Genomic DNA, 144,179 nt, shown 5'->3' on the forward strand with positions numbered 1-144,179 from the left:
GGGTGGCTGAAGTGGAGGTGAACATCACCAGAGATGAGAAGGTCAAAGTACCAAAAGCCTAGCTAATCCATGTGGACCTTGAAGCCATCTCAGATTATGGCAGTACTTGGGATAGAGGCAAAACTGTGAGCACAGTTCAAAGTCAGTGAAGGGGAAAGAACTACCGGTGGGTAGATCAAGCAAAAGTATGAAGTCGAGGAGGTGTAACTGGTTAAGGGTTTTTACAAGGTGGTGAAGAAGTAAAATTGGCTAACAAGGGTTGAATGTTTGTTTGCTAGGCTCTACATACTTCAGTTTATTTCATCTTCACACACAACTCATAAACTTCATATAACGTAGGTGCTATTTTTATTCCCCTTTGATCAGAAACTGAAGCACACAGAGGTTAAGCATAAACCCGCATCTCACATTTCTTACCCACAATGCTATCTATAGTGACTCTCATAAAAGGCTAGTGGAAGGTGTTTTAATACATTTCAATTAAAAAAAAATCAGATCTCCTGAATATTGTTAGGGATTAACCTGCTTGGATAAAACAATTGAAATATTTCTTTAAATTTTATTTGTATTGAAATATTTGTTTTTGCAATATCCAGTGAGTGGCAGTACTAATAACAATTCTAGGTCATCTAATAGAAATAGTTAAGCAGTTTGCAGTTATCAAGACTTCTGTCTACTCCATGCCTTGATGATTTCTTCAGCAGCATCTAGTGTACTGTCTTTCTGTAAATAAATAAAATAGTTGTCATTACATATAAAAATAAATTCAAGATGAAGTGAATATTTAAATATGAAAAATGTACCAAAGTTATTAATATATTTTTTTAAATTTTTATTGATTTCAGAGAGGGAAGGAGAGGAAGAGAGAGATAGAAACATCAATGATGAGAGAGAATTATTGATCGGCTGCGTCCTGCACCCCCTAAAGGGGATCGAGCCCGCAGTCTGAGGGCCAATGCTCTATCCATTGAGCCAAACCAGCTAGGGCCCAAAGTCAGTTTATCAGGAAGAGTTATGCAGCGATTTGGGAACCAAGTGCTCCTCAACTCCTGGTAACTTGAACGGGTCCAGTTGAGCTCCAGCCTGTCCATAGCCTCCACAGCAACGACAGAGCCCCAGAGCATTCATTAGGGAACACACCTTCCCAGCAAATCAAGTCACTGGAAGCCTTGCCTGTTTTAAGACATAACCCCAGCAGAAGCATGAACAAAGTCTGGAAAATGATGTCCATAGTGTCTTCCCTCACTTTGGTGGCCGAAGACACAGGCCCCAAGCTCTTCAAGAAGCCCAGTAGCAAATCATAAAAACCAATTATTATAATGCTATGTCCCATCGCTCTCTGGCTGGAAAGAGGAATGAACCTCACAAGAATTCAATAGTAGAGGAACTAGAGAAGTGTGACGCCGATCACTACCTCATACTGTTTTAGTATGCTGGCTGCCGATTCCGGGCACTTCATTGCTGCTATACTGACACCAAAGAAATCTACAACTTTTTTTTTTTAGATTAAAAAAATTAAAGAAATTTTTCAATTACAGCTTACATTCAATATTATTTTTTATTAATTTCAGGTGTACAGCACAGTGGTTGGACTATCATATGTAGTTATTACAATATTATTGATTGCATTCTCTATGCTGTACTTCACATCTCCATCACTATTTTGTAACTACCAATCTGTACTTCTCAGTCCCTTCATCTTTTTCACCCAGTCCTCCAACCACACTTCCCTCTAGCAACCATCAGTCTATTCTCAGTATCTATGAATCTGTTTCTGCTTTGTTCATTTAATAGAAATAGTAATCACTTCTTTATCTTTATTTATTTTTTTAAAATATATTTTATTGTTTTTTTTGCAGAGAGGAAGGGAGAGGGACAGAGAGTTAGAAACATCGATGAAAGAGAAACATCGATCAGCTGCCTCCTGCACACTCCCTGCTGGGGATGTGCCTGCAACCAAGGTACATGCCCTTGACCAGAATCGAACTTGGGACCCTTGAGTCCACAGGCCAACGCTCTATCCAATGAGCCAAAACGGTTAGGGCCACTTTATCTTTAAAGTCCATTCTGTGACAACTTTTCCTGAGATAAGGTATTCCTTTTCAATTTTAGATTGCTTGCTTTTTGCAATGGAAAGTATTCTCAAAATAAAGCTATAAAATTCTTTTTATTGTTCTTCAGCTTCCACAAATAAGTGAAATCATATAGTATTTATTTGTCTTTCTCTGACTGACTTATTTCACTTAGCATAATACCCTCTAGGTTCATTCTAGTATGGATATCTGATCTCAGTAAAGAGAATTTTCAAAATACAAATGCAAAGGCAGACCTCCAAAAGAAAAAACAATCAAATTAATATACAAATACAGAAATAAGACAAAGAGTGCACATTACACTCCCACTCTCAATCTATCTATGAAAGTGTCTTACGGAACCTTTTAGTTGTTTTGGTTGTTCCTAAGCTAATACATAAAATTTCATTACTGCTTTAATTTTCATTTCTCTTACTAAGAGTAAGGTGGTACATTCTTTCATATACTTGACAGCTACTAAGGATTTTACCCATAATCATTGTAAAGTGCTGCTTTTTTGGCTTATTCTGCCCTAAATGCAATCTGTTTATTTATTATTATTATTATTATTATTATTATTATTATTTTTAAATATATTTTATTGATTTTTTACAGAGAGGAAGGGAGAGAGATAGTTAGAAACATCAATGAGAGAGAAACATTGATCAGCTGCCTCCTGCACATCTCCCACTGGGGATGTGCCCGCAACCCAGGCACATGCCCTTGACCGGAATCGAACCCGGGACCCTTCAGTCCGCAGGCCGACGCTCCATCCACCGAGCCAAACCTGTTTCGGCTGTTTATTTATTATTAATTAATAAACTTATTTATTTATTGGATTTCCATTTTCTTTTTAAATTTTTTAAATTAATTAATATATTTTTATTTCCATTTTCTTGGCATGTTTTGCCATCCTTTCATTTTTAGTTTTTCTAAGAGGTTGACTTTCCCTAGGGACTTCTCTGTATTGCTCCACTATCTTCCAACATAGAATGTTGATGTAAAGGAGGTGAGTCCACACTGATCCTCATATCCTGCCCCCATGCAGGCCTGCTTTTTGTCTAGATGTCAAAGAATCACTTCTTTATCTTTAAAGTGCAATATATTAAACAAGGTATAGCTCAGTGTTAATAATTCTGTGACAACTTTTCCTGAGATAAGGTATTCCTTTTCAATTTTAGATTGTTTGCTTTTTTAAATGGAAAGTATTCTCAAAATAAAGCTATAAAATACTTTCCTGATTCCATTTGTTCTGCTCTCCCCCCCCCCCCCAGTGACTAGATATTTTATTTGTCTATAATTTTTCTAATATTTTAAAATTCTTTGTTCTTTTCCACTTCTTTTTGCTCAGTCTTCTCAATCCTTAATGTACTTACAGAAGTATAGTGTTTTCTGTGCTGTTTGTATTACCAGTACAATTACCAATAGCTTTATTTTTTTCCTTTAAATTTCTTATTTGGCTCTGACAGCTACCATTTCATTTTCTTATATTATCTTACTCTATCTTCCCTGAACTTAGTCTCTGCTTTCATCTTATTTTATAGGGTTTGAATTTGAAATACTACAATTTTTATTTGCTGTATGGAAACATTTTTTCTGTGAATATTTTGTCTGACACTTGTTTTTAACTTGTATCTTTCTCTTTTTTCCCTTTATAGTATCTTTTTATAGCTTCATAGCTGGCTCCTTTTTTTTTTTTTTTTTTTTTGTGCTCACTTTTGATTAAGTTCTGTTTGTACGTTCCCACTGCCATTACACCTACTGGTCCTAGTGTTCTGGGTAATGAGCTTGCTGCCTGCAGGCTTTGTCTGGGTTGGAAGATGTTTTTGCAGATTTGGAGAAGGGAGGAGCCAGGACAGCACTAGGAGACAGCAGAAATTCTTCCAGACTCACAGTAAATTTTAATATGATTGATGTAGAGTTCTTTTAGATTTTACTTCCTAACTAATTGGCTACCTCCAATTTAATAAATCTCCTCCACAATGTCTCAGCACACTTTTGCAAAGTGAACAGGGTGAATGAGTAAATCTATAGCCCAATCAGAATCTTTTCTTTACCCTGCCTCACACAGGTTCCAGATGACATGACTATGTTTCTGCCCTGCCTCTTCCCTGAGGCCACATGGGTCTGGAGAAGTCTCACTGCCAGTGCACTTACTGTGCCTATTGTTCTGAATAATGAGTATGCTACCTGATGGGCTCTGTCTGCAACTTGAAGATGTAGAAGCAGGAGCCTTTCTAGGTGTCTTCTCTGTACCATTATCTTCACTGTTCTTGGCAACTCTTTATCATTTACTGGGGAATTTGTTTTGCATTCTATTAGTTGTTATTTTTTAATTCTCACAAGAGGAGAGAGAGAGAGAGAGAGAGAGAGAGAGAGAGGGAGAGAAAGAAAGAAATACTGAAGAGAGAAACATTGATTGGTTGCCTTCCATACACTCTCAGACTGGGGATCAAAACCTCAACGCAGGTATGTGCCCTGCCTGGGAATCAAACTGGCAATCTTTCAGTGTATGGGATATGACGCTCTACCAACTGAGCCACTCCATCCAGGATCCTAGTTGTTATTTTATTTTTAAAACTGGAAGTCTAATGTTATTTTTTCCCTCTGTTAGTCTATTCAAATGATATACATCTAGAGCAGTGGTCCCCAATCTGGGGCACATGCCCCACAGGGGGACAATTTGATTATTAAGGGGGACAATTCGAGAATGAGTTATTAACAGTGATTTTTTTGCATTTCTTATGGTTCTAGGGGCCTCATATATAGTATATAAATATATATTGTGACATATTTATACATTTCAGTTCTTTACTATATGTTTTGAAACTTTATTTGCTATTGGCCAATAGTTAATGGCCTTTTAGGCTTTCTCCAAGTGAAGTTTATTTTTTGAATAATAAGAATTATATGTCACAGGGGGGCATCAGAATTTTAGAGATGCTTAGGTGGGGCATGGCCAAAAATAGGTTGGGAACCAGTGCTCTAGGGATTTCTAGATCCACTGTAAGATGAGAGTATTAATGGCCTTGCTCTTCACCACACTTTAGTCAATTAAATTTGATATTGTTAGGTTGTTAACATTCATATTCTACTATGGGGAGTCTTCCATAGTCTATAGGTTGCCTCTAAAAGTTGAAAACAATGTTTATCTCAATCTGACTCAGTTTACAGATGAATGTGTTGGTGTAGAGAGTACCTTAATACCAGAATGACTGTTTTCAGTAGCAATCACATCTTAAAAACAGCAATAATACATTCTGATTTTTTTTTACAGATCTGATGATAAATTCTTTCAGCTTTCATTTATCAGTGATGTATATATAATTTTCAGTTTTAATGGACATTTTCCTAGATATAGAATTCTGGGCTGATCTATTTTTTTATGTCAGCATTTTGAAGATGTTATTTCATTATAACCTGGTCTTCATTGTTTCTAATAAGTAGTTAGCTAACACTCATATCTGCTCCTGAGCCTGTGAATTTAGTTTTTCTCTGGATGCTTTCAAAATCTTATCATTACTTTTGGTTTTTAGCAGTTTGATCATGGTGTGTCTAGGCATAGGGTTGTTGTCTTTTTGTTATATCCTGTGTGGTTCACTGAACTTTTAGATCTATAGGTTGCTTTACACCAAATCTGGAAACATTTCTGCCATTATTTCTTAAAAGATTTTTTCTGTTACATTTTCTCTTCTTTTTTTGGTACTCCAATTACATGTAAATTGTCACTTGATATTGCATCACAAATGTGAGGCTCTATTCATTTTTCAAAAGTAATTTTCTTCTCTGTTCTTCAGATTGAATAATTTGTATCGATCTGTATTCAAGTGGACCCTTTTTTTCCTGTCATCCTCAATGTTTTATGTTTAATGCCATATACATTTTATTATCAAACTAGAGGCCCGGTGCACAAAAATTTGTGCACTTGGGGGTAGGGAGCCCTCAACCCAGCCTGTGCCCTCTCGCAGTCTGGGACCCCTCGGGGGTGACCACTTGCTGGCTTAGGCCTGCTCCCCAGGGAATTGGGCCTAAGATGGCAATCAGACATCCCTCTGGCAGCCCGGCAGCCCTCGGGGCATGTCCATTTGCCAACGGGGAGCAGACCTAAGCTGTAGTCAGACATCCTTAGTGCTGCTGAGGAGGCAGGAGAGGCTCCCACCATCACTGCTATACTGGCAGCCATAAGCCTGGCTTGTGGCTGAGCAGAGCTCCCCCCTGTGAGAGTGCACTGACCATCAGAGGGCAGCTCCTGCATGGAGCGTCTGCCCCCTGGTGGTCAGTGTGTGTCATAGTGACCAGTCATTCCTAGTCTTTCTGCTGTTAGGGTCAATTTGCATATTACCCTTTTACTATATAGGATAGAGGCCTGGTGCACGGGTGGGGGCCGGCTGGTTTGCCCTGAAGGGTGATCCAGATCAGGGTGGGGGTCTCCACTGGGGTGCCTGGCCAGCCTGGGTGAGGGGCTGAGGGCCGTTTTCAGGCTGGCGGGCGACTGAAGCTCCCAGCCTCTTTTTTTTTTTATTCTGGGATTTATTTACCTTCTATAGCTGTCACTGGAGCTGAGAGTTGGCTCCAGCTCTGAGGCCCAGCTTCAGTTCTGAGGCCGTGGTTGGCTGAAAGCAGGTATCTGGGGTTTGTTTGGCTTCTATAATTGAAACAATGTTGCTGTCCTGCTCGCTCCAGCTCTGAGGCCCGGCTCCAGCTCTGAGGCCGTTGCCGGCTGAAAGCAGGTATCTGGGTTTGTTTAGCTTCTATAATTGAAACATTGTTGCTTCTGGAGCTCAGAGCCAGGCCGCGGCAGGAGGGGAACCTTGGCTTCCTCCATCACTGGAGCAAGCAAGCCTCCTGCTCACTTCAGCTGTGTGGCTGCCGGCCACCATCTTTGTTGGTAGTTAATTTGCATATCCTGCTGATTAGCCAATGGGAAGCGTGTCGGAGGTACGGTTAATTACCATGTTTGTCTATTATTAGATAGGACTAGAGGCCCGTTGCAGGAAGATTCCTGCAAGAATAGGGCTTCCTGTGGCTGGAGTGAAGCAGAGAAGGGACTGCCATCTTTGTTGGGTTAATTTGCATACTCACTCTGATTGGCTAGTGAGCATAGCAGAGGATGGTCAATTTGCATGTTTCTCTTTTATTAGTGTAGATATCACCCTTTAGGTCTTGAATTTCCACTTAATTATTTTAATCTGTCCACTCATTATGACCATATTTTCCTTTACATACTTATAAAATCTGCTTACTTATAATATTTGCTTTAAAGTCCTTGTCTGCTAATTTCTCCATCTGATCACCTTGAGATATGTTTCTACTGGCTGCTTTATTTCCTTTATTTAAGAGTCATCATTTTTTGTGTCTTCACATGTCTAGTAATTTTTTATTACATGCTAGCCATTGTAATGTTATATGGTAAGATGTCTGATTATGTTTAAACTCAACACTTATTCTGGTACACAGTTAATTTCATGGCAGCTAGATAAAATTTAAAAATTGCTTTATAAGCACATCATGTCTAGAAAGAGGAAAAAAATGGTGATCTATACATAAAAAGGAAAGACATTATAAGTGTGTTTTATAGTAGAACAGAAAACTTACTTTAATAAAGCAAAATCGCACAAACTTCTCAAACTGTAACTTGGTCTCTTTGTTACAGAATGCTGAAACTGGGATGGCTGAGAGTTTCTAAAAAATAAATTGGAAGGTAAAATAAGAAAACTACTTACATTTCACATATTAACCCTAAACATTAGGAAAAATTGATACTTGTAAGTATTCACAACAATTTCAGAAAAAAAAAAGATTAAAAAATCCTCCAAATAGGCACTGGTAGACTATCATGTAACAAAATTATAGTTAACATTGTTCAAAGCATGTCAGCAGGTTTCCTTTATAAATTAACTATAAAATACAACACAATATTGCAAAGGCCAATAACTTTTACCTTATTTTTAGTCATCCATTTCACAAATTTATAGTCATAAGGTTCATTGCTATTCTTCATATCAGAGAGGTCTGCATCTAAAACAATGAAAATTAGATAATCTATGTATTACATCTGAGGCAATATGTATTTAATTTAAGTCTGTTAAATTCAAATTTTTCTTATGAGATATTCACAAAATCTGCTGAAGTCTCATACTGCACATGGTGTGGTGGAAAGCGAGATGTCACAGATTAGCTTTACCGATACTTTAAGGCAGTACTCAAATATGCATCTGATTGATCATATTTGTGCACACACCCCTTAGCCCTGGAAGAGAGTAGGAAGGGAAAGGAAAGAAGTGTTGTTTTTCCACCTAGAAATAATATAAGGGTCTGTGATCATTATTAAGGAAATGGCATCTAAATTTATAGAGTATTCATCATAACACTTATACTTCCAAGAAGTCATCAGCAAAGGTAAAGCGCCTGTACTGCAATCTATCATTATCCCCAAACCCTAGGTTAGTGTCTAGCATATAAGCAATAAGAAGCGTATTTACTGAATGAGTAGACTAATATTACTCATTATTTGTAAAGGGAAAGTATCTGTGTAGATCTTCCAAGTGATATCCTTTATTGTTTATCTCTTTCTTCCACACATTATGCTTTTTAAAAAAAATGTTAAATTAGGGAAAAATATGTATTCCTATTCTTATCTCTTGCGCCAATCTTGCTTCAAGGTCTGGGCTAGATATTTCTCTGGCATTCAGCTTCAGCAATTCATATTTCATATTGTTTCAATTTCATTGATTTGTACTCTTAGGTCATTTTGAATGGCAGAAAGCTATTTTGATGATTATTGTAATCATTGAAATTTTACAATTTATTGTTCAAAACAGATTGAGACAGTTTCCTCCCCCCCCCCCCCCCCCACACACACACTGAATACTACCAGGTCTCTTTACTTCATGGTATAAAAACCTTGACACTGAAGAAAGTTTCACCTATATTTTTTTAAAAGATCTTAATATGTTTTTACTTAATGATTTTTATTTCTAATCTCCCCTGTGCTTTCAAGAACATAACAACCCCATATAATAATGCTAATAATATACTACCACATATTGAGCATTTACTATTTGCTAATAAGCATGTTAGATAATTCTCTCACTTATTTGTCTTACAATTCTAAGAGGTAGCTATAATCTTCACTTTATAGATAAGGAAATTAAATTACTATTTCAAGTATTTCACATTATATATATGTATATGTAGTTAATTCATGTTTGGCTCTAACAAAAATGATCACTTTGAAAAGTTAGAGTCTAACTGTAAATTATGTGAAAAGTCCATGTGACAAGTACACAATAGTAGTGTATTCAAAGGTGACCCAGAGAAAGGAGTGATTGATTACCGATAGCAATAGAAGGAAGTAAAGGAGGATATTAACTAACTGCAATTGATACTAGCTGTACTACTTATTCTAGTAAAGCTTAGAAAAGAGGAATTCATTGCTGTGGTGCTTAAAAGGAAAGAAGGCAATAAATATAATTCTAAATATTTGATAGTTATAAGAAAGCTAAAATCTACTTCTTTTGAATACTTGTCAGAATTCCTCAAATAAACTAAAACTATTTACTAAAGGTACAAGTTTGAACCATATTATAAAAGCATTTGGGTATTTAAGTAACCTATGAAAATCAAAATTGGTTTTTGTATTCCCACTATCTCTTGCATAATTTTGGACCATACTATCCCAGTAAAACAACTGTAATAATCTTCTATTTGTCGTCTTATCTTCTAATCAAATGTTTTCATTTTTAGTTCTAGGATGAAGGTCACTGGTCTAGAGAGCTGCTTAGTATGGCAGAAAAAAAAAATTCCCTGGTGAGGGCATGGATCTCTGGGTTCAGAGCCCAGCTCTGCTACTTATTAGTTGATTAACTTCAGTAAATTTCTTGATTCTCTATTTCATCTTTCTCACCTATCAATGAGGATGTAATAGCACCGATCTCATTGGACTTTAGTGAGAATATGACATTTGTAAAGTTCTCAGGATAATACCTGCTATATCGTAAATGCTCAAAAATATTAACCTGTTAGCCACTGCTATGAATTTTAAAGGGAAGTCATTACTATGTTCATGTACTTTATGGTTTATTTTTATTTTCAAGCTACCATCAAATGAGTGTTGTTGTTTGCTTTAGTCTTTAGTATATGGTGGGACTACCTCTAGCACGTGGAAGAATTTTTACATTCAAATTAATCTGAGCAAAGATGAATGAGTAAAATAAAAGGAACTTGCCTTCATATATAGAAGAGTCTTAGAGACATTACATTTTCCCCCACAGGTGAAGAAGGACAATGAAAAAGAAAGTTTTCTTTTTTCCATCATTACAAAAAATTTTCTAACCAAAATCCTTTCTATTCTTATTACAACCACACTAGTTCAAGATCTAAGACTTAAACTAGTATTTTATGCAGGACTGATTGTCTAAAGTTAGAATGGGAAACTGTTTAAGAGCTTAATGCAATAATCCAAGCGAAAGTTTGCATCATTGTCCTTTTGATGTTAATGTCACAATGTGATAAATTCTTTTTAGGATTTACTATCTCAAAAAGTATGGTTTCAGGAAAGAATTATTTTCATCTAAAAAGTTGTTGGGCTGCCCTGACCAGTTTGGCTCAGTGGTTAGAGCGTTGGCCTGTGGACTGAAGAGTCCCAGGTTCAATTCCGGTCAAGGGCATGTACCTTGGTTGCAGGCACATCCCCAGTAGGGGGTGTGCAGGAGGCAGCTGATCGATGTTTCTCTCTCATGGATGTTTCTAACTCTCTATCTCTCTCTCTCTTCCTCTCTGTAAAAAATCAATAAAATACATTTTTAAAAAAAGTTGTTGGGCTTCTTTTTATTCAACAATTAGGTAACTAATTCCATTTGCTGCTACAAAGTTTGGTCTTGAGTTAATAATGCTAATTACAATCCTAAATAAACCTAGGTGACTGAAATATTTACTTCTTCCCCCTCCTATGTACCAATGATTTTATTTTATAAGTAAACACATACATTATTGTATGAAAGACTTTTTCTTTAAAAAGGTGATTTCCTTTTTTTCAGATTTAGACCTTAATTTGGATTTGAGTAAGTACAAGCCACAGTGCTCTGCTCATGTAAAGGGCTTAATATAAATGGGTCAAGTGAATTTGTTGCTTGGTTTAAGGCAAAACCAGCAATGCTAGCATAAATGTAAAAGTACATTCCTTCTAGAATCCAAATGCTCCAAGTATTGAAATACATGTCTGAGTATATCCAACATCTTACAACGCCTTTTAGGAACCAGGCACTAGAATTATGCCTATGTGCACTGTGAGTGGCCAGAGGAAGTTACAACAGGTAGTAGTTGTTCATGAATCCCGGGTTGTTTTTACAGTTGCCAAACCCAGATCACTCAGCAATAATAATATCAACTTTTATGCCAGCCATTGGTCTTAGTGCTTTCTATGCAGAATCTTAGGAAATCTTCCTTCCCATAACCCTATGAGGAAGGAATCACTTTTATTCCCTTCTTTATGGATGAGGAAGTTGAAGCTTAGATACAGTAATAACATACTCAACTGCCATGGCCAGCACTTGGCATAGCTAGAATTCAAAGTCAGGTCTGTCTCTTAGGTTAGATAGTATATGAAATACTTTTCATCTGAGTGAGTTCAAATTCTTTTGGAGAGCAGATAAAAGTATAAGTTCTTTTAAATAAAGTAATTCATGCTGAATATTTTGTGGCTTTCCAATTTAAAGCGAAAATACAATTAATGAAAACTGTGCTATTTCTTTTTATCATTTCATGAAATGAGTTGCACATTTAGACCAAATATAAGAAAAGTGATTTCAAAACCTCAGAGTATAGGAGCTTGAGAGCCTGGCAAATTTATAAAATTTTGTATATACAAAAGGTTTTCAAGTTCAGTGGCATATAGCTTCATTGTGATAGAACCTTAAAACATTTAAAACTATTTAAAATGGTTATAATTTTTGTCTGAATAAATTATGCTTTATAAAATTTACTATTAACATTATAGTTTTTTTTGAAGAAAAATTAGTTATATATAAAATGTTATCATGCTTCTAACTTCCTATTTGTATGGCATGTCAGAATTACATATAACAGCTTCAGGTAACGCTTTTGGAAACAGAATTATTGGGAATCTAGCTGTGTGACTTCAGACAAGTTATTTAAAACTTTCTAAGTCTTCGTGTCTTTAAACATGGAGCTGAATGCTTCTTCAAAAGCATGTTTGAAAGTGCCAAGCATGTAATAGACCCTCAATTAATATTATTTTCCTTCTTTACTTCATTTCAGTATATTCTAAAGTGGCAAATAATCCTGATGGCATTGACAGTTTAGAAATCTTATTTTTCTCAAGTAAAAAGGGAAACTAAAATTTTACTCAATGGAACACAGGTTACATATATGATTTCAGTGTTTTAAGTTACACACCAGAACAAGATGACAGAAAATTCTATGTTTAAGAGAACACTTACAACAACTGGCTCCATAAGTATGTAAACACAGTCACATGAAAGGTCACGGACCTAAAAGTCCAGATGACTGTAGAAAACACTGACATTGAGAAAGTCATTTTTTCAAAGAAAAAAAGCTAAGATGGCTTTGACACCAATCTTTTCTCATAATTCTGATATAACTTCACACATAAGTTTCTATATATTTGAAATTATGAAAACCTTTACAAACCTAGCAAAGACACGTCAGCAATGATGAAGTAGCCTCCGTCAGGAACTACAGGTTTTAGGCCAACACTTTCAAGTAAATGTGCCATCCGATCTCTTTTTACTTCCAACTCTTTTGGTAAAGAATTAAAGTAACACTCTGGGTCATCCATGCGCTTCATGTCAGTCCAAAAAGCTTGAGCCAAGGCTTCCTGTATGTTAAGATTGAAAATGTGAAAAGGAAATATGGTAACGTTATTTATTACTGAGTTTAATAAATAAAGACCGAATAATAATACTATTGCAAAAAGTCATTCAGGGAATTACAGCTGAATTCCTGTGAACCTATGTTAAACTCTACAGATTAATGGAGGAATCGATTACACATAAATGATTAAATCTAATGTGAAGAACTGAGAGTAAGCGATGAAATTCCAAATTGAAAGAGATATTATGCAAAGATGACATACTTGGAAATGAAAAGACATTATGTTATTTTCTGTTGAGGTGAGCTGTAGAATGACTTGTTAGATCCAAGGCTAAAGGATGACTGGAGAAATGACGAACTAGCCAGCCTTTCCCCATTACCCTGGAGGACGGAGTGGAAATGAAAGCTGACCCACTGTGTCATTCCTCAGAGGTGTGCGAGTCCCTGTCCTAATCATGTGTATCCCCCAAAAGTGGTCTAAGGCCACAGGGGTTAGAAACAAGTTTCTGGGGCATGTGAGTGGCTTCCCTACCTTTCCTCAGGAAAGTCAGACACAGGGGTGAAAGTGGGCCCAGAGAAAAGCCAGTGCCGTTAGGCAGGTGTCTGAGAGGCAGTAGGTCAGGAACAGGTACACACATCTGACTCAGTGCATGCATTAAGAACATGGACCTATCCATGCAGGAGGGCCAAAGTGTGGTAGGCAAGTGTGAACTGGGACAACTTAGAAATATTGGTTCTCAGAGCCAACCAGGAGATCCAAGCAACTTGGGTTAGTTAAGAGATAGAAGGGCAGAGCAAAGTGGCCAAATTTTAAGGAAATTAATCACAAGACGTATCAAGAACTAAAGGATACATTCAATTACTCAGTAAATTACCTGAGTTATGTTAAAATTGGCATTGTGTCGCCGAAACCGGTTTGGCTCAGTGGATAGAGCGTCGGCCTGCGGACTGAAAGGTCCCAGGTTCGATTCCGGTCAAGGGCATGTACCTGGGTTGCGGGCACATCCCCAATAGGAGATGTGCAGGAGGCAGCTGATCGATGTTTCTCTCCCATCGATGTTTCTAACTCTCTATCTCTCTCCCTTCCTCTCTGTAAAAAATCAATAAAATATATTTAAAAAATAAATAAATAAAAAATAAAATTGGCATTGTGATGAATGCTGGGGCTAGAATGATAAACAAGATAAACATGGTCCTTGCCTTTATGAAGCTTCCAGTTAGTGTGTATTGGTGAGGGCAGGGAGAGAGATGAGACAGACACAGTTGATTACAGGGTGTGATTTGTTCTGGAAGAACTGAGAGAAGTCTAGTGTCATTGAGGATAGGTAGCAAGATAGATAACATGGCAAGAGATGATAGAGAGGCAGAGAAGGGCTAAATCACAGAGAAGACTGCATGCCAAAACAATGCAGCAGGAAAAAAAAAATAATTCCCCAGTACTAAAAAATAAAAAACTTGGTTAAATAAGGAAAGGTTGCTTCAGCCTAGAAATCTGTGGTTCTGCTAGAAACTTGGGCCAGTTTCCAAACATGTTTGTCTGAAGGCATGGGAAAAAAACAGGCCACTTCACTGAAATGGAGAATAAGATGGTTCTGAAAAAGGTGTTCTGGATTCCTAGCCGAATCTACCTTTTCCTTAGCAACTTATTCACTCCCCTATAGGAGGATGATTGCTCTAGAAAATTCAAAGCTAAGGAGACATAAACATCTCTCCTAACTAGAATTATAATGGACGCCTCTCATAACCCACTTATGATCCATTGGCGTCTACCTTCAAAATACATTCAGAACCCAAGCCCTTTTCTACCATCCCCATCTTGGTTCAGTCCACTGCTGTCTCTCTTCTCAATCACTTCAACAGTCTTCTCACTCAGCTAAGAGTCCCTCTGATAACGCAAGTTAGATCATGTCACTCGTGTGCTCTAAGCTCTTCAGTGGCTTCCTACCTCACTCAGTCTTTACAGAGACAAACATGCCCCTACTTGATCTGGCTCCCAGCGACCTCTCTGATTTATCTCCTCCTACACTTACCCTTTAATCATCCTATTTCAGCCTCTACGCTTTTCATGGATATAAACATGACAACCAAGCTGCCTGACCCCAGGGCCCTTGCACTTGTTCTTTCAGTTTAGAGGATTCTTCTTCTCTACGTAACCATGTGACTGCTTATTCTCCTTCAGTTTGTAGCTCAAATGTCCCCTTCTCAGCGAGGCTTTCAAAGATCACTTAACATCATATATTCTCCCCCTTAGCACTTTTATGTCTTCCCTCTTCACTACTTGATTTTTCTCCATGGCATCTATCAATATCTGACATATTATATTGTTAAAATTTTTATTTATTATCTGTGTCTCCTCATTAAATAGTAAGGTCCACGAGGGCAGGAATTTTTAGCTGCTGTATCTTTAATACTCAATAAATATTTGAATGGATTTATTTTCAGAGGATAAAATGTATTCAATACTATATAACAAAAGCAAATGTCAGAATTAGCCTTTATCATGGTCTTACTTTAGAGTCACTGGAAAAAAATTTGTAAAATATATATTTTTCCTTATTCATAGGCATTTATGACAGGAAGCAAAAAAGTAAGTTTACTATAGTATTTTATTCTTTGGCCTTTTAACTGCCTTCCAGAAAAATAATTTTTTTCAGTGTTCTGATTATTCCCAGAATGATGGCACGTGGATCCCTGTTTTATAAATATTTTTTAAAAATAGAAACAATAGAGAAAAAAGATATACATTAAAAATTCCTTCACCCATCCCTGTCTCTATCTATTAATTTCATCCCTACAAATAGCCACTTTTATTAGTTTTATCATGGGTCCTTCCAGAGATCCTTCACACATACAAGCAAACAGTTTCCCTTTCTTATACAAAATGTAGCATAAATATACACTGCTGGGTATCTTGCCTTTTTACTTTACATTATATTCTGGAAATTTCTCCATATCAGTAATTATAGCGCTTCCTCAATATTTCCTTTTCTTTACTTTAAATTTTTAAACAGCCATGATGTTAGATAGAATAATGGCCCCCAAAGCTGTCCATGTCTTAAAACCCAGAACCTGTACATAAAATGAACTTTGCAAATATGATGTAAGGGTTTTGAGATGGAGAGATTATTTTGGATTATCTGTGTCTAATGCAATGACAAGGATCCTTACAAGGGAAGGAAGGTGGTAGGAGGATATGTGTTGACAAAAGCAGAGGTTGGAGTGATGCGACCATGGACCAAGCATGTGAGCAGCCCCTGGAAGCTGGGAAAGACAAGGAACGGACTCTTCCTTCGAGCCTCCAGGAGGGATGCAGCAATGCCCACACTGTGTGTTCAGCCCTGTAAGATCCATTTCCACTGCTGACCTCTAGAACTATAAGTTGAAAAAAAAATTGTGTTGTTTTAAGCCACTAAGTTCGTGTTAATTTGTTACAGAGAAAGAGGACACAAATACCATCATATCATATTTAAATGTTTAGCTAGATCATGGTTTACTTAAACCAACTGCCTGTCGATGGATAATGACTATCCCTTATCTTCTGCAATAAATGGCTGTGTGCAGACAGAACTTCTTATGCGCACAGGAATAGTTATAGAGTAAATTCCCAGAAGGGAGATGCTGCTTCATCGGGCAGGCGCTTCTATAGTTCAGCTTGGTGCTGTCACTGTCCTCCAGAGGCAGAAGTACTTTGTAATCCCACCAGCAAAGAAGGAGTGTTCAAAGTTAAAGCTTGTGGTACTAAAAAACAACAAACTATTCTTAATAGCAATGACTGTGTGTCTTCTCCTAAATTCCCAAATTATACCCGAAGCCCTGCTCAAAGAGGACATGAAAAAAATAACTAAGGTCATTCAAACACACAACATTAACATAACACCTTCACTAAAAGACCATGACTCAACCCCAAGTTACCATAACACCTACCTGTAGAGGAGTTGCACAGGTATAGAGGCTGTTTTGTTGAACTGTCTGTAAATGTTTTATTAAATGATAAGGACCAATGGACCAGCCAAGCTGGAAAAGGAACAGATAAAAGTAAATTTCAAAAAGTGAATCTAATCGTCTGTATCAAATTTAATAGAGTAGATAAGCTTAATGCAATTACTAAGTATATTCAATTAAAATTGTCCACATTATAAAAGTAGCTCAGTTTTAGAATCAGTTCAACACTTCTTTTTGTGTAAAAGTTTCCAAACGGAGTCACTAAACTCTGCTCTCAGAAGGTAAATAGTACCCGCAATCATTATTATCTTTCTCTCTTCTGGTTTGCTACTTCTGATATTCTGCAGGTCTAAATCACTGTACCAAAGCTTGTTTGAACTACATATAGATTAAAGTAACTATGAATGAGGGCCTAAGAGATTCTTCCATTATTTGGTTCCGCAGGCATCTTTTTTTTGTTTTAATTAAACTTTTAATTTTGAGATAATTGTAGATTAATATGCGGTTGTAAGAAATAACATAGATTCCTTCTAATCTTGACCTAGTTTCACCCAAAGGTGACATCTTGCAAATCAGGATACTGCCATTGATATAGTCAAAACATAGAACATTTCCATCATCACAAGGATCACTCGTGTTGTCCTGTCGTGCCCATGTATACTTCCCTTCCCCTCACCAGTCCATATCTAGTCCCTGGCTTCTTAGTCATATTTAGAAGTGAGGTTTGAAGATAATCAAGTTTCAACTGGATAAATTGTTGTGCTTCAAAGTGCAGTGGCTAAGTGCATACATTTGGAAGCTAGCTTGCAAGCCCTGGCTTGAAATGATTAGCAGTGCAACCTTAGGCAAGTCCCTTAACTTCTCTGTACTTTTAGTTTTATTGTCTTTAAAATGGAGATAATAGATTATATCTACCTCATAACATGGTTATGAGAATGAAAGGAATATGTACATGTAAGCAGTAAGAATCCAGGACATAATGTAAGTGCCAAAATATTGCTATTAACATTTGTTCTCCTTTTATTTGAACAGGCAGTAATCTGAACATTCTTTGCAAAGAAAAATGTGTCATTAGTCGGTTACTTATAAAATTAAAAATTACCTATGTTTTCTTACTTATAAAGAAATGATTAGGAACCAAAGAAAACAAAGGCCAATATGAAAGCTGAATGAATAAATTATAAGCAAACAATCGGTAAGTATAAAAATGTGTAAACTAAATATATGTGCATTTAAAACACACAAAAAATCTACAAGATATAAAGTACATGCCTATTGTTAAGCAATTAAATTCCTCATCTTACCTTCCAGCCAGTTACACTGAAAGTCTTTCCAGCACTTCCTATGGTTATTGTTCTCTCCCACATACCCGGAAAAGTGGCTGAACAGAAAAAAAAAGTTAAATAATTGCTTTCCAATCAATCTATATTTGGTATAATCTAAAAATATAAATGTATCATAGTATAGTCAGTATAGTTATAGGCTCTCAATCGGCTTTTTAAAAGACAATGTAACTTTAACTCAAGCACAGTTGAAAATGTTATAATGCTTGAAAACATTATAATATCACAGAAAAATAATATGTAATAGATTGAATCATTTAAAGTAGCAAAATTATTGCCAGGGGCAGGAGTGGCAGAAGGGCCAGTAGGCAGTGTTCTGGGCTGGTTTGGTATATTGTTCATACAAGCTGTGGCACCCAGCACCCAGTGTTAATAGTAGCTGTGTATTGAATATAATCATTCCATAGCCCATTTTGGTTGTACTCCTGGCTATTGTTTAGTTCACCTCTCTTCTGCTCATTTTCTTTTAAATACATTTTATTGATTTTTCACAGAGAGGGACAGAGAGCTAGAAACATCGATAAGAGAGAAACATCGATCAGCTGCCTCCTGCACATGTCCTACTGGGGATGTGCCCGCAACCAAGGCACACGCCCTTGACCGGAATTGAACCCGGGACCCCTCAGTCCGCAGGCTGACGCTCTATCCACTGAGCCAAATCAGTGCTGGCATCTTTTGTTTTTTATTTTTTTTAATATTTTTATTGATTTCAGAGAGGAAGGGAGAGAGAGAGTTAGAAACATCAATGATGAGAGAGAATCATTGATTGGCTGCCTCCTGCAGGCCCCCTACTGGGGATCGAGCTCACAACCCAAGCATGTGCCATGACCAGGAATCAAACCATGATCTCCTGGTTCATAGGTTGATGCTTAACCACTGAGTCACACTGGCCATTTTCTGAATCTATATCTACAGAATCCTTAGGGCAACAATTCTAAAAATGTGGTCCCTACACCAGCAATATCAATACACTGGGGAACTTGTAAGAAAGGCAAGTTCTTGGTCTGCATCACAGGCCTGCTGAATCAGAAGCTCTGGAGGTGGGGCCCAGCAATCTGTATGCCTGTGCGTGCATGCGTGTGTGTACGTATCTGCGTTTTGCTAACAGCTTTATTGAGATAGCAATCCCACACCATAATTCACTCATTTAAAGTATCCAATTCAATGTTTTGAGTATACCCACAGAGCTGTGCAACCATCACCACAATCAATTTTGGAACTTTTTTCACCCTAAAAGAAGCTCCATACTTTTAGATACCACCCCCTGTAATGGCCAACAGCACTAGAACTTGTGCGTGAATGGAGCTTATCTAATACAAGTACTTTCTCCACAATTCACAACGGAGTCTTCCTGCACTTACTAGTAGAAACATTAGATAGCACTTCAGCCCCAGGCTTAGGGGCCACTTTAAACAGCAAAATCAATATTAAAAGGATGCTTGCTAATAGTAAGAGCTGCAACAAGGAGGCAAAGTGTTGCCTTGTTGACCTCCACTGGGAACATGCATACCAGGTGACCCCTCTGCACAGGTCTGAGAAAGAAGCAGTGTAATGACCTGGGGGTTACAAATATATTTTAGTGAGTAGGTAAGTTCACAAATACAGATGCCACGGATACTGAGAAATGACTGTTAAAGGTTTCAAGTTGATTGATATCTTTAATAAAATCATTCATTCATTTATTCATCCACTTGTTAAACATTTATTAGCAGCGATCAGGCGCCAGGGACTAAGCTAGGTCTAGAGGAAACAAAGACAAGAAAGATACAGTTCTTATCTTCAGGGGGGGTTAATGTCTAGTGGGGGCAGGGGATGAGTAAGACAACACTTGTAATACAGTGTGACACTGTACTAGCGACAGGCATGGAGTATTGTGCAAGGATAGAAGGCGTTAGGGTGCCTCTCTGTAGCCAGTAATGCTTGAGCTGAGACTTAGGAAATGTTTGCCAGGCAGGGAAGTGGAAAGGAAGGTAAATTTTGGGCAAAGGGAATGCAGAAAATAAAGTCCTGGAGGTATAAAATGAAGAGTTTTTTAATTTTGCTGGACAGTGGTACATTATTTCTCTGTTAATCTTCTGAGAATGCTTCCTACAACACTGCTTTTTGGATTCAATAATTTAGTTGTGACGTTCTTCACATTTTTTTGCTTGTTTTTTTTTAGAGGCACAATAGATGCTCTTGTATTGTTCTAAGAGTGTTGGTACACACAACAGGAAAATAAATGCCCATTTCTGGGGAGAGGGGTAAGCTGTTTTCTTTCTTCTTTTTTTAAAAAATATTTTTTTATTGATTTCAGAGAAATGAGAGATGGAAACATCAATGATGAGAGAGAATCATTGATCGGCTGCCTCCTGCACGCCCCGTACTGGGGACTGAGCCCACAAAGGGGGCATGTGCCCTTGACTGGAATTGAACCAGGGACTCTTTGGTCCACAGGCTGACACTCTATTCACTGAGCCAAACCAGCTAGGGCTAAGCTGTTTTCTTAAAGTAATCCTCTCACAGCTTACTAAAATGTAAAGTAGCTAAACAAATTTCCAAAATGAATGTATACATAGTTTCAGTCTATCATGAAACACCTGCCAGTATTTGTAAAGGTAGGAAAACAGCATAAATCAGAAAAGTATAATTGTATTCCTTGTGGAGTATAACAAAAACGAAAAGATAAATGAATATTCAAAGGGTCCTTTTGAAGAAGGAATATCCTAATATTGTATATAATAATTATAGCCCTTCAAGTTCTGAGACAGTTCTAGACTTCCAAGTACTTAAAAGGACACTGTGACACCCATGCCACTTCCTATGTGACCAGAGCAAATCTAAACTAAGCATAATGCAGAGTACCACTCTCCTTATGTAATAATATATATCCAAAATCAGAAAGGCCCATTAGTAACAATATTTAGATAAAATCTTTGAAAAGGAAAATTATCCAGAGAAACAAACACAATCCTAATATGTTTTCAGTATAAGTTACATATAACAGAAATTAAAGAGTACTCCTGTCAAATGTAGGTTTCATACACACTATCAAATCTAATTTAGTATTTCAAAAGAGAGCTAATTTGTTGATGGCTATTTTAGCCATATAAAAGTGGATGTAAACTGATCAGATAAATAGCTTACAAATAATTTTATATTAATTTCCCAAATCTTAACAGGTTAGTATACAAATATCAGTGTATTATTCTATCTCTTCTATAAGAGAGGTTTCTTTTGTTGACTGAAACATCTTTTTTACTGAAACCTGGAGATATCATTTGAATCAAGAATCTGATCCAATAAGAAAAATTCCACTATTTCAATAAAAGGGGCCCTAAGTAATTTAAAACATCTAGATGTTCATGTCCTCTCAATCTCAGAGATTTGGGGAGCCACAGAAGTTAATGTAAACAGATGACCACAGCACCGAGTGTGACTATAGTAACCAGAGGAAAAAAATAAAAAATAAATCTTTGCAGACCTGATGATTTAAAAAACTATATCCAGGATGGGATGAGGGTATGCGACCGGGGGTAGGGGAGGCTGGGGGAAGGTCAATGTGGGGGGGAAAAAGGAGATATATGTACTACTATGTGTAATACCTTAAAAAATTAAAAAAAATAAAAGAAAAAAAACCAGTAAAAACAAACAAACAAACAAACAAAAAACTATATCCAGTATCAGCAAGTTTAGCTTTCATTTACATCTGAAAGGCAACTGGTCTTTGCACTTCTCATTTAGGACCCATGCTCCTTAAACCAGCCACAGCAACTATAACAGTTACTCACAGGCAACTTGGGCTTCAATAGAAGTCAGGTAAAGATTAGAGGCATGATAAAAAGCACCACACCGGGATAACGGCCTTTGTGCCATGAAGATGATGCTAATTCATGATCTGTGGCTACAGAGCCTTATTATGTTAGGGTGTACCGGTTAATAATGTGGTTTTTTTCAATAGATGGAGTTACACATATGTTGATATATATGCGATTTGATATGTATGCTATTTTGTTGTATTGACAGCAAGCTTCAAAACTTCACATGTCAAATTTGCTGAAGGCCTTAACATCATAGATATTTTTATGCTTAAAAATGTCGAATTCGTGCCAAAAAAAGAGCATTTGTGGAGTTATAATTCAGTGGTTCTCAACCTTCCTAATACCGTGACCCTTTAATACAGTTCCTCATGTTGTGGTGACCCCCAACCATAAAATTATTTTCGTTGCTACTTCATAACTGTAATTTTACTACTGTTATGAATCGTAATGTAAATATCTGATATGCAGGATGTATTTTCATTGTTACAAACTGAACATAATTAAAGCATAGTGATTAATCACAAAAATAATATGTAATTATATATGTGTTTTGCGATGGTCTTAGGCGACCCCTGTGAAAGGGTCATTCGACCTCCAAAGGGGTCACGACCTACAGGTTGAGAACCGCTGTTATAATTCATTATTTTGAAGAAAAGTGCTGCTAAATACTTCGGGAAGCTTATGGTGAACATGCTCCATCTCAAGATACTTATGAATGCTGGTTTAAACGCTTTAAAAGTGATGATTTCGATGAGAAAGACAAAGAACGTCCAGGTCAACCGAAAAAGTTTGAAGACCAACAATTACAAGCATTATTGGATGAAGATGCATGTCAAACTCAAAAACAACTTGCAGAAAGATTAAATGTTGCTCAACAAACAATTTCCAATCATTTACAAGCAATGGGAAAGATCTTAAAGGAAGGAAAATGGGTGCCATATCAACTGAACGAAAGACAAATGGAAAACTGAAAAGTCATCAGTAAAATGTTGCTTCAAAAGCACGAAAGAAAGTCTTTTTTGCATTGAATTGTGACTGGCGATGAAAAGTGGATTTATTTTGACAATCCCAAATGCACAAAATCATGGGTTGACGCAGGTCAACCATCAACATCAACTGCAAGGCCAAATCGCTTCGGAAAGAAGACAATGCTCTGCGTTTGGTGGGATCAGGAAGGTATGATGTATTATGAGCTTCTAAAACCAGGTGAAACCATTAATACTGATCGCTACTGACAATAAATAATCAATTTGAACCATGGTTTGATCGTGAAACGACCAAAATGTGCCAGGAAGACATGGCAAAGTAATTTTGCTTCATGATGATGCACCACCACACACTTCAAACCCAGTTAAAGACACGTTAAAAGATCTTGCCTGGGAAGTATTAACCCACCCGCCGTATTCACCAGACCTTGCTCCTTCAGATTACCACTTGTTCTGATCAATGGCACATGCACTTTCTGAGCAGCACTTCAAAACATACGAAGAAGTGGAAAACTGGGTCTCTGAACGGTTTGCCTCAAAACAAGAAAAGTTCTATTGGGACAGTATCCACAAATACCTGAAAGATGGGGGAAATGTGTAGCTAGCAATGGACATTACTTCAAATAAAGCACTTTTGATGCTTCTCTTGAAATTAACATGTTTTCTTTGATTACAAAATCTGTCATTATTAACCAGTACACCTGTTAAAGAGCTACTATTGCACTGTGAAAATTGATGGAATAGCCATTTTGTATCTTTCATGTAACAAAGGCCACTATATTTGCTAGAATAAGTATTCATGCAACCAAATTACTCTCTAAATAATGAAATAGTGAATTCATTTTTTCCATAGTTTAACTTTATGGGCTGATATAAGAACTAAAAAATCTTAGTTAAAAATATGTCTTGTTATCTCTAGAAAATAATATTAGTTACACTGTTACCATGAGGGGCTTCTAATATAACATAAGGTTTAAATATAACACAGGTTTAAAAATAATTTCAAGATTATTTAAAGTAATCTTTGAGACAATATTACTAAATGGAATTAACTAAAATTCTAAAGCTTTGAGTCATTCTCACATAGGCATGAACATGGTTTAGGATGAATATAAAATTATATTTATTCATTAGGTAGATACCTCTCCCTCTCTGCTTAATCTAAACAAAACTTAGTAACTTTAACAAAATAATTTAATTACTTAAACAGAATTATTTTATTTAAAGTAAATGTTTATTTTAAATAAATCAAATAAACTTAAAATCATTAAAAATAAAATAATTAAATATCAATTTAATAAAAATTAATCTAAAAATATCTACCCAAAAGTTAATTGTCCATATTGGCCAGAATAGTTCAAATGGCCCAAAACCGAGGTCAGCAACAAGATAGGTGAAGGTGAACTTCGATGCAAGTTTGACACAGAATCACAGTTTGCTTCTGGCTTTCCCTGTTTAACGCTCTACCTCCTAATTGATCCGGTCAGCAGGCCTATAATTTTACTTGTCTTCAGACATTTGTGTCTCAGAGACACTAAAACTTAGCAAGACTAAAGCATGAGTAGCAGGAATTTCCTTGGCTCAGCTCTTCCCCACAGATCTGCTCCCCGTCTCCATCTCCATCTCTGGTGAAGGGCCTCATCACTGCTGAGTGGTCCAGGCTGGAGATCTCAGAATCATTCTTGCTTGTTCCCTTCCCACATTTTAATGATATACTCTGTGCCCTGGAGTTTCCCCTTCTAAACAGTATGCATTTATCCTCTCCACTACCAGGGCATCTGACTGACTGACGATCCTCATCTGCAGCTGGTTCTTACCTTTTTTAAAACAAATCCAATCATGTAATCAATTCCCCTGCCTTGGCACAGCTTTTGCAGCAGTTCTCAAAGTGTGCTCACTGGTACTCTCTCTGATGATCAAATTAATGTTTAGAATTTAAAAAATCAACTAAGTTTTCCTCAACAAAATTGTATTAAGCACTTAAGATAAATCCTAGCACTTATCTGATAGTGAGTGCTACCAATAGTGAAACAAAGGAGCATTTATTTACTAAATGAATACTAATGGCAATATCAGAAAACCTCAAATGTGTTTATTTCAATAGCTCTTTGTTATGCAAAATATGCAGAGAATTTTTATTGAATGATTTTTATTTATTTTATTTTTCAAGGTTGAATGATTTTTATATTGAATTTTAATTATTTAATTTCTGTCAGGGAAATTGCTTCTAGTTTCAGGGTGGAATGCAATATATCACTATTTCATGATGCAAACATTGTGGCTTCAAGGAGCTCTACCACTAAAGTAAGTTTCAGAACCACTGACCTATAAACAATAATACATATGAATGGAGCCACTTTAAAATGCAGCCATAGTTGCCATGTCAGAGGAACTGCCTTGCATGTCTTATGCCTCAACTTTTTTGGAACGGTAAAAACAGGACAAAATAACCTTTGGACTGGGCTTAAGCAACCTTGTGTTCCAAAGAACTGTTTTCAAAGATAATGAGGAATTAGTTATTAAGACTACTGGACTAATGACTACTGAAAATTAAAATTGTTGTCTAAAATTAACATGCTATGTGTACCAATAGAATTGCCTTTCTTCTATTGATGTCAGTATTCCCCTTACCTGTCTCATAAATGCCCATTGCCTTTGTCTCCTAATAGAACATTATTGGGGAGAAACCAAGATGGCGGCATAGGTAAACACCGGAGATTGCTGCTTCGCACAACCACTTCAAAAATACAACTAAAAGACGGAACGGACATCACCCAGAACCACAGGAAGGCTGGCTGAGTGGAAATTCTACAACTAGAAGGAAAGAGAAAAGCATACCGAGACTCAGAGGAGGTGCGGTGCAGAAGTAAAATACTAAGGTACAGAGACGCACGTGGAGCGGGCTGGCGGCTGAGGGCGTGGTTGTCTTTTTCAATTGGGAGGGAGTCTCAGGCTCTGAGCTCCAGTTCCAGGCAAGTCTCTGGGGACCTAGACTCATACGGGAGAAGCAGGACTGTCTGGCATCGGTCGAAACTCAAGGGCAGCTTTCTCTCGGAGGTACTTGCAGCGATTGCTGGGACACTGAGAAGCCGGGCCTCTGAAGGCAGGACTGAGAGCAGCCATAACTGCTCGCTCCGCCCGCCCTGTTGATCCCCTGGGACCCGCCCTGCCCAAGCCTTGCACTGAGGCATTTGCTGGATAGCCTCAGGCAGAGGCTAGATTAGCACCTCCCTAGAGCTCCAGGACAGAAGTTCTCTCACTGCAGACACTGCTGATTCTCACAGCTAATTGGCCTGGAGGTCAACCCCTCCCAGTGTTACTTACAACAATCAAGGCTTAACTACAATAAGACTGTGCACAAAGACCACAAGGGGGAGCACCAAGAGTGTCCTCCTCAGGTAATTGGGGAGGCTGAACCACTGGGCCCCAGAGGACACTTAGCACAGAAAACCACTTTATCAACACAAGGAAGCATAAAAAATGCGGAGACAAAGAAACAGGACACAAATGACAGAAATGGAGGAAAGCAAACTGCTGGATATAGAGTTCAAAACCACACTTTTAAGGTGTTTCAAGAACTGTCTAGAAGCTGCCGATAAATTTAGTAAGACCCTCAAAAAGACTGGTGAGATCGCCGATAAATGTAGTGAGATCCTCAAGAAATCTAGTGAGACCCTTGATGTTGTGATAAAGGACCAACTAGAAATTAAGCATACACTGACTGAAATAAAGAATATTATACAGACTCCCAACAGCAGACCAGAGGATTGCAAGAATCAAGTTAAAGATTTGAAATACGAAGAAGCAAAAAACACCCAACCGGAAAAGCAAAATGAAAAAAGAATCCAAAAATATGAAGATAGTGTAAGGAGCCTCTGGGACAACTTCAAGTATACCAACATCCGAATTATAGGGGTGCCAGAAGAAGAGAGAGAGCAAGATATTGAAAACCTGTTTGAAGAAATAATGACAGAAAACTTCTCCTACCTGGTGAAAGAAATAGACTTCCAAGTCCAGGAAGCGCAGAGAACCCCAAACAAAAGGAATCCAAAGAGGACCACACCAAGACACATCATAATTAAAATGCCAAGAGCAAAAGACAAAGAGAGACTCTTAAAAGCAGCAAGAGAAAGAAAGTCAGTTACCTACAAGGGAGTACCCATACGACTGTCAGCTGATTTCTCAACAGAAACTTTGCAGGCCAGAAGGGAGTGGCAAGAAATATTCAAAGTGATGAATGCCAAGAACCTACAACCAAGATTACTTTATCCAGCAAAGCTATCATTCAGAATTGAAGGTCAGATAAAGAGCTTCACAGATAAGGAAAAGCTAAAGGAGTTCATCACCACCAAACCAGTATTATATGAAATGCTGAAATGTATCCTTTAAGAAGAGGAAGAAGAAGAAAAAGGTAAAGATACAAATTATGAACAACAAATACACATCTATCAACAAGTGAATCTAAAAATCAAGTGAATAAATAATCTGATGAACAGAATGAACTGGTGATTATAATAGAATCAGGGGCATAGAAAGGGAATGGACTGACTATTCTTGGGGGGGAAAGGGGTGTGGGGGATGCGGGAAGAGACTGGACAAAAATCTCGCACCTATGAATGAGGACAGTGGGTGGGGAGTGAGGGCAGAGGGTGGGGTGGGAACTGGGTGGAGGGGAGTTATGGGGGGAAAAAAGAGAAACAAATGTACTAATCTGAACAGTGAAGATTTAATAATTAAAAAAAAGAACATTATTGGGGCTTTCGCCAGAATTAATGATTCCAGAATAGCTATTCTTATTGATCTCAGTAAATGCTTGTTGTCTCTCATTTTGAAAGACCGTTTGATTTTTACACTCCTCAACAGTTTACTCTATTTTCATATACAAAGTCCTTCAGAATCACCCTACTTTCCCACTGTCATACCTGCCAGTCACTGTAACACACCCTTAGAAACCACTGATCTTTCTTAAGTTTATCTTGATCTTTCATGCCTTTTTGCCACAGTACTGTAAGTTTATCTGATAGGGATTTTCTTCCTACTTCCATCTTTTGCCCACTCCTTTGCTGAGCCCCACAAACATTTGCTTTCCCCTCTATCTCTACAGCAGTTTGTAATGCACCATAGGGATGATTATGATGCTGGAAATATATATTTATATATAAGTGCACTTTTTAAATTATTGGTTTCTGCCATAGTGATTTTAGTTATCCTTCCCTTAAACTTTTCATACCTCCTATTTATTTATTCAACAATTAATTTCTGATCATCTACTATGTGCAAGACGCTATACTGGGAACTGAGGACTCAGACACCCAAACAAACAAAAATCCCTTCCTTATTGTAGAAGTAAAATATATAGATCCTGGTATTTGCTATGGAGGAAAAATCAAAACAGGACAGAAAAAGGACAAAGCAAATGCTGGAAGGAGAGGTGTAACTGTGGCCCTAAAAACTGACACCTGAAAAAAGACCTGAGGGAGGTGAGAGACTGAACTCTGTGTACCTTGGAGGGAAAAGTCTTTTCAAGCATAGGAAGGGCAAGTGCAAAGAGTTCATATAAATTTGGGTTACCCCCGAAGACACCATGGCCTTTGTGAGATGGCCCAGTCACAGTGGCAAAGTCCTAGGCAAGGGCCAAGCAGCACCAGCTCACTGTCCCTGTAATTTTTGCCCGTTGACCTGGCGACTTGCTCGGCAGAGACCATCCAGTTCAGGAACAAGTTAGCTCCTATGTCTTATGTACCCAGTTAGAGCTGGATTTTTTGATAAAAAGCCATGGATATAGGCAGTACTGCTTCTCTGGTTTTGTAGTGTTATAGTGTGATCCCAAATCTCTCCCCTTAAGTATGCACTGTCTGTCCTTCAATCTGCTCATTAACTCACTCAAGCACCATTTATTCAAATCTCATGTGTAAGTACTCATACGACACCCACTACAAAGATTGTGTTAAAGCTGTTCTGGGATCCTTCCCAATCGGTTGTTGCACACATGCCCGAACACATTTAGGTTTGTAACTCTATATAATGATCAGTACCTATTTTTAAATGCTTATTTCCAGAATATACAAGCCATTCATAAACCTCATCACTGATGCAGAGTGTGTCATGTTTGATGCAAAGGTCAGCAATTAGCTGGAGTTCTTCTTTGGTGTACACCTATGCATATTAAAGGAAACAAGAGCAGAGCAATTATTCTTCACCGTGTGAGAAAACGATGGATCAGAAGACTGTATAAAGAGATCAAAGACTCACTTACTTTGCCAATGGGGTTATGTGGAGTATTGAGTATAATAGCTTTGGTTTTGGAGTTAAATTTACTTGCCAGTTCTTTGGGATCCAATGTCCAGTCAGAGCTAGACCATTTTTTCCCATCAATAGGTTTCTAAGCATGAAGAATGAAGATGTGATTTAATTCAATTAATTCATGTTTGCTGTCTTACAAATAAATAACCCAATAAAGAAAAAAATTCAGAGAAAGGAGTGGCAAATGTAACTGAATAAATGACTAACCAAAAAAAATAAATAAACAGAAATAACTAAGCTTTCGTTCTGCCTTAAGAGCCCAAGAGGACTTGAGTCTCATGCTCACACCTGTTAAACAGAAAAATGGATCCTATCAACATTAACAGCTGTTACAGTGCCCATATTCCTTCAAAGAAGCCAGAGACAACTATGGTTAACATGGCTCATACTATAAGGCTAGCAGAAGATTCTGTGCTTCACCTTAGTATATTACTTATTTTTAAAATATTTTTAAAAAGACAATGGTACTATATGATATTCATAAAGATAAAGAATTCAACAAGCATTTATTGAGCACCCAGCATTGCCCTGCACTGCTAGTCACTGGGGAGCAGTGCTAGAAAAGTGAGTCAGAAATGGTCTCTAATCTGGTTGTGCTCCATCAGTGGGGGAGACCAATGACCACAAAAGATAATATTACATACAATGTGGATGCTAACACAACAGAAACACACGGCAAACACATGATAAATTAATAAAAGTTCCTCCTCAACGCTCATTGTTAACTTCAGTCAGAGTAGAGATAATATAGAAAACCCCCAAATGTAATCAAAGTAGAAGCTTTATCGGTGACAAAGTAATTGGTATTTTCAAACTTCTTAAAGCATGTGAATTGTATTGATGAACTTACAGATCTTAAAGAAATATAAACAGGTGTTGCTCCAGCCATTTTCACCATGGGCTCATAGCAGTCATAGAAAGGCACGATTATTATGACCTGAAATACACCCAAATAAGAACACATAATATCAATCATGGACTCATTTAACAAATACCGTGTAACCGCTATATGTAAGGCACTATACTACAAGCTGAGAGGCAGCATGTAGCTAACATCATAATAGAAGAGACTTTGGGTATAAACCCATCGGGAGCCTTCACTGGAGTTGTTGACCTCTTAGGGAGATCAATAGAAAGGTCTGCAGTGGGGACCTGGGAATTGCATGCAGTTTTATATGCGCATAAGTTGATTTTTGAGGGGAAAAGGGCCAGAGCGCTCAACACATTCCCAAAGGGATGTCCAGCCAAAAACATTAAGAGTTCATTTAAATTCCAAGGTAGGAAATAAAATGTCAGATGGTGGCAGAAGCCAGACTATAAAGAAAGAGAACACTGCAATGCTCTCCGTGGTGCAGTACTAATTTCTAAGTATTATCTTGAAAGTAAAGATTTTCCCTTTCCTCAAAAGCATCCAGAAACAAAGAGTGGATGCAGGGAGACCAGCTGGGATGCTATTGTTATTGTCTGATACCAGATTTCCCCTGCCAGGTGACATGTCTGGATTCCGTCTTTTTTCCTAGTCCCTGGTATGTATACTCCTGGCCCCTTTGCCCCTGTATGCTCTCTCTCCATCACTCATGGGCTGGCTTCCAGGTCAGTGGGCCAATCCAGCCAGCCCAGCCAGTGTCCTTCCCACAATCTGCCAGCCTGAATCTAGCATCCTGACCCTTTGCTTTTCTATAAGGAGAGTTTGAACACATAATTATATACATTCAAATGTTCTTTTTTACACCTAGCAATATTTCACAAAAATTTCATATAATTATAGTTTAAATATTTATTGTTTTAATGGCTATTTGAGAGCCTGTTGAATTCTAGAGTAGTTTTCTTATTGTTTGCTTGTATAAATAAAATGTTATGTCCATTTGTAAGTATGTGTGGTTTCTCTATCTTTAAATAGTCCGTTGAATAAATTCAGATGATTGCTAGAGTAAAGCGTGTAAACATCTTTCCATATATAGCAACTGTTTTTGAAAAATAGGGCAAGAGCAATTTATAATTTCACAAGTTAATCGTAAGCTGTCTTGTTTAACGTTTTGTTGGGTAAATGGTTCCTAATTATTGTTCTAAATTCACACTTTTTACTGTTTGTATTTCTGATGATTCCTGTTTAAGGCCTTTCTCTCTGGAATAAAAGAGACCCTTACATCCTGAAGGCCCTTAGTTTGTCCTAGTCATTGTACCTACTATACAATGTGCTATGTTAGGTGTTGGGTACGCAGAGGACAAAGAAATGAACCAGGAACAAGTTTTCAATTAGTCTGTAAAATTCTTTGGGACTAAGACGACCTATCTTTGTAACCCTGGTGAGAAACATAGGGAGAGCTTAGGAAAGGAGGCAGGAAGGTAGAACTGAACCAATGTACTTGACACTCTTCACTGTGATTGCTTCATGTTTACAATGGGACTATTCCCCTCCCCCTCTTAAAGAATATTTATTGAGCACTCACTATTTTTTAAAATGTTTTAATGATTTTTTTTTTTTAGAGAGAGAGATATATAAACATTGATCGGCTGCCTTCTGCATGCCCTTACTGGGGACTGAGTGTGCAACCTGGGCATGTGTGCATGGAATGATGCTCAATCCACTGAGCCACACCAGCTGGGATGGGCGTTCACTATTTTAGGTGATGGAAGTACAGTAGTAAACCAGTTCTGGAACTCAGTCCTCTGAGAGTCTTATAATAAACAAGACAACAAGAAAGTAAATGAAATAATTTTGGATAGTAATCAATGTTATCAATGTTAATAAAGACAATAAAATAGGTCAACATCATATAAAGTGACATGTCTGGTTTCAAAATATTAGATAAAGTGATCAGGGAAGAATGACTAGAGAAGAGAAGGCCAAGGGCTGAGCCTTGGCATACTCCAACAGAGTAGCAGAGAAGGCGGTGGCAGCAAAGGATTAACTACATCAACGTATAAGGAAAAAATGCAACTATTTTATAGGATTAAAGGATATTTTTATATCAAAGTTTGACTGTATTTCCTTTACATGTTCCCTTTAGCTTATTGCCTTGGATTTGAGGTATAAAACAATATAACTCAGAGTGATAGTGATATTTTTTTAATGAAAAAGGTACAGATAAAGTGCTAGCAGGGTTCAAACAAAGGAATTAGCAATATAGGTCATGGTGAGTATTTATTCTTCAGACCCAGCCTAAGCAACCCCTCTCTGGAGCTTTCCAGACCTACTTCTTCCCTTTGTCCCCACCATAACCCAGACATCCTCGTGCTGATGATCACACCGCATTCCTCTTCATCTGTTTACACGGCTATCTCCTTTATTAGACAGAGTGCCTTCCATGCATAGACTGCCTTTTAAAAGTCTTCCCTCCCACAGAGCTTAGCATAGAGGAGATCCTCAGCAATTTTTGAATAAATGAAAGAGGTCAGGCAGTCCTGAAGGAGGGGTATTGGAATGATAATGGGGATGTAGGGGTAGAGCTGACTGAGCTCGGTGCCAAAGTGGATCTTACACCACAGGACTAAACAGCAGAGAGACTCAACCGTCCTGTTACACATTCCTCACGCCATGCTGCCAACAATACTGGGCGCAAAAGGACAGGACCAAATACTTGCTGATTAAACCTTTCAGAGGAAAGGTTATTTTAGCTGTGCAAACTAAGATTAATTTTCCCCATCATTTCTGGCCTCTTCCACCTGCCTTTATCTAAATAAGTTTTAAAAATGAGAATAAAGTACATGCAACAAAATGGATGAATCTCACAGGCAAAATGAAAGAAGCCAGATTCAAGAGTACATACTATATGACGGTATTATATCCAGTTAAAGAGCAGGTGATAGAAGACAGAAGAGTGGGTATTTCTGGGAGAATATAGACTAGGAAGGGGCAAAAGGGTGCTGGGAATGCATTATATCTTCTTCTGGTTTGTGGTTATGGAGATACACATAAGCATATGTAAAAATTTATTGAGCTGTACATTTAAGATTTGTGAACTTTACTGCATATGCATTATACTTCAAAAATAAAAAAAATAAAAAATAGCATAAAACAAGTAAAAGATTCAAAGGCAGGACAAATAACAATGATGAATTGGGTAATATGGTAATGTTAACTAATACTTACTTCATCCCCCTCATCAATTAATCCTTGAATGGCACTAAAGAGAGAGCCATATGCTCCTACTGTCACAAGGATTTCTTTATTTGGATCGATCTGCTTTTGATACAACTTTTCATATAAGCAGGACAGAGCTTTCACAAGAGGTGGATGACCCTGTTGAAGAAAAAAGAAGAAAAAAACCTTGATTATGGGAACTACTTCTTTGAAGTAATTTGGCTCTAAAATTGAAACTTAAAAAAATCTGGGTTTTTATAATTATCCAAAGAATATTTTTTAATTGGCAGTTAATTAAAAAAATTTTTTTCCCTATGACCAGAGGGTTCCTACATGAATGCCCAGGAAGACTTGCTAATGATTAAAAACTTCCTATTAAATTATTGATTTTAGAACACAGAATTTAAAGTTATTTGCTTTGATTAAAAATTGACTTCAACATCAAATATATTTTTGACATTTTGATAGTAATTAGATCACATTTAATGACTATTTTTTTTTAAATATATACTTATTGATTTTTTACAGAGATGAAGGGAGAGGGATAGAGAGTTAGAAACATCGATGAGAGAGAAACATCGACTAGCTGCCTCCTGCACACCTCCCACTGGGGATGTGCCCGCAACCAAGATACATGCCCTTGACCGGAATCGAACCTGGGACCCTTCAGTCCACAGGCCGACGCTCTATCCACTGAGCCAAACCAGTTTGGCTTAATGACTATTTTTGACAGTAATCATATGGGATAGAGTTGGATATTTTTCCTAGTTAAAATCAGCCAGGAACCGGCATTAACTATATATCTCATCCCTTGATTCTGTTCTTCCAAGTTACAGTAGAACAGGCTATTCCAACCAATGGACTAAGACGAGAGAAAAGAAATTCACCAAAAAAAATGCACATTAGTGTTGGCAACACATGTGAGGAAGAAGTGGAACATTATTCACATTGAGAGCCAAGAGAGCAGTAGTTACCCAGGAGAACAACTTGAACATGAGCACTGAGGGGACTGTAAATGCACCAAGTCTGAGACGTGGGGAGGCCTGACTTCTTAGCTCCTCCTCAATCTTCTCTGCCATGTTCTGTTCCCTTCTTTCCTTCTCTTTCTTCCCCGTCCTGTTCCCCCTTTTGTCTTCTTAGGTATCAAAGTCAATATTTATTTATTTTTATTTTTTTAAATATATTTTTATTGATTTTTTAGAGAGAAAGGGAGAGAGATAGAGAGTCAGTAACATTGATGAGAGAGAAACATCAACCAGCCGCCTCCTGCACACCTCCCACTGGGGATGTGCCCGAAACCAAGGTACATGCCCTTGACCGGAATCGAACCTGGGACCTTTCAGTCCACAGACCGACGCTCTCTCCACTGAGCCAAACCGGTCTTGGCAATATTTATTTTTTCTATCCAGCAGTACTTCCTCTTTTTGCTTTAGGGGAACCACCTGGTTTTCTGTCACTTGTGAGAGTGTCCAAGTGCAGGTAACATGCCTTTGCTTGGAAAGCACCTGGGCTCCGGAGGGATGGACTGGGTCAGGATGCAGGAGAGGGAGGCTGGATGGGTACACCCCAGGCTTGCGAGGTAAAAGGGCCTTAGGTTCCTTGTAAGTTGTCCACCCCGGTTCATATGAAGAAAAGGAGTCATTTTTTTGGTCAAAGTTGCATTTATTTGCCACCTTTTTATTCCTTTCAGAATATTGACTAGTATGCACCAGACCCTCACTGTGTTAAAATCAATAAAAACAAAGCTATAGCACATTTTTCATATTTTGAAATTAGGAGATATTATCATATTAGAGAAACTGGGTATAATAATAGAAGAGGTAATAGAACATAATCAGTAAACTAAAAAACAATAATGAGAGAAAAAGACAGCATAAATTCAAGCTAAAAAATAGACATGAATTGTGGAAAGAGTAAGAGAAGTTTGTTACCACTCTCAGAAACCCAAAATTTCCTTTAAATACCATGTCTAACTAATTCTTGCAAAGCATGATTTGAAAGCAATTATCATTCTTTTCTTAGGACGATAAGGGTCTGTGTTTTTTAACATTTTTAATTACAAAAATAATTCGTGCTTCATATAATAATTAAACTAGGCAAAGTTATGTAAAGAAAAATTATTATTTCTCCTCATTATCACTTCCTTCCCTTCCCCTGAGGTGACTGATGTCCTCAGCCTGGTGTCAGTGCAACACCATCCCCAGTGCTTATACCAAGATATAAGCACACACACATATGCACTCATATATGTCTACAAAAACTGGGAAATACCTAAATAAATGGGCATGGCTATGTTCTAATAAACTTTATTTAAAAAGTCAGGAGTGCATCAGATTCAGACACAGGCCATAGCTTGAGAAACTCTGCTCTGAATCAATTTAGGTTAAATTATCATTTTGACAATATTTAGTCTTTTTTTAAAAAAATTGTCACCCAAGGATGTTTTTTGGTTTTAGTGAGAAAGGAAGGGAGGGAGGGGAGAGAGAGAGAGAGAGAGAGAGAGAAACAACACATCAATGTGTGAGAGAAAAAGCAATTGGTTGCCTCTTGGATTGAACATATAACCTTTTGGTATATGGGATAATGATCCAACCACTTGAGCCGCCCAGCCAGAGCAATATTTAGTCTTTTAATTCATGAACATCATATATCACTCCATTTATTTAGGTATTAATTTCTTTCAGGTGTGTATTATTGATTTCAGTGTACATATTTTACATTTTAAAAATTCAATTCTAAATATTTCATGGTTTTGGATGCTATTGTAAATGGTCTGTAAGAAATTTTAATTTCCAACTATTCATTTTTCATGTATATAAATATAATGGATTTCTGTATATTGGCCTTGTGTGTTACAACCTTGCTCAATTCACTTAATAGGTTGTGGTAGCTGATATTTTGTATGTTTTTCTAGGAAATCTCTGGATATCCTGGGCATTTACTAGTGAACACAGAAGGATGGGGGTTGGGCTGAGGTAGAGTAGAAGAAAGAAAGTAGTTGGAAATAGAAGATAATTAAGAGGCCAGTGCTGAGGCTGCATAGGTGGTAATGGGAAAGAAACACATGTCTCAACAATACTCTCCCTCCCTTGTTGCCACAGGACCACTCTCCAACAGCAGCAAAGGAAGGAAGGGGACAGCCCCTCCACAGCTGGAAGTAGGGGACAGCTCATCCTAGCAGACAAGGGAAAGGGAGGGGTTCGTTGGTTATCAGGTTGGGACAGTTGGTCCCGGAAAGCCAATTATATAGAAGTGAGAGAAGTCTGTCCATACACAATACAATATAAATTACAAGCTCACACCCCACTCGGTCCTCCTATACTTACAAAGCCCCGTGTATATTGATTCAGGCCATCAATTGCTGCAATCTTTGATAATTCTTCCTTCACATATAGAGGAGGGGGTATATCTGGAAGGCCTTGGCCAAGATTCACAACAGAGGGGTCTGCAGCCAACTTGGTAAATTCAATCCTAAGATAAAAAATACTGATATCAGAGATCAACCAAAGGACTTGTATGCATGCATATAGGCCTAACCAATGGACACAGACACCAGGGGGGTGAGGGCATGAGTGTGTGTGGGGGCAACAGAGGGATAAGGACACATATGAAATACATTAATCAATAAAGAAAAAAATAAAGTAAAATAAAAATGCTAATATTAATAAGCACTATAATTAAGAGCTAAGTTTTTATACCTCATAATCTTTATATAACTTAAAAATAAGACCTGCTTTAGATTTTTAAAAAATGAGTTCTCAACAAAAATTTTATCATCTACAAAATGACTTCATTTAATAAAAAGATAGCTGAACAAATAAACTTAACGTTTCTTACAAATCTCAATTCCATGATACACATACTTTGATCATATAGATATTTTTCTCAATCATACCAGCCCTGCTAGGTTCTCCTATTAACTGCTAAAGACTGGAGCTAATAAGAAAAGTTCATGGATTAGACGGTAAGTTCCATGAGGGCAGCAACCAAATTTGTCTTTTCTCTGCCTATTTCTAGTGCCTGGCACAGGTGTATGCATCATTAACTTCCTTCCATTTTCATTTAATGGATGAATTAAAATAAGTTGATTTATTCCTTTGTTTATTGAGACAAGGCTAAACATTCCCAAGTAGGGATAGAAAAACGGTAGGGAAAAAAAAACTCACCAAAGTATTATTGTTGATTCTAAGGTACTCACCACACATTACTATCAAGGCCTTCAATTCGTTTTGCATTTTTAAATTTCAAAGACATTTTCTGAAAGGTATAAATATTAAAAAGGTGTTTCAATTTCTTTAATCAAAAATTTAAAATGCCAGAAATTCATGGGTAACTCTTTACCCAATTGTCAACCTAGAAAAAATAATACCATAAATATAAATGCTAGACCCCAACAAAAAAATTCTGAAGAGGAATTCATCTCCCACTTACTGACCTAAGGAGTGCTTTTTCTTACACACGTTAGATGTCTATAATCTCACATAAGAGCCAAAGTACCATCCTTTCCTAAAAAATAAAACAACTTAAAGACCTGAAATGTACTAAAGAGAATAATAATAATAATAAAGTCAGTTTTAAAAAATACCTTGAGTCTGAGGTTCATTTTAGGTAAGATGTACTAACAGTTTCACAAGTAAGCTTCTCCTATGACACACAGGAAGCACTCAACAAATGGCTTTAAAACTACTTAATCACAAAATAATAATAGCAACTAATGTAATTGACTGTGTATGTACCAGGTACTGTTCTAAGTGTTTTTACATAATTACCTCATGTAAAAGTCATAACAACAACATGTAATGGTTCTATTAGTATCTGTAATTTACACGTGAGGAAAGTGAGGTACAGAGAGGATAAGATCACATAACTGTACACATCTGCCCTCGTTTCTAACAGCTAATGACATTTAAACCGAAACAGATGCAACTCAGGGTTTGAAGCCAGGCAGGCTGATTCCAGAACACATACTCAGAACTATCTCCATGTACTGTCTTTTTCGTAACACGACCTTTTAAAGAAATTGTAAGAATGCTGCTTCTTTAAAAAATTATATTAGAATGCTGGCTGTGTGGCTCAGTTGGTTGGAATGTCGTCCCGAGCACCAAAAGGTGGTGGGTTCAATTCCCGGTCAGGCTACATACCCAGGATTGACATTCCATCCCCAATCCGGGTGTGTGAGGGAGGCAACTGACCAATGTTTCTCTCTCACATCAATGTTTCTTTCTCTCTCAAATCAATACAAAAATAAGAAAAAAATTATATTAGATATCAAATTAGTTCTATTTAACATTGAGCAGGCTAGGGATGTCATAGAAAAATATTCAAAGTTAAAAAAAAACACACCAGAGAATAACTCACCAGAGGCCCCTTAAAAAAAGAAAAATATTCAAAGTTAAAATTATAGTACAGCATACAATTTTTTAGCTCTTTAGATTCTAGAATTAAGTTTATACTATCTCTCAAAAGCATTGAATTAGCTTTGAGTTCATTGTTAACAAGCTGCTGAAAATAAAAAAATGATTGGCAGCATATTTGCAAAGATTATCCTAATAGAATATTAAAGTAATTTTATTTCAGTCTGTGGGGAAGATAATGACAATGGTTATTAAATAGACCATTGTTCTCATTCTATTCCCAATAATGGAGCCAAGAAAAATACCTTTTCACTCTCATATTTTTAATCTTTGAAACTCCAGTGAGGTAAATCACATGCAAATTCTCCAGAGGTTAATGTGCCTTCCAGAAGAGCATTATGAGTAAGTACCCACACGCACGCGATGCTATTCTAGAGGCTATAATTACAAAACTAAGAAGTCCCAGAATGACAGATAGAAAAAGATAGTTTAACAATTGTCCTTTGCCATCTCGAAAAAATGTTTAAAACCTAGTAATTCATTCAGTGACTATAAACACAGAATACAGATTCATATATTAAAAAGTCAGCACAGTCTGCAGTAGGTAATTTTGACACAATTTTACTTAAACTATTTAGATGAGTGAGAGGAAATGCACTTTCACATTGACTTTTCTTTAAAATTTGTGGCTAGAACAGCCTCCTCTCACTACTCTCCCGGACTCTGCTCCTTCCCAACTCTCTGCCTCAGCCATTCCAATATTTCAAATATTGTATGTTCTCTCTCATTTCCACAGCTCCACAGGTGATCATTCCTCTACCCAAATTGGTCTCTCTATACCAATGTTTCTTAAGGTCTTTTTCATAAGCGCACCCCGCCTGCCCAAAGGAGACAGTTGAGGCATTTATTCTAATCCTCTCCCCTGTTCCCCCACTAAATATTAAGGAATAAAATTTTGTCACACAGAGTTGAGCTTTGTTTGCATGGTCTCAAAACATTGTAATAGCTAAGGTTTATTTCACCTGCCAAGAACCAATTTTCTCTCCCTTTGGGGCAACAAAATCCCCCAAATATGAGAATACATGTTCTATACTTAATCTAATCCCTGGTCCCCACCATCTCGGCCCTGCACTTAGCTAACTCTCATTCCATCCGCCACCTTCAGTTCCCAAGTTAGACTTTATTGTCTACAGAAAGCTTTTATGATTCTCCAAGTCAGGGTTAAGCTCTCCTCCTATGTGCTCCTATTAAATGGAGTACTTTCCAGCATATACTACAAAACACTAATTTTTCCGTTTATTCGTCTGTATCCTTCCTTAGACTGTAGGCTCTATGAGAACAATTGCTAGTTTGTTCACTGATCACTGTATCAATTAGGTTTCTGAAACAGGATCAATAGGATGTGCACATATATAGTGATTTATATTAAGGAATTGGGTCATGCAATTTGTGGGGGTTGGCAAGTTCAAAATCTGCAGAACAACCCTGCAGGCTGGAGCCCCAAGAAAGAGTTGATGCTGTAGCTTGAGTCAGAAGGGGATCTGCAGGTAGAATTCCCTCTTCTTGGGGAGGGAGGGACCTCAGGGATTTGTCTTTGAAGGCCTTCAACTAATTGGATCAGGCCCACCCCATTATGGAGGGCAATTTGCTTTAAAGTCTACTGATTTAAATGTTAATCTCATCTGAAAAATGCCTCACAGAGACAGCTAATCTGGTGTTTGAACAAATCTCTGTGTGTCGTGGCCTAGCTAATTTGACATAAAATTAACTGTTACAGTGTCCAACATATAGTACTATGCCTATCACATAGAAAGTTTTCAACAAATAGCTAATGAATGAATGAAAAACCCACATACTTAGCTTAAGTTAGGTACTTATTGTGAAAGTCAGCGTAAGTTAATTTATGCTTCAGTAATAAATGACCCCAAGATTGTGGTGGCTTAAAACATAAAGGTTTTATTTCTTTTCTTTTTTTAATTTTAGACATTTCTCATAGCAATGTTTTTTTGTTGTTTTTTAAAATATATTTTTATTGACTTCAGAGAGGAAAGTAAAGGGAGATAGAAACATCAATGATGAGAGAGAATCATTGATTGGCTGCCTCCTGCATGCCTCCTACTGGGATTGAGCCCACAACCCGGGCATGCGCCCTTGACTGAAATCGAACCCGGGACCCTTCAGTCTGCAGGCCGACGCTCTATCTACTGAGCCAAACCAGCTAGGGCCATTGCAGTTGTTATAAGATGAGGTCATTAGGGTATGACTGATGTCCTTACAAAAAGGGGAAATTTGAAGACAGATTGGCATCTAGGGAGAATGCCACATGAAGATGAAGGTGGAGAGTGAAGTGATGTGTGTACAAGTCAAGGAACACCAAAGAATGCCAGAAAACCACCCGCAGCTAGAGGAGAGGCATGGAACAGATTCTTCCTCACATTCCTCAGAAAGAACCAACCCTGCCAACACCATGATCTTGGACTTCTATCCTTAAAACAGTGAGGTAATACATTTCTGTTGTTTAAGCCACTTAGTCTGAGACTTTGCTAAGACATCCCAAGGAAACTACTACAGTGATGAAAATGTGTAAGACATCCCACATGTCCAAAGGCATCAAAACCTAGCAATTGGTGCAAATGCTTACAGTCTAAGAATTACTTTCCAGAGTAAATCCAGTTTTAGGAAATTAAAATAAACCTAGAATCCTATGGAGAATGAATTATGAGCCCCAGGTGTAAAATGACACCTCTATAGAGCCTGTATAATTTATGGACTAGCTAATTCTATAAAGTGGATTTTGCTTCCTGGTATACATATACTGTTCTACTGTGTTATAAACACAAACTTCCAGTGAAATAATAAGCCTTTTTATTTTAGGCTAAAAAAATGTAGTTCTATGAAATCACCACTAGGTGCCACTCTGGGCATAAATGAGACAAGGTTATTGTTAGAAAGTCTTTAACTGTTTTCTGCAATGGTGCTGGAACAAGGAAAGTTTGGAAAGAAGGAAAAACTATTACCCATTCTTACAGGACCCGAGCACACTTAGGTTTCAATTGTATATATTTTGAAGACTCTTCCTGTAAGAGTTGATGCATTTAGGTGGGATAGAACAGGTGTACAAAGTCTTCTCAAAGGATAGGTTGAAGCCTTGGAAATCAAGGCTGTTGGTATCTCCGAAGCATGGGTCATGAGTCAAGTGTAAGAGAGATAAAGAGTGCAAGTAAAAGCCAGAAACAGAAATAACACAGGTAATGGTTGGTGAGCTGAAGGTAATAATCAGAAGTGAGAAACAGATGGATTCAAGTACTTCAAGGCTAGGCCAGAACAGAAAGTGAGCATCTGCACAATGGGCACCCCTTTAATGAGGTGCCTGGCTGCTGGGGTAGCCAAATCATTTATTATCTTTTAGCTCAAAAAATAGTTGTTTATAGTTGTAATCACTTTAAAAATAATATTTTGCGCCCTAACCGGTTTGGCTCAGCGGATAGAGCATTGGCCTGCGGACTGAAGGGACCCAGGTTCAATTCCGGTCAAGGGCATGTAACTTGGTTGTGGGCACATCCCCAGTGGGGAGTGTGCAGGAGGTGGCTGATCGATGTTTCTCTCTCATCGATGTTTCTAGCTCTCTATCCCTCTCCCTTCCTCTCTGTAAAAAATCAATAAAATATGTTTTAGAAAAATATTTTGCCTTTCTCTTAAGAGCATCATAAATGTTTTATAAATTTTCTTAGTCATAAAATTTTTACTTTGAACTGGTAGGGAATATTTCAGGTTGATCATGTATCACACTTTGCTCATTCACTTCCTTATTGTTGGGATATTTGTTCTTCCCAGTGTTTTGCAATTGCAGGTTTTGTGAATCTACTGTGCACTTAATTATATGGTGTCTCCGCTGTTTCCTTTAAAGTTTGATATGGACGGTGAAGGCCCTATCTATACTAATAAAAGGTTAATATGCTAATTAGACTTACCGGAAGTCATTCCAGACATCCTTCTGTCTTTCCGGACCAAGGCGGGCCGGGGCGAAGCCAGGTCCCAGGCACCTGCCGGCAGCCACAGGGGAGACGGCCGGGTCCCGGGTGCCTGCCATTGGCCTAAGCGAAGCCTGGGTCCCAGTTGCCAGAGGGAAGCTGGTGCAAGAGTAGGTCTTCCTTCCCCTGCCGGCACTGGCTTCTCTCTGGCACCTGGGACCCGGCCTTCCCTTGCAGCCCTGGCTTTGTCTGGAAGGTCATCCGAAAGAACGTCTGGTCTAATTAGCATGTTACACTTTTATTATTATAGATTCCTATATAATAAAAGGCTAATATGCAAATCGACCAAATGGTGGACCTGTCGCTATGATGTGCCCTGACCACTAGGGGGCAGACGCTCAATGCAGGAGCTGCCCTCTGGTGGTCAGTGCACTCCCACAGAGAGAGCGCCGCTCAGCCAGAAGCCCTGAGCCAGGCTTACAACTGGCAAGCGCAGCCGTGGTGGCAGGAGCCTCTCCTGCCTCTATGGCAGTCGGACATCCCCCAAGGGCTCCCGGACTGGGAGAGGGCACAGGCTGGGCTGAGGATTCCTACCCCCCCAAAGTGCACGAATTTTGTGCACAGGCCTCTAGTTTATAACATAAGTATTAATTGGCACAAGAAAGATGACATATATGTTCAATATTATGGTCATTTAAATCAATCTAAACTAACCAAAGACAATAACTTTTGACTTACTTTTATGGAATTTTATATTAATAGATAATGTATGATATATATATTTTAGTCATAAAATTTTCACTTTTAACTGGTAGGTAATATTTCAGGTTGATCATGTATCATATATATATGAAGTTTGATGGTATACATTTATATGTATATATATTAAGTATATATAAAGTTTGATGGTATACATACAAACACACACACACACACTTAAATATTCAAGACTCTTATTCAGCTAAGCACTGGAGGAGTTTACATCACAAACCTCATTAAAACAAACTTTATTTACCATTCTGAAATCCATTTCCTTTGTTTTGTCCTTCTCTACAAATGTATTGTTCTTTGTTAGGATGCCATTAACCACCCTTTAGAGTGACTCATCACTGAGTTCTCCTCTGTGTATGCACCCAGGCACATGTTAGTAGTAAATAATAATAGTAAAACTCTGTTTTACTCTTGTTAACCTGACTTTTGTCAGTCTAATTTGCAGGGCCTCAGCCAGAAAACATAGCAGGGTAGAGGAAAAAATTGTATTTTCTTCCTCCCCTAAAATATCATTCGGTGGCTCTAATATCTCTTAAACTAGAGGCCCAGTGCAAGAAATTCGTGCACAGGTAGGGTCCCTAGGCCTGGCTGGCCTTCCTGCCTTCTCCTCTCCTCACTTCCTCAGTGCCCCACCGCTAACACTGGTCGCCTGCCGTGTTCCGCACCGGCCCCTGGTGGTCAGTGCATGTCATAGCGAGTAATCAAACTCCTGGTCTTCTGTTCGAACTCCAGAGGGGACAATTTGCATGTTAGCCTTTTATTATACAGGATAGTGTGACACAGACCAGGAGAAAGTATTTACAACACATACATCTTTTTTTTTTTAAACATATTTTATTGATTTTTTACAGAGAGGAAGGGAGAGGGATAGAGAGTTAGAAACATTGATCAGCTGCCTCTTGCACACCCCCTACTGGGGATGTCCCCGCAACCAAGGTACATGCCCTTAACCGGAATCGAACCTGGGACCCTTGAGTCCGCAGGCTGACGCTCTATCCACTGAGCCAAAGCAGCTAGGGTGCAACACATACATCTTATAAAAGATTTATTCAGTATATATATATAGAACTTTTAAAATTCTTATACATTCCATGTTAAGAATGTAAAATGGCATAACCACTGACCAGCATCTCTCCCTCTCCTGCTTCCCTGCAGCCCCACACTGCTAAGACCAGGCTCCAGAATAGGCAGTTATGGGCTCTAGGACAGAACCCTTCCTTCACGTGGCCAAATCTTGGTCTGTTTGGGCCTGAAAAACTCTGCTGGCCTCACCCTGATGATTCCCTGAGATCCCACTCACCACAAAGGTGTGCAAGCACCCAGCGAGTGGCAGCTAGACTGGGTATACCAGCCATGGACAAACTATGGCCCACGGGCCGGATCCGGCCCGTTTGAAATGAATAAAACTAAAAAAAAAAAGACCGTACCCTTTTATGTAATGATGCTTACTTTGAATTTTTATTAGTTCACACAAACACTCCATCCATGCTTTTGTTCCGGCCCTCCGGTCCAGTTTAAGAACCCATTGTGGTCCTCGAGTCAAAAAGTTTGCCCACCCCTGGGGTATACCCTAGGATATTTGCTGAGTGGTATTAGACCCAGCACTGGCATCGAGTTTGAACCTGTATGGATCTGGTGAACACCACTATCCCCTACCTGGTGACTCACAGAGAACCTACCTCATGCACTCGAGTACTGCCAGAGGATCTTTCAGTGACTGAGTCTAACAGGCAGCTGGCAGACAGAGGCAGGCAGAAGTGGATCTTGGTTTCTTGGGACTTTTGCTGACCTTCCCCTGGGCCCAGTGCTGGTAAAAGCCAGCCTTGGTGTGCAGCTGAACCCTTCCTGTACCCACCCCGGCCAAGCAGAGACAGCCACAAACTGTAAATTGCTTTGTAGCTCTAAATAGGTTGCCCTGGGCCAGTCATAGGCAGCGTCTAGCATTGACCTACAGCAGAGTACCTCCCCAAATGCCCCAGAACTAACACACCCAGTGGCTAGCTTCAGACAACATCAGAGCAGGATCCAATTAGCTTCACAAGTGGCATATCCAAAGGGAGATGTTGGCAGGTACCAGGCCCTGCTGAGGGCAAATTTTACTTGGTGTGATCAGCACCTACACAGCAGCTCATACACTGTGATCGGGGCTGATCCTCACAGTCAGCCAGCCTGAGAGTTGACCCCATGCACTAATGGGCCAATAGCAATCAAGACTCATTTTAAAATATATATATATTGATTTCAGAGAGGAAGGGAGAGGGACAGAGAGATAGAAACATCAATGAGGAGAGAGAGGGTCATTGATTGGCTGCCTCTTACACACCCCACACTGGGGATCAAGCCTGCAACCCAGGCAAATGCCCTGACCTCCTGGTTCATAAGTCAACGCTCAACCACTAAACCACGCTGGCCCAGCAAGACTCATTTTAACAGGAGGGCCCACACAACACGTACTAGGGACATTCCTGGAGCACCCAACACAGGTGATTAAGGGGACTGTGCCATTGGGTCCCATAGGACAACTACTACATAAGGTCATCCCACCAAGACTGAGAGTCATAGCAGATCTAATACATAGAAATACAATGGGGCCTTGACTTATGAGTGTCCCGACTAATGAGTTTTTTTGAGATATGAGCCATCTCTTGGCCGATTTTTTGCTTTGAGTTGCAAGCTCAAAAAAATTCGGGTTACGAGCCAGCTTCAGATACCCCACCGCTAGTTGGCGCAGCGAACGTCACAGTGATTTGACATACGAGTAATTTGAGTTATGAACTCCGTCACAGAACGAATTAAACTCGTAAGTCAAGGCCCCACTGTAAACACAAAGAGGCAGTCAAAATGGGGAGATAAAAAAACGTACCCCAGATGAAAGAACAGCATAAATCTCCAGAAAAAGAGCTACATGAAATGAAGGTAAATAATTTACCAGTTATAAAGTTCAAAAGAATGGTTAAAAGGATATTCAAGGATCCTAGTGAGAGCTACAGCACCATAAAAAAAGACATAGAAACCATAAAAAATAACCAGTCAGAAATGAAGAATATAATATCTGAAATGAAGACCCTAGAAGGAATAAATAGTAGGTTGGATGAAGCAGAGATTGAATCAGTGATTTGGAAGACAATATAGTGACAACACCCAATCAGAGCAGCAAAAAGAAAAAAAGAATTTTAAAAAATGAGGATAGTTTAAGGGACTTTGAGACAACATGAAGCATACCAACATCCTCATCATAGGGGTACCAGGAAAAGAAGAGAGTGAGCAAAGGATTGAGAACATATTTGAAGAAATAATGACAGAAAGCTTGCCTAATCTGGTGAAGAAAAATGAAATACAAGTGCAGGAAGTGCAGAGAGTCCCAAACAAGATGAATCCAAAGAGGCCCATATCAAGACACATCATAATTAAAATGGCATAGGTAAAAACAAGAAGAGAACACTAAAAGAAGCAAGAGAAAAGCAGGCAGTTACCTAGAAAGGAGATTCCATAAGACTGTTAGCTAATTCTCAATAGAAACATTTCATGCCAGAAGGTTTGAAATACTCAAAGTGATCAAAAACAAGGACCTACAACTAAGACTACTCTATCCAGCAAGGCTACCATTTAAATTGAAGGTGAAATAAAGAGCTTCCCAGACAAGCAAAAGCTAAATGAGTTCGTTACCACCAAATCAATATTATAAAAAACGCTAAAAGAATAAAATGACAAAAAACACATTCCTGTCAATAATAACTTTAAATGTAAATGGCTTAAATATTCTAATCAAAAGACTTGGGGTAGTTGAATGGATAAGAAACAACACCAATACAAATGCTATGAGACACACACCTTAGAATGAAAGAAACACACCAACTAAACGAGATGGAAAAAGATATTTCATGCAAATGGAAATGAAAAAAAGCAATACTTTGATATGAAAAAATAGACTTTAAAACAAAGGCTATAGTAAGAGCAAGGAATAACACTATTTAATGATAAAGGGATCAATCCAACAAGAGGATCTAACCCTTGCAAATATTTATGCACTCAACATAGGAGCACTTAAATATATAAAGCAAATCTTGATGGACATAAAGGGAGAGATTGATATGATAAAGTCATAGTAGGGGATTTTAACACCCCATTGCCATTAATGGATAGATCTTTCAGAAAGAAAATCAATAAGGAAACAGCAGCCTTAAATGATACACTAGACAAAATGGATTTAATTGATATCTTCAGAGCATTTCATCCTAAAGAAGCAGAATGTACATTTTTTTTCAAGTGCACATAGAACATTTTCAAAGATAGACCACATGTTGGGACACAAAATAAGTCTCAATATATTTAAGAAGACTGAAATAATATCCAGCATCTTCTCTGACCATTATGATATGAAATTAGAAATCAATCACAAGAAAAAAACTACAAAACACACAAACACATGGAGGCTAAATAACGTTACTAAGCAATGAATGGGTTAACAATGATATCAAGGAAGAAATAAAAAAATACCCTAAAACAAATGAAAATGAGAACACAACCCAAAATCTATGGGACACAGTGCAAGTAGTTTTAAGAGAAAAACTCATAGGATTACAGGCCTACCTCAAGAAGCAATAAAATCTGAAATAAACAATTTAACTTTACATGTAAGGGAACTATAAACAGAACAACAAACAAAGCCCAAAGTAAGTAGAAGAAAGGTAATAATAAAGATCACAGCAGAAATAAAAACAATACAAACGATCAATGAAACCAAGAGCTGGTTCTTTAAAAAGATAAATAAGACTGACAAACCTTTAATCAGACTCATCAAGAGAAAATAAGAGAGGATCCAAACAAATAAAATTAGAAATGAAAGAGGAGAAATAACAACTGACATCACAGAAATACAAAGGATTGTAAGAAAACACTATAAACAACTATATGCCAATAAACTGGAAACCTGGGGAAATAGATAAAATTCTAGAAACATACAATCTTGAAAAACCAAATCAGAAAAAGTCAGAAAATGTGAATAGACTCATTATAACTAATAAAATTGATGCTGTAATAATAATTAAAAAAAAACTCATAACAAACAAAAGTCCTGGACCAAATACTTCACAGGAGATTTTTATCAAACATTCAAAGGAGAACTAATATCTATTCTTCTCAAACTATTCCAAAAAATTCAAGAGCAGGGAATACTCCCAAGCTCATTTTATGAGGCCAGCATTATCCTAATTCCAAAACCAGATAAAGACACTACAAGGAAATACAATTATAGGCCAACATTCCTGATGAACACAGATGCTAAAATTCTCAACAAAATATTAGCAAACCAGATCCAGCAATATATTGGGGAAAAAAATCATACACCATGATATAGTGGTATTTATTTCTGGGATGCAAGGTTGGTACAATATCCATAAATCAAAAAATGTCATATAACACATAAATAAAATGAATGATAAAAATCACATGATTATATCAATCAATGCTAAAAAAGCATTTAATAAGATCCAGCACCCATTTATGATAAAAACTCTCAGCAAAGTGGGGATGGAGGGATCATACCTCAACATAATAAAGGCCATATATGACAAACCCACAGCCAACATCATAGTCAATGGACAAAAACTAAAAGCATGTCCTTTAAGGTTGGGAATAAGGAAGGAATGTCCACTTTTACCACTCTTATTCAACACTAGAGGCCCAGTGCATGGAAGTCGTGCACAGGTGTGGTCCCTAGGCCTGGCCAGCAATCAAAGTGCAAGCGTCTGGCTTGGAGGGCAGGTACCAGCTGACCGCTGGGCCCTGGGCAGCACCTGGGCCCCCCGGGCTCCCGCACGCTCCCTTCTACCCGAGTCACGGCGCCCGAGTCCCCACATGGAGATGCGGTGAGTGTGGCCGATGCTGCTGGCCGGGGCACAGTGTGGGCCTCCGGGCCGCCAAGCAGTGCTGCATGGAAGCCAGGCAGGCAGCACGCTCTCTCCTGGCGGGCCTTGCAGTCCGGCTCCTGCGCGAACCCATGGGGAGCCCAACTGGCCCCTGCAGACCCGGTGGTTGCGGCCCAGCTCACCGGGAAGAGGCTGCACAGGTATGTGGAAGAGGCTGCACAGGTATGTGGAAGAGGCTGCACAGGTATGTGGCAGGCTCCTCGCGGGCACCTGGCACCTGAGTGCAGGGGCTTCCCCATCGGGCGAGCCCTGGCTTTCCAAGGGAAGGTAGCAGGGAGAGTGAGAGCGAGCTTGGTGGACACCCTGTATTCTCACCGCACCTCTGTCCCCATCACCCCCACCTCCAAGTAACCGGTGAGAGGTCGCAGTGCGTCACTGACACCCACCATTTCCGCGCCACCCGTGATGGTCAGCACATGTCACAGGAGCAGTCGAACTCCCAGCTGCAGGGACAATTTGCATATTAGGCTTTTATTATATAGGACAGCACTGGAAGTCCTTGCCACAGTAATCAGACGAGAAGAAAAAATCAAAGGCATTCAATTTGGAAAGGAAGAAGTAAGATTGTCATTATTTGCAGATGACATGATACTGTAAATAGAGAATCATAAACCACCAAAAAACTACTAGAACTGATAAATGAATTGAATACAGTACAGGATACAAAATAAATATCCACAAATGAGTTGCATTTCTTTTTTTAAACGTTTTTTATTTATTTGAGAGAGAGAGAGAGAGAGAGAAAGAAACATCAATGAGAGAGAGAAACATCAATCAGTTGCTTCCTGAACAGCCCCTACTGGGGATGAAGCCTGCAACCTGGGTATGTGCCCAGACCAGGAATCAAACCGGCAACCTCCCAGTGGATGGGACTAAGCTCAACTAACTAAGCCACATCAACCAGGGCCAGTTGCATTTCTCTACACCAATAAAGAACTACCAGAAAGGAAAACAAAGAAAAAAATTCCATTTACAATTGCATCAATCTATAATAATAAAAGTATAATATGCTAATTAGACTGGACGCCCTTCCAGATGACCTTCTGGAGGAAGCCGGGCTACGAGGGAAGCCCGGGTCCTGGGTGCCTGCCAGCGGCCAGAGGGAAGCCTGGGTCCTGGGTGCCTGCCAGTGGCCGGAGGGAAGCCGGTGCTGGCAGCCAGAGGAAGGAAGGCCGACTCTTGCAAAAGTTTCATGCATTGGGCCTCTAGTATATATATAAAAAAGCCTAAGTGACCAAACGACCGAATGGCCGAACGACAGGTCGCAATGACATGCACTGACCACCAGGGACCAGATGCTCAATGCAGGAGCTGCCCCCTGGTGGTCAGTGCGCTCCCACAGCCAACCTCCCGCGGCCCTTCTCCCTAGCTGGCCAGTCCTGATGGCCCCGATTGGGCCGGCCAGCCAACCTCCCACAGCCCCGATTGGCCCCGATCACTGGCCAGGCCAAGGGACCCCACCCATGCATGAATTTGTGCACCAGGCCTCTAGTAAAAATATAAAATACTGCCTTGGCCAGTGTGCTAAGTGGTTAGAGCATCGACTCACACACTGAAGGGTCTTGGGTTCGATTTCTTGTCCAGGGCACGTAACTCAGTTGCAGGTTCATTCCCCGGCCCCGGTTAGGGTGTGTGCGGGAGGCAAGCAATCAATGTTTCTCTCTCTCCTCTCCCTCACTTCTACTCTCTCTAAAAATCAATGGAAAATATATCCTCGGGTGAGGATTAACAACAACAACAAAAACACAAAAAATACCTAGGAATAAATTTAACCAAGGATGTAAAAAACCTGTACTAGGAAAATTATAAGACTTTAAAGAAAGAAATTGAAACAGATACAAATAAGTGGAAGTATATACTGTGTTCATGGATTGGAAGAGATAACATCATAAGACTCAAAACTATAAAAATACTAGAATCAAATAGAAGCCGTAAAATCTATTGCTTCAGACATTTCTTGTTGCAATATTTTTTTTCTGATATATCTTCTCAGGCAAGGGAAACAAAAGAAAAAATAAACAAATGGGACTACATCACACTGAAAACATTTTGCACAGGAAAGGAAACCATCAACAAAATAAAAAGACAACCCTACTGAACAGGAGAACATATCTGTCAATGATACATTTAACAAAGGACTAATATCCAAAATTTATAAAGAACTTATCACCTTACACCTGTCAGAATGACTATCATCAATAAATCAACAAACAACAAGTATTGGTGAGGATGTGGAGATAAGAGAACCCCATGCACTGTTGGTGGAAATGCAGACTGGCATAGTCACTATGGAAAGCAACAGGGAGTTATCTGAAAAAATTAAAAATGGAATTGCCTTATGACCCAGCGATTCCACTTCTGGAAATATATCTGAAGAAACCCAAAATAATAATTCGAAGGAATGTATATATCCACTCCTATGTTCATTGCTACTTTATTTACAAGAGCCAAAATATGGAAGCAGCCCAAGGGCCCATCAATAGATGAGTGAAAAAAAAAGCTGTGGTACATTTACACAATGAAATACTCCTAGGTCATAAAAAAAAGAAATCTTGTCTTTTGTGACAACATGGATGGACCTAGAGAGTATTATGCTAAGACAAATAAGTGAGTCAGAGAAGGACAAATATCATATGACTTCACTTATATGTGAAACCTGAAGAACAAAAACTAACAGACTCATAGAGAGAACAGATTGACTGCTGTCAGAGGGGTGGTGGTTGGAGGGCTGGGTAAAAAAGGTAAAGGCATTAAGCAAAAAAACCCAAAAACTCTGTAGAAAATAGTATTATTAGGGGGAGTACAGGTAGGGAGGGAGGTAGGAGAAGGTAAAGGGGGGATAAATGGTGATGGAAGGAGACTAGACTTGGGGTGGTGAACACAATATAATATACACATGCTGTATTATAGAATTATACACCTGAAACCCATAAAATTTTATTAACTAGTGTCACCTCAATAAATTCAGTAAAATCCTATATAATAAAAGCCTAATATGCTAAGTGTCTGGTCGTCCATTCAACCAATCAAAGCGTAATATGCTAAAGATATGCTAAGGCCGCTCAACCGCTCGCTATGATGTGCACTGACCACCAGGGGGTTGACAGTTGACTGGTTGACCAGTCACTATGACGTGCACTGACCACCAGGGGGCAGATGCTCCGGCTGGTACGTTAGCTTGCTGCTGGGGTCTCGCTGATTGGGACTGAGTGAGACAGGCTGGACACGCCCTGGAGCCCTCCTGCAGTCCCTCCCCAGCTGGCCAACCTCCCGTGTCCCTCTCTGGACCTGATCGTGCACCGGTGGGATCCCTCAGTCTGGCCTGAGCCCTCTGGCAATCCAGGATCCCTTGGGGGATGTCAGAGAGCCGGTTTTGGTCTGATCCTGCAGATCAGGCCGAGGAACCCCACTGGTGCACGAATTCATGCACCAGGCCTCTAGTAATAAAATAAAAAGCTACCAGGGTAGTGGATTCATGTCATTGTACATTTGTCAAAACCCTTAGAATGTTCAATATCAAAAGTGCAAACTATGGACATAGGATGACAATAATAGGTCAATGTTGGTTCACTGATATGTACCACTGTGGTGGCAGATATTGAGAATGGGGAGGCTACATATGTCAGGATTCAGGGACATATACCAGCACTCTATAGTGTTTGTTCAATTTTGCTCTGAAAATATAATGCTCTAAAAATGGTCTAGTAAAAGTTCAAAAAATTAAAAAGTGTGGCCAGGGTTTTCTGAAATCATGTCTTCTTTCTCCTTTTGGACAAAATGCTCCTCAAACCATCCAAATTCGACTTATCTCAGATTTTGGGTGTTTTCCAAAGTAGGACTACTCATTAAAAAACAGACAAATTGCATTCTTCTGCCACTAGATGGCATAGGAAAATAACAATGTTTGTGTAGTGGTGGAAGAACATGACGTGGAAATGCAAAGTAAGGCAGTAGACTTAAGACAAGCAAGGGGAAAATCCAGTTATAATGAACTCAAAGGCACAGACATTTAACTGGGACTTTTAAGCAACACATACTTAATTGATTTATTTTACAATTATTTGTGCTTGATGTTATAGCTCTTTGATATCTGTTGACTAAACAAATGAGTGAAAGAGGAATTTGGATCCCTTCAAAGAGATAATATGTTGTAGAAAAAAATTGTTATTTAATGGAAAACTATGCAGTGGGTGTAGGACAGCCTGACAGATCTAGTGGACAAGAATTGGGCTTTGAGATATTGTGCACCTTTGCAAATTGAGAGTGATTGGTAGGCATGCAAATTCCGGTTCAAGAGTTTTGACTGACTTTTCTCCAACCTGTGGAAAACCGGTTTTGCCTTCATTTGCAACACAAATTCTTTATTACATAAAAATTCGTGCTTTTGACTTGCCCTTGGAACTGATTATAACTTCTGCTTTGTTCTCTCGCATTTCATATATAAACTAATAATATTTAATACATGCTCATTTTTATATTTGTATGAGCCATGATTTTGCCTTTTTCTGAAAATCACCATCATCAGAACCTTTAGAGAAACAAGCTGATTGGGAACAAGGTTTCCCTTAAACCTGCCAGCTGACAGAGTAGGTGAATACACAGTTGGAATACTAGGATTCTGAGTTGAGAGGAGGCAGGGTTAGCCACCCCCAAATATGCCTTTGGGATATTGATTCAGGTTATTTTTAAGAAAAGAAAGACTCAGGAAAAACCTTTGACTTTCCCCCAAACTGCCTAAAAGAATTTAGACAGAGGACCTGCTACAGGAAGGGAGATATCATAAATAACTATAGTTTAACTAGAGGCCCGATGCATGAAATTCATGCATGGGTGGTGGGGGCGGGGGGGCAGGAGTTCCTCAGCCCAACCTGCATCCTCTCCGATTTGGGAGCCCTCAGGGGATGTCCAACTGCCAGTTTAAGCCCGATCCCTGCGGGCAGTTGGACATCCCTCTCGCAATCCGGGACCTCTGGCTCCTAACTACTCACCTGCCTGCCTGCCCTAACCACTCTGCCTGCCTGTCTGATCCCCCTAACTGCCCTGCCCTGCCGGCCTGATCCCCCTAACTGCCCTCCCCTGCCAGCCTGGTTGCCCCTATTAACTTTTTAAAAAAAATCTTATCTCTTTCACACACAACTGTATTTGACTCCCTCTTACACAATTTTTCTCTCTCCTTTATGTAACACTTTTTCCTATTGACTCATCATTTATAAACTTTTCTTTCCTCCTTATTTCCTACATCTCTTCCATCATCCTTCTTCTCATTTTTCTCCTACCCTCCCTCCCCACATTCCTTCTTTCCTTTATTTTTACCCCTACCCTCCCTCCCCTTTTCCTTCCTTCCCACCTTAATTTTTTTCTTCACTTCCTCCCTTGGACCTGCTTTGCTCCCTGCCCCATTTCTTCCTTCTTCCCATTCTCCTTTCAAGCTCTGCCAGTGCCCCTTTAAAACTTTTTTTCCTTCCTCTTTCGCTCTCATCCTACCTTTCCCATACATTCTTCTTGACTTACTTCCACTGTTTTAATATCTATCTACCTGCCTAATTATTCACTATCATTTATCTTTTTTCTTTTCTGACTCCTACTTTTAAAATCTGTCCCCAGTACACAACTATACTTGATTTTCATTATGGCTCCTACAGTTCACTCATACATCCTCTTTCCTTCTTTAACTCTGCTTTCTACTGACTCCTTTATAAAGTTCTTCCCTCCCTCCTTCCCTTCCTAAAGCTTCCGTTTGGGAGGGGGGGGGCGTTAACCCCCAGCCCAGGGCTCAGCCCTGGCCAGGTGTTCACCACCACCCTTTCCCTGGCCTCCCCGCTGCCATCCTGTTCCCATTCCCTGCCTGGGATGCCTGGTTCAGCAAAGGTGGCCGAGGCCCGTGTGGCCCGGGCACTGCTGCTGCCGCGAAGCAGGAGCACCTCTGCCCAGAAGGCCTCAGACCATCCACCACTATGTTCCGGACCAGTGGGCACCTCCCTGTCAACAGCCCGCACCCGGGGGGGGGGGAGGGGGCGGTATCACCCTCCTCCTGTGTCTGGGTGGGACTCCCGCCCTGGCCCTCACCACCCCCCTGCTGCCCCATGTTTCCTTCCCTTTTCCATTCCTGCATCTTTTTCTTGTTCCCTTTCTGTATTTCTGTTTATCCTCTTGGCCTGTCTGCATGCAGGCCTGCCTTCCTCTCCCTCTCCTTTCTTATCCCTTCCTATTGTATCGTATCCTACCCCAGGCCTTGCAGCTACCTGAGCAGAGGGTGGGGACACAACCTGCTGATCTGGTCCTGATGTTACAGTGTAATGAATAATTTGCATATTTCTCTGCTATTAGTATAGACCAGTGATGGCGAACCTATGACAGGTGTTCACCACGCGAACTCATTTTTTTGGTTGATTTTTCTTTGTTAAATGGCATTTAAATATCCTATCTAATAATAGAAAAATATGGTAATTAACCATAACTTTGCTACCCTTCCCATTGGCTAATCAGGGCGATATGCAAATTAACTGCCAACTAAGATGGCGGTTAACCACCAACAAATATGGCGGCTAATTTGCATACTGCAGGCAGGGTGGGACAGCGCCATCCTGCCTGCCCCGCTGCCATCCGGGCCTGCTATTTGCGACCCGGTCTGCAGGCGGCCGGTATGAAAACAGACCCAGGGCTGGCAGCGGGACCACAGTGATCGGCCACCGGCCACGCCCACAAACGGCCCTCCTGCGGGGATCCGAGGCTGGCGGATGCTAATGCACCGATCTGCCACCAGCCACACCCACGAACGTCCATCCCGAGGGGATCCGAGGCTGGTGGGTGCTCATGCACCGATCTGCCACTGGCCACCCCCAAAAACGGCCCTTGGGGGGGGATCCCCGCCTGACAGGTGCTAATGCACCGATCTGCCAAAACGCACACCCCGGCCGTCTTTGCCCTGCGCTAACTATGCAGCGGGGAGAGGGGAGTGGGGCCACTGGGAGCAGGGCGGGAACCTTCCGGGGGTGGGCTTCAGGCAGCCGGGAGTGGGGTGGGAACTTCTGCCGCGTTGCCATGGCAAGGCGGCAGAAGTTCCCGCCCTGTAGCTGTTTGCTCATTCACTTACTTGCTCATTCACTCATTCACTCACTCATTCACTCACTCATTCACTCACTCACTCACTCACTCACTCTCTCACTCTCTCACTAACTCACTCAGCAAACCTTCTCAGGTCCCAGGCACCAGGCAGGCACTGAAGTTGAAGCAGGATAAGATGGAGCTATGTCCTCAAGATGTTAGAAATTCAGTACGTAGCCAGAAGAGGGGCTCAGGGCCGCTGGGAGCAGGGCAGGAACTTTCCCGGGGTGAGCTTCAGGCAGCCGGGAGTGGGGCGGGAACTTCTGCTGCTTTGTTATGGCAATGCAGCAGAAGTTCCGGCTCTGTAGCTGTTTGATCATTCACTTACTTGCTCATTCATTCACTCATTCACTCACTCATTATTCACTCACTCACTCTCACTCACTCACTCTCACTCACTCACTCACTCACTCACTCACTCAGCAAACCCTCTCAGGTCCCTGACACCAGGGCAGGCACTGAAGTTGAAGCAGGATAAGACGGAGCTATGTCCTCAAGATGTTAGTAATTCAGTAGGGCGAAGCACGAACATGAACGAGGCAGTTGTATGCACAGATGCAGTGTACTGGGTTCTGTGAGGGCTGTAACTAACGCCGACTTTGTTCTCTTGATAAAATGAAGCCTCGGGAGCCAGGCCGCCCAAGCCTGTAGGCCTGTGCCTAGGCCAGGAGTGGCCGGGGTCCTGGAACATGACAGAGGGTGCAGGTCGGGCTGAGGGCTCTGGCCCCACTCCTCACCCTCACCCCCGAGTGCACAAATTTTTGTGCACCGGGCTACTAGTATAAAATAAATATAAAAAATATAAGTCTTTGTTTTACTATGGTTGCAAATATCAAAAAATTTCTATATGTGACACGGCACCAGAGTTAAGTTAGGGTTTTTCAAAATGCTGGCATACCGAGCTCAAAAGGTTCGCCATCACTGGTACAGACATAAAGTAAGTGTGGTAGATGGGGAGGAACCTAGCAGGCTTTGATTAAAGTCCTGTCTGTATCCCACTGTTAAACACAACCCAGCAAATATTTATTTACCAAACATATGTTTTTCCATCTCCATGTGACAGAGTCAGGTTAAACCAATCAGGGCCATTCGTGGAAATCTGGACTTGAGACAGAGAGACAGGTAGTTTCTATTGGGCACTTATACCCAGAAGAGACATAAAGCTAGATGTGGAGGAAGCCTGTGCAGCGCCCCTTACAGCCCAGCAGAGCTCCAAACCTTAAGTGAAGACTGGTCTAATAAAGGGTAACACTATTAGGTACTAGGAATTGGTGCTCCATGAGACCTCTCAAGAACAAATACTTCCTCCTTCCTTCTTTCTTCCCTCCCTTCCTTCCATCCATCCATCCATCCACTCATCCATCCATAACTCTCTCATCTATAGTTAGTTCTTTGGCTTTCTGGCACCAGAGGATAATATAAATGTGATCTCCCAAACAGGGGGCAGATAGTGCTTTTCATTCTGGACTTATCTTGGTTCTTTTCTTACTATACAGCAGTAATTTTTTCCCTTAACAACTAAAATATTACTTATTTAAAATTGATTTGAGAGAGAGAGAGAGAGAGAGAGAGAGAGAGAGATTGAGATATCAATTTGTTGTTGCACTTATTGGTTGATTCTTGTATGTGCCCTGACCAGAGATCAACTCACAACCATGGTGCATGTGGATGAGGTTCTAACCAACTGAGTTTGAGTTACCTGGCCAGGGCTATAGTAAGTTTTCAATGATATTAATGGTGTGGATGAGGAGGATTTTCTAGTAAAAACAGATTTAAAGTAAGTAAGTAGTCAGGCTGGTTCTGGTAAATTGTTCTTGACTTAAACTTATCACTATTACTTTATAACACTGATCAGTTTGCTTTATCATTTGCCTCATAGCAGAAAGAACACTGACTATTTTTTAAAAATTGATTTGAGAGAGAGAGGAAGTGTGGGAGAGAGGGAAAGATGAGAGAGAGAGAGAGAGAAAGAGAGAGAGAAAGAAAGAAACATCATTCTGCCTCCTGTTTGCACCCTGACAGGCGATCGAAACCAAAACCTGGGTATGTGTCCTGACCCATAATTGACCCCCAAAGATTTTGGTGCATGGGACCACGCTCCAACCAACTGAGCTACACAGGCCAGGGCTATCTGTGTGACTATTTTAACTGCAAAGGCGCTGATGAAATGTAGAGACCTTTCTGATGTTATTGTTAAAGATGGAAAGGGCTGAATTCTATCCCAGAGAATCTGCAAATATGAATAAAGCATTGGCGTTGGTTGTGACCTGGGATGTACATTTGAATCACCTGGAAAAATTTTTCAAAATACAGTCCAGACTTATAGAGTGAGATTCGCTCAGGATGGGTCCTGGTTATGCCAATTCTAACTGAGCTCTGCAGATAACTGCACACCCAGCCTTAATTTAAAACCTGCCTTAATCTGATCACCTGAGTGATGGTACCACTTCCTTGAATTCAACCTCTGCATGGAGCGCTTGAACTAAGTAGTCACGGTGGTAACAAAGATGAGAGATGGAACCCAAGACAATCATAGTATTTACACATAAAGGGAGAAATTGATGGTTCTAATGAAATTTCAATCTTACATAAAAGTTGAGATTGTTATTAGCTTGAACAATATGGAACTGCCGATATTTACCCATTTTTGACCTACAAAATGACAATTTCATATGATTCAACATAATTTGAAACACACATATACATGTTACCCAGAATAATTATCAAGATTTTGCCTAATTGGCTTCATCTTTTCCCTTTTTAATTTTTATTGCTGAGTGATTTTAAAGCAAACCCTAGACCTTAATTCATTTCACCCATCTATACTTGGCATATATCTCTAAAAAATATTGACAGTTTCTTATATAACTTCAATGTCATTATCATACCCAATTAACAATAATTCCTCTGTATCATCTAATACCCAATACATATTCGTATTTCTCCGATTATCTTTATAAATATCTTTTTACATTTTGATTGAATGAATTGAGTCCCTAAACAAGGTCAACACATTGTTTTGGTGGTTGTGGTTCTTAAGCCTCTGTTCATCTCACAGCAGTCCTTCCAAAACACCCCTTTTTCTCATGCCACTGACTTGTTGAAGAAACTGGCTCAGTTATCTACCCTCGGTTATGACAGTCATAGTAGTAAAAAAAGATCTGTTTGCTTGTGCGTGATTTCATATGACCTGGCCCTCAATCTGCCATACTTCCTATAATCTTGAATAATGAGGCCTGTACTTATCATCACTATAACATCCTTTCTTGAGTATACAGAGCCCTTCTTTAGAGTTCGAGAGCTAGACAAGGGTGAGTATGATATCTTGGTTATGACACTTACAAGCTGTGTGACTTCCGACAAGTTACTAAACCTCTCTAAGCCTCCACTTTTTCATTTGTAAGATAGGAATGTAACAATTCATAACTTGAAGAGTTCTGTAAAGATAAAATGAGATCATGAATCCACAAGGTCCAATACTATTCCTGACACACAGACAGGCAAGCAGTAACTCAGAGAATGTCAGTTTCAAAAAAAAAAAAAAAATATTTGAAAAGGTGTACTTTTTTGACATCATGGAATATGTACAATAATTTATCTGTAAGCAATACCTACAGGAGAAGTGGAGAATCTGGAGATTTTTGAAGAGTAAATCATCTTCAGGAATTTAGCTCTACTGCCAAGGGAGCAGAGTCTCCTCTGAGCCAAAAACATGCTGCAGGATGAAAGAAAAAGTTTTGAAGGGAGTGAATATATGATACTTACATTGCTATCAGAGAGTTATAGCTAGCTGACAGACCGTAGCTCATATCAAGTATATATAAAACGTTTTGATAGTTTTTTCTTCTCTATGATAAATCTCTCATCACTACAATCATTTCTAATAAAACCCTCTTTTATAAATTTATGCATGTTATTTTAAACTAGACACCTGTAAGGATATTGTGAATTCAAAAAATAAGGCTCTAATTTAGTGAAGAGCATTAAGTAAAAGCTCCATTACTAGTAGTTAAAATAGAGAATGTCTCAGTCTAAAAACTATTCATAATTGTCTAGATAACAGTCACTAGCAAAAGCACAATCTGTAACCATGAAATTTTTAAAAACTTTAGAAAGTTATTTAGAAAGTTGCTTGAAAAGAATTATACCAATCCCTGGTAAATCTTCTACACTAATAATTAGCGTATGACCGCTACCCTTCCCATTGGCTAATCAGCATATCCTTATGCAAATTAACTGACAGCCAAGATGGCGGCCGGCAGCCATGCACTGAAGCGAACAGGGAGGCCTGCTTGCTCCAGTGATGGAGAACTCCAACGTTCCCCGCCTGACTTGCCGGCCTCTCAGCTGCATCTCTAAGCAACTATGTTGCAAATATAGAAGCTAAACAAAACCCCAGAAACCGGCTTTCAGTCAGCCAGGCTTCAGCCAGCCGGACCGCAACACTGAATCAAATACAGAAGGTAAAGGCCAGAAACCTGCTTTCAGCAGTGAGGCCTCAGAGCTAAAGCTGGCCCAGAATAGAAAAAAAAGAAAAAAGAAAAAAAGGAGCAGTTGGGAGCTTCAGTCACCCGCCAGCCTGAAAACGGCCCTCAGCCCCTCAGCCCCTCAGCCAGACTGGCCAGGCACCCCAGTGGGGACCCCCACCCTGATCCAGGACACCCTTCAGGGCAAACCAGCCGGCCCCCACCCATGCACCAGGCCTCTATCCTATATAGTAAAAGGGTAATATGCCTCCCGGCACCGGGATCAGTGTGACAGGGGGCAGCGCCCAAACCCCCTGATTGCCCTGCGGCTCTGTGAGTGACAGGGGGCGGGGCCACAACCTCCCTATCCACCCTGCTCTGTTCGTGACAGGGGAAGGTGCCCCAACCCCCTGATCAGCCCTGCTCTGTGCCTGATAGGGGGGAGCTCCCCAACCCCCTGATCGGCCCTGCTCTGTGTGTGACAGGGTGCGGTGCCCCAACCCCCCCCGCCCCCCCATGGGCCCTGCTCTGTGTGTGAAAGGGTAGAGCCATAATCTCTCCATCGGCCCTGCCCTGAGTGTGACAGCGTGCAGCGCCCCAACCCCTGATCCGCCCTGCTCTGTGTGTGACAGGGGGTGGTGCCCCAACTCCCCTATCGGCCCTTCTCTGTGAGTGACAGGGGGGAGCTCCTCAACCCCCTGATCGGCCCTGCTCTGTGCATGACAGGGGGGAGCTCCTCAACCCCCTGATGGGCCCTGCTCTGTGCGTGACAGGGGGGAGTTCCCCAACCGCCTGATCGACCCTGCTCTGTGTGTGACAGGGTACAGAGCCCCAACCCCCCTGATGGGCCCTGCTCTGTGAGTGACAGGGGGCAGCGCCCCAATCCCCTGATTGGCCCTGCTCTGTGAGTGACAGGGGGCAGCACCCCAACCCCCTGATCAGCCCTGCTCTGTGCGTGACAGGGGGTGGCGCCGCAACCTCCCCATCGACCCTGCCTTGAGTGTGACAGGGGGCGGTGCCCCAACCCCCCAATCGGCCCTACCCTGAGCGTGACTGAGGGTGGCATCGCAACCTCCCGATCTGCCCTGCTCTGTGCATGACGGGGCAGCGCCCCAACTCCCCAATCGGCCCTGATCTGAGCCTGACCAGGGCTGCACCTAGGGATAGGGCCTGCCCTCTGCCACCCAGGAGCAGGCCTAAGCCAGCAGGTCGTTATCTCCCGAGGGGTCCCAGACTGCGAGAGGGCACAGGCTGGGCTGGGGGACCCCCCTCCCCCACTGAGTGCACAAATTTTTGTGCACCGGGCCTCTAGTATATATATAAGAATGAATCTTAGGTTATTTTCTCAGATGGTATTTCCCTCAACAATTCTGTAACTAGCAAGTCATTTCAATAGGTTTGTTACATACCTGGCATGCATTCTGAGTTACTTCTCTACCTGTAAGGAAATCATTACCCATCATGGGTAGGGAGATCAAAGCAATATGAAGTTCTGTTGTTATACTGCCACACAGGGCAAACAGACACTCATGAGATTTTGCCCTGCAAACTTTGTATTAGGGGATGGCATTTCCTCTATTTCTGATCAAACTTTATAAAGAGGTGGATTCTAAAAACTCAAAGGGTCCACTGAAGCTAGCTATGAATCTCTGTTACCAAATGTTAAGGCTACAGAAAGCTTTCTATGTAAAAAATGATATATCGTTGTATGTTTCTTAAAAAGTGAAATATAAAGTCCTGAGCATGTGATTGAAATTGCAGCTTAAATGGCAGCCTCTCAGCCACTCCATATCACATCAGCCTATTTTAATTCTCAGCAAAGCACTTTTTTTGTTTGTTTGTTTGTTTGTGTGGCGTTCCACTCACTTACTTATTCACAAATTTAAAACAAATTCCATGAGCAGGTATATTTAATTCACCACTGTATTCTCTGGCAGAGAGTAGGAATTCAATAAATAAAAGTATTAAATGACTGAATGAATACATAAATCACATTATAAATTAATGATTTAAGTGGATTATTTATAAGTCTGTTATAAAATATTGATTCCTTTCAAAAAGCAACAAATTATTCCTTATGTTTTATGTCTTTCAAGTCCAAGGCCAGGTTTTCTTAAATCAAGACATGCCTATTCTTATGTCACTAATTGTTCGGTTCAGGAGTAAAACATTAACTGAGTTAGGCAGTAGGGGTAGTTTTAAGGAAAACTACCAAATAATAGGAACTCTACTGAGGAGTCTTCATTCATTATCATGGAATTATTTGATTTAGAACAAATTTTTTCAGCAAATAAACATCTATTTAAATTCAGCCTAATTTCTTTTGGCGTTAAGCAAAATGCTTTCTTGCAAGTAGACAAATGAAAGAAACCTCTTCTGCCTTCTTGAGATAAAATGGGGGAAAACAGGACTAGGAATCGGGATACCTGGATTCTAATCCTTACTCTTGATATTTTTATAAAAAGAGCTTTCTATCTTCAGACAAGTCACTGACTCTTATTGAGCCTCAATATCCCCATATTTCAAAACAGATGAATAAATTAATCCTGGTTTGAAGATAATTTCACAAGGCACTGAAGTCACTGGCTGGCCATACATGAGCTTAGACCAGTGATGGCGAACCTTTTGAGCTCGGCGTGTCAGCATTTTGAAAAACCCTAATTTAACTCTGGTGCCGTGTCACATATAGAAATTTTTTGATATTTGCAACCATAGTAAAACAAAGATTCATATTTTTGATATTTATTTTATATATTTAAATGCCATTTAACAAAGAAAAATCAACCAAAAAAATGAGTTCACGTGTCATAGGTTCACCATCACTGGCTTAGACTGTATCTCTTAGGAGACTACACCCCAGGTTGGGTGAGCCATGCCCCCTGGTCACCAGGCCTCAACACCTGTTCTCCTAAGGGAGTTGCCACTAAATCCACCTGTTTCATCTGGAAATCGCAAGGCCTAAATCCCACACCTTCTCTTTGGTCTGTCTTTGAGGGCACATTACCTTCACAGTGAAATGTACTGCCCTGACCCAGCTCTTCATTTCTCTTCCACTTGCCAAACCTCCCACTGTATCTTTTGGAATAGCTGCATCATAATCATTCAATTCCATTATATCTTTGTGTTCTCAGAGTGTTCCCTGCACCTCCTTTGCTTTAACTCAAATCTTGTTTTCCCCAAAGGTACCATTTCTATATTCCTCAGTGTTGGCTTTTGTTCTTATATGCTCCCCCTACCTTTTTCTTTCCACCCATTTTATCACTGTTAGACAGTTACTCCCCTCATGTACCTTCCTGATGTTATCTCCTGAATTGCTGTTAACTCCCAGTCATTCATTAAGGATTTTGTCACTGAGCATACAGTTTTCTTCTCAACTCTAAGGCCTGAGATCACCCAGGTAATTTCAATGTCTTCAAAGATGACCCATCCAACAACCGATATTCCCATGTTCATTGCTCTTCTCCTTCATTCCACCTTAGTCAGACTCTCCTACAGTCATACCCTGAACTTTGCCATTACCTCAACCTGGTCGAATCCTATCTAATAAAAGAGTAATATGCAAATTGACCATCACTCCAATACACAAGATGGCCACTCCCTTGTGGACACAAGATGGCCAACAGGGGAGAGGGAAGGGCAGTTGGGGGGAACCAGGCCTGTAGGGGAGGGCAGTTGGGGGGAATCAGGCCCACAGGGGAAGGCAGTTGGGGGGAACCAGGCCTGCAGGGGAGGGCAGTTAGGCATCTATCAGGCTGGCAGGGGAGTGGTTGGGAGCCAGCAGTCCTGGATTGTGAGAGGGATGTCCGACTGCCCGTTTAGTCAGACATCCCTCAAGTGGTACCAGATTGGAGAGGGTGCAGGCTGGGCTGAGGGACACCCCCCCCCCCCCATGCACGAATTTCATGCACTGGGCCTCTAGTCTATAATAATAAAAGCATAATATGCTAATTAGACCGCCGTCCTCCCAGATGACCTTCTGGACGATGCCGGGGCTGCAAGGGAAGCCCTGGTCCCAGATGCCAGCGGCCGGAGGGAAGCCTGGGTCCTGGATGCCAGAGGGAAGCCGGTGCCGGCAGCTGGGGGAAGGAAGGCCTACTCTTGCATGAATTTCGTGCATTGGGCCTCTAGACCCAAAATAATTGAAGAATTCTGGTGTTTGAATATAAACCACCTGTCCTTTTAATTTTCTTAATTATCACAACTATTCCTCTTCTTCAATATTATCAAGACCTCTAGGAGGCTGCCTTTCCTTTGCCCAATCAGCCCTTGCCTTCCTTTCCCCTCCCAATTTAGATCCAGTTCCACCATTTCAGTGATGTTCTTGACAATGTCCTACCCCCCGTTTGTAAAATACTAGCCCTGGATGAACTCAACTGCCGTGTCTGCTTTTCCTATAGCCCATGAAGCTGTGGACTGCTGGAGAAAGCCACACAGGATAGGATTACTGTCACCACAAGCTTGTGGTTATTAATCTCAAATTGAACATCAACTTTCTCCAGCACTTCACTACATTTTATAGATGAAGAATGGCAAAATATACCAGCCCAAAATATACCACTAAGCATAATGATTATTTGGAGCTAAAGGCACTTGAAAAACAGCAGAGGCAAGAAGGGTGATCTCAAAAGCAAAACTTAAAAAAGGATATTTTATCGGCTGTCCCCTTTCGTCAATCTATACTCCTCAGTAGGAGGATAGGTGTGCCTTTTGTACCCTTTACAATGTAGAGACAGCTCTTGCTCCGGTCAATTTTGACCTTTATATTGTGAAACCCAGTAGACATTCTGTGAGTCTCAACTTTCCTTGAGCTCTCTGTAGCTTTAGATACTGCTGGTCAAGCCGGGTCTCCTCCCGGAAACACCATGTTCCCTTGGCTTTTGATATATGACAACCCCTCATTTTCCTCCTACCTCTCCCTAACCTGTCATTAAATGACAGAATTCCTCAATATCCAGACCTGGGCTCTCTTTCTTCCTCACTAGGTTATCTCATTGTGGAAGGAATTGTGAGGGCAATGGGCAATAGATGAAAAAATGCTTCCAGAGAAACCTAAGCAGACTGACAGGTACTGAATCAGAACCTCTAAAACTATATTTTTCCTGTATTTTAAATAAACACATTGTAAGCAGCACTTTTCTAACATAATTAACATTCCAAATGTATATTCAGCAATAAGGTAAACAAAAAAACAAATAAAATTGGATATCATTGAAAAGTGAGAGAAAGATCAAAAGCCATATGGCTTTTAATTCTAAACAATATTTTCACTCTATTTTTCTAGTTTCTCTTTAGAACAATATTCTGTGGGGGGAAAAACAACAACAAAAAAACAGGGAACTGTGAATCAGGGTGATCTAGGAAACCTGATTATGGCACATTCATATACATGACCAATAGAAAATTAAACTATTTATTATCACTAAAGTAGAATGTTCACAATGAGGATACAGAAAGTATGCATGGCAGATTTGAGGGTGACCTGAAGCTGAGAAGGCGGGTGAATTGTTGGGGGTACAATCCAGAGCTAAAATGTAAGCAAGGTAGTCAGAATGAATTGTGAAGACTGAAGCTCTGCACTTAGATCCAAATGATCACTTACCACCACTCTGTACATGGGGGAGAGAGGTAGGAAGAGGTTTAGTTCATTTGATAAACTCCAGAACATTCAGGTTAATTGAAAGCGCAAGGAAGGTTTAATGTGAGAGACTGCAAAAAGGGGCTAGTGCTACTAGTCAGAGTCTGACCAAAGGAAAGATCATCTGCACTTCATGCTCTACCCGTCAGTCCACTTCCAGAACACTTATAAGGTGCAGTGACACAGCAGAGGGCATCTAGGAGGTGAACGAGGTATTGACTGGTTTAGTACAGTGGGAACAACAAGCCTCAAAGTCATGGCATTGGAGCATGAGTGGAAAAAATTAGCTATATTTAGGTGGCACAATGCTTAAGGAGACGTGACCGTGAAATTGCTGAAAAGCTGTTCTGTGGAAATGAGGTTCGTGTAATTATACATTTCTCCAGGGGGAAGAAGTATAGCTGGCTGGTGTGAAGTAGCGGGAATGAAGTTTTAGCACACGGTGAGAGAACACTTTCTAATGATGGCCCTGCACCAGTGGTGCCTGGGGTGGACCTGCGCAAGCAGCCCCAGTTCTTGCCTGGGGAGAGCCCAGGTGTCGGGAGGTGGAGCAATGGTTTCTGTACTGGGTGTGGGGCTCCCCCTTCTTGAGCTGCTCGGATTGCAAAAGCAACAGATTGGCCTGTCTCTTTTAACCACAAACTTTAGGTTCACTTACATGGCAGGTTAACTGCCTTTGTTTCCTTAAAAAAAAAAAAAAAATCCGGTTATGGATAAACGAGTCGGTGTTACTCTTGCCACGCTGTTTCCAAAATCCCCAAACTGCAACACCAAGAACACAAAGGGCAATCGATGACCGGGGATCAAGGGTCCCTCCCACCCTAGAAGGCCAGCCACCTCGGCGCCATTCCCTCTCCAAAGGAAACTGTTAAATCCAGCGCGGACCGTCTGCAGCCTCCCCGAGGTCTGCGGGCTCAGGAGGGCGAGTCCGAGTCTTCAAGGAAATCCAGACCGGCTCTTCCTCCCTCCCAGCCCCGCCAGGCGCGCGGCGCCCTCCGGCCCGGCCCCGCTTCCCACGACTCCGCCTGCCCCGACCGCAATCTTCACTCCGTACCCAGGTGCTCCCCTCGCGACCCACTTACCTCCGTCGCGGTACCGATCCTGCCACCTGGGCTGGAGTCCCGCCTGGGCTCAGAGGGCCTGGAGGGTGGGATTCGGAGGCGGGGGCGAAACCTGGGCGGGACCTACCCGAGGGAATGGAGTCAGAGTGCGGATTGGCTGAAGGGCGGCCGGGATCCCGGACTGGACGAGAATGGACGGGAATGGGCAGGGAGGCGGGGGCAAGTCCAGAGCCGGAGGGAGCACTGGGGCTAGACCTCCAAGGCGCATCTGGATGTGGCCCGGGATAGCCCATAGGCCCTATGGGGTCGGGACTCAGGGTGCGATTGGCTCTGAAGACTGCCAGGTCAGTGACTGGACTGGGCAGGTGGAGGTGGGGGCCTGCTTAGTTCTGCGGGATTGAGGCGAGTCAAGGTAAAGGGGTGGGATGGGGCGGGACTTGGATACGGCCGGGGATTGGGTATGGAATTTCCACCCAGTCCTCTGATTGGACGTGTGTGACAGATTGGGTTGGGGCGGGTATAGAACGCGGATTAGTTTGGAAGAAAGGGCAAACTGTGAGGCCACAGGGTTTAGGCGAGGGGAGGTTGTAGTTAGAATAATGATGAAGGTGGCTCGGTTGGGCATCGTCCTTTACACCAAAAGGTTGCTGGTGCTGTTCCCGGTCCCAGCACATGCCTCAGCTGCGGGCTGATCCCCAGTGTGGGGCGTGCAGGAGGCAGCTGATCAATGACTCTCATCACTGATGTTTCTATCTCTCCCTTTCCATTCCTCTCTGAAATCAATATAAAATATATATTTTTTAAAAGTGGCCACCAGGAACACATCTGTAATCAGAAAGTTGGGTTTATTAGTCGTTGCAATGAGGGAGAATACACAAAGTGGGTCATTTTAATAGCAGAATTAGAAATGACTTATTGTAGGGTTTGGGCTTGTATTAGGTGATTTTGGGGGAGGATTTGAAGAAATGGTGATTCATTCTGTTTTGGGTGCAGCCAAGATGTGGGGTAATTCTAAGATTGGTATAATACAGCTTATGAGAAGGGAGGGAAACTGCAAAGCTAAAACTGTAATGATAAAGCAGCAACAGTTTTACTAGCTGGGAGAGGGGGAAGTTTGGTATTTGTGTAGTTGCAGAGTGACTGCTTTTATCTGCGTTTAGACAAGATTATCAAGGGAGCTTGTCTGCTGTCTCACTTCATCAGGATGACAGTGACTTAGATGCTGGGGTTCTGTCAGGTTGTTTTACAGGGACACCCCATGGCTAGTTCCTAACAATACTGAAGCCGTAGGGGTGACCGTTCAGTCCCCATACCAGCTGCTGCTTTTCTTTTTCTTACATTGAATGAATGTTACTTGAGATAGGTGCTGAGGCCACTGGGGAAAATGAGCCTAGAAAGTGTGTTGTCTTAAACCTTACTGCGGGAGAGACAATAGACAACAAAAGATATACAATGACTTCAGAGGTTGGTAAGCGCTCTGAAAGAAGCAGTGAAGGGCGAAGACAGCAGGTAGTTTGTGTTAGGAGGGTCAGGACAGGCTTTGCTTTGGAGGAGCTGATATTTAAACCCAGAACTGAAGGAAGAAGAAGCAACCTTGCAAAAAATGTTTCTGGAAAGAAAAATAGTAGTTGAAAAGGCCCTCAAAAGGGGAACAAACTTGGCATGTTCAAGGAATGAGAGACCAGTATGTCTAAATCAGGGGTGGGCAAACTTTTTGACTCGAGGGCCACAATGGGTTCTTAAACTGGACCGGAGGGCCGGAACAAAAGCATGGATGGAGTGTTTGTGTGAACGAATATAAATTCAAAGTAAACATCATTACATAAAAGGGTACCGTCTTTTTTTTTTTTTTTTTTAGTTTTATTCATTTCAAACGGCCCGATCCGGCCCGCGGGCCGTAGTTCGCCCACGGCTGGTCTAAAGCATAGTGATGCAGGGGAAAGTGGTTCCAGATTAGGGTGGAGAGGAAGGCAGGGGCCAGGTCACACAGAGTCTTAAGACCACAGAAAGGAGTTTAGATTTTACTCTGAAGCAGCTATTGGGAAATCTTAAGCAGAGGAATCATGTGACCTTAATTACATTTAAAAAAGAAAGTCTAGCTGCCTTGGAGGTGAGACTGTGGGTGGGCAAGAGTAGGAGCAGGTAGATCTGTTTGGAGGTTGTTAGAGCGAGAGTTGAGGTAGGGGGGCTAGGGTGGAGGCAGTGGAGGGAAAAAAGGCTGAAGATCTCAATATTCATCATTATACTGACATTCACTTATCTCCTCTGTTTCAGCACTTGCTCTCCACTATCAGCTATATCTGGTGTCAACTGAAAAATAATATGGGCTAGATGTTTTGTCACCAAGAAGGATTTATTCAGGAGAAAGAGAGGGTTGCAACCTGGTGCATGCAGACATGGCAAGCCATGTGCACACTCTGGCCTGCGTGCCAGGATGCAGGGGCATTTATAAAAGGGGAAAGGCAGTTAAGGAAGGAGAGGTTAGAACCATAGAGGTTTACTATAAATATGGAGTTCTTCCTGTAGGCTCCTCCCGTGCAGGGTTCTCCAGATTGAGGTAGCTGTGAGAACTTCCATAAGCCCTAACTCCTCCTGTACACCCTCCTGACTGATTATATTTGCTTCAAGTTTCAGTTAGTCTTTATCACGGAGTTCTCCTAATTCAGATACTCTCTGTTTGCCCTCGCTGGAGTATAAACTGCTAATCTCCTGCTAATGTGAAGGGGGACCAATTGGTAGGGCTATGGCAGACCAGGAGTGGGGATCTGGGGATCTGTTTATTGCATGGAAAGGCCTTTAAATCATTCCCCTGTATTTAGTCCTGAGCCTTTGGAGAGTTCTTTGGGGGTAAAGTGAGTTGCCGTTTTGGCTTCCTTTATGAATGTCCCAGGATTCAGCTTATTTTAATAGGCTGTCAGATGCCACCTGCCCATGTGCTTTATAACTGCTATAATTTTGTTGCCACTGTCATTCCTCTTTTTGTTTGTGTTCTCACGGAGCTTAAAAGAATCCCCTTACTGTTATTTTAGTGGGGCTTAAGTAGAGAGAGAATGTAAATGTGTTTGATTTGCCATCTCATTGTTATTGGTTTACATCAAGCATGTCAAACTCAAAGGCTAACACGGGCCAAATAAACAAGGTTTAAGTTTATGTGGGCCGCAAAAAAACAAAAGCTTCAATTTTCATAGAAATGTAGGTATATTTCGATAGAGACATGCTGAATACAAAGGGCTGAAATAAATAATCGTTAATGGGTATTCGTTGTGGGCCGCATGTGGTTTGACATGCTTGGTTTACACACGTGTTCATTAAATGATGTAATGACCGAATACTGGGCATTTGAATACTTTTTTTTTTTTCATGTGCCAAGCCTTGTGTTATTCTTTATACTCATGTTGGTGTTTAGTGAGAAATATAAGTGACTCCCTAGAATTAATACCTAATAGGTGTATTTTCCTTATATTTTCTGTTGATTTGCGTTCTGAATAAGAAGGCAGTATCTCCCTTACATAGATAAAGCCTTTTCGATTGCCTCATATAAAAGACTAAAGGTATTTTGAAGTATAGCAGAAAGAAAACAGTAAAGTATAGGGGGTAAGCCAAACTGCCCGGTTCAAATCCCAGTTCTGCATTTTTCCAGCTGTGTGACTCTGTACAAGTTCCTTCATTTATCTGTGTTTCAATTTCCTCATCTGTAAAATGTGGATATTAGAACCTTACTTATGTGCTATTAGGTGATTTAATAGACCTGGAGAAACTGAGAGCTGTGCTTGGTTCTTAGTAAATACTATAAAATTGTTTCTTAAGAATAAGAGAAAGAGAATCTTTAGGAGGGGACTGCTGGTTATTCCCCAATATTTAGTATTCTCTTTTTAGAAAAATATATTTTTATTGATTTCAGAGAGGAAGGGAGAGGGAGAGAGAGATAGAAACATCAATGATGAGAGAGAATCATTGATCAGCTGCTGGGGATCGATGGTATGTGCTCTTGACCGGAATCGAACTTGGGACCCTTCAGTCTGCAGACCGGCACTCTATCCACTAAGCCAAACCAGCTAGGGCTATTTAGTATTCTCTTGTTTTATAATAGTAGAACTTCCAAATTTTAGCAGAATACATGGGTGCTTGGTAGAAAAACTACATTTCCGGCCTCTGTTGTAATTGTATTGGCCATAAGATGAAATTCTAGCTAATGGGACACCAGTGGACACTGGATGTGCTTCTTCCAGGAAATGTCTTAAAGGGGTAGAGTGTGCCTTGATCACTCCCTTGGTTTGTGGTTTCCCTGATAGTCTGAGTGCAGACATGATGGCTACAGCCCCCTTGGACCACCAGGTAGAATCTGCAAATTGAAGATGGAAGAGCAGTAGGATGGGAGAGAAGGAGCCTGAGCCCTAACATCAGGGAACCACCACTCCAGCCCTGGACTATACTAGTATTTACATGAGAGGGAAAATCAATTTTGTTTAACTTATTTATGTGGCTTTTCTGATGTGCAGTCATGGTATGGCTTGGATGGTTTAGTCTTCTAGTTTGCTTATCAAAGGCATCCCACTTTACTTTTTTTAAAGATTTTTTTCTTGAGTTTTATTTTTTAAATATATTTTATTGATTTTTTTTATAGAGAGGAAGGGAGACGGATAGAGAGCTAGAAACATTGATGAGAGAGAAACATCAATCAGCTGCCTCCTGCACACCCCCGACTGGGGATGTGCCCACAACCGAGGTACATGCCCTTGACCGGAATCCAACCTGGGACCCTTCAGTCCACAGCCCGATGCTGTATCCACTGAGCCAAACCGGTCAGGGTCCACTTTACTTTTACATGGGCCTTCCAGGTGACAGTAGTGACAGGAGGAGATCAGGGTAGAAGATACTGGCAATGCCTCATTATCTGGAAATGCTTCTCAAGAGGTAGCTGTCACTTCTGGGTACTAAGTATATTTTCCTTTATCTTATAACCCTAGAGCTGTACTAAGAAGTACTAGGGAAAAAATTGTAAGTCCAAGTTGGAAGTTCCTAAAGAATTTTCCACCTTACATTCTTACTATAAAGAGTTATGTTCTTGGAAGTTGCTGGGAGTAGATCATAAGCATTCTCACTACACACACACAACACACACACACACACACACAATACTGTTGTAATTAACCTAATTATTAATAACAGGAAAGGAGCAAAGGGAAGACTAAATATTATAGGCATGTCACTTGGGCAGCTTTGCCAGGAAGCTGCAACTTTACGCATCCCAGGGAGCCACTGGTCCATTCCCCGCAGATCGCTGGGGGAAGGGCCTGGACAGGGGGAGATAGATGCATGCCCTGTAAATCTGAGGGGGCTAGTAAAGGTGCTTACTGTCAGTCACGCTTGGGAATAGGTCATGGACCAGAGTGGGCATGGTCACTGCAAGCACAGGAAGATTTGAAATATTTAATGCCCTTGAACAAAGGAGTTGCTCTCTTGTGCTCTTATACTTTGGGCTCTTTGGGGACTCTTGCTGTAGAGGGTATACTCTCTTGGCTCCCCGACAATCACCTGGGCCCCAGACCATGTGGACCCACACACAATGGACTAATAGACTGCAACTAACCTGATGCTGAACTGGACCTGGCTGCAGTATGAAATGGAAACTCTGGACACTGGCTTTGCTTCTAGTTCTACTGAAGCCCCAGCTGCACTTCTTGCTGGACTGGACTAAGGGAAATGGGACGTTGGAAACCCAGGGGTGTAATTCCATGCAAATAAAAATTATCCTTTGGTACGGAGTCCCAGAAAATTTTTTTTCTCAAGATATCATAAGGACTGCACCCCCAGCACTCAGTGGGGAAAGGGATACCCCATTTCCACTGGTAAACACACACACATTGTTAACTGTGAACTATGTGAGGCAATGGAGGTGGTAATTATATTGTCTTGGTAATCGTTCCACAATGTATCCTATATAATAAAAGCCTAATATGCTAAGTGTCCAACCATTTGTTCGAACGGTCACTATGATGTACACTGACCACCAGGGGGCAGACTCTCCGACTGGTAGGTTAGCTTGCTGCTGGGGTCAGGCCGGTCAGGACTGGGTGAGACAGGCCAAACATGCCCTGGAGCCCTCCCACGGTCCCTCCCTGGCCCCGATTTATCGTGCACCGGTGGGGTCCCTCTGCCTGGCCTACAGGGATCAGGATGAAACCAGCTCTCCGACATCCCCCGAGGGGTCCCGGATTGCAAGAGAGCACAGGCCAAGTTGATGGAACCCAATGGTGCACCAATCCATACACCAGGCCTCTAGAATGTGTATAAAATCATCGCATTTGCCAGTGTGGCTCAGTGTTTGAGCAATGACCTATGAACCAGGAGGTCATCACATTGATTCCTGATGATGGCTCATGGCTGGGTTGTGGGCTCAATTCCCCTATAGGCAGCCGATCCATGTTTTTCTGTCATTGATGATTCTAAAAATAAAAATAAATAAAACATTAAAAAAATAATAAAGAGATAAAGTCACATTTCACACATTAAATATATACAATTATATTTATCAAAAAGATGTCCATTTTTCAACCTCATATAGTTATTTTAAATGCAGTCTTTTATTTTTTGGTATGTATTGTGAAAGTAAATTGATGCTTTGCAGCCAAGTAATAATAGCTGTTCAAACATTACATATTGCAAATATAGTAATAGGCATTGTACATTTAGCCACAGAAAGGCTGCCCAGCATAACTATGTATCTATTTATCGATCTGCCTGCCTTCCTGTCTGTCTATTCACATGCACACTTGACTGGACTTACAGCAATTTAATATTAGCAGTGGTTACTTGAATCAGTGAGAAAATTTTCAGTCTCTTAACAATTTTTTAAAAGGCGTGGACTTGGTATGTGGGTCCGGCTAATAGTGTTTGAATATGTCACTGCACAGGTGAGAACCCCTGTTAGAACCTGGTAGGAACTGCCCTTCTCAGGAAGGGAATGTTTCCTCTCTCAGTGTGGCTTCGCCTCCGGAATTCCTGGTTCACATGCAGGACGGAGCTCTAAAGCTTTTAGAGGCCTCTCTCCTAAGGCTTCCTGCAGGCTCTCAGCTCCTGGAGGGTTTCAGTGGGGACTGCCCTTTGCTCCTCCAATTTGTCCTAGTGTGCAGTGTCCTCTTGGCACTGCTGCTGGTCAGCACAACATGCTTTCTGTCAGCTGGATCACCAGAGCAATGGCAGGAACGTAAATCAACACTAGGTTCTGTAGGTCTATAAAGAAGGAATAATGAAGAAATCCTTTATGGAGACAGACAGGGAGAGGTAGAAGACTGTACTCTAAATAGTACAAGAATTTAGATAACTATCCAATTCCTATAATATTCAATATGATATTAAACAATCAAACATTAAACTTTCAGGGAGAAGCATGAGGAATGGTGCTGGGATGATAAACTATTAAGTTGTTTACTCATGTGTTTAAAAATTTTTTAGTATGGTTTACTACATGCCAGGAGCCCTTCTACATGGCTGAGTTCGTGATTAACAAAATAGATAATGTTCCTGCCCACTTGTATTCTAGTGGGGGAGACAAACAATAAACATGAACAAACTCTGGTGACAAAAGGTAGTGATAAAGTTCTGTGAAGAGTAATAACAATATTGGCCACTAGATGGAACCGATTGCTTTCTTCCTTTCTTCATTTCTTTACCAATCAACTCCGAGACACTGTGAGCAGGACACACTGTTAATTAAATAGTTTTTTTGGGGCCAGGTGATAGGCACTGTCTCTCTTTCTATCTCTCCCTCCCAAATTGAATTTCTTTTTTCCACTAATTGACTGATAAGGGAAATAAGGTTAAGACATACTAAGGAGCCATCTGGGGTAGAGAGATTAGAGAAACTCCTTCCTAAATCAGAAATCCTCTCCTTTCAATTTCTTGGGCATTTACTTTTCTGTGTTATTTAATCTCTGTCTTCACCACTAGACTATGAGCTCCTTAAGAGAAGGCTGGTGAGAGTTGGGGGGCAGTGGGGGGGGGGGGGAGTTGGTGGGGGGTGGTAAGAGATCAACCAAAGGACTTGTATGCATGCATATAAGCATAACCAATGGACACAAGACACTGGGGGGTAGGGGAGGCTGGGGGAATGTCAAGGGGGAGAAAAAAAGGAGACATATGTAATGCTCTTTGTAATACTTCAAGCATTCCTAGCTAATAAAAGAGTAATATGCAAATTGACCATCACTCCAACACAAAGATGGCTGCCCCCATGTGGACACAAGATGGCCAGCAGGGGCGGGCAGTTAAGGAAAATCAGGCCAGCATGGGGAGGGAAGTTGGGGGTGACCAGGCCTGCAGGGGGAGGGCAGTTGGGGCTGACCAGGCCGGCAGGGGGAGGGCAGTTGGGGGGGACCAGGCCAGCAGGGGAGGGCAGTTGGGGGGGACCAAGCCAGCAGGGGAGTGAACTTGGGGGGGGAGCAGGCCTGCAGGGGGAGGGCAGTTGGGGGGGGACCAGGCCTGCAGGGGGAGGGCAGTTGGGGGGGGGACCAGGCCTGCAGGGGGAGGGCAGTTGGGGGGGACCAGGCCTGCAGGGGGAGGGCAGTTGGGGGGGCAGGCCTTCAGGGGGAGGGCAGTTGGGGGGGGCCAGGCCTGCAGCGGGAGGGCAGTTGGGGGGACCAGGCCTGCAGGGGAGGGAAGTTGGGGCAACCAGGCCTGCAGAGTAGGGCAGTTGGGGGGGACCAGGCCTGCAAGGGATGGCAGTTGAGGGGGGCAGGCCTGCAGGGAAAGGGCAGTTGGGGGGGTACCAGGCGAGCAGGGGGAGGGAAATTGGGGGGTCCAGGCCCTCAGGAGGAGGGCAGTTAGGGGGGACCAGGCCTGCAGGGGGAGGGCAGTTGGGAGGGACCAGACCAGCAGGGGAGGGAAGATTGGGTGACCAGGCCTGCAGGGGGAGGGCAGGCCAGCAGGGGAGGGAAGTTGTGGGGGACCAGGCCAGCAGGGGGAGGGCAGTTGGGGCAACCAAGCCAGCAGGGGGTGGGCAGTTTGGGGGGACCAGGCCAGCAGAGGAGGGAAGTTGGGGCAACCAGGCCTGCAGGGGAGGGCTGTTGGGGGGGGACCAGGCCTGCAGGGGGAGGGCAGTTGGGGCAACCAGGCCTGCAGGGGAGGGCATTGGGGGCGACCGGGCTGGCAGGGGAGGGCAATTGGGGGCAATCGGGCTGACAGGGGAGCAGTTAGGCATCAATCAGGCTGGCAGGGGAGTGATTAGGGGCAATCAGGCAGGCAGGCAAGAGAGCAGTTGGGAGCCAACAGTCCTGGATTGTGAGAGGGATGTCCGACTGCCTGGGATCGGGCCTAAACGGGCAGTCGGACATCCCTCTAGGGGTCCCAGATTGGAGAGGGTGCAGGCTGGGCTGAGGGACATACCCTCCCCGCACCCCATCCCCCTGTGCATGAATTTCATGCACCAGGCCTCTAGTTAAAAAAAATAAATAAGTAAAAGAAATACATCACATACACACACACACATACACACACACACATACACACACACACAAAGAGAGGGACTACAACTGTATTCTCACTCCTTGGCAAAATGTGATAGGTACTCAACCAATGTTTCTTGAATGAATGATCCCTGTAACCTAAGCAATGGCTGCTTTTCACGAAGCCTCATCTAACTCCCTAGGGACTCTGTTTTGTACATAGTTTGGGGGGGGAAATCTCTGAGTAAGTTTTCCTGCCTCGTGTTTGATGAAATCCTGTCTGTTAAAAAACTCACAGTGAGTGGGAAGGGTAGGATGTGTGTGTGTGTGTGTGTGTAGTAGGCATATTATGTGACACTGAGTTCTGAGCCATATATTTTCCTCTTTCTGTTGGGATAAAAGCCTAACACACAATGGATAGATATATTTCGTTTATCTTTATTGTTGAAAGTATTACAGCTATCCCCTTTTTTCCCCATTGACCTCCCCCATACCCACCTACCCCCCACAGTTGACAAAGTTTTAGTGCTCAGCGAAACTTAACAAATACTAGGCACATGCTTTTGTCAGGGATAACTCTAAAAATAAGGGTCTTGAATCTTCTTCTCTACAATGAGTAAAAGTAACATCGTAAAAACTACAAGGGAGTTGGAATCTAAGGAAATTCATACATCATGATCGACCCCATAATCTCTTGGTCTTAGAATGAAGATAGAAGCATAGAAGATCATGTGTGTGTTTAGTCATATTTCTACCTAAGTATTCCATTTTTAAAAAACAGCTATTGTAATTGGTATGGTTTTTTAATTTTTGGTTTCCAATAGTCCATTGGTTTTATACAAAAATACAGTTGAAAGTGGATTTTTGTGTATTGACCTTGAATCTTACAACCTTGTTAAACTCACATATTTGTGCCAAGAGTTTTGTTGTTGCTGTTGTTGCTATTTTGATGTAGATTCCCAGGGATTTTTCTATGTGGATAATCAAAGTGTGTGAGAATAAAGGCAGTTTTATTTTATTCTTTCTTATCCTCCTTTCCTTTCCCTTCCTCCCTTCCTCCCTTTCTCCCTTCCTCCCTTCTTCCCATTCATTTCTTTCTTTCTTTCTTTCTTTCTTTCTTTCTTTCTTTCTTTCTTTCTTTCTTTCTTTCTTTCTTTCTTCCTTTCTTCCTTTCTTTCTTTCTTCCTTCCTTCCTTCCTTCCTTCCTTCCTTCCTTCCTTCCTTCCTTCCTTCCTTCCTTCCTTCCTTCTTTCCTTCTCTCTCTCTCTCTCTCTCTCTCTCTCTCTCTCTCTCTCTCCTTCCTTCCTTCCTTCCTTCCTTCCTTCCTTCCTTCCTTCCTTCCTTCCTTCCTTCCTTCCCATATTGTAGGAAGCCTTTCATTATACTGTTTAACAGGAGTGGAGAGACTGCACATCCTTGCTTTATTCCTGAGTTAAGGGCAAAGCATTCCATTTATTATCATTAAGTATGTTAGGTGAAGGGGTTTTTGTGGATTTCTTTTATCAGCTTAAAGAGGGCCACTTTTTCTCAAGTTGTGACTTTTTCCAAATTCTAAAACTGCTTGAGTTATGCCTTGAGTAGACTGACCAGGGAATCTCTTTCCTTTAGGTCTTTAGATTAAAATACATCTCTTCCTGCTTCTTGTCATGTTATTCTTGAGATTCTCTATTTCTCTCTGAAGTTGTCTGCTCTCATCTTGGAATCCTTCCTTTTGTAACATGGCCTGTTCCTAAAAAGGGAAAAATAAAGAGTAAATCAAGTACAGCAGTAAGCAAATCTCAACTTCTAGTTAGTTTCCACATTTATGGTGTGTGTTTTTCTGAGTACTTTCTTCTTGAAATTTTCTGTACCGTAAATATTCATTACTAGAGGCCTGATGCATGAAATCCAAGCACAGGTGCAGTCCCTAGGCCTGGCTGGCGATTGAAACATGAGCATCTGGTGTGGAAGTGCAGGTCCCAGCTAACCTCTGGGCCCTGGGCGGCACCTGGGTCCCCGTGCCCCCGTATACACCCCTCCTCCTGAGTCACTGGGCCCGCCAAGCTTCCTCAGCGCCTGGGAGCCAGGCGTCAGCCCTGCCCCCCATTACTGCCACTGTTCGCCATCTTCAGGGTGATTGGCGGGACAATGGGGCCCTGCTCGCATTCACCTTGCCCTGCTAATGCCCAGTTACCTGGTCCACCATCCTACTGTAGTCCTGCTCTCATCAGGGCCCATTGGGGCCAGCAGCACCTCCACTGCCGCCCACTGCCAGCACTGCATCACCAACGCCCGCCATGTTCCACGCCGCCCACTGGTGCTCAGCACACATCATAGCAAGCGGTCTAACTCCTAGTCGAGGGGACGATTTGCATATTAGCCTTTTATTATATAGGATTCTTTTACCTGGACATCCTAGCTCCATGATTGCTTATCTTGAGCCTCCTTCAGCTAAGAGAGATTGGCTTATACCTTCTAATATATTGATAAACTTAAATTATAAGTCCCATTAATTCTATATAACCTATGTGGGCAATCTTTTTTTTTAAATATATTTTTATTCATTTCTTACAGAGAGGAAGGGAGAAAGATAGAGAGAAACATCAATGAGAGAGAAAACATTGATCAGCTGCCTCCTGCACACTACCCACTGGGTATGTGCCTGCAACCAAGGTACATGCCCTTGACCGGAATCCAACCTGGGACCCTTAAGTCTGCAGGCCAATGCTCTGTCCACTGAGCCAAACCGGTCAGAGCTATGTGGGCAATCTTAATCATGTTTCTTTTCAAATCTTATATACGCTTATACACACACTAGTAGCCCGGTGCACAAAAATTTGTGCACTTGGGGGTGAGGGTGAGGAGTGGGGCCAGACCCCTCAGCCCGACCTGCACCCTCTGTTATGTTCTGGGACCCCGGCCACTCCTGGCCTAGGCACAGGCCTACAGGCTTGGGCGGCCTGGCTCCCGAGGCCCCATTTTATCAAGAGAACAAAGTCGGCGTTAGTTACAGCCCTCACAGAACCCAGTACACTGCATCTGTGCATACAACTGCCTCGTTCATGTGCCTGCTTCGCCCTACTGAATTACTAATATCTTGAGGACGTAGCTCTGTCTTATCCTGCTTCAACTTCAGTGCCTGGTCTGGTGCCACGGACATGAGAGGGTTTGCTGAGTGAGTGAATAATGAGTGAGTGAATGAGTGAATGAATGAGCAAGTAAGTGAATGAGCAAGCAGCTACTGGTGGGGATAGTTTGCACTCTGCTCTGGGCTGCCTGACACAAACCCCGGGAAGTTCCCGCCCTGCTCCCTGGGGCCCCACTCCCCTCTCCTGGCTTATAGTTCTCGCAGGACAAAGGCGGCCTGGGTGTGCGTTTTGGCAGATCGGTGCATTAGCACCTGCCAGCCTGGGATCCCCTCGGGATGGACGTTTGTGGGTGTGGCTGGTGGCAGATCAGTGCGTTAGCACCCACCAGCCCCAATCGCTGCGGGAGGGCCATTTGTGGGCGTGGCAAGTGGTGGATCAGTGCATTAGCACTGGTCAGCTGGGGATCCCCGCTGGAGGATCGTTTGTGGGCATGGCCAGTGGCAGATTGGTGCATTAGCACCTGTTAGCCGAGGATCCCCGCTGGAGGGCCATTTGTGGGTGGGGCCGGTGGCAGATCAGTGCATTAGCACCCTCCAGGCTTGGATCCCCTCATGATGAACGTTTGTGGGTGTGGCTGGTGGCGGATCAGTGCCTTAGCACCCGCCAGCCCTGATTGCTGCAGGAGGGCCGTTTGTGGGCGTGGCCTGTGGCAGATCGGTGCATTAGCACCTGTCAGCTGGGGATGACCACTGGAGGGCCATTTGTGGGCGTGGCCAGTGGTGGATTGGTGCATTAGCACCTGTAAGCCAGGGATCCCCGCTGGAGGGCCGTTTGTGGGTGTGGCCAGTGGCTGATTGCTGTGGTCCCGCTGCCAGCTGTGGGTCTGTTCCCACAGGGGCCACCTGCTGCCCGGGTCGCAAATAGCAGGCCCGGATGGCAGCAGGGAAGGCGGGATGGCGCAGTTGCGCCCCGCCTGCAGTATTCAAATTAGCCGCCATCTTTGTTGGCAGTTAATGTGCATATCACCCTGATTAGCCAATGGGAAGCGTAGCAAAGTTACGGTTAATTACCATGTTTGTCTATTATTAGATAGGATACACACACTCAGACTTTTATATACATACACATGACAGAAATAAAACATTCTCAAAATCAAAGGAAGTGTCCATATCTTAGATTAGGGAATTTGATTTAAGCCTCCACAGCTTGGTGGCAAGAGTAGCAGGATATAAGTAAGGAGACATCAAGGTCCCTAACTGTCCATACAGGATTTCTGCACATAACTCACTACACAAACTAGGTGTAGGGCATAGCAAACAGTCAGGAGTGGCAGACACAGGTGTGAGAGGAAAGGAGTCTTTCTGCTCATAAAGGTTCTTTTAGAACCAAAGTCATACCAGGTGTGACAGAAAAACAGTGATTGTAGAGTCCTCTAAGTCAGTGGTTCTCAACCTTGGCTGCACATTAGAATCACCTGGGAATCTTTTTAAAATCCTGATTGCTGGGCCTCATCCTCCGGAAATTCTGTTTCTTTGTTACTAATGTTGTGGCCCCACCCCATAACAAAAAAACAGAATTTCCGGAGGATGAGGCCCAGAAATCAGGATTTTAAAAAGATTCCCAGGTGATTCTAATGTGCAGCCGAGGTTGAGAACCACTGCTCTAAGTGGTGAAGGTGGTTCAGATATCTTACCAATCTGTGTGACTCTGAAAAAGCTCATCTTTTCTGAACCTCTGTTTTTTCTCATAAGTTATAGGTACACAGCAATTCTTGCTTCATATAATATTAAGCAAGAGAAACAGGTAAGATATAGTATTTGCAATATTTAGAAGATAATAGCTACCATTGATTGAAGAACCTTATATAATAAAAGGCTAATATGCTAAATTGTCCCCCTCAGGAGTGTGACTGCTCGCTTTCATGTGCACTGATCACCAGGGGTCGATGCAGAACAAAGGAAGGCCCCAGCAAGGGAAGTTTCCTGCCATCAGCCAGACAGAAGGCCCCGATTGGCCCTGATCGCCGGCAAGGGCTTAGGACCCACCCCTTGCACAAAATTTTGTGCACCAGGCCTCTATTCTCTCTATATAAAAGCCTAAGTGACTGTTTGACTATTCGACTGGTAGTTATACTGCGCGCTGATCACCAGCGGGCAGATGCTCAATGCACAGGCATGAAAACATGGAACAGACTGATAAATCTCTGAGGGAAGGGGGGAGGGCAGAGGGTGGGAAGAGATTAACCAAAGATCATATATGCATACTAGAGGCCCGGTGCATGTATTTGTGCACTGGTGGGGTGCCTTGGCCTGGCCTGAGAGAATCGGGTCAAAACTGGCCTGGTGCACGGATTCGTGCACTGGTGGGGTTCCTCAGCCTGACCCGTGGGGATCGGACCAAAACAAGCAGTCTGACATTCCCTGAGGGGTCTCGAATTGTGAGATGGCACAGGTCTGGCTGAGGGACCCTACAAGTGCACGAATTTGTGCACCGGAACTATAGAGTACTGATAAAGGACTGGATGTGAGATAAAGGATAATAAAAAATTTTTAATAACCAGACATAGGCAGGCTCCAAGTCAGTCAGACAGACAGGGATTGAAAAGTATAAGTGGGCAAGCAAGGTCCTTCCGGGTTTTGAGTTCTAACAGCCACACAAACAAGTCAGGGAGAGTGTACAGAAAACAGAAAAAGGGAAACGTCTAGGTCAGCCATGGGCAAACTACGGCCCGCGGGCCGGATCTGGCCCATTTGAAATGAATAAAACTATTGAAATAAAAGACCGTACCCTTTTATGTAATGATGTTTACTTTGAATTTATATTAGTTCACACAAACACTCCATCCATGCTTTTGTTCCGGCCCTCCGGTCCAGTTTAAGAACCCATTGTGGCCCTCGAGTCAAAAAGTTTGCCCACCCCTGGTCTAGGTGATGCCATTACATACCTGAAGTTTAAGAGACAGAGCCCGCTCTTGCTCTGCCATTAATTGGGCCCTCTCCTGCTCCATCTTCTCAGCCAATTGTTTCACATATTCCTGATAACTCTTTTTTTTCGCCTCCATCATCTGCTGATTCTTCTTTTGCATTTCCTCCAGCATTTTTGCTGCAGCCTCTGCAGATTCAGCTTTCACACGTTGCACTGCCAGGAGGAAAGGAAGAAGACAAATTCATGTGGGTGACCACCTTGCTTTTTCTTCTTTGTGAACTTACCTGTCATTGTTGCTGCTGACTGCATATGCCCCAGTGAGACTGACTTTGGCTAGTAATAGGCATCTTTGCTCATCTGGCTCTTGTTTAAGGACCCCAGATTCTCCAAGCCAAATTATTTAAACTTTTAAAAGCTGTTGAAGCTATCTAGTCTCTTGACTTGCTCCTCACCTTCAGTCAGCTTTTCCCTTTTTGTGAGATTCTGGTCTGTCTGTAGAATTGCATCAATCACAGACTCCCTTGACCTCAGGTATGTGTGAAGAACTTCTTCACTCTAGGACCCAGAGAAAATGGCATTAGTAATAGGAAATCACTGGAAGCACTTATTCCTGTTTGTCCACCATTTTTTTCCTGTAGGAATTGCTTCGCTTGGCCCTGGTCCTTGTGCTGGTCAAGGGGCCCCTGTCACAGGGTGGGCACATGCTCCAGGTTGGCCAAGCCTGGTACCCTATGAAGCAGAAACCTTTGTAAGTGACTGATATAAATATAGATTGAGAGTCTCTGTTCTCTGATGAGTGCTCTACTTTTGGAGCTGTTGGTGCTGTGGTCCCATATGGGGTGAGGAATGAAGCCATCGTGGAGAGAGCAGATCCAAGGAAAGGAGGTGGAGGGAGATCGGGAGGAAGGGAAGTGTGGGGATGAGGGGAGAAACAGAGAGACAGATAAATCCTGGTTACCTGTATTCCCTTCCTGGGTTCCTGAATATACTTTTTCTTCAGCTCGTTCACAGTCTGCATTAAGAGACGATATCCTCCTGGTTTAGAATAAACCCCCTGCTTTATATCTTCTTCTAAAGAATGGAAGATATCCTTAAGTAAAGCCGAGCAGCGATCCGATGATGCTTTAATATTCTCTTTATAAAAGTCATCTCGCTTTATTGCTAACTGGGCCTTTAATGTGAAAATAGGAAGTAGAAAGAGTACAGAGAAAATGTTAGCTTGACCTCGGCATTTTTGGAAAGGCTTCTCATAAACCAGTCTGTGACCCTGTAAAAACTTACAGGCACCTCAGCAGTACCATATCCTTCCTCCTGATCCTGTCTTTCTATTGGAGACCCTTTCTCCTTGGAGGTGAAGTTCATGGCAGAGATTGCTGGCTTTATGTTAGCATTTATGCTACCTATATGCCGGTCATAGTGGGCCATGGCCTTTTTCACTGTGGCTGAGTTCTCTATCTGGGCCGAGGCCAGGATTGCGTTCTCCATGCAGGGCAAGTCCCCACTGCTGATGGCATCGACATAGGTCAGGACTAGGTTCTCTAGTCCTACAAATACACCTTTAGAAAGAAACTTCTGCTTTTTAAATTGGACCAGCGATTGCATATGGAAGAAATGTGGCTCAATATAAGTTTGCTCAAGATAACTAAGACTACATTTTTCTTTGCTTTTGGCTGTAATATTAAATCTGTCCAGTACCAACAAGCATGTAACTTGATGAGAAGCTGTGATTATTACCTGCATGCATTATCTAAATCATGTGAAGGAGCATTAGTTTCTGCATGAAAAGAAAAAAGTGTTCAAAACTTTGTGTCAATCATAATAAAATTGGTTGCAGACGGGAGCCTGGATGGCAGCTCTCATGCTGGCGGTTGCGCTGTCCCACCCTGCCTGCAGTATGCAAATTAGCCGCCATCTTTGTTGGTGGTTAATTTGCATATCATGCTGATTAGCCAATGGGAGGCATAGCAAAGGTATGGTCAATTACCATGTTTGTCTATTATTAGGTAGGATAGTACTTTGCTTTCTGAGACCCTAATCCATATAAACGTAAGAAAAAAATTACCGCTAATTTATTTTTAAATAAATGGTCTACATCCTTGAAGGAATTCTTCATGAAGACTTCAATGGCCTCTTTCTCACTGGCCATGTGCAGGTCCAGAAGCTCTTGGAGGGTTTCTGTGGGCAGCTGAACCTTCTCACTCATCTGCCAGTCATAGTGGGCAATGGCCTTTTTCACTGCAGCTGAGTTCTCTTTCTGGGCCAAGGCCATGATGGCATTCTCCATGCAGGGCAGGTCCCTACTGCTGATGGCATTGACATAGGTCAGGATCAGAGTCTCCAGCCCTACAAATAGAGAATAAAAGATAATGTTTGTTGTAGGTGGGGTGAGGAAACAGTCCATCCTCTATAAATCTGATGATATTTCTCAACACTCATTTGGCTCACAGCATCTATGTCCTCAGCATCACCCAGAAGTTTGCTAGAAATGCAGACTCTCAGCCTCTGCTCCAGATCAACTGAATTAAATCCTCCTCTGCCAAGATCCTTGGGTGATATGGACATATCAAAGGATGAGAACATCTGTTCTAGACACCATATGCCAGAAACCAATTCCAGCATGACAGCAGGGCTGAATCTGGGATTGGCTGATGGCATTTCCCCAAACTTGAATAGGATACATTAAATTGATTGTTTGCTGCCAGGCAGCTCAGGGCACCTTAGTCTACATGTTATTTCCTCCTACTGGCCAAACACCAGAACAGCTGTAGGCTAATTCCCCCAAATCTGACAATCCCTCTGTATACTAAACCCTGACCCTTTGAAGTGTATATCTCTGCCTCATCTCAGGACAATTTGTGTTAATAAAAAGCATGGGGTCCTGAGACAAAGAGATCTTAGTTTCCTTCAAACTAGGCTCCTCTGACCCCCAAATGCCTTTCAAAATTATATTTCGTTTCTTGACTCCTATTTAATCTATGTACAGCCTTCTCCAGATTTCATGAATCCCTTTTTTAAAAAAATATATTTTATTGATTTTTTACAGAGAGGAAGGGAGAGGGAGAGAAATACAGAGTTAGAAACATTGATGAGAGAGAGACATCGATTCAGCTGCCTCTTGCACGCCCCCTACTGGGGATGTGCCCACAACCCAGGCACATGCCCTTGATAGGAATCGAACCTGGGACCCTTCAGTGCACAGGCCAACGCTCTATCTGCTGAGCCAAACCGGTTAGGGCATGAATCCTTCTTAATGCTGGGACAAGAATCCTGGCAACCATAGACCTGTGTTTATTGAGGTTTATTGAGTGCATGTGCTATATCCCTAAACACCATTAGGATAAGAAATGTACCTCTCATTTATGTCTCTATCATAAGTTATGGTCTGTGGTAAGCATTTATAAAATCAATATTTGTGAAACAATTAAAAAGAAGTCCTCTGCCCTGACCAGGTGGCTCAGTTGGTTGGAGCATTGTCCCATGCACCAAAAAGTTGTGAATTTGATTCCTGGTCAGGGCACACACCTAGGCTGTGGGTTTGATCCCCAGTTGGGGCACATGCGGGAGGCAACTGATTAATGTTTCTCTCTCACATCGATGTTTCTCTCTCTCTCTAAAATTAATGGAAAAATATATTATGGGGTAAGGATTAAAAAACTCAAAATAAATTTAAAAAGGAGTCCTTAATTTTATTTATTGTAGCAGAACACTGTCCAAGAGATCTCTCCGTGATGATAGTCTTCTGCTATATGCGCTATCCAATATTATAGCCACTATACATGTAATCAGAATTTTTTAATTCATTTAATTTTAATTAATCTGCATTCAATTTTAGATAAATGTAGCTACTACACTTTTCTAGTACCTATTATATGGGATAGTAGAGGTCCAGTGTATTAGGTCAATTTGAAGCAATAGAGCTTTTTTGTTTGTCCTTTTCTATCTTTTCTCACCCATGAAATCTGACTAATAAAATCTATTAGAAATGTTGTGTCATCTAGAATGTACCACAGTAATCCTATATAATAAAAGGGTAATATGTATCTTGAACGAACCGTGGAAAGACCGATTGCTAAGACATGCACTGACCACCAGAGAGCAGACACTCAACGCAGGAGTTGCCCTCTGGTGGTCAGTGCGCTCCCACAGGGGGAGTGCTGCTCAGTCAGAAGCCAGGCTCACGGCTGGCAAGCACAGCAGCGGTGGGGCGGTAGCAGAAGCTTCTCCCTCCTGGACTGCCAGAGGGCGCAGGCCGACCTGAGGGAACTCCCCGAGTGCACGAATTTCATGCACCAGGCCTCTAAGAGTAGTAGATTTGCATTTTTCAAAGCTGAAACTAGGTGGATGCAATTCCACCTTTCTTTAGTCTTAACAGTGAGAGTGATGACCGGAAAGTGGACTTACGGGGTCCATTGACCTGGATGCCTCCTGAAAGAGTTTTGACTTTGGAATTGCTAAAGATGTAGGAACAGAAGTCAGCAGCTTGTTGCACGAATTCGGGGTCCAGCTCATCATCATGCATTGTCTCCAGTTGGCCTAGCTTCTTCCGATGAGTGGGCCGATCAAAGATAAAGCATTTCTTCTCTGGGAAGAACTTTCGGATACAAAGTCGGGCAAGGTTAAATTTTTCATTTTTAAGACTGGTACCTGGAGAAAGATAAAAATGGGCTTTGCTTAATATAGGGGCTTGGAGACTTTTTCTGTTAACGGTCAAATGGTAAATACATTAGGCTTTGCAAGTCAGGTGGTTTCTTTTCCAAGTATTCAAATTCTGCTATTATAGCATGAAAGCAGACATGGGCAATCTACATAGTATTCATCCAGTAAAACCTATTTGTAAGATAGCTGGCAGGCTGCATTGGCCATCATTTGACTGTGGGCCATAATTTGCCAACCCCTACCCTAGTGCATTGTCATGCTTTAATCTATTTTCTTTAAAAAAATGGCCATTCTACTCCATATTCTTTGGCTAATTACAGCATCACAAGCCCTAAGCAGGGAGATAATATGATCACAGTACAGGCAAAGATAAAAGAAAAAGAAACTTGTTCTTAGAACAGGGGAGAAGAAAATTCAAAATCTAATTTATGAATTTAGATATTAAACAAGCATTAATTCTTAGAACTAGGCAGCTGAGAAGTAGAAAACTATACATGTAAAAACACTAATAGAAAAATAAAAGATGATGGTTGCTAATGGCTTGTGATTCCCAATTATCAGTTCTCAGTCCCCTTTACCTTTTCTGAGTTTGAGTGAATTCTGCAGGTACTCGTCTGCTGAGATGGGTTTCCCATCTACTTCCAATTCTAGGGAAAAATCCCTCAGTGTCCACACAAAATCTGGAAAGAAGCTCACAAAGTCAGCTGAATCCTCAACCTCATTTGCATCAGGTGAAGATTTTTCCCTTATTTTTTCCATCAGCTCTGTCACATAGCTGAGTAGCAAACTAAGGAAAAATGGTGTTAAAGTACAGTGCCTCTCATGCCATATTAGTCCCACATATTCCAAACCTTTGTTTTGGCTTTGTTTCTAACCCAAATGTTAATTCTTCCTGCCCTTGAATTATTTTTCATACTTTCTCTTTTTGTACTTGATTTGCCAGGATTCACATTCAGGGAGCTGGTTTTTAGGTACAGGCCTCCCCTCTGATTTTGATGCTGTTCTGGACCACAAAAAGGATACTGCAGTTCATCCAATGCCTGCTGGTTTATGGTCCCCATGCTATTGTACACAAAGGTGCTGCTCAGCAGTATTGCCAGGGCAAAGATCCAGGAGTCATTTTGGTTGTCACCCTGGAAATCAGAACACATTTGGGCCAGGATTATGTTTTATTCTCATGGCACTTTCCCGATCAGCAGTAGTAAACGATGCTCATTTAGTGGAGTGACTTATTTTAGATTAATATCTTATAAGAGGAAAACAAATCCAAATGAAAATGGTTGTTAGTAGGACTTGGACTTTGAATAGTCTTCTGATTAGTGTTTTTGGTTACACTGATTCTCACTAGGTCCTCTTATGACCATTCGCAGATAATTGCAAAACAAACAGTCCAGATTGGTGGGCACTCTAAAGCCTTAAATGTAATTTAATTTTCTCTATGTTTTTACAGCAAAATTGACTTATGTAAGAGTAAAAATACTTATAGCTATTTTATCTAGTCATTATTATTCACTTTAACACTTTCCATTCTTATTAAATAGTCAAAACAATACTATGAGGCAAATATAGACTGTTTGCATTGGTTTTACAGATCAGAAAGCTGAGGGTAAAAGAAGTGAAATAATTTGCTAAGGCCACTGTGTTAATAACAGAGTTTAGGAATTCCGAACATTAATCCTTAACTCAAGTTCTCTGCAGGATAAGACTCATGGCTGATTTTGTTTGTGGTACCTTTATGCATCTGTGTTAACTGGCTTAGCTTATAGCCTCTTGTTAATAATTAGAATACTATCTAATGAGCACTATGCTCTTCTAAGATTCCGCCTTATATTTTCATGATCCCTGATTTCAAAATTGCGTCTCTTAGCACATAAACAGAAATGAAAAAAACACATACGGTTAAGTGCCAGCTCTTATTTGAATAAAAATTAAAATAATAATAATAAAATTCTTAAAAAGAAAAGAAAAAATATTAGTGTAGACAATACCTAGAAATGAGGGGATTGTCTCCAAATTGAATCTTCAACACTTACCTTCTCTACATCTCCCAGCCCCTTAGTGTCAAGCAGAACTAAGGTGTAGTTTGGTTTCTTAGGGTGACGTACACACCACATCCAGATGCCTTTGGTGTGAGACTGAACGGTGGAGCCTAGAGAGAAGCCTTCAGAGGAGAGAAGAGAGAGGGAGTGGAGTTTTCATAGCAGACGTTTCTTAAAATGGAGATAAACGTGAACATAATCAAGATAAGGAGAGACTACAACCGGTAGTCTGGTTGGCGTGGCTCAGAGGTTGAACGTCAACCAAAGAACCAGGAGGTCATGGTTCAACTACGAGGCAGGGCAGGTGCCCTGATTATGGGTTCCATCCCCAGTGTGGGGTGTGCAGGAGGCAGCTGATCAATGATTCTGTCTCATCACTGATGTTTCTAACTTTCTCTCCCTCTCCCTTACTCTCTGAAATCAATAAAAATACATTAAAAAGAGAAACCACAATCAGTATTGATTTTACAGAGAAACAGGGAAATTTAAATATCCAATACATAAAAACATTCAACACCTTTTTAATTATAAAAACTTTAACAAATCAGGGCTAGAAGAAAACTAACTCAACATAATAAAAACCGTATATGAAAATCCTTCAACCAGCATCACACTCAATGGTGCAAGATAGAAAGCTTTCCTTCTGCAAAATTAACCAAAATCTTTCAAAGACCTAATGTAAGAGCTAAAACTATAAACTTCATAGGAAAAAACATAGGGGGAAAACATAATATTGAATTTGGGATGATTTCTTGGATATGACACCAAAAGCATAAACATTGAAAGAAAAATAGTTAAGTTGGATTCAAAATTAAAACTTTTGTGAGTCAAAGGATACAATCTAAGGTGTTTCATAGGTATCCTGTGGAATGGGGGAAAATATTTCTTAGTTAAGGGATTGATATTCAGAATATATAAAGAAATCCTGCAACGCAATTTCAGAAAACAAACAACCCAATTAAAAAGTGAACCACGGGCTTGAACAGACATTTCCTTAAAGAAAATATACAGGGGAAGTAAGATGGCTGGGGACGGGTCTGCAGGCTGCTAGATGTGTTGGAGAGAGAACGAAAGGAGAATGCATGGACATACGGGGAGTGTCAGTATTTGTGAGTGAGGGACAGCTATACTTCAAGGGACTGTTGGGGACTGGTGGACCGGCCCCCCGAGACCGGGCAGCCTCTACAGCGGCTGAAATTTCCCCAGGAGCAGCGGGCTCTGCCATAGAGGCTGCACTATCTTGAAGGGGAGACAGCTGTGATTGCAGAATGACTGTGATCAGAACCCCAGCCTTACCTTCAACTGGGGAGATCTCGGATGCCTCCCGGGACCTTACAACCACAATGCCCAGGGACCAGTTACCTCAGCTGGGAATCCAGGAACATGGGAACTCCAACCTCCCCAACCACGGATGCCTGGGAGGTCTGCACAGGGGGAGACAAACGGGAATTCGCGGATGGGCCCTGTGCCTTCTCATAGGGCAGAAGGAACAGCTGAATCAAAGAGCACCCACCCAGAACCGGCGAACTGAACACAGCTGGCATTGCCTAAAGAAAGGTGAGCTTTGGGATCCAGGCTAGGATCTGGGAGAAACGGATGCAGTGGGAACTAGAGCCTCAGAGAAAGACTGCTCCCCACAAAATTCGCGGCTGGTGGGGTCAGTGTAGCCCTCGAATGTGGAAGGGGGTCCACAGGGCTGCTGGCAGAAGGGGATTCTAGATATTAACCCACAGCTGGACTGGACCCAAAAAGGCAGCCTGCGCGCAGATCCAGAGTGAAGAGGTCTTTTAGCCCCAAATATTAATACAGAAAAACTGCTACCCAGGGGCTGTAGCAGAAATTGACTCTTGTGTGTAAATATAACTAAAGACAGACTAAGAACCGAAGAGAGCAGAGAGATCCTGCCTGCTTGAAAATAGGGTTGTGGCTTAGGACACAGAGGAGCCATGGATCGCAGAAAACTTCAATACTGTGCTACCTGCAAGGAAAAAGAGTGTCAAGCAGAACAGTACAGGAAGTGGACGACCTTCACTCCTTCACATTTTTATTTTTTATCTTTTACTTAAGAAACTATTTTTTTTCTCTCACTCAATTTTACCTTGTTTTTTATTATATTTTTATTTTTAACTATTAATATTAATACTATTATTTTACCCTTTTTAAAAAAGTTTTATTTTGTGTTATTTTTTCTTTATTTTATTTATTTTGGGATTAGTGTTATACACTCTATTTTGATTTTCCCTTTAGCATTATTTTACTCTATCTCAATTTTTCCTTTATGCCAACATTCTCTTCTTCGTCACTTTTCCCCTTTCTCGTCCTGTTTCTCTTACCCTGTTCCTGCTTTAGTTTTTCTCTACCCTTTATTTTCACTCCCTGTTAAAAATTTATCCTACTCATATATCTAATTTCCTCTCCCGTGCTCTAAACCCATACACACTTCTCACTTCACTATCTTCAATATCCAAATATTTTTCTTTTTTGCCTTTTTCTTTCTTTCTGTCTTGTTGTTGTTTGTTTGATTATTGGTTAGTTGGTTTTTTTTTGTTTCTCTTTTTTCTCTCCTTGCTTCTTCTCTTCTTCTACTAATAGCCTAACTAATTCCAATAACTAACTCATGCCTATCTACTCTCTATCCTCCTTTTCCACAGTAAACAAATACATAGATAGATAGATTAAAGAAGGAGGAAAATTTTATATATATACACACACACAGACACACACACACACACACACACACAGTGGGGCCTTGACTTAAGAGTGTTCCGACTAACGAGTTTTTCGAGATACGAGCCATCTCTCAGCCGATTTTCTGCTTTGAGTTACAAGCTAAAATTCGGGTTACGAGCTAGCTTCAGATACCCCACCGCTAGTTGGCGCAGCGAACGTCACAGTGAACGCCACAACATCAGCCCAGCATTATGTGTCTCACTCATTCACTTTTTGATTTGACATACAAGTAATTTGAGTTACGAGCTCTGTCAAGGAACGAATTAAACTCGTAAGTCAAGGCCCCACTGTGTGTGTGTGTGTGTGTGTATATATATATATATATATATATATATATATATATATTCTTTTTTTGTATTTAGTTTTCTACTTTTCTTCTTATACACCCATTCTCTTTCTACCTCCTCTATACTGAATTGTGGCTATTTCCCCATTCATTCAATTCCTTGACCTTACCTCCTGGAAATAAGCTCTGCCTCCTCAGATTCATCTGGGTGTTTGTTGTTTGGAGATGTGTTGTTTGCATTTTTTGAATTAGTTGTTCTTTGTAGTTTGCATTCATCTCTGGGTGTTTGTTGTTTGCATTTTTTTGAATTAGTTGTTGTTTTATTAGAGTTTTCTCCCTATATACATATTTTTCCTTTTTTTCCTCCTCTCTCTTTTCTCTCTTACATTTTTTCCTTTCCTCAATATCATTTTTTCACTCTTCTCTATTCCCTAATTCTCTTTTCTCTGGTGGTCACCTTTATTCAGGGGCATTAGTATTGTGAATACATTTGTGTTTGGTGCCTTATGAATTGTGTCTTGTTGTGTTGTATTTTGTGCCTTTATGTCAATGCAGGAGAGAGAGAGCTACATAACCAGACACCTAGAGAGGAGCATCATGGGGAGACAATGAAACAGCCCACATATGAAAGAAAAGGGATACAGAAAAATGGCGGAGGCTTAGACGGACGTGTTGATGCTTTGTCCCAGAGCAGATAAGGGCGAGCAGCTGAAACGGGTAACATATAGCCCGAACAAGCAGAGGAGATTCAGCTGAGAGACAGTCTGCAGCCAGGAAAGACAGAGAACTTCTAGAAAATGGGGATGGTTAGAGATTGAGGCTGAAACCTCCCCCTGGGTGCCAGCTCAGCGGTGAGACCGCGCCATCTTGAGTAGCTGTTATCCGCATCCAGAGATCGGCTACTAACCCGGAGGCAACGGCTCTCAAGTAGCGCGACCACATGAACTCAGAGGAGACCTGCTTCCCTCCACAGAAAGGTTAGACCTTCCCTAAAGGTGCGGTTTGCAATTCAGGTTGGAGCGAGGAATGCGTGCACGCGGGGGGGGGGGGGGGGATATCTGCTCCCCCTAAAATCCACGCCCATAGAGGCCAGCGTGACCCACAAGTGGGGAGGGCTCCCGCAGGGCTGCTGGCAGAAGGTAACACTATAAATAAGCCCATAGTTGGACTGGATGCAAAGGGGCTACCTCAGATTCTCCCGGGTAGCCGGCTACTTGGTGCCAGGGGCCAGAGCGCGCGCAGAGACTCCGCGCAGTTCTGGAAGGTGGAGCCCTGCGAGTTCGCACAGCTTCCCAGGCTCTTGTTTACACACTTCCTCTTAAATCTGTGAGTTTTATTGTTGATCCCAGTGCATGTGATTGCCCAGTTGGGGTCGCTAGCGGAGCTTGTAGGGGAAGATTGTTTTGGGGGAGCCTGGGAAAGAGAGCTGGGAGTGGCGCCTGGGGAGCCAGCTCTGGGCGGAGCTGGTTCAGGTACAATAGAGAACTCCTGGTCAGAGAGGACTTAAAGCCTTGGAGGTCAATCCAGACACACTGCCACCCAGAGGCAGAGCCACGAACTGACTCTACTGTAAATACAGATAAGGCAGTAAGGGGAACCAACACGGCCTGCCTTAAAATCAGGACTGTGGCTTACAACACGGAGGAACAGTGTATCAGAGGGAAATTCAACATTCTCCTGAAATCCGAGCGTGCCAATAAGAAGAGTAGAAGATCTGAAGCAGCTGCATTACTGCACATTTTTATTTTTATTTTTTTAAATTACTTTTTCACCTTTTAACTAAGAAAACATTTTTTTCTTTTTTTTTATTCCCCATCACCTGATTTTACACTTTCAACTACTACATTTTTATTTTTAACTAGTATTATTACTGCTACCATTTCACCATTTTTTAAAGTGTCATTTTATTTTGTCTTTATTTTATTTTGGGACGAATGTTCTCCATTCTATTTTCATCGTTTCTTTAGCAACATTTTTCTCTAACTCAATTTGCCTCTGTGCTAAACCCTCTTCCCCACTTTTTCCCTTTTGTTGTCCTGTTTCTCTTACCCTACTCCAGCTTTAGATTTTCCCTATTTTTTTTACCCCCTGTCAAAATTTCACCCTACTTATATATCCAATGTCCAATCCCCTGCTCTAAATCCTTATACACCTTTCCGTTATCTTCCTTCACTATCCAAATTTTTTTTCTTCCTCTTCTTCTTTTCTCTCTCTATTGTTTTATTGTTGTTTGCTGGATTGACGAGCATATTGGGGTTTTTTTTAAGGATTGTTTGTGAGGTTAGTCTGCTAATTCTTTTTATTTTTCTGCCCCCTCCCACCCCCCCCAGGTTATTTCTGTGCTTCTGTTTTCCCTTGCGTCACTTGATATTATTGGTTGTTTGTAGTTTGTATTCATCTCCAGAAATCTGTTGCTGTAATTTGTTGGTATTAGTGACGGTTCTATAGGAGTTTTCTCCTCATATAAATAGTCTCTTCCCCTCTTATACTTCATTCTCTTTTCTCTCTTACTTTTTTTTCCTCTTCTTTTCCCCCCTCCCTTTTTCCAATTTCATTTTTGCACTCTTTTTTTTCTTTTTCTTTTTTTCTTTCTTTCTTTTTTCTCTTCTACCTTTTTCTCTTCTTTCTTCCTTATCTCCTAACTCTCTTAGCTTGGGGGGGCCACCTTTATTTGGGGTTAGTAATATCGTAAATACATTCGTGTTCAGTGCCTGGTACGTTGTGCCTTGTTGTGTTGTATTTTGTGCCTTTAAATCAACGCAGCAGGTTCAAGCAACAGCAGCCTCCTGATCACCACATGCTCTGTCTGGGGAACAGTTACTGTGTGTGAAGCCTCCCACCACCAGCCAGAAGAGCCACCACAGCTGTGAACAGCACCCACCAGAGGCCCTGCTATCAACGGAGGAGCCGCTGCTACCACAACCGCCCAAGGAGCAACCACAGCCCGAGGAGCCACTGCCACCCAGGGAGCAGCCACTGAACGACTCAACAACTAGATATGTCAGTGAGATCAAATATGGGTAGACAAAGAAACCCCCAAAGGAAAGAAAAGGAGGACTCACCAGAAAAGCAGCTAAGTGAGAAAGAGGCATGCAACATGACGGAAAAAGAATTCAGAATAAGGGTCTTAGAGAACATGCACCAGATGTGCAAGAAGCAAGAAGAAACAGATGAAAAAATCAGCTACTTATGCAAGAAGCTAGAAGAAACAGATGAAAAAATCAACAACTTAAGTAAGTCCCAAGAAGAAATGAAGAGCGACATACCTGCAATAAAAAACACCATTGAAAGTATCAACAGTAGACTAGGAGAAGCGGAGGACCGAATTAGTGAATTAGAAGACAAGGAAGCAAAACACACTCAAACTGTACTGCAAATGGAGAAAAAAATTAAAAGACAGGAGGAGAGCCTAAGGGAGCTTTGGGACAACATGAAACGAAACAACATACGAATAATAGGGGTGCCAGAACAACAGAAAGATGAACATGGATTAGAAAACTTATTTGAAGAAATAATATCAGAAAACTTCCCTGAGATGGGGAAGAAAAAAGTCACACAAGCCCAGAGAGTCCCAAACAAGGTGAACCCAAAAAGACCCACACCAAGACACATCATAATTACCATGGCAAATGTTCAGGACAAAGAGAGAATCCTACAGGCTACAAGAGAGAGATGGAAAGTTACATACAAGGGATCTCCCATTAGATTATCAAATGATTTCTCAACAGAAACACATCAGGCCAGAAAAGAATGGACGGAAATCTACAAAGTGATGCAAAGCAAAGGACTGAATCCAAGAATACTCTATCCAGCAAGGCTATCATTCAAAATTGAAGGGGAAATAAGAAGATTCACAGACAAAAAAAGGCTAAGGGAGTTTATCACCACAAAGCCAGCCATGCAAGAAATGCTAAAGGGAGTGGTGTAAAAAGAAGAAATAAAAAGCTCAGAAAGAAAACAGCCACACACAAAAAAAGAAATGGCTACAAACAAGTTCCTTTCAATAATAACTATAAACGTAAACGGACTAAATGCTCCAACCAAAAGACATCGAGTGGCTGAATGGATAAAAAAACATGACCCATACATCTGCTGTCTACAAGAGACCCACCTCATTAGAAGGGACTCACACAGACTGAAAGTGAAGGGATGGAAAAATATCTTTCACGCAAATGGAAAGGAAAAGAAAGCTGGGGTAGCAATACTTATATCGGACAAAACACATCTCAAAGTGAAGGCCATAACAAAAGATAAGGAAGGCCACTTCATAATACTGAAGGGATCAATACAACAAGAAGATATAACCCTGGTAAACATATATACACACAATGCAGGAGCACCCAAATTCATAAAAAAAAAAACTCCTGGAAGATATCAAGGGAGAGATCGACAACAATATAATCATAGTAGGGGACTTTAATACACCACTGACATCACTGGATAAGTCCGCTAGGCAAACAATCAGCAAAGAAACAGCAATCCTAAATGACTCACTAGATCAGATGGACTTAAGTGACATCTTCAGAACACTTCACCCCAAAGCCAGAAAATATACATTCCTCTCAGGTGCTCATGGGACATATTCAAAAATAGACCACATATTGGGTCACAAGCAAAGTCTCCACAAATTCAAGAAGATTGAAATCATAAAAAGCTTCTTCTCAGACCATGATGGCATAATGTTAGAAATCAACTACAATAAAAACAACCCCAAATACTCAAACACTTGGAAGCTGAATAGCATGTTATTAAATATTGATTGGGTTACCAATGAGATCAAAGAAGAAATTAAAAACATCCTGGAAACTAATGACAATGAAACACAACAATCCAAAACCTATGGGACACAATGAAAGCAGTCCTGAGAGGGAAGTTTATAGCTCTACAGGCCTATCTCAAAAAACAAGAAAAAATGGTAGTAAATCATCTAACTCTACATCTCAAAGAACTAGAAAGAGAGCAACAAGAAAACCCCAGAGTGAGCAGAAGGAAGGAGATAATAAAGATTAGAGCAGAAATCAATGACATAGAGACCAAAAAAACAATACAGAAAATCAATGAAACCAAGAGCTGGTTCTTTGAAAGGATAAACAAGATTGACAAACCTCTAGCCAGGCTCACCAAGAAGCAAAGAGAGAGGTCCCAAATAAACCAACTCAGAAATGATAGAGGCAAAATAACAACAGACCCCACAAAAATACAAATGATTATTAAACAATACTACGGACAACTCTACTCCAACAAACTAGACAACCTGGAGGAAATGGACAAATTCCTAGAAAAATACAACATTCCAAAACTCAATCAGGAAGAATCTAAAAATCTCAACAGGCCAATAACTATGGAAGAAATTGAAGCAGTCATCAAAAAGCTCCCAGCAAACAAAAGCCCAGGACCACATGGCTTCACAGGGGAGCTTGACCAAACATTCAAGGAAGAACTAAAACCTATCCTCCTCAGACTACTACAAAAAATTCAAGAGGAAGGAACACTTCCAAGCTCATTCTATGAAGCCAGCATCACCCTAATACCAAAACCAGATAAAAACAACACAATGAAAGAGAATTACAGGCCAATATCCCTCATGAACATAGATGCCAAAATCCTCAACAAAATCTAAGCAAATCAGATCCAACAGTACATCAGAAGGATCATACACCATGACCAAGTAGGATTTATCCCAGGAATGCAAGGATGGTACAACATCCATAAATCAATAAACGTAATACATCACATAAACAAATTGAAAGAAAAAAACCACATGGTCATATCAATTGATGCAGAAAAAGCATTCGACAAAATCCAACACCCATTTTTGATAAAAACTCTCAGCAAGGTGGGAATAGAAGGATCATACCTCAACATAATAAAAGCCATATATGACAGGCCCACAGCCAACATCATACTCAATGGACAAAAACTAACACCATTTCCCCTAAGAACAGGAACAAGACAGGGATGCCCACTCTCACCACTCCTGTTCAACATAGTCCTGGAAGTATTAGCCACTGCAATTAGACAAGAAGAAGAAATAACAGGCATCCAAATTGGAAAAGAGGAAGTAAAACTGTCCTTATTTGCAGACAACATGATATTATACATACAAAACCCTAGAGACTCCATCAAAAAACTACTAGACTTAATACATGAATTTGGCAATGTAGCAGGATACAAAATTAACCCCAAGAAATCTGAGGCATTTCTATACACCAATAGTGAACTTTCAGAAAGAGAGATTAGAAAAACAATCCCATTTACCATCGCACCAAAAAAATTAAGATACCTAGGAATAAACTTAACTAAAGAGGTAAAAGACCTCTACTCAGAAAACTACAGGATGTTGAAAAAAGAGATAGAGGAAGACATAAAGAGATGGAAGAACATACCATGTTCTTGGATTGGTAGAATCAACATCATTAAAATGTCCATACTACCCAAAGCAATCTATAAATTCAACGCACTTCCCATTAAAATACCAATGGCCTACCTCAAAGATCTAGAACGAACTCTCCAAAAATTCATCTGGAATAAAAAAAGACCCTGAATAGCTGCAGCGATCCTGAGAAAGAACAAAGTAGGTGGGATCTCAATGCCAGATATCAAGCTGTATTACAAAGCCACTGTTCTCAAAACTGCCTGGTACTGGCACAGGAACAGACATATAGATCAGTGGAATAGAATTGAGAGTCCAGAAATTAGCCCGAACCAATAGGCTCAATTAATATTTGACAAAGGACGTAAGAACATACAATGGAGCCAAGATAGTCTCCTCAATAAATGGTGTTGGGAAAATTGGACAGATATATGCAAGAAAATGAAACTAGAACACCAACTTACACCATACACAAGAATAAACTCAAAATGGATAAAGGACTTAAATGTACGACAGGAAACCATAACAATTCTAGAAGAATCCAAAGGTAACAAAATCTCAGACATATGCCAAAGCAATTTCTTCACAGATACAGCTCCTAGGGCAGTTGAAACTAAAGAGAAAATGAACAAATGGGACTACATTAAAATAAAAAGCTTCTGCACAGCAAAAGAAACCATCAACAAAACAACAAGAAAACCCACTGCGTGGGAAAACATATTTGCCAATGTCATATCTGATAATGGCCTAATCTCCAAAATGTATAGGGAACTCATACAACTTAACAAAAAGGAGATAAACAATCCAATCAAAAAATGGGCAAAGGACCTAAATAGACACCTTTCAAAAGAGGACATTCAGAAAGCCAAGAGACATATGAAAACATGCTCAAAGTCACTAATCATCTGAGAGATGCAAATCAAAACAACAATGAGGTACCATCTCACACCTCTCAGGCTGGCTATCATCAACAAATCAACAAACGACAAGTGCTGGAGAGGATGTGGAGAAAAAGGAACACTTGTGTACTGCTGGTGGGAATGCAGATTGGTGCAGCCGCTATGGAAGACAGTATGGAGTTTCCTCAAAAAGCTGGAAATGGAACTCCCATTTGACCCTGTGATCCCACTTCTAGGAATATATCCCAAGAAACTAGAAACACCAATCAGAAAGGATATATGCCCCCATATGTTCATAGCAGCACAATTCACCGTAGCTAAGATCTGGAAACAGCCTAAGTGCCCATCAGTAGATGAATGGATTAGAAAACTGTGGTACATCTATACGATGGAATACTATGCTGCTGTAAAAAAGAAGGAACTCTTACCATTTGCAACAGCATGGATGGAACTGGAGAGCATTATGCTAAGTGAAATAAGCCAGTCAATGAAGGGAAAATACCACATGATCTCACTCATTCATGGATAATAAAGACCATTACAAACTTTTGAACAATAATAGATATAGAGGAAGAGCTTCCTCAAACTGACTGTCAAACTGCAGTGGGAAGGCCAGGGAGGGTTGAGGGGCAGAAGGGAGGGGAGTAAGAGATCAACCGAAGGACTTGTATGCATGCATATAAGCATAACTAATGGACATAAGACACTGGGGGGTAAGGGAGGGCAGGGGATTTTCAAGGGCGGGGGAGGGGAAGGACACATATGTAATACCGTTTGTAATACTTATTATAATATTTTTTTTTAAAAAGAATAAAAAAAAAGAAAATAATAAGGGAAAAAAAGAAAAAAGAAAAGATACATAAGGTCTAGCATTCCAGGTACAACATTGTACCTGCAGTTGACAATACTGGATGGTACCCTTAAAAGTGTGAGAGGGTAGCGCTCATGGTGAGTGTTCTTGCCACAATAAAATAAAATAAATAAAATTTAAAAAAAGAAAAAAAGAAAAGGAAGATCACCAGAAAAGGAAGTAATTGAAATGGAGGCAAGAAATATGACATAGAAAGAATTCTTAGCAATAGTCATAAGGTCGCTGAAAAGGATAGAAGACAAATTCAACAATATGTGTAAGAACCAAGAGGAAATGAAGAAGAACCAAGAAGAAATTAAAAATGACATCACTGCAATAAAGAACCTAAAAGAAGGCATCATCAGTAGACTAGGAGAAGTGAAGGGCCGCATCAGTGAGCTAGAAGACAAGGTAGAATAAAATACCCAAGCAGAGCAGCATCTAGAAAAAAAATTTAAAAAACAGAGGGAGAGCCTAAGGGAATTTTGGTACAACATGGAATGAAACAACATCTGCATAATAGGGGTGCCAGAAGGAGAAAAAACTGCGCAAGGAATAGAAAACCTGTTTGAAGAAATAATGACAGAAAACTTCCCTGATATTGGGAAGAAAATCTTACACAAGTCCAAGAAGCTCACAGAGTCCCAAACACGATGAACCCCAAAAGATCGGCACCAAGACACATTATAATTAAATTGGCAAACATCAACGACAAAGTCAGAATCTTAAAGGCAGCCAGAGAGAGACAGAAAATTACCTGCAAAGGATCTCCCATAAGACTATCAACTGATTTCTCACCAGAAACACATCAGTCCAGAAGGGAATGGAATGAAATATACAAAGTCATGCAAAGCCAGGGTCTGAATCCAAGAATACTATACCCAGCAAGGCTATCAATCAAAATGGAGGGTAAAATCAGGAGGTTCACAGACAAAAAAGGATTAAGGGAATTTATTATCACCAAACCAGCAATGCAATAAATGCTAAAGGGTCTGCTATAACAAGAAGAAATAGGAAGGGAAGAAGAAACACAAGCCTACAGAATAAAAATGGTGACAAACAAGAACCTATCAATGATAATTTTAAAAATTAAATGCCCCAATCAAAATACATAGAGTAGTTGAGTGGATAAGAAAACATGACCTATATATCTGCTGTCTACAGGAAACCCATCTCAAAACAAAGAACTCAAACAGACTGATGGTGAAGGGATGGAAAAATATCATTCAGGCAAATGAAAATGAGAAAAAAAGATGGCATAGAAATACTTATATCTGACAAAATAGACCTCAAAGTGAAGGCCATAGCAAGAGATAAGGAAGGCCACTTCATAATACTAAAGGGAGCAATTCAACAAGAAGATATAACTCTTGTAAACATATGCACCCAATACAGGAGCACCCAAATACATAAAAAAGTTCATGGAGGATATCAAGGGAGAGATTGACAACAATACAGTTATAGAAGGGGACTTTAATACCCACTAACACCACTGGACAAATCCTCTTAGCAAAAAATTCAGCAAAGAAATAGCAATCCTAAATGACTCACTATGTCAGATGGAATTAATTGACATCTTCAGAACATTTCACCCCAAAGTCACAGAATATACATTCTTCTCAAGTGCACATGGGTCATTTTCAAAGATAAACCATACATTGGGGCACAGGCAAAGTCTCTTCATACTCAAGAAGATAGAAATCATATCAAGCATCTTCTCAGATCACAGTGCCATAAAACTAGAAATCAACTACAATAAAAACAATAAGCCCTGACAGGTTTGGCTCAGTGGATAGAGCATCAGCCTGCAGACTGAAGGGTCCCAGGTTCGATATCAGTCAAGGACATGTACCTTGGTTGCAGGCACATCCCCAGTAGTGGGTGTGCAGGAGGCAGCTGATCGATGTTTCTCTCTCATTGATGTTTCTATCTCTCTATCCCTCTCCTCTACTCTGTGTAAAAAAATCAATAAAATATATCTTTAAAAAACAAAAAAAATCAAACACCTGGAGGCTATATAGCATGCTTTTAAACAAGATTGAGTTACCAAAGAGGTCAAGGAAGAAATAAAAAACATAATGGCAACAAATGATAATGAAAACACAACAATCCAAAATCTATGGGACACAGTGAAAGCAGTCTTGTGTTGGAAGTTCATAGCTCTGCAGGACTATCTAAAAAAATAAGAAAAGATGGTAATAAATTATCTAACCCTACAACTCAAAGAGTTAGAAAGAGAGCAACAAGAAAAGCCCAGCGTAAGCAGAAGGAAGAAAATAATAAAGATCAGAGCGGAGGTAAATGACATAGAGACCAAAAAAAAATACAAAAGATCATCATAACGAAGAGCTGGTTCTTTGAAAGGATAAACAAGATTGATGAACCTCTAGCCCGGTTCACCAAGCAGAGAGAGAGGACCCAAATAAATAAAATCAGAAATGAAAGAGGAGAAATAACAACTGACCCCACAGAAATACAAAGGATTGTTAAAAAATACTATGAACAACTCTATTTCAACAAACTGGACAACCTAGATGAAATGGACATATTCTTAGAAAAATACAAGCTCCCAAAACTCTATCAAGGAGAATTAAAAAAACCTGAATAGGCCAATAACTACCGAAGAAAGTGAAACAGTGATAAAAAAATCTTCCAGCAAACAAAATTTCTGGTCTGGATGGCTTTACAGGGAAGTTCTACCAAGCATTCAAAGAAGAACTAAAACCCGTCCTACTCAGATTATTCCAAAAAATTCAAGAGGAAGGCACACTTCCAAGCTCTTTCTATGAAGCCCGAATTACCCTAATTCCAAAACCAGATAAAGACACTACAAAAAAGAGAACTATAGGCCAATATCCTTGATGAACCTAGATGCTAAAATCCTCAATAAAATTCTTGCAAATCAAATTCAGCATTGTATTAGAAAGATCATACACCATGACCAAGTGGGATTTATTCTGGGGATGCAAGGATGGTACAATATTCACAAATCAATAAATGTAATACATCACATAAACAAACTGAGAGACAAAAATTACATAATCATATCAATCTATGCAGAAAAAGCATTTGACAAAATCCAATACCGTTTTTGAATAAAAACTCTCAGCAAAGTGGGAATAGAGGGATCATACCTCAACATAATAAAAGCCATATATGACAAACCCACAGCCAACAGCATACTCAATGGGCAAAAACTAAACTCATTTCCCCTAAGAACAAGAACAAGACAGGGATGCCCACCTTCACCACTCTGGTTTGATATAGTACTGGAAGTGCTAGCCATAGTGATCAGACAAGAAAAAGAAATAAAGGCATTCAAATTGGAAAAGAAGTAAAACTATCCTTATTTATAGATGACATGGTAATATGCATAGAAAAACCCAAAGACTCCATAAAAAAACTACTGGACCTAGTAAGTGAATTTGGCAAAGTAGCAGGATACAAAATTAATACCCAGAAATCTATGGTCTTTTTATACACTAATAATGAACTCACAGAAAGAGAAGTGAAAAAAACAATCCCATTTACCATTCCACGAAAAAAATTAAGATACCTAGGAATAAACTTAACTGAGGACATAAAAGACCTGTACTTGGAAAACTACAGGACGTTGAAAAAAGAGATAGAGGAAGACATGAACAAATGGAAGAATATACCATGTTCATGGATTGGTAGAATCAACATCATTAAAATGTCCATATTACCCAAAGCAATCTATAAATTCAACGCAATCCCCATAAAAATACCAATGCATACTTCAATGACCTGGAACAAATTCTCCAAAAATTTATCTGGAACAAAAAAAAGACCCCAAATAGCTGCAGCAATCTCTAGAAAGAGGAACAATGTAGGAGGGATCACAATACCAGATATCAAGGTATACTACAAAGCCACTGTTCTCAAAACTGCCTGGTACTGGTACCAGAACAGACATATAGACCAGTGGAATAGAACAGAGAACCCAGAAATCGACACAAGCCAGTATGTTCAATTAATATTTGACAAAGGAAGCAAGACCATACAGTGGAGTGAAGACAGTCTCTTCAATAAATGGTGTTGGGAAAACTGGACAGATACGTGCAAAAAAATGAAACTAGACCACCACCTTATACCATACACAAAAATAAACTCAAAATGGATAAAGGACTTAAATGTAAGATGGGAAACCATAAAAATCTTAGAAGAAGTCATAGGCAGCAAAATAGCAGACATTTGTGTTAGCAATACCTTTACTGATACAGCTCCTAAGGCAATGGAAACTAAAGAGAAAATAAACAAATGGGACTACATAAAAACAACAACAACAACAACAACAACAACAACAAACTTCTGCACAGCAAAAGAACCATCAACAAAACAACAAGAAAGCCCACTGCATGAGAGAACATATTTGCTAATGTTATCACCAATAAGGGTTTAATTTCCAACATTTACAGGGAACTCACATAACTTAACAAAAGGAAGATAAACAATCCAATCAAAAAATGGGCAAAGGACCTAAATAGACACTTTTCGAAAGAGGACATTCAAAAGGCCAAGAGGCATATGAAAACATGTTCAAAGTCACTAATCATCCGAGAGATGCAATCAAAACAACAATGAGGTACCATCTCACACCTGTCAGGATGGCTACATCAACAAATCAATAAACGACAAGTGCTGGAGAGGATGTGGAGAAAAAGGAACACTCCTGCAGTGCTGGTGGGAATGCAGACTGGTGCAGCCACTGTGGAAGACAGTATGGAGTTTCCTCAAAAAGGTTAAAATGGAACTTTTATTTGACCCAGTAATGCCACTTTTAGGAATATATCCCAAGAAACCAAAAACACCAATCAGAAAGGATATATGCATCCCTATGTTTATAGCAGCACAATTTACCCTAGCTAAGATGTGGAAACAGCCTTAATGCCCATCATCAAATGAATGGATTCAAAATTGTGGTACATCTACATAATGGAATACTACACTGCGGTAAAAAAGAAGGAATTCTTACCATTTGCAACAGCATGGATGGAAGTGGAGAGTATTATGCTAATTGAAAGAAAAATACCACATGATTTCACCCATTTATGAATAATAAAGAACATTATAAACTGATGAACAAATATAGATACAGTGGCAGAGCAGCATCGAACAGTCTGTCAAAATACAGTGGGAAGGTTGGGTAGGGTTGGGCGGGGGGAGGTAAGAGATCAACTGAAGGACTTGTATGCATGCATATAAGCATAACCAATGAACACAAGATACTGGGGAGTAGGGGAGGCCAGGGGAAGGTCAATGGAGGAAAAAGGAGACATATATACTACTCTTTGTAATACTTTAAGCAATAAAATTAAATTAAAAGAAAAAGAAAAGAAAATATACCAATAACCAATAAACACCTAAGAAGATAATTAAAAGCACTAGCTATCAGGCAAATACAAATCAAAACCACAATGAGATACTATTTCACACCCATTAGGATGAGCACTACCAAAAAACAAAATAGCAGCCTGGCTGGCGTGGCTCATGGTTGAGTGTGGACCTATGAACCAGAAGGTCATGGTTTGATTCCCAGCCTAGGTTGCAAGCTTGATCTCTAGTGTGGAGAGTGCAGGAGGCAGACAATCAATGATTCTCTCTCATTATTAATGTTTCTATCTCTCTCCATGTCTGAAGTCAATAAAATTGAACAAACAACATCAAAGTCACCACACACACAGCAAAATAACAGGTATTGGCAAGAATGTGGAGAAATTAGAATCCTGGGCATTTCTGGGAGAAATGTAAAATGGTAGAGTTGCTGTGGGAAATGAGATGATTATTCTTTAAAAAAATTAAACATAGACTTCTAGGAAAAGAATACAAATTATGCTTTTTAAAGGGAAATTAAGGAAAGTGGGAAGAGACAGTGAGTTGACTCTTTCAGACCACAGTAAGGTAAGAGCATGACGGTAGATTAAAAGTTAGCTTTCAAAATTCCTTCCCATCTCTACCTTACTCTTCCTTTAACACCATATTCAAAGCTGGGAGTGTGGGTAGACAGAAGGGATCTGGCAGAGCTTAGCTGGTGCCCCTCACCTTTTTGCTGCCCTGCCAGCTTGTTCATCAGGTAGGATTTGCCTGTGCGGTAGAGACCCACAATGGCCACCACCACAACAGGCTGTGTAATGGCAGACAGGATCTTCAAAGCTTCTGGATTAACCACTAGTTGCGTGTTAGTGTTCTCAATGAGGCACACCGGGCCTGGCATGTGGATGTCTGAGGCCATGTCCAGGGTGTCACCTTATCTGCAAGCAAGGAGATGAGGTGGATTAGAATTTCCAATCTGAGTAGATCAAGAACTTTCACCAGGTTATTTTGATCAAAAAGGTAGAGTCATAAAATTTCCCAATGTGGCCAAAAGTTCTGTATCAACAGTGAGATGGATGAGGGCAAGATTTGTATTCTTTTAGCAAGTTATAGAAGTGCAATTGAAGTAGTCCATTAAAAAAATATTGTTATGACAAGGACATCAACATTTAACCACTTTCATGAACAAAATCTTTAATTTACCATAGAAATCTTTCTTTTTAGATTCTCATTAAAATTTTCAGACTAGAGCCCACCTGGTCTGGCTCATTGGTTGAGCGTGGGCCCATGAACTAGGAGGGCAGGGTGCAATTCCTTGTCAGGGTACATGCCTGGGTTGCAGGCTTGATCCCCAGTAGGGGATGAATAGAAGGCAGCCAATGAATGTTTCTCATTATTGATGTTTCCATTTTTCTGTCTTCCTTCCTCTCTCTAAAATCAATAAAAATATATAAAAAATTTATTTGCTAGACATTAAATAAAAAATAGAATAGGCTTTAGAGCAGGGGTGGGCAAACTTTTTGACTCGAGGGCCACAATGGGTTCTTAAACTGGACCGGAGGGCCGGAACAAAAGCATGGATGGAGTGTTTGTGTGAACTAATATAAATTCAAAGTAAACATCATTACATAAAAGGGTACGGTCTTTTTTTTTTTACTTTTATTCATTTCAAACGGGCCGGATCCGGCCCTCGGGCCGTAGTTTGCCCACGGCTGCTTTAGAGAGTAGTTTACATTTTGACCATATGTAAGAAATTTAATATTTATTTGTTAATTAATTCTGCTATGAATAAAGACTTTCGGGAATAAATGTTTTGTCATTTGATGTATGCTTTGGACAATTTTCACAGATTTTTTTTGTTGCTAATCCTCACTGGAGGATATTTTTCCATTAATTTTTAAGGACAGTGGAAGGGAGGGGGAGAGACACAGAGAGAGAAATATCTATGTGAAACAGACACTTGGATTGGTTGCCTCCTGCACATGCCCCCACCGTAACCATTCAATCCACCCTTTATCCAAGGGTCGACACTCTAACTGCTGTTCGCAAACAGGCAGGGCATTTTTCACAGATTTGAAATGTGTTTTTTTCTACTAGTTGTGCTTATTTTGCAGAAATGAAGATTCACAGAACTGTGTATACTGTGATTCTGGAAGTGGAACTAATATAACTTACATTACAAATTTTATAAAAATGTATGACTCTATTAAAAACATGACTAGGGACATTCCCATCCAGGCTGTGCCAGAGGCACAAGAGGAAACACCTACGCTTTTACAAACTCTCGGATCCACTGAGCTGGTTTGGGCAGGATCATGAGGCACCAGATCCTACGGGGAGAGGCAGCACGGCCTTGCAGTGGTTGGAAAGTGAGGGAGGCTCTGTAGCGCAGCTGCTCGCCGGCACTGGGGTACGTGAAGTCCCAGAGTCTCAGAGAGCCATGGAGATGCCATTGCTATTTGCTCCTCCCCATGACTGCCTGAGACCCCGCCCTACTCAATTTACATCCCCATCCAAGCTGTGCCAGTGGCACAAAAAGACCCACCTGCGCTTTTGCAGCCTAACCCAGAAAATTTCAGACTTCAACTCCTCGCACCCATGGGAGACACACTCAAGAAGCAGACCCAGGAGAACCAAGATGGCGGAGTAAGGTACAGACCTGTGGGTGCTGCCTCCCACAACAACATTGAAACTACCAACTATAGGACAAACAGCTATCATACGGAACCATGGGAAAGCTGGCCCAGTGGATGCTCTACAACTGGAAGGAAAGAAAGAAGAGCATTGAGACTGAGTAGGATGTGCAGAGACACCAAGTACAGAGCCCAACCCAACAAACTGCAGATTTCAACTCCTCGCATAGAAAGAAGAGCATTGAGACTGAGTAGGATGTGCAGAGGCACCAAATACAGAGCCACCCCAGCAGGCTGCAGATTTTGGCTCCTTGCATCCAGGAGGGACGCGCTCAGGGGGTGGAGTCGGGTTCGGGGGAGGCCGGGGCCAGGCCCGGCTGGGCTGTTGATGTGGAACCGCTGTACCAGCAGGCGCACAAGCACGTCCACCAGTTCCAGTCTCACGTGGAATGCTGAGGGATGGAAGACAGGCAATCTGTGCATTTGGTGGTGGGCGAAGTCCGAGCAGGCGTGCCAGATGTTCAGCCACCAGGAACACCTGGAGATTTTGTCTGGTGGGGAGCCGCCCGGCAGGGGACAGAGTGCCAAACTTCGTGTTGCCCCGGTGAGGTCGGCATGGCCCCGGTGAGACCGGGACGGCCCTGGTGAGGCTGAAACGGCCCCGGTGAGGTCAGGATGGCCCCGGTGATATTGGGATGGCCCCGATGAGGTCTGGATGGCCCCGATGAGGTTGAAGCGGCCCCGGTGTAGGTGGAAACAGCCCCAGTGATGTCAGGATGGCCCTGGTGAGGCCGAAACAGCCCCGGTGAGGTCAGAATGGCCCCAGTGAGGTTGAGACGGCACCCGGGGATGAAATGGCACTGGTGAGGTCGAGACGGAACCAGAGAGGTCGAGACAGCCCTGGTGAGGTCGGGACAGCCCCAGTGAGGTTGGGACGGCCCCGGTGAGGTAGGGACAGCCCCGATGAGGTTGTGACGAACCCAGTGAGGTCGAAACGGCCCGGATGAAGTTGGGATGACCCTGGTGAGGTTGAAACGGCCCCGGTGAGGTCGAGAAGGTCCTGGTGAGGCCAAAATGGCCCCGGTGAGGTCGGGACAGCCCCGGTGAGGTTGAAACAGCCCCAGTTAGGTCAGGACGGCCCCGGTGAGGTTGGGACGTCCCAGGTGAGGCTGAAATGGCCCCGGTGAGGTCAGAATGGCCCCGGTGAGGTCAACATGGCACTGGTGGGGTCGAGATGGCCCCGATGAGGTCAGGACGGCTTCGGTGAGGTCGAAATGGCCCCAGTGAGATCGGGACGGCCCCGGGGAGGTTGAGACGACCCCAGTGAAGTTGGGACAGCCCCAATGAAGTTGGGACGGCCCTGGTGAGGTTGAAACGGATAATGGGGACCAGTATACACTGATGAACAGGGGTAGATGCAGAGGCAGAGCAGCATTGAACAGACTGTCAAACTAGAGTGGGAAGCCTGGGGAGGGTTTGGGAGAGGGGGTGTTAAGAGATCAACCGAAGGAATTATGCATGCATATAAGAATAACCAATGGACACAAGACACTAGGGGGTAGGGGAGGCTGGGGGAATGTCAAGGCAGGGGGGAAAGGAGACATATGTAATACTCTTTGTAATACTTCAAGAAAAAAAATTATTTAAAAATAAATAAATAAATAAATAAAATTAAAAAAATTCACACACACACACACTAAATAAAAACATGACTAGGGACCTGCCCAAAGCCTAGGTATGAGCTTGTGCAAGCAAGGGACCCTATACTTCAACTTCATTAACTTCACAAAATTTAGACTCCAACTAAAAGGGGGTAAGATTCCATTGCTGCAAATACTGAATGTTGCCAAAAACCATGTTTGTGTATGCATGTGTGTGGTGTAAGGGAACAAAAGACCATGAAATATGAATTAAAAGATCAGGAAGGCCTATGTTGTTCGAGGAAAATGTATTTCTAGTCATACTTTTGTAGGTTTTCTGTTTTGTTCTGTTTTTCCACTTGGTAGAGGAGAAGGAGAAGAAGGAAGAAGACAGAAGGGGAGAAAACTGGGGAGAAAGAGGGATAAGAAGAGCTAAAAGGAGAGGGAGAGATGGCTGTCAGAGAAGTAGGTGATGAGTAAAGTTCATGCCAAGCCAAGGAATTCAGAGGCAGTTTCCAGAAAGCAAGAACAAAACCACTTGAGTGCACAGAGAGGTCAGGTAAACAAAATCTTGGCTTTAGCAATGAAGGTTCATTAAAGAGAAAACTTTTTAGTAAAGTATTGGGGCCAAATTCTACTTGTAAAGGGTAAGAAAGAAGTTGGCCTTAAGAAATTGGATCTAGTGAACCGGGGCTATATTTATTTTATTTTATTTTAAAAAATTGTTATTTTTCAATTACAGTTGACAATCAATATTATATGAGTTTCAATGTACTACATAATGGTTAGACATTTGTATACTTTAAAAGGATCCCTTCTATGTGTCTAGTACCTACATGTCAGCATACATAATTATTACATTACTAGAGGCCTTGTGCATGAATTTGATCTGGCTGGTGATCAGGGCTGATCAGGGCAGGCTGGATGGGGGAAGGGACCGAGGGAGATTGGCTGGCCAGGGGGAGAAGCCTGGGAGGTTGGCCAGATAAGGGGGGAAGGGCTGCGGAGGTTGTCCAGCTGGCTGGGGGAGGTCAGCTGTGCAAGGTTGGCTGTGGGAGCACACTGACCAGAAGGGGGCAGCTCCTGCATTGAGCCTCTGTTCCCTGGTGGGCAGTGCACATCATAGGGGCTAGTCGTTCTGGTCATTCTGCAGTAATGGTTGCTTTGGCTTTTATTATATAGACTAGAAGCCCGGTGCACAAAAATTTGTGCACTTGAGGGGGAAGGGGGGGGGGGGTCCCTCAGCCCGGCCTGTGCCCTCTCGCAGTCTGGGACCCCTCGGGAGATAACGACCTGCTGGCTTAGGCCTGCTCCCGAGTGGCAGAGGGCAGGCCCAATCCCTAGGTGCAGCCCCTGGTCGGGCTCAGAGCAGGGATGATTGGGGAGTTGGGGCGCCACCACCTGTCATGCACAGAGCAGGGCGAATCGGGAGGTTGAGATGCCACCCTCAGTCACGATCAGGGTAGGGCCAATTGGGGGGTTGGGGCACCACCCTCTGTCACACTCAAGGCAGGGTCGATGGGGAGGTTGCGGCTCCACCCCCTGTCACGCACAGAGCAGGGCCAATCAGGGGGTTGGAGCGCTGCCCGCTGTCACTCACAGAGAAGAAACCATCAGGGGGCTTGGGGCTGCGTAACCTGTCACGCACAGAGCAGGGTAGATTAGTGGGTTGGGGAGCTCCCCCCTGTGGCACACAGAGCAGGGCCAATCAGGGGGTTGAGGAGCTCCCCCCTGTCACTCACAGAGTAGAGCCAATAGGGGAGTTAGGGCACCGCCCCCTGTCACACACAGAGCAGGGCAGATCAGGGGGTTGGGGCGCCGCCACTGTCACACTCAGGGCAGGGCCGATGGGGAGGTTATGGCTCTACCCCGTCACACACAGAGCAGGGCCCATGGGGGGGGAAAGGGTTGGGGCACCGCACCCTGTCACAAACAGAGCAGGGCCGATCAGGGGGTTGGGGTGCCACACCCTGTCACACACAGAGCTGCAGGGCAATCAGGGGATTGGGGAGCTCCCCCCTATCAGGCACAGAGCAGGGCTAATCAGGGGGTGGGGCGCCTTCCCCTGTCACGAACAGAGCAGGGCGGATAGGGAGGTTGTGGCCCCTCCCCTTGTCACACACAGAGCCCCAGGGCGATCAGGGAGTTTGGGCGCTGCCCCCTGTCACGCTGATCCCGGTGCTGGGATGCCTCATGGCTCCGCTGATCCCGGTGCCGGGAGGCCTTGTGGCTCCACTGATCCCAGTGCTGGGAGGCATATTACCGTTTTACTATATAGGATAGAGGCCTGGTGCACGGGTGGGGGTCGGCTGGTTTGCCCTGAAGGGTGTCCTGGATCAGGGTGGGGGTCCCTACTGGGGTGCCTGGCTAGCCTGGATGAGGTGATGATGGCTTTTTGCAGCTGGTCACACACCCTTCAGGGTGGGGGTCCCCACTGGGGTGCCTGGCCAGTCTGGGTGAGGGGCTAAGGGCTGTTTTCAGGGTGGCGGGTGACTGAAGCTCCCAACCGCTCCTTTTTCTCTTTCGTTTTTTATTCTGGGCCAGCTTTAGCTCTGGCTCCAGCTCTGAGGCCTCTGCTGCTGAAAGAAGGTATCTGGTTTGTTTGGGTTCTATAATCGAACCACTGTTTCAACTCCAGCTCTGAGATCCCGGCTGGCTGAAAGCAGGGATCTGCGTTTGTCCTATAATTGAAACAATGTTGCTGTCCTGCTGGCTGAAGCCCGGCTGGCTGAAAGCAGGTTTCTGGGGTTTTGTTTAGCTTCTATATTTGTAACAATGTTTCAAACTGCAAGCTCAGAGCTGGCAGCGGCAGGCAGGGAACATTGGCTTCCTCCGTCACTGCAGCAAGCAAGCCTCCTGTTTGCTTCAAGCTGCCTGGCTGCCGGCCGCCATCTTGGCTGGCAGTTAATTTGCATATCGCCCTGATTAGCCAATGGGAAGGGTAGCGGAGGTACGGCTAATTACCATGTTTCTCTTTTATTAAATAGGATTATTTACTATATTCCCTAGACTTTACTTTACATCCCTGTGACAGTTTTGTAACTGCCAATTTGTATTTCATATATATATATACGGAGCCCCAAGCCCCCTGATGGTTTCTTCTCTGTGAGTGACAGGGGGCAGCTCCCCAACCCCCTGATTGGCCCTGCTCTGTGGGTGACAGGGGTCGGCGCCCCAACTCCCCAATTAGCCCTGCTCTGAGCCAAACCAGGGGCTGCACCTAGGGATTTGGCCTGCCCTCTGCCACCCAGGAGCAGGCCTAAGCCAGCAGGTCATTATCTCCCGAGGGGTCCCAGACTGCGAGAGGGCACTGGCTGGGCTGAGGGACCTCCCCCTCCCCCCTGAGTGCACAAATTTTTGTGCTCCGGGCCTCTAGTATATATATATTATTGATTTTTTACAGAGAGGAAGGGAGAGGGATAGAGAGTTAGAAACATCGATGAGAGAGAAACATCGATCAGCTGCCTCCTGCACACTCTCTACTGGGGATGTGCCCACAACTAAGGTACATGCCCTTGATCGGAATCGAACCTGGGACCCTTGAGTCTGCAGGCTGAGGCTCTATCCACTGAGCCAAACAGGTCAGGGCCCAATTTGTATTTTTTAATCCCTTTCCCATTTTCACCCAGCCCCCATCCTCCCTCACATATGGCAAACAGAACCTGAGTTACTTTTCAATGAGTAATTCACTTTGATACAAAGCTCATCTATATGACAAATGTCTGGTGTTTTTGTGAATCTTCATCTTTCACTCTGAGTTTCAGGTTTTTCTTTCTTCGTTTTTAACAGTGTCATGTGACTGTTCACACTGCATCTCATTTTCTCTGTTTCTTTCTCATTAAAATAACATATCTGTAGCCCTTCCAGTGTGTCAGCTTGAGCAAGTTCCATCAAAGACAATGGTAATTTAACTGTGTCTGCAGCCAACTCCATGTTGGCAAAAATAAAGACAATCACAATGCATTTCAAACTCCGAGCTTAGCCCCCTGTCTGCTGCTGCCTAATTCCTCCAAGCGCAGTAGTGACATTTAGGGATGCGCTTCCACCAGATATCACAGGGATTGCACCTCACCGCCTGTCCCACGCGGGCTCTGCTGCAACTTATCCTCATGCTCATCGTTCTTTGGAAAAGGAACTGACCCCCCTTATAAGTCCCTCCCACCAGCCCCAACCTTACCCTGGACTCCATTTCTCACAGTACAGGTCCTTTAGAGGTGGAGAGAAAGCTGCTTTGATGAGAAAATAAAGTTCTTACCTGTTTTTTTTTTCTCCTCAGTGTAGGTTGCAGTGGTTTGTTACTTCTTTGCCTTTCACTGGATGGTTGGTCTTTTGTTTAAACTCTGATGTGACGTGGCTATCATGACTTCCTAAAGTACTTTGTTAGAAATAATGGATTTAGAGGAATGTGAAACTGAAAGCAGAGTACAAAGCAGTGACTCAACCACCATAAAAGGAATTTTTGGAAGCTTTGTAAACAGGAGGGTACATGGATTTTACAGGATTTCCTATCTTGTTCATGACAGGCCAGCAGAGGACATTTGGTTCAGGTGGACTAGAAAGTCCCAAAGGAGAAAGTGGCCCCAGTCTCATTTCATGGAGTAACCTGTGGTCACCTTATCTGGCTCAACAGGCGGCAGTCACACTGAGGAAACACAGCAGGCCAAGGATAACAAAGGCAGCTTACAGCCCACAGTCTCTAGGGACACCACTAATCAGGCTGAAGGACAATGGATTCCATGTAATCAGACTAGAACACTTACATCCCCCAGTCTCCACCCTACTGGTTTTGCACGTAAAATTCAACCCCAAGGACAGTGGAGACTGCATGCTAACCTTCCCTGGTTGTGGCTCCATCCCCCCATTTCCTCTAATAAACTTCCCTCCTGCTTGCTCACTGTGTCCACCTAATTCCTTGAGTGACTCTAATCTTACAGTTCAGTTTGACAAAAGCTCCATTGCTAGTTCCTGGGAGTGTGGTCAGCAAGGTGTGGCTCCCTCTTCCCCCTTTCAAGCAGGGTAAGGTATGTCACTGGGAGAGGCAGGCACCAGTATTTCTCATCCCCTCCAACACTGAGTTGCAGAGACTGGAGGCTGGGGCTCCCAATCTGCACCCAGACCCACTCACAGAGTGAAGGCTATAGCTGATGCACAGCAGGCTGAGATTGCCTGGCCTGATCACCCTCCCTTTGGCTCACTTGTAGGAAGGAGTTTCCCAGCTGGGAGAGGCAAGTGGGGAAGACCAGAGGCTACCACCCCTGCCCAGGGAGGAGCAGTGGCTCAGAGATATTTGTCCAGGGAGAGAGGCAGTGCATCATCACAGAGATCTCTGAAGTTCTCCCCCAAATAACTGATTTTATTGAAACAGTGTGGGGACTTGAAGAAACTTTATTGCTAGCACATTGACTTTACAAAAAACACAAAAGGAGGTTTACAGGGAGGAAGCAAGTGATTTCAGACGGTAGCACAAATCCATGTAGAAAAACAAAGAGCAGCACTAAGGGAATTATGTAATTATAAAAGAGTATAAATGCAGATTTATTTTCCTTTCTCCTCTTAACTGGTTTAAAAGCAATTGTATACAACAATTGTATTGCAGGGCCCATGACATACTTAAATGTAATATATGTAGGAATATGACACCTGATATTAAGATAAATTCATAGGAATAAAGAGAACCAGAAATTGTAAGTTAGAAAATTAATATAACAAGCCCTATACATTTATCCTTTCTCCTTTAGCTTCTTTCAAGACATATGTGGATGAAAGGGCCACATGCTGACCTGACAAGCTTAGGGGAGGCCTGCATGGCAGTCTTGCAAACTCAGAGACCTAAAGTAACCACAAAGGATGGTCTGAAATTAAACTTTAACTAAAAGCAGTTATGGTGGGCAGTTATGTCCTAGGCTGGTATCTTCACTGACAAGATCAACCTTTACCTTAACTGAGCCTATCTGTCTTTTTGCATCTATGATAACATACCCTTGAAGTGTCTGGGTAACTTATAATTTCCCTTTTTCTGGACCCCCCTGGGGCACAATCAAATGTGCTGGGCGCCAGGCAGATACCACAATTTCCTTCATTATCATGTTAGCTGTTTTTGCATCCACCTAAGTATGTGTCCATCATTTTACTTTTTATCCAATCCCAGGGGTTTCTCTCCCCCCCAATCCCTGCTTTGCTTTCTCCCACCTCTCTAATCTACCACCAGTGGATTTCATGCAACCCACCTAAGTCCCTTCCTTTGATTGCTATGTATAAATACAGATGTAACCTGCCAGGGGTCTTGTCCATCATCTAGAAGGGTTCAGGAATCTGGAGAAGGGCTGCATGTAAATTATTAAAGAGTCCAGAGATGAAACATAAATTTGGAAGGCATTTTGGGGTGCCAGAGGAGCTTTGCTGTAGGAACCAAGTTCTGTTGTCTCTCTGGACCCCTTGCTTTTTATTAACAAAAATTGTCCTAAAGCAAGGTAGATATACATATCAAAGGCAAGGTTTAGGGGATTGGGGGAACTGCCTATGGCTGTTCAGGTGTTTGGCCAGTAGGAGGCAATAACATGTAGACTGAAATGACCTCAGTTGTCTGGCAGCAAGCAATCATCTATGCAAATCTTTAGGTGTGGGGAAATGCCCTTAGCCATTTCCAGCAGGCAATCCTCAAGGTTCCTTCAACCTTTTGATGAAACTTCTTGCATTTATGACATGCTGGAATTAGTTTCTGACAGTAACCTGCCAATCTCCAGAGCATTATCTCAATTTGCTGAGGTTCTGCTTCCTGGCATATGTTGACAGTTTGGCTCCAGTAAACTCACAAAAATTCTTTACAGGTTTCTTTTCTTTCTTTTCTTTTTTTTTTCAAGCAAAGTGTGGAAAATTTATTACAAGCAGATTCAGCCTCCCCACAAGGGGAGGGCGACCCAAGAATGGGCTGCCCATTCAAGCCTTGTAGTCCAGGGGTACATATTTGCTACAAGCCTGCTCTAGGTCTATCTGTGTTGTCACTTGATTGATTCCCTCAATTGTTTTTGCCCAGCAATGGCCCTAAACTTTTCCTGTGTCTGTGTGTTCTTTCTCTGTTCCTATGCTGAACTTTTTGTTTATTTTTTTAAAAATAAATCTTTATTGTTCAGATTATTACAGATGTTCCTCTTTTTTCCCTTCATAGCTCCCCTCCACCTAGTTCCCACCCCACCCCATGCCCTTACCCCCCACCACTGTCCTCATCCATAGGTGTAAGATTTTTGTCCAAACTCTTCCCTCACCCTTCACATCCCCATCCCCCTGAGAATTGTCAGTCCACTCCCTTTCTATGTCCCCGCTTCTATTATATTCAGCAGTTAATTCTGTTCATCAGATTATTTTTATTGACTTAATTTTTAGATTCACTTGTTGATAGATATGTATTTGTTGTTCCTTTGTTGTTCATAATTTTTATCTTTACCTTTTTCTTCTTCCTCTTCTTAAAGAATACCCTTCAGCATTTCATATAATCCTGGTTTGGTGGTGATGAACTCCTTTAGCTTTTTCTTGTCTGTGAAGCTCTTTATCTGACCTTCAATTCTGAATTATAGCTTTGCTGGGTAGAGTATTCTTGGTTGTAGGTTCTTGCTATTCATCACTTTGAATATTTCTTGCCACTCCCTTCTGGCCTGCATAGTTTCTGTTGAGAAATCAGCTGACAGTTTTATGAGTACTCCCTTGTAGGTAACTAAATGTTTTTTTCTTGCTGATTTTAAGATTCTCTCTTTGTCTTTTGCTCTTGGCATTTTAATTATTATGTGTACAAATGAATCACCTGCACTTTTACAGCCTAACCTAACAAACTGCAGTTGGGTCAGAGAGCTCCAAAATTTCCAAACCCCCCAAAAAGAGGAGAAATTTGCAGATAGCAGTTCATTGAGTCACAAGGCCCTGGTGATTGATTTGGGATTTCTTCAAATGATGAGTCAGTGTGTTAAAAGGAAGGTCAGAGGACATACATAAAGCCAAGAGATATATGAAAACATGCTCAAACTCACTAATCATCCGAGAGATGCAAATCAAAAGGACAATGAAGTACTATCTCACTCCTGTCAGGATGGCTATCATCAATAAATCAACAAACGACAAGTGCTGGCAAGGATGCAGAGAAAAAGGAACCCTTGTACACTGCTGGTGGGAATGCAGACTGGTGCAACCACTGTGGAAATAGTATGGAGTTTCCTCAAAAAATTAAAAATGGAACCCCCATTTGACCCAATAATCCTACTTCTAGGAATATATTCCAAGGAATCAGAAACACCAGTCATAAAGGATATATGCACTGCTATGTTCATAGCAGCACAATTTACAATAGCTAAAGTTTGGAAACAGCCTAAGTGCCCATCAGCAGATGAGTGAATTAAAAAACCATGGTACATCTACACAATGGAATACTACGCTGCTATAAAAAAGAAGGAACTCTTACCATTTGCAACAGCATGGATGGAACTGGAGAGCATCACGCTAAGCGAAATAAGCCAGTCAGAGAAAGATGAATATCACATGATTTGCTAGCCTTGCTTCTTTAGTAATTTGTGGGTGCTTTAATAAATTGGCTTGCCCTAACTGGTTCGCTCAATGGATAGAGCTTTGGTCTGCAGAGTGAAGGGTCCCAGGTTGGATTCTGGTCTAGGGCACATGCCCAGGTTGCGGTCTCAATCCCCAGTAGGAGGCATGCAGGAGTCAGCCAATCAATGATTCTCTCTCATCATTGATGTTTCTATCTCTCCCTTCCTCCCTGAAATCAATAAAAATATATCGAAAATAATTAAATTGACTTTATCAGAATGCAGCTACCTGGAGTTTTCTCATATAAATTCACTTTTAAGAGATGACAAGAATGGAGGTTGGGGTGAGCCCTCTCCCTCTTACTCAGGGTTCTTTGGTGTCTGTGAGAGGTATCTGTCATGACTCTTTTTAACTTTTTTGGTGAGCTATCCTGCAGTTTTCCATAGCAGCTACACCATTTTTCATTCCTACTTACATTTCACAACAGTTCTAATTACTGCATATCCTTACCAATATTTGTTATTTTTTACCTTTTGGACAGTGGCCATCCTAATAGGTGTGAGGTGATATTTGGTTTGCATTTCTGTAATAATTAATGATATTGAACATCTTTTCATATGTATATTTTATTTGGAGAAATATCTATTTAACTCCATTGACTAATTTTAAACTGAGTTGTTTTTGAATTTTAGGAGTTCTTTATATATTCTGAGTATCACATATGTAATTTTTAAATATTTTCTCTCATTCTGTGAATTTCCTTTTGACTCTGTTGATAGTTTCCTTTGATGAACAGAAGTTTTAAAATTTGATCTAGTCTTATTTGTCTTCTAGTGGCCCAGTGCATGAAATTCGTGCATGGGGGTGTTGTCCCTCAGCCTGGCCCCCACCCTCTCCAATCTGGGACCTCTCAGGGGATGTCCAACTGCTGGTTTAGGCTCGATCCCATGCATCCCTCTCGCAATCCAGTACCGCTGGCTCCTAACCGCACACTTACCTGCCTGCCTGATCACCCCTAATCACTCTGCCTGCTGGTCTGCTTGCCCCAAACTTCCCCCCTGCTGGCCTTCTCGCCCCCAACTGCAGACCTGATTGCCCCCATCAGCCCCCCTCTGCCGGCCTCTTTGTCCCCAACAGCCAGCCTCCTTGTCCCCAACTGCCCCCCCCCCCCCCCCGCTGGCCTTCTCACCCCCAACTGCCCCCTTGCCAACCTGATCGCCCCAACAACCCCCTCCACCCAGCCTCTTTGCCTCCAACTACCCTCCCCCCCCGCCGGCCTGATCACCCCCAACTGCCCTCCCCATCTGGCCTCATGGCCCCCAATTGCCCTCCCTGCCAGTCTCATAGCCCCCAACTGCCCTCCCTGGCTGGCCTGCTTGCCCCCAACTGTGTCTTCCTGCCAGCCTGATCACCCTCAACTGCCCTCCTGTTTTGGCCTGATTGCTCCTAACTGCCTCTGCCTCAGCCCCATCACCATGGCTTTGTCTGGAAGAACATCAGGAAGGTCTCGTGGTCTAATTAGCATATTACCTTTTATTAGTATAGATTTTTGCTTGTTCCTGTGGTGTTGGTCTCATATCTAATATCATTGCCAAATCCAATGTCATGAAGTTTTTCCATATGTTTTCTTCTAGGAGTTTTATAGTTTTCAGTCTTATGTTTAGATCTTTAATATATTTTGAGTTAATTTTTATATGTGGCTTAAGGGTCCAACTTAATGCTTTTGTGTATGGATAATCCATTTTCCCAGTATGATTTGTTGTTCTTTCACCATTTTCCGGGACTTGATGAGATCATTTGATCTTACAGGTGAGAGTTTATTTCTGAAGATTACATAGCCAGATTACATAGCTATTCAGTAAGAAACAATACAACACATCCAATAAAGGCATCTCAAGAGAAAATACCACGGGCCCTGCCACATGGTCTCCATATCAAATGCAAGAAGTGCCACAAATGTCAGCTGTGAAGAACTGACTCTCCTATGTGGATGAAAGGGGCCACATGCTAACCTGACAAACTCAGGGAAGGCCTTCAAACTCAGAGACCTCCAGTAACCACAAAGGATGGTCTGAAATTAAAGTTTAACTAAAAGCAGTTCTGGTGGGCAGTTACATCCTAGGCAGGTATCTTCACTGACAAGGTCAACCTTTACCTTAACTCAGACTATCTGTCTTTTTGCATCTATGATAACATATCCTTGAAATGTCTGGGTAACTTGTAACTTCCCTTTTTCCGAACCCCTTGGAGCACAACATAATGTGCTGGGCACCAGAACAGATACCACAAATTCCTTCATTGTAATCATGTTAACTGTTCCTGCACTCACCTAAGTATGTGTCTATCATTTTACTTTTTATCCAATTCCAGAGGTTCCCACCCCCTACCCCCACTTTGCTTTCTCCCACCACTGTAATCTATCACGAATGGATTTCATGTGACATACCTATGTCCCTCCTTTGATTTCAATGTATAAAAATAGATGTAAGACGGCCATTCTCCAGAGCACGATCACAATCCATTGAGATATTGCTTCCTGGCAGTTATCAACAGTTTGGCTCAAATAAACTCACAAAAACTCTTTACAGGTTTGAATGTATTTTACATTAACACCCACCTTCATATTTGCAAGAAAACAACTGCCCCATGAAAAAGAGCATCTCTGCTTGGCTCACATCTGCATCTGAGTCCCACAGTGGTGAGTCTGCTTGGCAGAATGTAAGTCAGTCACATTGTTACCAGAAAGGGGACCTGGCCCTGAGAGGGTCTGCCTAACACCGAGTGGTAGTGGGTGGTGTGAGGGTTCTTGACTTTGTGCAGGAAAAGTTTCACAACATGAGTCCAAGTGAATTTTAGAGGATGTTTACTAGACTTGGGAAGTGAACAAGAAAGGGCTGGGGCAATGAGCTTAGGCTGGGCTGCTTTGGTTCACTAAGAAGTCAGAGAAATGGGGGCCTAGGGGTTAGGTTTAGGGAGTTTCTCTGGATGAACTGCTACTACCCATTGCTGCCTTAGTTGCAAGTCTTGTGGGGTCCCTTAGAGTTGAGGAGATGCCTGACTATAGGGAGAGATGGGGATGCGGGTGGAGGGAGGGAGGGGGGGCACGGGCATGATACTGGGAGGGAACCTGGACCTTTGTTTTAAAGGCTGGACATTTAGGGGAGGTTTTAGGGAGGTACTCAATATAACATTCACCAGCTTCATGCTGATGTACCAAAATAAGGTTTATTCTCTTACCTTCATATGCCCTTGGGTGTGGTTGGCAAATGGCACTAACTGGATTTCTGCTGTCTGTTCCTGAATAGGGTGATTTAAGCAACTGACCCTCTGGTTGGGGAGGAGAATTGCAAACCACTTGCTCTTAAGTGTCTGGGATTTAGGGAAGATGGGATTTACTAATGGCTGCCCATGCTTGGCATCTAGATTTTCAAGATGGCTGCCATTGCTGTTTAAATATCTGTCTCAGTTTCCCTATTCAACTCATCCTGGCTTCCTGGCCTTTCCCAACATGCTTCCCCATGGGAGGGTCTGGGAGTTAGGGTTGTTTATCTCCTACTTTTAGAAATAAAGATGAAACAGGAGTTTTGGGGGGTGAAATAGACAAATTTAGGAAATTTTAGAAATTAAGGGGACCATGAAAAAAGTACAGGGCAGCAAAGTAGCAGAAGGTATATTTCCATAGAATAGGGGAGCTGAAAAGCTTCAGCAGGTACATTTCCATAGAATAAGGGGGCTAGAAATAGCAGAAGGTCTATATTTACAAAATAAAGGGAAGGAAGCCCCTCATTCAGAAGGAGAAGAAGAAGACCCAAAGGGAATAGGAAAACAATAAGGAAGGAGTGGAGGAAATGTGAAGTTTGACCTTTGAGCTCAGAAGTTACTATAATAACCAGTCCAAGGGAAGAGTGACCAATCAGAGGGGATATCAAGGCACAAGGATCTGCAGCCTTTACAAATAGGAACTCAGTGGGACTCTTCCTCCTTCCCATGTGAGAGTCTGTGCTGGGAGACTCTCCCTCCCCACATGGGAGTCTGCTCTTGTTTCTCAATAAATTTCCACCTTTGCTATACATTCTTCTGTTCCTGGATTCATTCTTTGACTCCTATGAACAAAGAGCCCAGGACCCATCCTGCCCAGGGGAACACCGCGTGCTCCAGTCCAAAATTCCGTTTCAAAGATTGATAATGGGGGAAATTTCCATGCACACGAAGATCATTCAATCTAGCCAGGTAGAGCATTGTTAATATGAGGCTCTTATTAGTATTTTCATGCATATCACATACAGCACTCTTTTTCCCTTTTCTCTTTGCAGTGGCATCTCAATATTTTAATTTGTTCCTCTACTTGTTTGTAAGTTCCACACATTATTAACATTCTTTAGGTTAGTCAACTTTTAACTTTCATACATATATACTCTCATCCCTGTCTAACATATTATTTGCTCTGCATTTAGCATTCATTTTGGTTTTACTCAAAGTTGGCATTTTTCTTAATTATTAGTGTACTTAATATATTGTGTCTGTCTAAGCAGAAAGCAAATTGATTCATTCTTTAACTCATATTATGGGATTATCCTCTCATGCCATTAGTTCATTAGTTACTCAAGGAAAATGAATAGTGTCTTTTTAATATTTTTATTGTCTAAAGTTTTACATATGTCTCCTTTTCCTCTAATTGAACCCCCCGCCCCCAAGCCATTCCCACCCCAGGCAAGTCTCCATGGACCCAGTGTCTGTGTCCATTGCTTAAGCTAATATGCATATATACAAGTCCTTTGGTTGCTCTCAAACCCCCATCCCCTACCATTTGCCTCTGAATATATTCCTGTTCATCAAATTATGTTGATCATGATATCCTACATATGAGTGAGATCATGTGATATTTATCTTTCTCTGACTGGCTTATTTTTCTTAGCATAATGCTCTCCAGTTCCATCCATGGTGTTGCAAATGGTAAAAGTTCCTTCTTTGTATAGCAGCATAGTACTTCATTGTGTAGATGTGCCAGTTTTTTATTTTAATTTTTATTTATTTTTTGTACTTGGGCCTTTTATTATAAGCAATCTCTGTTAACACAGGATGAGAGTAGAACACATCAAACAGACTACAAAGAAGTTCACCATTCATCTTTGACTATACGCATTACAAATGATTTTGAAGAAGGTCCTAGGCAGAAATAGGGCACAAGTTTTTCTGTAAAACTTCCACTGAAAGAATAAATATGTGATATATTTCTCAAATTATAAAATGAAACTTCTCCCAACTCATAGTCCAGAAAAATGCCTATACATTGCCGGTTGCCTGAATGGCATGTGACACATGTATTAGCCCAGAACTGAATCTGCCAGCAGCCATTTCTTGGGGTTGGTAGCATAGGAGCATTCCTGGGGAAAGATTCCTTACACACGCCTAAGGACCATGCCCCTGTGCCTCTCACTTCTACCTGCCAAAAATGCCTGCCAGCATCAAATCCCTCCGAACTCAGGACAGCTGGGTAAGAATTGCGTGCCTGAAGATTATGAAGACCAAATGATGTCCTATAGGTCACACTTTTTCTATCTCTTGAGATAATGAGACTTGGATGGGCTGTTTCAGGATCCAGTGTCAAATCTACCTGAAACGTGTGGATCATTTTATGCAGGCCCAAATAATGTGGGGCGAGAGAGCAACTCTCTTCCTTTAATTCATATAAACAGGTGGCCGGGGTCTCTAGGTTATTATACCTGTTGTGGATACTTCCAATACCAGTGAGTAAATCCACGTCTGTCTGCAAATTCTTACTGATAATATCTGCAAGCAGACTGGTTAATATGGAGCTTTGGTTTGATATTTGGTTTGTCTCTTCCATTATTTTTTTTTCAATATATGTTTTTTCAGTTAGCAACCTGATAAGCATTGCATTCTGTACATTTTCCAAAAAATGTTTAAGTTGTTTAACTTCAGAGTGTAATTCATCCTTTTGATGTTTGATCCTCTGTCTCAATTCAAAACATTTTGACACTTGCATTTCTGACCGATTTTCAGTATCTTTAATCTGCTCACTCAATGACTCAATATAGCTCTTGAGCTTCCTCCTGTGAGTAGCTGCAGCTTCTTCCATGGGCATCAGGGGGTGATCCCCGTGATTAGAGGAGACCCTGCACTGGGCACACAGCAGCTCCAGGTCCTTCTCACAGAACAGGGCCAGACCCTCACGGTGCTTCTTACAAAGGGGTTCCTTTTGCCTTTTCCCCTTTCCCCTCATGCCGGGAATCTGCTTAGCAATCTCAGTCATGTGACACAATTGGGTGTTCCTCTTCAAGCTCCTGTCAGGGCAGTGGTGGAAGCAGACAGGACAGGGAAAGGTGCCCTGTAGACCTTCCCAGCGCTGGTGGATGCAGGAGGAACAGAAGTTGTGCCCACACTCAGTGGTCACTGGGTCTCTCAGGTAATCCAGGCAGATGGGACAGCGGGCCTCTGCCTGGAGCATGGCCAGGGCGGCTGCAAAGGCCATTGTGCAGAGACGGTGTCTGACCCAAGACAGTCTTTTCAGTCAGTGTGATCCTCCAGGAGGGAGGAAAAGTGAGAAGCTGAGGTCTGTTCAGGCCTCCGTCCCTGTGGAAGGCACTAGGAGTTTCAAAGAAGAGTTCCAGACACCAGCTGTTGTCCAGTCTTCTTGTGGCCCTCTCCTGTATTCAACACCACTTTGCACAAGGGATGTAGAGTGCTCCTGGTTAAAAACCAAGCGGGATCCAAGTCATATGTGGTTTCTGTGGCCAAAATGATATTTCCATTTAAAGGACAGTTCAAGCAGCATTAACATCCAGTAAACAAAATCATTTATCAGGACACTATCTAAGAAGATGTTTGCAATCAAAACTAAGATCTATTTTGCAACTCTAAAAGGAATTAGTCAATTAGGGAAATTGATCATTGGCCTCAACTATCAAAGAAAGAATGACAAGTAGATATCAGAGTGCTGGGGTTCAACCCCAGCAGGTCCAGGGGTTCCTAAAGGTGTGGACAAAGTTGGCGAAGAAGCAATGCCAAGGAGACAGTGTTCAGTTGACCAGCAGCCTAGCCAGGTTCTCTAGCCAGGTTCTAGCCAGGCTCTCCACCAGGTTCTGTCTTTCATTTACTTGTTACATCTGTATTTATACCAGTTGATTTTAATCCTATCAATCTCTATTCCAAAGGTTAGGGCGTTTCTTATCTCCATTCCTGGAAGTAAAGATTAAGCGTGATTGTTTGTAGTTAAAGTAATTAACTCCCTGCCTGACACTTAGTTAAGGGGTTTTATTCCCTCCCTCACTTCAGGGAAAAATCCCTACCTGGGGAAACAACCTTTCTGGGAGAGGTGACCTTCGTTAAAACACATAGCACCAAGGAGGGGAGAAAACATATTAAGAACTGTGTGCCATATATGCCAGGTCCCATAAAACATATGCTGTGCAGATGTTTCTTCCCAGCAGGGACTGTGCTAAGCAACAAGGATGGACTGGCTTCTGGCAAATTCCCCCTTTTTTATTTTTTAAATGATATCACATATAAATCATCAGCCACCTCTCCGATTGGGTTGTTTAAGACGAGGAACGTGACTGACAAGCAGTGACAGTGAGCAAAGCTATAAACATAGTGGATGGAGTACATATATAGGACTTTTATGGCTTCCTGTCTTACATTCAAGTCCTTTAGCCATTTTGAGTTTAGTTTTGTATATGGTGTAAGTTGGTGATCTAGTTTCATTTTTTGCATGTATCTGTCCCAATTTTCCAGCACCATTTATTAAAGAGAGTGTTTTTACTCCATTGTATGCTATTGCCTCCTTTGTCAAATATTAATTAAGCATAATGGCTTGGGTCAATTTCTGGGTTCTCTGTTCTGTTCCATTGGTTTATATGTCTGTTCTTGTGCCAGTACCAGGCAGTTTTGAGAATTGTGGCTTGGTAATATAGCTTGAGATCTGGTAATGTGATCCCTCCTACTTTGTTCTTCTTTCTCAGGATTGCTGTGGCTCTTGGGGTTCTTTTTTGATTCCAGATGAAATTTTGGAGAGTTTGTTCTAGACCTTTGAAATATGCCATTGGTATTATAATGGGCATTGCATTGAATCTGTAGATTGGTTTGGGTAGTAAGGACATTTTAATGATGTTGATTTTATCAATGCATGAACATGGTATGTTCTTCCATTTGTTTATGTCTTCCTCTATCTCTTTTTCAATGTCCTTTAATTTTCTGAGTATAGGTCTTTTACCTCCTTAATTAAGTTTATTCCTAGTTATCTTAATTTTTTGGTACAATGGAGAATGGGATTTTTTTTTCTCTTTCTGTGAGTTCATTATTGGTGTATAAAAAGTCCATAGATTTCTGGATGTTAATTTTGTATCCTGCTACATTTCCAAATTTATTTATTAGGTGGAGTAGTTTTTGATGAATCTTTGGGGTTTTCTATGTATTGTATCATGTCATCTGTGAATAAGGACAGTTTTACTTCTTCTTTTCCTATTTGGATGCCTTTTTCTTCTTGTCTGATTACTATGACTAGGACTTCCAGTACTGAATCAAACAGGAGTGGTGAAAGTGGGCATCCCTGTCTTGATCCTGCTCTTAGGGAAAATGAGTTTAGTTTTTGCCCATTGATTATGATGTTGGCTGTAGGTTTGTCATATAAGGCTTTTATTAGTTTGAGGTATGATCCTTCTATTCCCACTTTGCTGAGAGTTTTTTTTTTTTTATCAAGAAAGGGTGTTGGATTATGTCAAATGCTTTTTCTGTATAGATTGATATGATTATGTGATTTTTGTCTCTGAGTTTTTTTATGTGATGTATCACCTTTATTAATTTGCAGATATTGTACCATCCTTGAAACCCTGAGATAAATCCTACTTCGTCATGATGTATGATCTTCCTAATGTAATGCTGAACCCGATTTGCTAGAATTTTGTTGAGGATTTTAGCATATATTTTTATGAAGTATTTTGGCCTGTAGTTCTCTTTTTTTGTCTTGTGTTTATCTGGTTTTGGGATTAGGGTAATGCTGGCTTTATAGAAAGAAATTGGAAGTGTGCCTTCCTCTTGGATTTTTTTGAAATAGTCTGAGGAGGATAGGTTATAGTTCTTCTTGTTAGAACTTCCAAGAAAAGTCATCCGGGCCAGAGCTTTTGCTTGCTGGAAGATTTTTGATCACTGCTTCACTTTCTTTGGTAGGTATCAGCCTATTCAGGTTTTTTTGATTCTTCTTGATAGAGTTTTGGGAGCTTGTATTTTTCTAAGAATATGTACATTTCATCTAGGTTGTCCATTTTGTTGGAATAGAGTTGTTCATAGTATTTTTTCATAATCATTTGTATTTCTCTGGGATCGATTGTTACTTCACCTCTTTCATTTCTGATTTTGTTTATTTGGGTCCTCTCTTTGCTTCTTGGTGAGCCTGGATAGAGGTTCGTCAATATTGTTTATCCTTTCAAAGAACCAGCTCTTGGATTTGTTGATCTTTTGTATTGATTTTTTGTCCCTTTGTCATTTATTTCTGATCTGATCTTTATTATTTCCTTCCTTCTACTTACACTGGGTTTTTCTTTCTTTTCTTTCTTCCTTTCTTTCTTTCTCCCTTTCTTTCTTTCTTTCTTTCTTTCTTTTTCTTTTCTTTTCTTTTTAAAAGTCTTTATTGTTCAGATTATTACAGTTATTCCTCTTTTTTCTCCCCATAGCTCCCCTCCACCTAATCCCACCCCACTCATTGCCCTTATCCCCCTATTGTTCTTGTCTATAGTTGTTCCATTTTTGTCCAGTCTCTTCTCCCTATCCCCTTCCCCCCAAGAATTGTTAGTCCACTCCCTTTCTATGCCTCTGATTCTATTATAGTCACCAGTTTATCCTGTTCATCAGATTTTTTATTCACTTGATTTTTAGATTCACTTGTTGATAGATATGTATTTGTTGTTACTTTGTTGTTCATAATTTTATCTTTACATTTTTCTTCTTCCTCCTCTTCTTAAAGAATACCCTTTGGCATTTCATATAATACTGGTTTTGAGGTGATGAACTCCTTTAGCTTTTTTTTTTTATCTGTGAAGTTCTTTATCTCACTTTCGATTCTAAATGATAACTTTGCTGGGTAGAGTAATCTTGGTTGTAGGGTCTTGCTATTTATCACTTTGAATATTTCTTGCCATTCCCTTCTGGCCTGCATAGTTTCCGTTGAGAAATTAGCTGACAGTTTTATGAGTACTCCCTTGTAGGTAACTAAATGTTTTTTTCTTGCTGCTTTAAGATTCTCTATTTGTCTTTTGCCCTTGGCATTTTAATTAGGTTGTGTCTTGGTGTGGTCCTTTTTGGATTCCTTTTGTTTGGGGTTCTCTGAACTTCCTGGACTTGTAAGTCTATTTCTTCCACCAGGTAGGGGAAGTTTTCTGTCATTATTCCTTCAAATAGGTTTCCAATATGTTGCTCTTTCTTTTCTTCTTGCACTCCTATAATTTGGATGTTGGTATGCTTGAAGTTGTCCCAGAGGCTCCTTACCCTATCTTTATATTTTCAGATTCTTTTTGCTTTTCCGGTTGGGTGTTTTTAGCTTCTTCATATTTCAAATCTTTGACTTGATTCTTGGGATCCTCCAGTGTGCTGTTGGAACTCTGTATAATATGCTTTATTTCAGTCAGTGTAAGCTTAATTTCTAATTGGTCCTTTTTTATATCCTTGAGGGTCTCACAAAATTTCATGGAGGTTTCTAGAAACTTCTTGATTAACCTTATAAGCATAGTTTTGAACTCTATATCCAGTAATTTGTTTTTCTCCATTTCTTTCATTTGTAACATATTTCTTTATCTCCGCATTTTGGCTACTTCTCTGTGTTGGTAGAGTGGCTTCATGTGCTAGGTGTGCTACAGGGCCCAGTGGCTCAGCCTCCCTAATAACACTACGGTGTCGGGTGAATTTCCCGCCAAAATATAAGATGGCGCGGGCAATTATTTAGGTTTCCCGCGCAAAATCAGGGATTTTTATGATACCTATTACCCCAATGGGTATGAAACGGTTCGCATACGCAGGTAGGTATCTTTGTGAACGGCAAACAAACAAATATTTGGTAATACACAGTTACAATCGGCCCGAGTTTACACTTTTCCCGCACTCCACCGCAAATCTATATGAACCGAGTTAAGACGGCTCCCGCGGAGTACGCGCAATTCAAGCGAGCCGACTTAACTCGTTTCCGGCACTCCAAGTGATAACTTGAGTGCCGGAAACCGGTTCATCCTTGCTGCTTGACACAGTCACTGCAGGGAAAAAACATCTGCACAACATATGTTTCAAGGTACCAGGCTTATATGGCATACTGTTCTTAATATGTTTGCTCCCTTGTTAACGCTATGTGTTTTAACCAAGGTCACCTCTCCAAGAAAAGTTTTTTCCCCAGGTGGGGATTTTTCCTTGGAGTTGGAGATTAACAACACTAAGGAAGGGAATAAAACTCCTTAACTAAGTGCCATGCAGGTAATTAATCACTTTAGCTATGAACAATCATGCTTAAGCTACATAATCTTTACTTAGGATAATCTCCTTCAGTCACATTCTTGTAGTTTAACAGAACAGTAGAGTAGTGACCTTGCAATGGAGATAACAAACACCCTAACCTTTGGAATAGAATGGATTGGATTAAAATCAAATGGTATAAATACAGATGTAACAGGAGAATAAAGAGAGAACCTGGCTAGGCTGATTAACTTAACACTGCCTCCGTGTCATTCCTTCATTCATCGCTGACTCTGTCTACACCTTTGGGAACCCGTGGAACCACTGGGGCTGGACCCCAACACCCGAGGTGGACACTCTTAGTGCACCCCTTTGTGGGCTGTGTGCACAGTCTTGTTGTAGTTAAGCCTTGATTGCTGTTGGTATCACTGGGAGGAATTGACCTCCAGGCCAATTGGCTATGAGAATCAGCTGTGTCTATGGTGGGAGAACTGTTGTGCTGGAAACACCCTTATGGTGCAGGACTTGCTTGAGTGGGGCTTTGGTGTTCACTGATTCTGCCCCCTGAGTGTGTCTCTTATGTATCTGAAGAGCTGTAATCTGGTGTGGTCTCACTCTGACCACTGGGTACACTGGGTCTTGGATCTCCAAGGAGGTGCCAAGTCAGCCACTGCCTGAGGCCGCCTAGCAGGAGCTACTGAGAGATCTGCAGATATCTTTTCTTTGTTTGGGGTTTGGAGGTGCCCAGATGAGGCCCAGCTCTGAAGCAATGCAGCCTGCTTATGAGCTTTAGACCTTCTTTTGGAAGCTCTGCGTTTCTTGGACCCAGCTGCAGTTTGTTAGGTTTTAGACTGCAAAAGGCCAGTCCATTCATATGCAAAAGCCTCTGAGCAAGCTTGGGTGGGGTTGTAAATTGGGTGGAGCTTGGTCTCAAGGAATCCTAGAGTGATGCAAATAGCAATGGTTGCTCATTAGCCCTCACCAGGATAGGTCCCTGGGTCTCTGTGTCCTGCTACTCTGTGCAAGGACAATTATCACTATGAGCACCTCTGAGAGAAAGCCGCCCTCATGTTCTGGCCCAATGCCAGACAGTCCAGTTTTTACCCGTATGAGTCTGGTTCCCCAGAATCTCACCCAGAACTGGAGTTCAGAGCAGTCAGGAGCTTGTATCTCCCTCCCGATTGCAAAAGAAACAGCGTACCCAGTTGCCAACTTGTTTCGTGTGCCTCTGTACCTCCTCTCTTCCGCACCTTTGCACCTCCTTCCAGTCTCTATGTGCTTTTCTCTTTCCCTCTAGTTGTAAAAATTCCACTCAGCCAGCCTTCCATGGTTCTGGATGATATCCATTTTGTCTTTTAGTTGTAGTTTTGACGTGGTTGTGCGAGGCAGCAAGTTCAGGTGTTTACCTATGCTGCCATCTTGGTTCCTCCTTGCTCTCTTTCTAACTCTTTGAATTGTAGGGTTAGATAATTTATTAACATTATTTTCTGTTTTTTGAGACAGGCTTGTAGAGCTATGAACTTTCCTCTCAAGACTGCTTTCACTGTGTCCCATTGATTTTGGATTGTTGTTTTTTCCTTGTCATTTGTTGCCATGATGCTTTTTTTAAAAATCTCTTTGGTAACCTAATCATTGTTTAATTGCATGCTATTTAGCCTCTAGGTATTTGATTTTTTAAAATTATTTTTATTGTAGTTGATTTCTAGTTTTATGCCATTGTGATCTGAGAAGATGCTTGATATGATTTCTATCTTCTTGAATTTGAAGAGACTTTGCCTATGTCCCAATATGTGATCTATCTTTGAGAATGAGCCATGTGCACTTGAGCAGAACGTATATTCTGTGGGTTTGGTGTGAAATGTTCTGAAGATGTCCATTATTTCCATCTAATCTAGTGAGTTATTTAGGATTGATATTTCTTTGCTGATTTTTTGTTTAGAGGATTTGTCCAGTGGTGTTAGTGGGATATTAAAGTCTCCTACTATGACTGTATTGCTGTCAATCTCTCCCTTGATATCCTCCAGAAGTTTTTTATGTATTTCGGTGATCCTGTAATGGGTGCATATATGTATACCAGAGTTATATCTTCTTATTGAATTGCTCCCTTTAGTATTATGAAGTGGCCTTCCTTACGTCTTGTTATGGCCTTCACTTTGAGGTCTAATTTGTCATATATAAGTATTGTTACCCCAGCTTTTTTTTTTTTCATTTCCATTTGCCTGAAAAACCTTTTTCCATCCCTTCACCATCAGTTAGTGTGAGTCCTTTGTTCTGAGGTGGGTTTCCTGTAGACAGCAGATATATGGGTCATGTTTTCTTATCCAGTCAACTACACTATGTTTTTTTGATTGGAACATTTAATATATTTATATTTAATGTTATTATTGAAGGGTAGCTGTTTGTCACCATTGTTTTCTTCATGCCTGTGCTCCTTCTCTTCCCATTTCTCCTTTTTACAGTAGACCCTTTGCCATTTCTTGCTTTGCTTGTTTGGTGGTAATAAACTCCCTTAGTCCTTTTTTGTTTGTGACCCTCTTGATTTCACCCTCAATTTTTGATTGGTAGCCTTGCTGACTACAGTATTCTTGGATTCAAACCCTTCCTTTGCATGACTTTGTATATTTCATTCCATTGCCTTCTGACCTGATGTTTTTCTGTTGAGAAACCAGTCGCTAGTCTGATGGGGGATCTTTGTAGGTAACTTTCTGTCTATCTGTGGCAGCCTTTAAGATTCTTACTTTGTATTTGGTTTTTGCCAATTTAATTATAATGTGTCTTGGTGTTCGTCTTTTGGGGTTCATCTTGTTTGGGATTCTGTGAGCTTCTTGGACATGTGTGTTTTCTTCCCTGTATCATGGAAGTTTTCTGTCATTATTTCTTCACACAGGTTTTCTTTTTTCTTTATCAAAATGATATATTTTTATTGAATTCAGAGAGTAAAAGAGAGGGAGAAACAGAAACCTCAATGATGAGTGAGAATCATTGATTGGCTGCCTCCTGCATGCCCCCCCACTGGGGATCGATCCCCCAATCCAGGCATGTTCCCTTGACTGGAATCGAACCTGGGACCCTTCAGTCCATAGTCTGATGCTTTATCCACTGAGCCTGTAACGCCCTGGATGCAAGCCGCTGTCACAAAGAACCAAGAGACGATCTCATGCAAAAAGCAAAGGGTTTATTGATACCAGCATGCTGGGACTCACAGCTTACTCTGAGCACAGAGCAGTGGCTGTGAGCCCCGATCAAGAGTTTAAACACGCATTATATACTTTTTAGCAAACGGGGGAAGTAACCTGGGGTCATTTTACTGGAGATCTGGCGCCGTGTGAGTCAACATACATCTATCTGCTTTCGGTGGGGAGGGAATGTAGTTTGGAATTTTTCACTAATGATCTGGCTTTCTAAGTGAGTTAATGCCTGTCTGGTTTCTTATCAGGTCATTTGTCCTTCAGTTCCCTCCCTGGCTGCAGCCATCTCCCGTAACCTCCCTGGCTGCAGCTGTCTCCCATAAAAGTTGTTTGTTCCATCTGCCCCTTCTGACCTTTCTGATTACTCTGGTGCCTGTCATTCCCCCCTTTTTCTGTGGACGGTTTCTAATCTTAGAGACCTTCAGGCTCAGCTAAGGCCGAGTATTGTTGCCTGATAATCAGGAGCTTAATGTCCCCTACCCTCTGTTGTATGAATTCCATAATTTTATTTATAATACAGGGTCCTATAGAGAGAATTAACAACAGGATTATGAGCGGTCCAGCAACTGCTGATAAGAGGGTCGTTAACCATGGCGACTGTGTAAACCAAGATTCAAACCAACTTTTCTGCGCCTCCCTTTCCTTCTGTCGCTCGGCCAGCCGCTGCCGAAGTTTGGTCATGGACTCCTCTACTACCCCTGTATGATCGGCATAAAAACAGCACTCTTCCCTGAGGGCTGCACAGTGCCAGCCGTCCTGCATGAACAGGAGATCTAGACCTCGTCTATTCTGTAAGACCACTTCTGAGAGTGATGTGAGGGAGTCCTTAAGGGCTGTTCCAAGAAACCACATCAGGGAGCCATCCAATCCGATGCAAAAGCATAAGAATCTGTATTTCAAGCTAACTTGAGCTCTCCATCCACCAGACTCACCGACACATCGGCTAGCCAAGTGGCCAAGAGAGGGCCAACCCTGCCCAGAGACCGGTTATATAGGGGGGGTCGGAGTAAGGGGAGGAGAAAGAACTGTGCTCTGCCGCCTGGGTGTGGCTAGCAGAGTAGGACGTAGCCCCTACCCTGGGGTAACCTAGCCCTCACCCTTTCAAGCCAAACCAGCTAGAGCTCAAACAGGTTTTCTATTCCTTGCTTGGTTTCCTCTCTTTCTGGGACTCCTGTTGTTTCATTTCATGTTGTCCCAAAGTTCCCTTGGGCTCTCCTTCTATTTTTTAAGTTTATGTTTTTAGATGTGGCTTGGCTTGGGTATTTTTTTTTTTCCTACCTTGTCTTCTTGCTCACTGATGCAGTCCTCTGCTTCTTCTCGTCTGCTGTTGATGCTTTCTATTGAGTGCTTTATTGCAGCAATGTCATTTTTTCATTTCTCCTTGGTTCTTCTTCATTTCCTCTTGGTTCTTACACATATTGTTGAATTTTCCTTCCAGCCTTTTCAGCAACCTTATGACCATTTCTCTGAATTTGTTCTCAGATATATTGCTTGCCTCCATTTTGTTTACTGACTTTTCTGGCGATTCCTCCTTTTCTTTTACATGCGGGCTGTTTCTTTTTCTCCCCATGATTGCTCCTCTCTGGGTGTCTGGTTATGTAGCTCTCTCTCCCCTGTGTTGACTTAAAGACACAAAATACAACACAACAAGACACAATGCAAAGGACACCAGACACAAATGGATTCATGATTCTAATAACCCCAAATAAAGGTGACCACCAGAGAATAGAGAATTAAGGGATAGAAAAGATTGCAAAAATAATATTGATAAAAGGAACAGTTGTAAGAGAAAAAATAGAGAAGAAAAAAAGGGTGGGAAACGGTGGAGAGAAAACTCCAATAAAGCAACAACTAATCCAAAATATGAAAACTACATACATCCAAACAACAAACATCCAGATGAATCTGAGGAAGCAGAGCTTATTTCCAGAAGGTAAGGTCAAGGAATTGAAGGAATGGGGAAATGGCCACAATTCAGTATACATGATGTAGAAAGAGAATGAGTGTATAAGAAGAATAGTAAAAAAAAAAATACAAAAAGAAAAAGTATATATTAAAATATCTCTATAGACAAAAATTTATATATATTTAAGTTTTCCCCTTCTTTAAACCTATCTATTTATATATTTGTTTACAATTGGAAAGGAGAATAGAGAGTAGGTAGGCCTGAGTTGATGATTGGTATTAGTTAAGCTATTTGTCAAAGAAGAGAACAAAAGCAGAGAAGAAAAACAGAAGCAATAGAAAGAAAGAAAGAAAGAAAGAAAGAACAAACAAAACAGAAAAACCCAAAAACTAACAAGCAAAGGACACAAACTAATCAACAATCAAACAATCAACCACAATAAGGCAGAAAGAAAATGACAAAAAAAGGAAGAAAAAGAAAATTTGGATAGTGAAGAAAGAGAAGGGAGTAGTGTGCATGGACTTGGAGTAGGGGAGCAAAAATTAGATATATGAGTAAGATACATTTTTAATAGGGAGGGAAAAGAAAGGATAGATTTAACTAAAGCAGGAACAGGGTAAGAGAAACAGGACAAAAAGGGGGGAAAGTGAGGCAGAGAGTGTTGGCATAAAGGCAAAATTAAGATAGAGTAAAATAATGCTAAAGGAAAAATAAAAATAGAATGTAAAACACTAATTCTAAAATGAAACACAATAAAACTTTAAGAAGGTGAAATAATAGTAGTAATAATAAGAATTAAAAATGAAAATATAATAAAAAAGTCAAAATGAAGTGAGAAAAAAATTTAGTTTCTTAAGTAAAAGATAAAAAATAAAAATGTGAAGTAGTGAAGGTCATTCACTTCCTCTACCTTTCTGCTTGGGAGGTCTTTTTCCAGTCAGGTAGTCAGCATAGTATTGAATTTCCCCGCAATCCACTGCTCCTCTATGTCATAAACCACAGCCCTGGGTTCAAGCAGGCAGGATCTGTTTCTCAGCCTGCCTTGAGTTGTATTTGCGGAAGAGTCAATTTCTGATACAGTGTTTCTGTATTAAGATCCGGAGCTAAAAGGCCCCCTAACCCAGTGTTTAGATTGCTTTTCCTGCAGCACTTAATGCTGCGTTGGAGGGATGGACTGCCCAGAGCAGGTTTTCTGTTCATCTCTCCCCACTCTGATCCCCAGGTGCAACAAAAACAACTTTCCCCTGCAGTCTCAGTGAGTGTTTTTAATTGGAAGATCCCATGTACTGGACTTAGCAATCAAAGCATGGATTTAAAAAGGAAAAAAAGCCTTGGCATCTTATTCCTCTGGCACTGCGCAGCCAGTGAATTGGTAGAACTTCAGGCTGCCTTTCTGGCTGTGGGTTAATTTCTAGAGTCCCCTTCTGCCAGCATCCCTGTGGACCACCTTTCACATTCGAGTGCTACACTGACCCCAACAGGCCCGGATTTGTGGTGTGCAGTCTTCCTCTGAGACTCTAGTTCCCGCTGCCATGTTTCGCGTGTGTTTCTCCCTCCAGCATGCATCCCAGATCTCACCTTTCTCTAGATCAGTGGTTCTCAACCTTCCTACTGCCGTGACCCTTTAATAGGACAGGTACTGCTCTGTGGGCGGACCCGCCTGGAGACAGATAGAGGAGCGGTGTCTCGGTTCCTAAGACCATCAAAAATATGTGTTATCTGATGGTCTTAGGCGACTCCTGTGAAATAGTCATTCGACCCCCAAAGGGGTCGCGACCCACAGGTTGAGAACCGTTGCTCTAGATGCTATCTGACTTTTCCATGCATGGATTGCCGCACCAGCTGTGTTTAATTAGCCAACTCTGGGTGGATGTTATTCCTTCTTAGTGCTCTGTGAGAAGGCGCTGGACTCATCCACATATTTGTGCCGCTTTGTCTGCCCCGGACAGACTTTTTAGGTGCCCGTGGTTGGTGAAGCTGTAGTCCTGATGTTCTGTGGTTCGCAGCGGAGGCAGCTGGTCCCTGGGCGTTGTGGTTATAGGGTCCTGGGAGGTATCCGAGGTCTCCCTGGTTGGAGGTAAGGCTGGGCTTCCGATCACAACCACTCTCCCCTTTAAGATGGCACAGTCTCTGCGGCAGAGCCGGCCGCTCTGGGGGAGATTTCAGTAGCAGTAGAGGCTGCCCAGCCAGGGGAGCCCTGTCCGCCAGTCCCCAACCGTCCCTTGGAATATAGGTGTCCCTCACTCACAAATGCAGACACTCCCCACATGTCCATGCACTCTCCTTTCATTCTCTCACTCACACACTATCTGGCAGCCTGCCGTCCCTTTAGCAGCCATTTTCTAGTCTTTGAATAGTGTCTTTCAAAATAAAAAAGAAAATGTCCACCTAAGTAAAATTAAAAACTCTCTAAAATTTGATCCACACTCCATACACATGCCCTCCTGCCTTTCCTACTCTTTCATACAGTCAAGGCCAGATTTAACTTACAGGAAAACAGTAAGGAAGAGGCATGTGTTCCCACCTTCTTGCCCCCTCTCACACATAGTAGCTCATATTTATGATACCTACTAGAGGCGGGGAGCATGAAATTCATGCACTGGGTGGGGGGTGGGGGTCCCCGTAGCCTGGCCTGCACCCTCTCGCAGTCCAGGAGCCCTCTGTCCTTACCACCCTTCTGCTCGCTGCTCCTTACTGCTTGACTTGTTACTCCTTAGCGCTGCTGCACTCACCAGCATGAGCCCAGCTTCTGGCTCACCCCACTGACCACCAGGGGACAGCTTCTGCATTGAGTGTCTGCCCCCTGGTGGTTAGTGTGTGTCATAATGACCGGTTGTTCTGCCATTTGGTTGATTTGCAAATAAGCTTTTATTATATAGGATTGAATGTCCATAATGTGCAGGAATCCAGGGGATAGAAAATCCTCTTACATGATATGTTAATAGTATGCATTAGTGCCCTCTGCTGGTGACTTAAGTCTATTTTTTTAAAAAATGTAATGATGAATGAATTCTTTGCAGATCCCCCTATGGGGGTTTTCCACCAGACATTTCCAACTGTGGCCCACTTTGACTCCTTTCCTCTAATCTTGATTTCTAGAAATCCATTCATCCCATGCCTCTTTGTGTTGAGGTCAGTGTGTAACCAGACAACCAAGGGGTCCAGGCTGCCTGTCACTACTTCAGCCAATTAACCGTTTGAGTCCCAAGCATGCGATCGCGCTGCTTGGTATTTCTCGACATAGAATAAAACAAGCGCTATCACGCTGTTTGGGTCTTTTCGTACTCATTTAGAGAAAGCGCGGTTGCGCTGTTTGGGATTCTTCGACAGTGTTTTTTCAATACCCCCTGGGACTCAAACGAATCGTATGTTTTCTCGACATAAAATCACAGCAGCGCGATGGCGCTGCTTGGGACTCAAACGGTTAAGCAGAGACAGGGTTGAATCATATATGAGCATTTATTTCAATAATGTTGGCATTATGGGAGAGCAGCAGGTCATCCCCAGAAATCTGCTCTCTGTAGCCCACAGTAAACCAACTGCTTATGTTGGTTAGAAGGACAAGATTCCATGGGGAAATAGGAATTACAGGTATAGGAAAGTGGGCATGGGATAATCATTACAAGTCATGTGGGCTGGGGGGGGGGGGTGAAGTTACAGATAGTGGGCACCTCTGGGTGCCCTGGGCACCCCAGGACCAGATTACAGGTAATAGGGGCAGGTGCCTCCAGGACTAGGTGCCATGAGGTTGTAAATCTTGGCATAATGATAGGCAGTTCTCAGAAGGAGGACAGACTGTATTCCCATGTTAGTTCTCATGTCCCAGGGCGTACAATTCTCAGTGACCTTAGAACAATGATGGCGAGCCTTTTGAGCTCGGCATGTCAGCATTTTGAAAAACCCTAACTTAATTCTGGTGCCTTGTCACATATAGAAATTTTTTGATATTTGCAACCATGGTAAAACAAAGACTTATATTTTTGATATTTTATATTTAAATGCCATTTAACAAAGAAAAATCAACCAAAAAAAATGAGTTTGCGTGTCACCACTGGCTTAGAATGTGCTTTCTCTAATCATAACAGAACCATCATGGATAACAGAGCATGATTAATATTTCTTACAATTGTAGCTGGTCCCCAATATATTCTACTAGTATCCTGGTGCATGAATTTCACCAGGGAATTAATTAGAGGAATGTAATTTGGACTCACTATCTAATATCAATAATATGTGCGTGTGAGGCAGTCCGCGTTTCTGAAATTCAATGACATTAATTTTAGCTGTTACTTTGCCAAATAAATGGAATTTACAGATATCATTTAAAAGAGCATTTAGCTTAATATTAAAAACTCTGGCTACCAAGTCAGGTCTGTTTGCAACTTTTTGCCAGCATTGTAAATTGTTTGTAATATCTGCCCATTTGGGGTTGCATGTCATGGTTACGAATAAATCGGGCTTGCCATACTTTGATACAATTGCCATAGTATCCTGATATCGCTGCTGCATATTTCTGGGACTACCCTCAGAAGATAATGGAAGTGTTATCATTTTACCAATCCGCACATTGTCCTTTTCAGATCTAGATTTGAGATAATCCATCAAACCACTATATTTTTTAACTCTCAACTTAGATTGGTTTGCTTTGATCAAATTTATCTGATTGGCCTCCATTTATGAATACGAACCCACGATAAACTGTTGACTTAATTTTCCTGTATTTAAAATATGATTAAACGTGTCCCACGCAGAGAGATGAAATCCATAATTGCATTTGTGTGACTCGTGTCCTTACATTTTGTCTAGTATTATTGTCAACTACACTGCTGTCTCTAAGTCTTAATGCAATATCTGTTCCCCAGCCTTTTTCACCATGTGGAAAAAGAATAGGATATGTCATTGCATCTAATGTAGGAAACAGGATATTGATTTGTTTCATTTTAGTGGCATTCGGATTATTGGGATCTGGTTTACAATGAATGAGCAAGTCCCATTCAAAAGGAGGTTCTCCATCTTTGTTTCTGAATATGACAGCAACCTCGGTTACACGGGGAGAATTATATCTACCCGGATCACTGTTACAATCGTATTTAATCTCCATTGTTACTTCTGTGGGAGCAGTACCTTTTGCTGCTGCTTCAGATTTGGCTTCCTTTTCTAGCTCATGTAGCATCTTGTACGATTTTGTTAATTCATTTATTTCATGCATGAGGTTGTTGATGTAGATCATGAGCCTTTCTGAGCAGCCCTGGTTTTCTGGCATTGCTAATCTTTTACTTGTAGCTTTGGCTGTATCCAAAATAGAGACTTGAGCAAACTTCTGAGAAACACCATCTGAAGGATGTAAAGTTCCAGTACGGTGATAAACTTGTCCGTGTATTCTAAAACAGTATGGCCCATACCCTGATGGCAATGCAATATTTGCACCCATGGAAGCAAAAGCAAAAGAACTATTTATGGAACGAATATTTTCATTAAATTTTTACTCTCAGAATCTTCGTTTGTCATTAGTCTTTTAAAATATGCCGGGTAATCTGGAAAATGTATAACATTTGAACACACTTTCCCTTTGCTACAACATAGAGTAAATTTCCCATCGGATGGTTTTTCATCTGAGAAATTGAGTGATAGGCAAAATTCACATCGAACAGTCATTCTACCACAACTATGTTCGAGAATTGCATCCTCATGTACCCCATTTTCGCTGAGAAGGCAGTTCCTACTGTATTGGTAGTACTTGTTGATGACTGTTCTCTAGCCATATTCTGTCGGCGCCGCCGCCTTCTTTCAACTTCAAAGGCACGTTGGCCTTCAGACATTTTCTGTCAATAACACCCGTGTTTTTCAGCATCAGAGCGACATTTTTCAAGTAGCTGGTGTTCAGATACATCCTGTTACAGGCGCCGCCTTCTTTCAAGATCTGCAGACACTTTCTGTCAATATCGCCGGCATCTTTCGGCTGCAGAGCTACGTTGTATCAATAGTTGTTCTTTAGACAGTCCCACCTCCCAGCTGTCACGGTCTGAGATGCAGGTGAATGAGAGTCCTGGCTATCAGGCCTCTGAGAGCTGTCTGACCAAAGGCTGATTCTGGCTGATTCTGTGGGGGTGGGACTTCCTCCTCCCTGATGAGGAAGCTGGGGTGACAGAGGGAGCCATGCCCTCCAACCTGCCCTCTCTCTCGCTCTGCTCTATGTCCAGTGGTCTTTTGCTCTGCCAAGTCCTGCAAACCTCCTGCTCTCTGCCGGCAAGGTCCCGGGAGCCCACGGGTATGGCTAGGCGCCGGTGGCCTTGCCTCCTGGACTGGCGAAGGTCCTGGGAGCCCGAAGTCGCAGCCGAAGTCGCCTCCTGGGGCGCCTGACAGCATCATATAGGATTTCTGCCCTTAACAAATGCACCTTGCCTTGTAAGGTCTTGGGCAGGGTTCCTTTCAAGATGACTTAAATCTAGGGGATGGGCAAAAATGTGTGAAAGTGATTAAAAGGTACAAACTTCCAGTATCATAGAAGTAGAACTTTTATGAGCTACTTTTTTAGTACTGTATTGTATATTTGAAAGTTACTTTAAAATTTGATAATAAAAGTTCTCATCACAAGGAAAAAAATTATGTGGAACTGTGTGAGGTAATGGATGTTTATCAAACTTATTGTGGTAATTATTTTCATATATATATATATACATATATATAATCATTACCTTGTGCATTTTAAACACATACAATGTTATATGTCAATTATATCTCAATAAAACTGGAGAAAAAGAACAGCTAGGGATTTTGAAATGCTGTTATCCTAGGATATGATCCTAAATAAGTGCTTAGTCAAAATTATTGCCAGTACAAGAACAATTGCACTTTAATAAAAATAATATAGATGATGACTCAAGTCTAGAAACCTCCCAGTGCTTGCCCAGGAGAAAGATGTACGCACACCTACCTACCTTGGCATTTCAGGCTACTCCAGCTCTAATCCTCTCCTTTCCCTCTGTTCCCACAAAGTGCTTTAGCCAGCCTCTGACTTTTAGATGTTTTTAGACATGACTCAGGCACAAATCTTAGTGTCCCCAAAATCTAGGAAGCACATGTCAGCTTTAAAGAGGATCTTTGAAGTTCTAATTCTACTGCGGCTATGGAGGGAGAAGCATCAGCATTCATTGTGCTATGGGGAAGGTATAAGGAGAAAGCAAGTTGAGGCGGGGGTGGGGAGATAGCAACACACAATAACTCTCTCCAGTGGAATTTTCTACTACTATTCTCCTCTGATTAGTCTCTTCATCTCCTATATCCCCAGAGTTTGATTTTGGTCTAAAGTGTACAGGACAGTTTCACAGTCTTAGTAATGTAAGCATAGTGGTATTGCATCTAAGGTTTACACTCCTTGGAAACTCCCTCTGATAAAAATCCTAGGAAATGAAAAAAAAAAGCACTATGTAATGAATAAGGACGGCATGGGTGATTATAGGAACAGTGTAAAGACAGCTTAACCGAACCCCCAGCAGTGACACGATGCTTGCTTATCTATCATCAGTCTAGCCCTGCGCAGAGCAAACCCACATCCTGGAACAAGTTTGCAGAGGCTTGAACTAAAACCAAGATACTAGTGTAGATGTTTGCAGCTGGTGGCAAGCGGGTGTCAGCTAGATTTGTTATGACGTCCTTTTCAGCAGAATAGCTTTTAGTTAGCCCCCTGAAATAGAATCTGGGGACTATTATATTGGGGCTCATCACAATAGGGCTGCTCAGCTTTTGGGGAACTGATTCCCCCTGAGCCAGCAGCGCTACGTTTGGAATAAAGGTGAACTTCTGCATCTCCCTAGTGCTTGCCTGGTTCTTCTGGTTACTTTGCCATAACACTTAGAGTTCTATTATATATGTTTATATGAACCCATATGTTTGCTGTTATCTTTCTTCTTTGTTACTTACTGCAGCCAGGTCTTCCTTCTGGAATCTACCTCAGCGGTTCTCAATCTGTGGGTCACGACCCCTTTGGGGGTCGAACGACCCTTTCACAGGGGTCACCTAAGACCATCGGAAAACACATATATAATTACATACTGTTTTTGTGATTAATCACTATGCTTTAATTATGTTCAATTTGTAACAGTGAAATCGGGGGCACCACAACATGAGGAACTGTATTAAAAGGTTGTGGCATTAGGAAGGTTGAGAATCACTGATCTACTTAATCTTGAAATTTGCTTTTTGAAAGCACCTTTCCTGAGAATTTCTTGTTTAAATAACTGCCTCTGTGTTTGGGTTTCTGAAATGTCTTTATTTTACCCTAACAGTTCCATAATGGTTTATTTTGGTTATAAAATCTAGGTTAACAGCTATTTTTTACCAACATTTCAAAAATATTCTGACCTTGTACTGTTGAAAGCCTCATTAATTATGATTTACTGCTTTTTAAAGTATGTATCATTTGTCTTCGGCTGCTTTTGACATCATATTGTTGTCTTTGTTTCACTATGATCTAACTAGGAATAAATTTATTTTCATTTGTTTTGCTCAGGATTCACAGTAACTTTTAAAGCAAATAACCATATCATTGATCAATTC

The 144,179-nt window shown here is 41.6% G+C and overlaps 3 protein-coding genes across 7 annotated transcripts; all 3 read right to left on the reverse strand.

Moving 5' to 3' along the window:
- Positions 1-331: 331 nt before the first annotated feature.
- On the reverse strand, positions 332-68,003 carry KYAT3 (kynurenine aminotransferase 3). The gene is made up of 14 exons (XM_070403402.1): positions 67,695-68,003; positions 60,127-60,226; positions 37,583-37,641; positions 36,711-36,855; positions 33,394-33,543; positions 30,151-30,237; positions 29,254-29,379; positions 29,033-29,153; positions 18,173-18,249; positions 16,851-16,940; positions 12,744-12,930; positions 8,014-8,090; positions 7,668-7,754; positions 332-723 (listed from the first exon to the last, which is right to left on the reverse strand). The coding sequence occupies exons 1-14, from the start codon at positions 67,964-67,966 to the stop codon at positions 661-663; spliced, it is 1,641 nt and encodes a 546-aa protein (XP_070259503.1). The 5' UTR covers positions 67,967-68,003; the 3' UTR covers positions 332-660.
- A 10,203-nt stretch (positions 68,004-78,206) lies between these two features.
- On the reverse strand, positions 78,207-114,916 carry LOC139003530 (guanylate-binding protein 1-like). Of its 5 annotated transcripts, none has more exons than XM_070405528.1 (11): positions 114,809-114,916; positions 107,006-107,217; positions 89,799-89,926; positions 88,789-88,898; positions 88,344-88,540; positions 87,511-87,753; positions 85,172-85,452; positions 84,068-84,280; positions 83,562-83,664; positions 83,129-83,322; positions 78,207-78,845 (listed from the first exon to the last, which is right to left on the reverse strand). In XM_070405528.1, exons 2-11 carry the CDS (start codon positions 107,193-107,195, stop codon positions 78,729-78,731), a joined length of 1,776 nt encoding a protein of 591 aa, XP_070261629.1. In that variant the 5' UTR covers positions 107,196-107,217; positions 114,809-114,916; the 3' UTR covers positions 78,207-78,728. The 5 variants fall into 5 exon arrangements, with proteins under 5 accessions (XP_070261629.1, XP_070261628.1, XP_070261630.1 ...); XM_070405527.1 differs by having other exon boundaries at positions 107,006-107,214; positions 114,805-114,916; XM_070405529.1 differs by lacking the exon at positions 114,809-114,916 and adding an exon at positions 114,727-114,775 and having other exon boundaries at positions 107,006-107,214.
- Positions 114,917-124,194: 9,278 nt separating this feature from the next.
- On the reverse strand, positions 124,195-125,571 carry LOC139002429 (tripartite motif-containing protein 60-like). Its single transcript, XM_070403719.1, has one exon. The coding sequence runs from the start codon at positions 125,569-125,571 to the stop codon at positions 124,195-124,197; it is 1,377 nt and encodes a 458-aa protein (XP_070259820.1).
- Positions 125,572-144,179: the final 18,608 nt, after the last annotated feature.

The sequence above is a fragment of the Myotis yumanensis genome, unplaced genomic scaffold (genome assembly GCF_028538775.1).
Source record: "Myotis yumanensis isolate MYYU_CA2020_CCGP unplaced genomic scaffold, mMyoYum1.0.hap1 SCAF_2, whole genome shotgun sequence".
NCBI classification, from domain to species: domain Eukaryota; kingdom Metazoa; phylum Chordata; class Mammalia; order Chiroptera; family Vespertilionidae; genus Myotis; species Myotis yumanensis.

What these genes read in the sequence shown, in the direction of transcription:
- KYAT3 (XM_070403402.1), bottom strand. Translation starts at nt 67,966, where the DNA reads ATGGGCTATCCCGGGCCACATCCAGATGCGCCTTGGAGGTCTAGCCCC. An exon ending in GGATCGGTACCGCGACGGAG is followed by an intron (nt 60,227 to 67,694) that starts GTAAGTGGGTCG and finishes TTCATCCTGCAG; the next exon opens with CATGTTTTTGGCTCAGAGGA. An exon ending in CCAGATTCTCCACTTCTCCT is followed by an intron (nt 37,642 to 60,126) that starts GTAGGTATTGCT and finishes TATACCTTTCAG; the next exon opens with AAAATGTCTTTGAAATTTAA.
- LOC139002429 (XM_070403719.1), bottom strand. Translation starts at nt 125,571, where the DNA reads ATGGCCTTTGCAGCCGCCCTGGCCATGCTCCAGGCAGAGGCCCGCTGT.
- LOC139003530 (XM_070405528.1), bottom strand. Translation starts at nt 107,195, where the DNA reads ATGGCCTCAGACATCCACATGCCAGGCCCGGTGTGCCTCATTGAGAAC. An exon ending in TTCACTCAAACTCAGAAAAG is followed by an intron (nt 87,754 to 88,343) that starts GTAAAGGGGACT and finishes ATCTTTCTCCAG; the next exon opens with GTACCAGTCTTAAAAATGAA. An exon ending in AACCCAGGAAGGGAATACAG is followed by an intron (nt 83,665 to 84,067) that starts GTAACCAGGATT and finishes TCTGGGTCCTAG; the next exon opens with AGTGAAGAAGTTCTTCACAC.